This window comes from Hevea brasiliensis, unplaced genomic scaffold (assembly GCF_030052815.1).
Source record: "Hevea brasiliensis isolate MT/VB/25A 57/8 unplaced genomic scaffold, ASM3005281v1 Scaf181, whole genome shotgun sequence".
Lineage (NCBI taxonomy): Eukaryota > Viridiplantae > Streptophyta > Magnoliopsida > Malpighiales > Euphorbiaceae > Hevea > Hevea brasiliensis.
In genome coordinates, this window is record NW_026614675.1 from 1 (window position 1) to 140,350 (window position 140,350).

Below are 140,350 nucleotides of genomic sequence, written 5' to 3' on the forward strand. Positions count from 1 at the left end.
CCTGATATTATTCTGACTTGTTGTTAGGTACATTACTGTTGCCACAGGAGATGCATATGTGACCAGATGGTGTGGCGGCAGTACTAGGTACCGATGCGGTTACGTTATCGATCCGAGTCATCTAATGCAGATTACTTAGGGCAACAAATGAATAAAAGTGAACAGCGTTAATGAAACAATGAATATATCTATACCAACAAGAAAGCATACACATTACATGCATTCATTTTCTTGCTATTTTCTTCTATTATATTATTGCACCACTAAGCATTATTGCTTAGCGCGTTGCTTTGCCACGCATAGATCTTGGAGATCTCGATCGTGAGCCCGATGAGACCACATCTTTGGGTGAGTCCATCCAGCGATTACGCTCGATGTCCGTGTCACCTCAACCTGCTTTGTGCCTTGGTAGGACACTAGGTGTCATTTGTCATTTGTTACTTAATTTTGATTTTCTTCATATGTTATTAAACTTGTGTATTGTATATTGATGTTTATTTAAATTATGAAAATTGTATTAGTTAAAGGAAAAGTAAATGTTTAATTGTGATTTATATGTGATCATCACATGTGAATTATGAATGAGAGTTGAAATTGAAATGTTGAGATCTTGATATTGTAATTTAGAATGATTGAATTTGTTTATTGGAAGTGTTTTTAACGAGTTAGAAGAAGCTATTTTCTCCATTTTTAGCGGTACTCATGGATTTTCTTTAAAATTTTGAACCTCAAATAAATTATAATTTCAATAAAGGAACTATATTTCACAAACTATATTCAAAACTTTGACAAAAATTAATTAAGGTAAAATAGAGTGTCTAGGTACACGTGTGGCATAGCTTGCTCGCCTACGTAGGCGGGTAAGGGTGTCACATTTAGTGGTATCGAGCCGAGTTTAGGCGTTTACGGTCCTAGATCAGTCCATACCATGCATTGCATTTGTAAGAGTCGAGTGACACTAATGCAAATCTGTTTGTTTTCTTATTTTGAATAGGATATGGACCCTTCATCTCGGAGCGGTTGAGGAGGAAGTGGAGAGTCATGCTCCACGTGCAGTGAGGCGGGGTGAGGAGAACCTACTCACTTGACTCGAGCGAGCACACTCGGCCTCCACGAGCCATGTTCCAACAAATAGCCTACTTCTTGAACAAATGGTGGGGTAATGCAGTACCACCACCACCACCACGGCTCCACGGAAATCACACTGGAAAGGCTAAGGAAGTTTGGGTGTGGACTTCTATGGCAAGAGAGAAGATGACTGCATTGCGGTAGAATTGGTTGAGCAGGCAGGCGATACTAAAACAACTCCACTTTGCACTCGAGCAAAACACAGGAAAATTGCCATCTCTTTCTTTGCAAGATGATGCATATGAGTGGTGGGACCGTGTCGATGAAGTGCACGGAAGCGTAACTTGCAGGACTTCTTTCTTTGAGAATTTAAGAAGAAATATGTAGATCTTGTATATACGAAAGAGAGAAGAAGAGAGTTTATTAATCGAGGCGAGCGGTATCGGTGGCGAATATGAGAAGGAGTTTGTTCGATTAAGCCGTTATGGAAGGAGATAGTCCCTAATGAAGTGAAAGGTGCAAGAGATTTGAAGAGGACTAAATGACAACATCAAGATCCAGCTCACTGCCTTAGGAATCACAAAATTTACCAAGTTAGTGGAAGAGCTGCAATAAAGTGGAAAAAGTGAGAATCGGTGAAGCGGACGGAAGGATAGGCAGAGAAGAGGCCGGTCGATCTAGTTCGGCTGCATTTGGGAAGAAGTTCAAGGGTCCTCACACGAGTTCGGCTCAGCCACGAGTCGTGAGTCGATCTCGAGGCCCGAGCCACGATTCACCCCTAGGAGAGTCGGTCCACACCATCGGTGGCGGCTCTCGAGGATGGAGTTCGAGGACCAGCCCCAACATCTTCTGCATGTCCACACTGCCTTAAATGGCACAAGAAGTGTTGGAGAATGGCGGTGCTGCTTGAGATGTGGGTCATGAGCATCGATTGAAGAAGCATCCACGAGAACTACTACATTGCTCCAACACAAGCGACAGACTGCTCTGCACCACTAAGGGGTAGAAGGTGCGATAAATCCAGCGTGGGACCATCTCGAGGCCGCATCGAGCAGCGAGAGGCGGATAACGGACCACTGCCGAGAAATTATGCCTTGAGAGCTCGGGAGGAGCAAGATGCCGGGCGTCATCGAGTGCGTTCTCCCTCTACAATACTCTGTGCATGCATTGGTGGATCCGAGATCCACTCATTCCTACATTTGCATCAACCTACCCGTAGAAAGGGGATACTAGTAGGGAAGTGACCAAGACATTACGGTCACTAATCCATTGAGCCACGATGTGGTAGTGAACAAAGTATACAAGGGTTGCGTTAAGGATTGAGGTATGAATTCTTGGCGACCTAATTGAGTTGCCCTTCCATGAGTTTGGCGTGATATTGGGAATGGGTGGTTGTCACGTCATCGGGCAATAGTTGATTGCAAATTGAAGAGAATTTCTCTAAAAACTTGAGGGTAATGAGATCACGATTGTGGGAAAGGGCAGATTTCTTGTCAATGTCATCTCACCACGATTGCAAGAAGAATGATGAGAAAAGTGTGAAGCCTACCTAGCACATGTGGTGGATACTAGGCGAGCTAAGCCAAACTTGAGTGACATACCCACGATGAGACTTCCCAGGTATTTCTGAAGAGTTGCACAGTTTGCCACGAGAAAAGGAAGTTGAATTTGCTATTGAGACAACTGCAAGCAGTGACACCCATTTCCATTGCTCCTTATAGGATTGCACCCACTTAATTGAGAGAGTTGAAAACTTCGGTTGCAGAGTTGTTAGATAAGGGTTCATACGCGATGTGTCACCATGGGGAGCTCGGTCTTTGTTTGTGAAAAAGAAGGATGGGACTTTGAGGTTATGCATCGATTGGCGGTTGAATAAAGTAGTATGAAGAATAAATATCCGTTGCCTAGAATTGATGATCTGTTTGATCGATTGAAGGAAGCGAGTGTTTTCCAAGATTGATCTCGGTCGAGGTATCATCGATTGAGGTGAAGGATGTAGATGTGCCCAAGACTGCATTCAGGACCCGGTATGGGCATTATGAGTTCCTAGTGATGCCCTTTGGCCTAACAAATGCACCAGCATTTATGGACCTTATGAACCGTATCTTCCATCCACACTTAGATCGGTTCGTAGTGGTCTTTATTGATGATATTTTGGTGTATTCCAAGACCGATGAAGAACATGATGAGCATTTGAGGATTGTTACGCAAACCACGAGAGAAAAGAAGCTGTATGCTAAGTTGTCCAAGTGTGACTTTTGGCTGAATGAGATTGCATTCCTTGGACACAGTGTCAGCTGATGGGATTAGGGTAGATCCCAAGAAGATAGAAGCAGTGATGGAATGGAAGCCTCCCAGAAACACAACTGAGGTCAGAAGCTTCTTGGGGCTAGCTGGGTATTCTGAGAAGATTTGTGAAGGATTTTCCCTAATACATTGCTCCAATGACCAAGTTGTTGCACAAGAATGTCGATTTGTTGGAATGACAAGTGTCGGACCAGTTTTGAGAAGTTGAAGGCTATGTTGTGAGGCACCGGTGTTAACACGATGTCGAGAAAGGACTTTGTGGTCTCTGATGATGCCTCTCATAATGGGTTAGGGTGTGTATTGATGCAAGAGGGAAAGTGATCGCCTATGCTTCCGGGCACTAAGGCCACATGAGCAGAACTACCCTACCCATGATCTAGAGCTTGCGGCAATTATCTTACGCCTTGAAGATATGGAGGCATTACTTGTATGGTGAAAAGTGCTACATTTACAGACCACAAGAGTCTAAAATATTTGCCAACTCGGAAGGAGCTCAACCTTAGGCAGGCGATGGATTGAGTTCTGAAGGATTATGATTGTGTAATTGACTACCACCACAGGAAGGCAAATGTAGTTCTTGATGCCTTGGCGAGAAAATCCATGATAGCCTTGAGATCATTGAATGCCGTCTATCTTTGATTCGAGATGGAGCTATTTTGGTGAGTTGCAAGTGAGGCCAAACTGCTCTGACAGATTTTAGATGGGCAAAAGCGGATGAAAAGTTAATGGCCATTATGAGCAAAATTCGGAAGGAAAAGCAAGCGACTTTGAGGTGAAAGCAAATGGGTATACGTATTACAAAGGAAGACTATGTGTACGGATGATGGGGAATTAAAGGCTAGCATTCTAAAAGAGGCACACACGGTGTATATGCTATGCACCGGGAAGTACAAAGATGTATCATGATCTGAAGCTTGATATTGGTGGCACAGTATGAAGAGGACATAGTGACTATGTGACTAAATGCTTGACATGTCGGCAAGTCAAGGCGAACATCAAGTTCCATCGGGTTTGCTCTGACCTATCGCATACAGAATGGAAATGGGATCGGGTCACCATGGATTTTGTAAGTGGCCTACCTCTCACCGGAAGAAGCATGATGCGGCATGGGTGATAGTTGATAGATTGACAAAGTCGGCACACTTCTGCCCGATTAGGGTGACTACTCACTAGAGAGGTTAGCAGAATTGTATATCAGTGAGATAGTTAGACTGCATGGAATTCCACTTTCCATCATATCTGATCGAGACCCAAGATTTACATCGAGATTTTGGAAGAAGTTGCATGAATCCTTGGGTACACAACTCCATTTCAGCACAGCTTTCCATCCTCAGACGGATGGGCAATCCGAAAGAGTAATCCAGGTAAACAATTGAAACCAATGAAATTGATACAAATATTGAATTGAAATGATAACAATAACGTGAAATACTTGTCAGGTCCTTGAGGATATGCTGAGGAGTTGTGTCATTGAGTTTGAGGGAAGTTGGGATAGATACCTCCCACTGGCAGAATTTGCATACAACAATAGCTACCAAGCTAGTATCCAAATGGCCCCGTATGAAGCTTTGTATGGGAGAAAATGTAGAACTCGGTGTCTTTGGTGAATTGGCGAACAAGCGGTAGGGCGGACACAGTGAAACAGGTTGAGGAAAAGGTGAAATCAATCAAAGCCAACTTAAAGGTTGCCTCAGACAGACAGAAATCTTATGCCGACTTGAAGAGAAAAGAAATGGAATATGTGGTTGGCGACAAAGTGTTCCTCAAGGTGTCACCATGGAGGAAAGTATTGAGGTTTGGAAGGAAAGGTAAGTTAAGCCCTAGGTTCATTGGCCCATATGAAGTCATTGAGCGTGTGGGTCGATGGCCTATAGGCTAGCTTTACCACGGAGCTGCACAAGATCCACAATGTGTTCCACGTGTCTATGCTCAGAAGATACCGCTCAGATCCTTCACATGTCATCTCCAGAGAAGAAATTGAAATACAACCGGATTTGACATACGAAGAAGAACCTCTACGGATCTTGGCTCGGGAAGTGAAAGAGTTGAGAAACAAGCAAATTCCATTGGTGAAAGTGCTATGGAGGTACCATGACACCGAGGAGGCAACTTGGGAAAGTGAAGAGACGATGAGGCAACGATTCCCTCAGCTGTTTGCATCGAGTAAATTCGAGGACGAAATTTAAATTAAAGGGGAAGAGTTGTAACACCCTCCCGATAACCACTCCGTACATCCTACTATTCCGGTGACCGGTGTCGGCTCGGACAGCTAGAATATCCGGAAAAATATTTAAACTAAAGTCAGGACCCATAATTAACTCAAATATTTATAAGAAAAATTTAGTAAAAATTTTAGGAATAAAATACAACCGAGTTAAGCAGCGGTGCCCAAGCGATGGGTAACGAGGAGGAAGTTGCGGTTCTATAGCGAGGAGCCCTAGACAGGAGAAAAATTATAAAATAATTTTTGGGACTCCAGAGACGGGTTATGGAGGTTCCCATGGCATTAGAATGCCAAGAAAATATTTAAAAAAAATTTTCAATCGGTACAGACAATTTTGACCTGTTAAGCCAAACGGAGGGCATTTTGGTCATTTCGCCTTCAGAGGTGATTTTTGGCCGACTTGTCCAGTTGAGTAAATAATTAATATGACATAAAATATGAATAAACATTACTAGAAATTAAATTGAAATTGAGTAGTGGAGGAAAGAAAAGAAATTGAGGAAAAAGGGCTATTTATGACATCATGGTGATGTCATTTATAATTACCAACCAATCACAATTAAGCCCTTTTTTGACTAACTAATAAAGAGACAAATTGAAGACTAAATTCATCAATGATCGAGCATCCATCTCCTTCCCCAAAACCAGCCAAAAACGTAGAGAGAGAAAAGAGAGGGTTTCCACCATAGTTCAAGCTTCAAGCTTTGAAATCTTGCTTATCTTGCACCAAAACCCTAGATCCCTTCAATAAAAATTACCCCACACCTTGTTGGAGTGTTTGGCAGCCAAGAAAAGCCAAGAAAGTGAAGGAATTGCTTGGGAAAAATCTGCCTAATCAAGGTTAGTTCTTTAGATACTTATAACTCCTTTTTTCATGATTTTCAACTTGAATTGAGTATGAATTGTAACTAAAATGAACAAGAATTTTGTGTACACATACTATGAATTTTTGGCAGCCCTTGTGAAGGAATTATTTTGATTGTTTTGATGTACTTAAAGTGGGCTATAGATCAAGTTTAAACCATGTGTGTATGTGATTATTGAAGGAGCTAATAATTAAGGTGTTGTGAAAACCTATAATGGAACTAGGGTTTTGAAGAGTGAAAAATTGGCTTGGCAGGAAATTGTTAGAGCACATTTTAATGGTCAATTAGTAACCATTTTAGGTAAGTTGACCATAATTAGAACTGAAAAATAGTATGGTAAAGTGAAGGTGAAATTTGCCCTAGGACAGCAGCAATGGACTGAGATTTCAGTCCAATTACACAGCCATAACTTTGGCTGTGTTGGTCCAGTGGTGTTTGGCCAATTGGACTTGAATCTAGGCTTATAATGACACATTTTTGCTGAAGAAACCATGCCCAAAAGACCAAAGCAAGAGGACCAAAACTTGGCCCCAATCTGGACACCCTGCAACTGATTCTGCAGAATTGACCAAATGAACAGTAACTGTTCATTTGGCCATAACTCACTGTAGATATGGTCAATTGACCTGAAATTTTTACAGCAACAAGTTAAGACATAGACAAACAACTTTCATGAAGAAACCTACCCCAAATTATGGCCAGAATCTAACCCAAATGGCAGTGGAAGTCACTATTCATGTTACTGTAGATATGGTAATTTCTGCAGATTGGCAATCCGGCCAGCTTGGGTTTTTGAGCCATATCTGGAGCTACAAAACTCCAAATGGAGTGATTCAAAAAAGGAAATTCAACTAGACAAAATAAGGAACAACTTTCATGTTTTACATTTCTTCAAATTCCCACAGTAACAGTGTCCAATGGAACAGTGAATTTGACTCACCAAAACTGAAAATTCTGCTTGTGTGGGTTTACACTTTGAAATGGTATTAACACTTAATGCCAACAAGTTTTAAACACCAAATGTGGTATGTTGGGAGTGCCAAAGTCAATGTACATATTTTCTATCCAAAAGTTAACATTTTTATTGACCAATGAGATGAATAGTAACACCAAAACATGAAATTCACAAATTGAAGAATTTAAAAGTTTCAAATGCCCTAGTATACCTAACAAGATTGGTTTGGATAGTTTGGCATGCCAATAGGGTTCAGTTAGCAGTACTGCATATGGCAATATGCCATTCCGTGATTTCATGGCTTTTAGCCATTCTGACTTTATATTGAGACTTGGCCTTGTGCCTGATATTATTCTGACATTGTTACATTACTGCCGGGAGATGCATATGTGACCGATGGTATGGCGGCGAGTACTAGGTACCCGATGCGGTTACGTTATCGATCCAGTAATCTAGTGTAGGTTACTTGGGGCAACCAAATGAATAAAAGTGAACAACGTTAATGAAACAATGAATATATCTATACCAATAAAGAAAGCATACACATTCTATACACATTCATTTTCTTGCTATTTTCTTCTATTATATTATTGCACCACTAAGCATTATTGCTTAGCGCGTTGCTTGCCAGCGTAGATGCTGGAGATCGATCGTGAGCCAGTAGACCACGGTAGGTGAGTCCATCCGCGATTCTGCTCGATGTCAGTGTCACCTCAACCTGCTGTGCCTTGGTAGGACACTAGGTGTCATTTGACATTTTGTAACTTAATTTTGATTTTTCTTCATATGTAATTAAACTTGTGTAATGTATATTGATGTTTATGTAAATTATGAAAATTGTATTTGTTAATGGAAAAGTAAATGTTTACTTGTGATTTATATGTGATCGTGATTTATATGTGATCATCACATGTGAATGATGAATGAGAGTTGAAATTGAAATGTTGAGATCTTGATATTAGAATTGAGAATGATTGAATTTGTTTATTGGAAGTGTTTTTAACAGGTTCCGAAGAACTGTTTTCTTCATTTTTAGCCGGTACTCCGCCGGATTTTCTTTAAAATTTTCGGAACCTCAAATAAATTATAATTTCAATAAAGGAACTATATTTCACAAACTATATTCAAAACTTTGACAAAAATTAATTAAGGTAAGATAGAGTGTGCCGGTACACTGTGTGGCATAGCTTGCTCGCCTACAACGTAGGCGGGTAAGGGGTGTCACACAATTAATTACATTTTATTACAAATAAAATTATTTTAAAATTATTTCAATAAAAATAATAATTAAATAGTTTTAAAAAAATGCAGTTTATCAATGGAATTTTCCATCAATAATCAGCAAAAAATCTGTAAGTAATCCGCAGCATCGACGGACTATCTAGGGCGTTTTAATACAATGATAATTTGCACGTCGGTAAATTTTATTGGCTACTTATTCGCTCCATAGGTACATTAGCAACGATAATGATAATGCAATGTAATGTTACCAAGTAAAATTTATTTTGTTATAAAATAAACTCATCTTGATATTAGTTTAATGAAGATAATAAGTGTTAATGCAGATTTTAATAATTAAATAGTTAAATTATTTAAAAACAATTAAAATAATAATAATAAATTAAAATAATAATAATAAGTAAAAATAAAAAAATAATTTAATTTTATGTATAAATACTTAAATAATTTAAGCGTTAAAGCAAATAAATAAATAAATCAAAATTTAAAAATTCAATAAATATAATAAAACTCCTAAATAAAAATTTTAATGTGACTGAAACATTCCTTCACATTCAAAAGATTTAACTAATGGAAAAGAGAGAATAGTCAATTACATTTTATTACAAATAAAATTATTTTAAAATTATTGTAATAAAAATAATAATAGAATAATTTAAAAATAATTATATATATAGTGCTTTTTTACAATAATAATAATAATAATAATAATAATAATAATAATAATAATAATAATAATAATAATAATAATAATTGGTAAAGGTGAATGTATAAGTTAAAAAAATTAAAAATCACATGATGTTCCCAAAGACCCACACACGTGAGACCAACCTGATTTTGGTTCCAAAGATTCTTTTGGAGGTTCGGATGGTGAAGGTAGGAACAAAAAAGGTAGCCAATAATTTTTCAGCAATGGGGTGGGTATGAGATGGAGGAGAAGCAGAGGCACTTTGTGTTAGTCCATGGATCCTGCCATGGAGCATGGTGTTGGTATAAGGTGGTCACTCTTCTAAAATCGTGAGTCACAAAGATTCTGACTCTGGACCTTCTTTATACAGTGTTCATCAGCGGTGCAGGAACTCCAATCAATATCAGACTACTTTGAGTCGTTGATGAAATTTATGATGTCTCTGCCAGCAGAAGAAAGAGTGATTCTAGTAGACCACGGTTTTGGTGGCCTCAGCGTATCTATTGCTATGGGAAGGTTCCCTGAAAAAATTTCTGCTGGAGTCTTTGTTGCTGCTATCATGCCAGGTCCTGATTTCACTTACACAACTGCAAGAGAAGAGGTTGTTAAGTTATTAAACGCAATGGAGTTTAAGACTGTTTCCGTGATGAATCAAGAGTTTATGAAACTTGATTGTTTTAAGGAACAAATTATGTTCACTAAGAAGGTGAAAGCAGATTCAAAAAAAGAAGATGAATTGCCATGCAGAGGTCATATTCTCAACAACTCATCAGATAGGCTATAAGATTTGTTTACCTCTGTCAAGTCTCCAAAGGAAATCTGAAATTCGTTACATTCGAATACAATAAAAACAAAAGGTATGGATAAATTTCTCATTATGAAATATTTTGAATTCTAAATACTTGATAATATGCCTGTCATGGATAAGTCCATGAGTTTCATATCTTTGTTTCAAAGTCTAAGGATTTGAAAGTGGTAGTTCGTAAATCACTACAATTAGGGTGAATAATAGCACATCATGTTTCTAGTTTGAATGATTATAGGAAGAAATTACTGTATGCCACATACGACTTTTCTCTTAAACAAATTCAGAAACACTTAACATTAAAAGTTTTTTTATGTGATAGTTTGTCTTTATGTTGATGACATGCTTATAATTAGAAGAAACATAAGGTTATATTATGATGCTAAAGCTCATGGTGAATGTGTTAAAGAAGATAATAAGATTTATGTGCATAAGTTGAAAAACACTTTTTATATGCATAAATCCTAATTCATATTGATTGTGTCTATCACTAACTAGGTGGGGACATTGTTAAAAATATTAGTGATAAGAAAATTTATCTCATTTTGAAAGAGTTATGTCTATTCATTAAAAGGAATCAAAATAAACTATTTATTATCGATAGTTATATATTTTCTAAGAGGTATAAGTGAACATATGTAATTGTTCTAATAGATACAAAGTGAGCAGTTGTATCTGTGTATGAGTATTTTGCGATCGCTTGACGAAGCTCTTCACGAAGTGGGAAAAGTGAGAGTCGCCACTCTAATTTTGAGGAAATTAAAGAAAACCATTTTGTGAAAATAAATTAAAGGAAACCACTTAAAAAAAAAAAAGAGATTCTAGGTTGAGTCAGGTATCTGGCGGGGAGGTGTTAGGCATCCCGCCTCGTCCCTCAACGAGGTTAAATAGATTTAATATTATGCTCTTCATAAATTAAAAAGATAATTAGAGGGTTGGGATAGTGATGATGTTAATCCTTTGTGCGTAATAAAGAAGTATTTGATATTTCACTTATTTTGGGTTGCCCAAGAACACGAGTTCGCGAGATGGCCCTTCAATAAATAGGTGTTAAATAAAGTTATCTTGTATATTGAAATTGTGTTATTTTAATTTTGATTTCGTTAAGAGAGCTCGGATAAGAAGTTTCTACCGATCTCTAGATATGTTTTATTAAGAGTTTAAGGCGGGAGATTTTGGATAAGAACTCTCCTCCGATCTCCACATATTTTATAGAGGTTTTGGTTGAGAAACGGGTAAGAAGACTCCCCCGATCTCTTAGAGTGTTCGATTTAAAAATTTAAATGAAGGATCTCGGATAAGAACTCTCATTCGATCTCCGTGTTTTATTTAAATGAGAATCGGGTAAGAACTCTCTCCTGATCTCTTAGAGTGTTCGGTTTAAAATTTAAATGAAGGATCTCGGATAAGAACTCTCCTCCGATCTCCATGTTTTATTTAAATGAGAATCAGGTAAGAACTCTCCCCCGATCTCTTAGAGTGTTCGATTTAAAAATTTAAATGAAGGATCTCGGATAAGAACTCTCCTCCGATCTCCGTGTTTTAATTAAGTGAGAATCGGGTAAGAACTCTCCCCCGATCTCTTACAGTGTTCGGTTCAAAATTTAGATGAAAGATCTCAGATAAGAACTCTCCTTCGATCTCAGTATTTTAATTAAATGAGAATCGGATAAGAACTCTCCCGATCTCTTAGAGTGTTAAGTGATATAAGATCGAACTTTTCACCTATCTCCTAGGTGATTACTTTGTCAGAACTCTTTGGCCAGCTATATCCGATCTCTTTCGCTTACTAGTCTGGGATCCAATCTTTTCTCGATTCCCGCTCTATTATGCTATCTCCTGGACTTGTTTAGTAGCCCGACCTCATAACTTTTTCCTCTGATCTACTATTCAACCTTTGGTTATTTTTATTTGTTCGAAAAAAACTTTCACGTTTACATACTTCTGCAAATATTTTATTAAGTTACCTACAAGTTGCCCACAACTAGAACACCTATTTTCGAAGGAAATGAAAACTAAGGAGAAATAAATAAAGTTTACGGACGAATAGAAGAAGTAAACATCGAGAAATAACTATCGGCCTGAATAATCTACATTGGGATTTTAGTTCAACTGAACTTAATGGAAATTTGAAAAATAAAAACAGATAAACTGAAACACGAGCATCCAGCGAAACAATAGTCTAGACACTTACCTGTGGGAGGTTGAGGCTCTTGAGCTAACTCTAGTGTCCACAAATCTTGTAGAGGTGGAAACTGATGGCCAAAAGACTAAAACTTACTCAAAATAACAGAACCAAGTCGAATGCGGTTGAGCCTAGTGGCGATAGCAGGGTCGGAATGAGATCAAGCTTGGAGAATAATATCTTTGGTATTAGGGTGATGAAGATGGCCAACAAAAAATAGTATCGCAGAGTAATGAATAGACTAAAAATGAAGAATTTCAGGGTCTAAGACTCTTTCAATGGAGATACTTAAAGAAAACTAGTTTCTAAAGTTTCCTGAAAGCTCAGAATGGCAAAGTAGCAAGACTGAATTAGATTTCAGAGCCTTTCCACTATAATCACCACCACCTTTTTTTGCCTGCCCCTTCTACAGTATTGCATGCAGGTATTTATAGGGAACGGGTGCTTCTAATGAAGGGTCAGGATCTCTCCTGTGGAGACGGAAGGTCTGGATTTCAAAGGACATGATCCGATGTCTGAGAATTAAAAAGAATCAAAATGGACAGTTGGAATCCTATCCAGAATATCTGTCCTTTCTCTTCCTAATCCAACGGCTCAGGATCTTGCCTTACAAGATGGATCCGAGGGCTGGGAATGAAAAGCGCCGAACCTGCCGTCTGCTTTTGATCCAAGGGCTCCAGGTTCGTCCTTACAAGTATGATCAACGGTGGAGATTGTGATGTACAGAATTGCCATAACTGTTTTTGGCGTCTGTCAGCAATGTGGGCGATTCTGCAAATGAGGCATGCGGTGAAGATTTGATCACGCCTGCAACGCTTTAACTACCTCGGCTCTGATTATGTAGAGAGTTATTGGAAGTCATCTCATCCTCTCCGTGCTTTCCGATCTCTATTCCTTCCGATCTCTCTATTATGACCCTCTTCTTTTCCGATCTTTCTCATATCGGGTCCCTCATCGCTTCCCGATCTTTCTCATTCTAGAACTTTCCTCTTTATCCGATTTGCCTAAGTCAAAGCAATTAATTCTTCGATTACCAATGCATCCGCTTTGGTTTTTGTATGCAATAAATGCTCAGGCCCCATATATATGCACCAGTGAAAAAAACTCCTCCACACTTCACTTCTCCTCCTTCCATTTCTCCATTTCTCCTGTTCTAGCTTCTCTGGTGACAATTCCGATCATGGTGACTGCTTTTGATCTTTTTTTGACTGTTTTCTTTGCTCCTCGATTGAAAATTTACGATCCCGGCGATCGGAGAAACATGAGAACAATATCTGATGACAGTGAAGGAACCGGACTAATTTACCGATCAAGATCGAAAGCGATGATCGTGCCGATCTCGAATCAGTCCACCAGTATAATTGGTGGGCCGATCTCGGGTGAGAGTACTGCTAATTTCAATCTTAATGTCGGTGACCGTCTCTTGAAGTTCATTTGGCTCCTCACCACATCGAGCGTCCCGACTGCAGCTCGGTTCTGGTCGATGACATCGACGATGACTCCACTCACCATCATGAGAGTCATAGTCACCCCATCTGAGCTGCACATCTATCCGATGCCTATGGCTGGCTTTCTGATCAAACACATCTTTTGATTCAGCCACAAGACTAGGCTTTGATATAGGTCCTTACTAAGTAGGATGTAGTGCCAATCTTTAGAGATCGCCCAAATGATATAATCTGATCTTTAAAGGTTCTCTTAATGATGTAATCCAATCTCTTGAGATCGCCCAAATGATATGATATGACCTTTTGGAAATGAAATAAAATTTTATTTGAAGGTTATTATTTAATTATTGCATCAGTTATTTTTTAGATCTTTGATGTGCATATTCGATCTGATCTCTAACAAAATCGTCATTAGCCGATCTGTGGCTCTGAAAATTCGCACAATCCGATAACCCTAGCTAGCCGATCTCATTTTATTCGATTTTATTATTGTGTTTCTGGAACCTTCCCGCAACGTGTCAAGAAAGCGGGTCGATTTCGCTAACCGATTCACTGTTTGGGATTTCGTGAGCTTTAAATGCTCAAACGGGTATAAATAGGGGGAGGGTCAATCAGTTCCTCCCTTATGTAACTTTCAGCACTTTGCTAGTAATTTCAAAATTCTCTCATTTCTTCAAGTATTTCCGGCACCTATCACATTCCAGTAAGGGTTTTGATCCTTTTCTTAGTTAAACTTCTTTGGTTTCTTTGAAAATGAGCGGCGCTGAGGGTCAGAGAGCCGCGAGTCCATCTTCTGTCCATGTTTCGTGGACCTCAAAACAGGGCGATGTAATTAGATCAGGTGGTCAAACCAGCACGGCCCTCGTTCCGGTAACTGGCCCGGCTGCCAGACTGAGGCGAAGGGCATCTTTGAGGAGAGACAACTTGCCAATTGATGAGTTGCCTTCAGTCTTGAGAGAAACCGATCTCCAATTTATAAGCCAGGAGTATAATCTGCGGATTGACTCCTTTGAACTGATCAAATGCCATGGCGATCATCGGGCAGACCACTTCTTTGATGAGAGCGATCTCATCATGGTGTATGAAGAGCAACTGAAGGCCGAGCTCCATTTTCCCTTGGACGAATTTTACAAGGCCGTCCTAAAATTCCACCACGAACTCTTAGCGGACTCTGATAGCTTTGGGGCCTCTGCCGAGCTAAGGGACTGGAACCCACAGCCAAAGTTTTTGCCAAGCTACATAGGCTCTCCCAAAGGAAGGATGATGAGTTCTGGTTCTTCCAAGCTAAGCCTAACTGTTCTCTCTTCACCGATCTTCCTTCTTCATTGAAGAATTGAAAGAACCGGTTCTTCATTTTGAGGAGCAAAATTCAGAATGGCTTTGAGGGTATCCCACGGAGTTGGCAAGCTCCGATCTCAAAAAAGATCACCTTAAACAAGGATGAAGATGCTGTGGTGAAAGAGTTAAAGTCTCAGGCGTCCACTCAGAAATTCTCTTGCTTAGACGCGGTAATGGTCGAACTGAAGTATTGGATGATGTGGCTGATCACTGACGAAGAATACGAGCTTCAGCTCCCTGACCTCGACCCTGGTACTACCCATATCTCTGGTCTCTGAATCTTAGCGAACTCACTGACTTCTTCTTTGTGCAGGTATGGCGAGCAGCGATGCTTCAAGGAGAGCGCAAGCAAAGAGGAGGTCTCGAGAAAGTGAGGGCGATGAAGGGGGCCACCATTGCGATGCTTAGACCCTCGTCATGAATCGGTAGAGGTCTTGAGCTCTCCTCCCGATCTCGGGAACCGATCCACGAGGTAGAGGTCATCGCCTCGGCTCCTCAACAAATCGAGCTTCCACCTCCCCTCCTCCTCGATCTCTTCCAATGTAGAAGGGAGTCTTGACTCTGGTCGAGGACACTTTCTGAGGCGCTCAACTTCTGATCCAATCATTGGAAAGGAATCGCTCTACAAGGGGGCATCCCAACTTGGCCAAAGTCATGGGAGCTTTTATCTGCTTCTAAGAAGATCAAAACCGATTGGCAGAGGAGAGCATGGATGACATCTTAGCTCAGACAATGAGCTTGGGCTTAGAGGCCATTGCTAATCAGCACGTACTCAGAGAGAAAGCCCACGCCTTAAAGAAGGAGATCCTTAAGGTGGTCCAAGATGCCTCAGCTACACAAGCTCAGCTCTCCTCTACTAACGACTACATTGCCAGAATGGAAGAGTGGATGAGGCATTATGAAGAGAGGATAGTGGAGGTGGAACGAGAACTTAAAGACTCCCGAGCTGGTCGGTCTGCCAATCTCGCTCATTATGCTGAAGACTTTCGAGTGAAGGAGGAAGAGCTCCGAGCCAAGGATGAGGAACTTCAAGCTAAGGAAGAGGAGAGCACTACAAAGGAGGCCGGGGCTTATTTGAACGCCCATAATGACCTTATGGCTAAGCTGAAGAAGTGGTATCCTGAAGAGGACTTCTTAGATGAACAAGCTTGCCCCAGAGGCCGAAGATGAGAGCGATGAGGATCCATAGAGAGAGAGAGAGAATGAGAGAAATTATGATGTACTTGGCGAACAGGCTGGGGGAGACCCACCAGCCGAATGACTTATAAATTTTCATCTTGAAATGAAGTAAAGTCCTCTATTTTGTTCAATTTCTTGATGAGATCAGAAAGCGACCCAATTGTATAAGTTCTTGATTTTTTGAACGTATTAGAACATCAAACTTAAAAGCAACTATTAATCTAAGTATAAAAGGTTGGAAAAACATTGTAAACATGAGATCGGACTAAGCCATGACCAAACACCGGGTAGAACTTTAGAACATTAGAATTGGAAAGACTTGACTCGAATTCTTAAGATCGAAATCATCATTAAATCGGACAGAAACCTTAACTTTATTTTAAGAAATAATTGGGACATACAAGTGAGGAACCTGATTCTAGCATTAGCTAAACGACTTTCCATAATATTTATAAAGAGAGATCGGAAGGCAAGACTGGAGGGTATGGAGACCTGAAATTGGTTCGAACCCCTCTGATAAGAGATCAAAAAACAATTAACTAAGTGTGGGATCAGTTTATTTCATGATCGAGCAATCGATGTGTTTGGAAAAGTCATTTGTGATCGAAGGACGTCGGCTGGGAGTCAATTTAAAGTCCCTTGACCTCGGTGATCGGCCAAAATATGGTGTCGACAGCTGCCCCTCTTTACATAATTTCTATTGAAGGGAATAAAATTTTCCCGTATAGGAATTATGTAAAGATTTAGACCCATATTTTGGGCACTTGGGGTATGAAAAATTAAAACACTGAGAATCAGAATTTGACTTGGAAGTTAAAAGCTGGAAGCTAAAATCAACTTAGATCAAGGAACCAGAGGTTGATGACAGGAATTTAGATGCAAGAATTTAAAATCAACTTGGATCAAGGAACCAGAGGTTGATGATAGGAATTTAGATGCAAGAATTTAAAATCAACTTGGATCAAGGAACCAGAGGTTGATGGCAGGAATTTAAATTAAAATCAACTTGGATCAAGGAACCAAAGGTTGATGACAGAAATTTAAAATCAACTTGGATCAAGGAACCAGAGGTTGATAACAGGAATTTAAAATGCTGAAAATTAAAATCAACTTGGATTAAGGAACCAGAGATTGATGACAGGAATTTAAAATGCTAGAAATTAAAATCAACTTGGATCAAGGAACCAGAGGTTGATGACAGGAATTTAGATGCAAGAATTTAAAATCAACTTGGATCAAGGAACCAGAGGTTGATGACAGGAAATTAAAAATGCTGAAAATTAAAATCAACTTGGATCAAGGAACCAGAGGTTGATGACAAGAATTTAAAATGCTGAAAATTAAAATCAACTTGGATCAAGGAACCAGAGGTTGATGACAGGAATTTAAAATGCTGAAAATTAAAATCAACTTGGATCAAGGAACCAGAGGTTGATGACATGAATTTAAAAATGCGAGAAATTAAAATCAACTTAGATCAAGGAACCAGAGGTTGATAACAGGAATTTAAAATGCTGAAAATTAAAATCAACTTGGATCAAGGAACCAGAGGTTGATGACAGGAATTTAAATGCGAGAAATTAAAATCAACTTGGATCAAGGAACCAGAGGTTGATGACATGAATTTAAAAATGAGAGAAATTAAAATCAACTTGGATCAAGGAACCAGAGGTTGATAACAGGAATTTAAAATGCTGAAAATTAAAATCAACTTGGATCAAGGAACCAGAGGTTGATGACAAGAAATTTAAATTTTGAAAATTAAAAATGCTGACAAAGCAAGCCTAACCTGACACGAGAAGTTCTTCCGCGTTGAAGTGTACTTAACAAGATCCTGAAGATAAACGATTAATGGAGGACGAGTCTCAAGACTTAACCTATAACTTCCCATTTCTTACTCACTTCCCAGGATGCCCATTCGGTTCTCGACTTTCTTCTTATTTTGTGAAAAGTGCCCTTGCAGGTTTTCACTTTCCCTTCTGCATATTTGACTAGAAGCGCCCTTCCGGGTTTTCACCCCTAATTTTTAATTTTATTTTATTATTATTTTTTTTTTGGCTATCGATCATTTCCTGCAAATCTCATAGCAATGTACATGAGGTTATCAATATCCAAATCTTAATCTTATGATAAAATTTTATCAGATTAATAGCGCGTAAAATAAAAATGTAGAAGAGGGATAACATTAAAGTGTGGGTATACAAGAAAGATAAATCTGAGGATAAGTATAAATTAGAGCGTAAATATATAAAGAAGATAAATTAAAATGAAAGAATGATTTTATTATGGCTTGAGAGAAAAAGGTACAGTCTCAAAGAAAAAGGGTACAAGAATGGATCTCACAGATTCCTTATAGTTAACTTTGAAGTCCCTTAACTGCCATTATTTCAAGTATTCTGTTGACGAACATTCGTGCCGTGGTGACTTATTTCCTTTCCTAGTCCCGTATTCCCATCCTTATTTCTCTATTTTTTGGTTCTAAGGGCGCCCTTTCGGGTTTTCACCCCTAGAATTTTTTTTTTTTTTTTCAGGGTGCCTTTTGGGTTTTCACCCTTTACTCATTTTACAGAAAGCGCCCTTGCGGGTTTTCGCCCTCTTTCGCACATTTTGCTAGGAGCGCCCTTTCGGGTTTTCACCCCTACCCTTTTTTTTTTTTTTTAGGCATAATACCTTTTGACAGCATCTGCATTCACGGGTCTTGGGAATTCTTCGCCGTCCATGTGGGTCAAGATCAGGGCACCACCAGAAAATGCCTTTTTAACTACATAGGGTCCCTCATAAGTTGGCGACCATTTGCCCCGGGCATCATTTTGATTTGGAAGAATCTTTTTCAGGACCAGATCTCCTGGTTGAAATTCGCGCGGGCGAACGCCTTTGTTAAATGCCCTAGCCATTCTTCTTTGGTATAATTGCCCATGACACGCTGCTGCTAGCCTTTTCTCATCCAGCAAATTCAATTGGTCTAACCTCGATTGGATCCATTCTGACTCATCAATTCCTGATTCTTTCAGAATTCTCAGGGAAGGAATTTCTACTTCAATAGGCAAAACAGCTTCCATTCCGTAAACCAGTGAGTATGGAGTTGCCCCAGTTGATGTTCTTACGGAGGTCCGGTATGCATGAAGAGCGTAGGGAAGCATATCATGCCAATCTCTATAGGTGACGGTCATTTTCCGGATTATTCTCTTAAGATTTTTGTTAGCGGCTTCTACCGCTCCATTCATCTGGGGACGATATGGTGAAGAATTGAGATGTCGGATTTTGTATTGGTCACATAAACTTCGGACCTTCGGACCATTCAAATTCTTGGCATTGTCAGTGACGATTTCGCTGGGGAGGCCGTGTCGGCAAATGACATTATTTCGGAGGAATTTGAGGAATGTGTTTTGCGTGATGTGGGCATATGACGTTGCTTCGACCCATTTAGAAAAGTAGTCAATAGCTACCAAGATGAACCTATGCCCATTGGATGCCTTGGGATTAATGGGACCAATTACGTCGATGCCCCACATTGCGAAAGGCCAAGGTGAAATGAGATTGAACAATTGATGAGGCGGAACGTTTATCGGATCCGCATAGATTTGACATTTATGACATTTCCGAAAGTACTCGATGCAGTCTTTCTCCATAGTAGTCCAGAAGTATCCCCGTCTCATGATTTGCTTGGCCATCATATGTCCATTAGCGTGGGTTGCACAATTCCCCTCATGAGTCTCGAAAAGGATCCTCCTTGCTTCTTTTGCATCTACGCATCTCAACAATTCGCCATTGGAGCTCCTTTTGTACAGAATTTCACCACTGGAGAAGTATCCCAAAGCTAATCTCCTGATCATTCTCCTTTCGTTTCTGCTTGCCCCCGAAGGTAATTCCTTGGTTTTGATGTAGACCTGGATATCATGGTACCAGGGCTTACCATCGATTTCTTCCTCGACCATGAAACAGTAAGCTGGCTCACCCCTTGCTTTGATCTGCAATACCTGAGTCGTCTGCCCCTCTTCCATTTGAGCCATGACAGCCAGAGTGGCTAAGGCATCCGCGAATTGATTCTTGTCCCGACTGAGGTGAGTGAAAGAAATTTCTTCAAATTTCTTGATCAATTCCAGTAGGTACTTTTGATATGGGATCAGCTTCGGGTCCTTGGTTTGCCATTCTCCCTTGACTTGATAAATGATCAAGGCCGAATCTCCATACACCTCTAACTTTCTGACTTTCATTTCGATGGCAGCCTGTAAACCCATCACACAGGCTTCGTATTCTGTGATGTTGTTGGTGCAGTCAAATCTTAACTTGATAGCTATCGGGAAGTGTTTTCCGTCGGGGGATACCAACACAGCTCCTCTCCCATTCCCAGACAAATTGACAGCTCCGTCAAAATACCTTTCCCACATGTCAATTGGTTCCTTTTCCTCGCCGTCGACCTCATTAACATGCTCATCAGGGAATTCGAAATCCAAGGCTTCATAATCTTGGATAGGGTTTTCTGCTAGGAGATCAGCAATTACGCTCCCTTTTACCGCCTTTCTGGTCATATAGACAATATCATATTGAGAGAGTATGACCTGCCATTTTGCTATCCTCCCTGGCACGAATGGGCTTTCAAATACATACTTGATGGGATCCATCCGGGAGATGAGCCATGTCTTATGATTCAACATGTAGTGTTTAAGCCGATTCGCCGTCCAGGCCAACACGCAACAAGTTTTCTCTAGGAATGAGTACCTTGACTCGCAATCATTGAATTTCTTGCTCAGGTAATAAATGGCCCTCTCCTTTTGACCCGTGTCATCATGCTGCCCCAAAACACACCCCATTGAACTCTGTTGGACTGCCATGTACAGAATCAATGGCCTTCCTGCCACTGGAGGGACCAATATCGGCGGGTTTGACAAGTACTGTTTAATTTTCTCGAAAGCCTCTTGACAAACTGAATCCCATTGAGTGGTGTTGTTCTTTCTGAGTAGTCTAAAGATGGGTTCAGCTTTAGCAGTGAGGTTGGAAATGAATCTCGAGATGTAGTTTAGTTTTCCCAGGAAACTGCGCACCTCCCTTTCTACCTTTGGGGATGGCATTTCTTGAATGGCTCGAACCTTGTCTGCGTCTACTTCTATTCCTTTCTCACTTACTATGAACCCCAATAGCTTTCCAGATCTAGCCCCAAACACACACTTGGCTGGGTTCAATTTCAACTGATACTTCCTGAGTCTTTCGAATACTTTCCTTAGCACTTGTACATGACTTTCTCCCTCTCTGGATTTGATGATCATATCATCCACATACACCTCTACTTCTTTGTGCATCATGTCATGGAATAATGTGACCATAGCACGTTGGTAGGTAGCTCCAGCATTCTTTAACCCAAATGGCATGACCCGATAACAGAACACCCCCCACTGAGTGATAAAAGCAGTCTTATCCTTGTCTTCTTCATCCATGGGGATTTGGTTGTACCCGGATGCCCCGTCAATGCACGAACATCTACCCAATCCTGCAGCGTTATCGACCAGCACGTCTATATGTGGGAGAGGGAAATCATCCTTCAAGCTCGCTTTATTGAGATCCCTGTAGTCAACACATACCCTGACTCTCCCGTCCTTCTTCATTACCGGGACAACATTAGCTATCCACTGAGGGTACTTGACTACTTCCAAAAATCCAGCATCGTATTGCTTCTTGACTTCATCCCTAACTTTAAGCAGAGTATCGGGATTCATTCTTCTTAACTTCTGTTTTATTGGAATTGTCCCGAGAATTAGGGGAATCTTGTGTGTCACTATCTGAGGGTCTAATCCGGTCATATCATTGTAGCTCCATGAAAATACATCCAAGAATTATTTGAGCAATCTAACCATATCTTCTAATTCTCCACTCCCCACAATCTTAAGTTCCCTCTTTATTTCTTCAGTCCCTAGGTTTATGGTGTGAGTTTCGTCCCCGTAAGGCACCAGGGAAGGTTCGTCTCTTTCACCCCGTTCTTCTATAGGTTCTTCTTCAGAATCACTTGAAGTAATGGCAGTTATGGGAGTTTCAAAATTAACATGAGGAATTTCTGAGTCTATTGAATTATTGGGCATTAATTGATGAATGGTCCTGAAGAAACGAAAGTGGAGTATATTATAAGAATGGATTTTAAGAAAAAGAGAATTGGATGCAAAATGCGCTATTAATTCATTAACACTTAAATCATAAGAAGAGGGTCCATTTACAGCATTACACTTGTCACCATGGACAGAATGATCAAGTGTAGATAACAAAAGTACTTTACTCGAGATTGAGCACAGGAAGGTCTTCTGCTTCCCAATTATCCAGCTCTTGCCCCTTAGCAATTGGCGAGATCAGGGCTTCATATAGGGAGTCTAGTTGTATGACATCAACAGATGGTTCTTCGTGAAATTCTTCACCTTTGTCCCGATTCTCAATGGTTGATTTGGTGAAGACATCTGTGATTTTCGGGACAACCTTCATTTTCCCGACTCTCTGGTCAAATCTCTGATCCCGAAGCATGTTCCTCCTCCAAAATCGCCCATCCATAAGAGCATCTTCTTCATATCCCAGGCCGAAACGGCCGATCTTCTGAATAGCTGGTATGGGTTCAACAATTCCTTGCAATGCGGCACCCAATCCCTTGCCTACCTCGTATCCGCTCTTAAGCATTACCTTTGCAACCATAGCTGTAGCCCCTTCATCCCTCAGGGTAGTTTCTTGCAACTCTAGAGCCTGGAAAGAACTTTCCAAGGACTTTTCAGTTGTTTCCACATAAGGAAGTGATTGCGGCTTGGTGACCAGCATGGCTTCTTCCCCCCTTATAGTGATGATCCTGCCGCCCATGATGTATTTAATTCTCTGGTGCAGGGTCGAAGGTACGGCATTTGCTGAATGGATCCAAGGTCTCCCTAGCAGCATGGTGTATGCAGGTTCAATGTCCATCACTTGGAATGTGACGTCAAAAGTGCATGCCCCGATTTGGAGTGGCAAATCGATGTCTCCTAGTACCTCCCTCCTTGTACCGTCAAAGGCTCTTACCACCATGGCACTTTGGCGTATGTTTGATCGGTCGACAGGTAGCCTTGCCAAGGTGGCATTAGGCAAGACGTTAAGGGCAGATTCGTTATCGATTAGAACCTTGGCAACTATGCACCCTTTACATTTGGCTGTCACATGCAAAGCTTTGGTGTGCTTCAAGCCAGCCGGGTCTATCTCCTCTTCTGAGAAAGTGACGAAACTGGATGCCTGTATTTGCCCAACTATTTTCTCGAATTACCCCGGTGTGATATCGGGATTTACAAAGGCCTGATCCAGGATCTTTTGTAGGGCTTGGCGATGCACTTCTGAGCTCAAAATCAGTGACAGCAATGAAATCCGGGCAGGCGTCTTCCTCAGTTGTTCAACAACATCATATTCACTCTGCTTCATTATTTGAAGTAACCGCTCCTCTTCTCCCCTTGGTTCAGTAGGTTCTCCTTTCTCGACTTTCTCAACCCCCTCTTCTGTGTTCTCTTGTGGCTCTTCCATTTTTACTTTCCCCTTTTTCTTTTCCCTTTCATCATTCCCATAACATCTCCCACTTCGGGTTATAAATTTTACCTCTTGCTCTGGTGGGGAGGAGTTGCTGGTTGTGACAGGTTTTGGGTTTGATTGGGGAGTAGCATCGTCGGAGGGTCCGGCATAAGTAATTTTAAAGTGCTCGTGGAGAGCGAAGCATGGTTTAAGAGGGGTCATGGGTGGAGTATGTGTATAGGCAAGGTTAGGAGCTGAGGTGCTACTGGATGCCTCTTGAGTGAAGACTTGGAGATTGTAGTTCCATGGCACTGCATGAGTGTTTGTGACTGGGAGTTGAGGCGGGGTTTGGATGACTGTTATTGGTGGTAGTGGTGTTGATGTGTTAGGAGCAGAAAAGGTTAATCTGGGGTTGGGGGTGGAGGCATTCTGGCCAAATCTGGCTGCGTTCACTTCGCCCTCTACCTTTGACCTCTTTTGATATCTCAAAATTTTGAGGGACAGCATCCTCTGGACCTCTTACCGGAATCCCTCACAGTTGCGCAGCTCATGATTAGCTGCTCCTCCATGGTAGGGGCATCCCGTATCACTTTCTGACCCTGATGCCTGAGGGAAAAGGTAGCCTTCCCTTACTGTTATTGCAAAAATTTCCTCGAAATGAGGAATCAGTTGATCTACCTCTGCAGTTGACTTTTCATCCTCAGGTTCTACCATGTTTACATCACTGCCCGTACCATGATTGGGCAGGGGGTTTGAAGTGACATTGGGGAGAGAACTGTTTCCTTCAATCTTCAACCACCCATTTCTGATCAGGGCCTGTACTCTTCCCCTAAGAGCTCCGCAGTTATCAGTCGAGTGCCCGAGTGCCCCTCCATGATATTCACATCGGGCACTGGCATCATACCACCTGGGGTATGGTGGCTGAATTGGATCAAGGGGGATTGGCACTATCTGATTTATACCGAGGAGGTATCGGTATATTTCACTGAGTGGGAGGGGGAGAGGTGGATCAGGATTTCTCTGTGGTCTAGGATTATTTTGGGGAGGAGGTGGTCTTGATTGAACAGGTTGAAGAGGCGGTCTAGGTTGGTAAGCTGCTTGCGGTAGATACTGTGGGCGTGGGTGAGGATAATTTGGAATGTTTGCTATTGTCGAGCCATGAGCAGGAGGATATGGCCGAAAATTATTCTGAGAGAATGGAGGTTGGGCTTGTCGGGTGATGGAGTGCACATCACCTTCCTTCTTCTTACCAAAGCTGGCAGTCTTCTTTGCAGGATTCTCAATCAACTCCTGCAATCGTCCTAACTTTAGATTAGCTTCGATTCTTTCACCAGCTTGGATAATATCTGAAAAGCTGTTGGAGGTATTTCCAATCATCAAATTGAAATACGGAGCTTTTAACGTTTCAATGAACAGGGAGCAGAGTTCATTGTCAGTCACTGGGGGATACACTTCCACTGCTTTCTCTCCCTATCTCTGGCCATACTCCTTAAAGCTTTCCCTTTCTCTCTGCACCAAATTTTGGAGGTCTCTCCTTGTGGGGGCGATGTCATAGTTGAATTTGAACTATTTTAGGAAAGCGTCGGCCAGATATTTCCAGGAGCGCAGTTTGCTCCTATCTAGTTGAATGCACCATCTAACAGCTGCCCCAGAGAGACTCTCGTGGAAGGAGTGGACCAGAAGTCTATCATCTTCCATAAGGGCGAACATCTTAGCGATGTAAGTAGCCAGGTGAATGCGAGGGTCTAAATTCCCGATGTATTTGTCGAAGTCCGAGACTTTGAATTTGGGTGGCACCACCACATCCGGCACCAATCTTAGTGAAAACACATCAACCGAACCATACATATTCAGGCCCTCTATTGCCCTTAATCTTTCTTCAAGAGTAGAAAGCTTCTTGTTCTCTCCTACTCTGCTTTCTCCTACTGCATGAGCTATTCCCCCTCTTGGGAGATAAGGGGCAGGATGAACTGGAGGGATCGGGATAGAATGGTGTAGCTCGGCATTAGAGACAGTCGAGTAGTAGGGGAAAGGTAAGTCATTATTTAGGAGGGTCGGATTGACAGTGATTGTCGGATCCGGAATAGGTGGCTGAAAAGTAAAAGAGGTTGAAGCTTGGTGAGAATCAACCGTTGTAGGAAGTGGGGGAGGTAATGGCAAATTTGGTTCTGAGGGAGGCTTGTTCTGGGATATCTCCTTCATTAATTTCATGAGCTCCGAGACTTGATCTCTCAATTCGGAAACTTGTCCCTGTAGGTTCTGGACTTGTTCCTGATCTTCCATTATCTTCTTCGTTCGTGATCTTGTTAAGTACACTCGTCTCGGTCGAACTGCTTGTTTGGTCAGGCTTGCTTTGCTTGAAGCAATGTTGATTTCCTGTGGGAAAAATCATTAAATGAATTTCAAATTTTGTTAAAAATTAAAGGTCCTAATTTGGACAAAGGATACGGTGGCATCTGAAAGCCAGGAATGGGATCTGTAGAAGGATAATTGCATCAATTTTATCATGGCATCGCTCGATAGTCTAACGGTGAATGACTGGATCGAATGCGTGTCTATGATACTTGTCCATATGGCACATTCGTCTTTTCGCATAACCCTAGCGAGGATAGTTCCTACGGGAGTCATACTATTCATTCACAATTTTGCTAAACAATGGTCCAAAGTGATTTTATTAATCGAATAGTTCATACATAGCATTTTACAATTGCCTAGGCTCAGGGAGACTTTTTAGAATGCAATGGCATCTTTTGAGATACTCGTAGAGCCTTTCCTCTTGTCGGGCGGGGTTGAATGTTCTTAAGGCATATTCGGATTCTGGCAAGAGCTCTTGTTTCCCTCGTGCTATCATTCTCTCCAGCTGGTCAACATTTTCTCTCAGCTCTTGATGGAGAGTAGCTTGTCTTTCTTTTTCCTTTCTTTCCTTAGCACACTCCTTCAAAATATCATTGATAAGCTGTGCTTGCTCTTTTAGTTCAAGCTTCTTCTTTTTGCCCTCTTGTTTATACTCTTCCATGAGTATCTCTTGGTATTTCATTTTCTCTTGCAATTCGTCATTCCGAACTCCTGCCTCCCTTACTGCGCCTTGGAGGGAGATCTTTTCCCTTTCCCACCGCGTTTCTTGTTTCTCAAATTCTGCCTTTTCTGTCATTGCTTCTTCCCTGAGCCTTTTTACCTCCCTTTTGAGGATTTGCTGTCGGTCCTCCAACTGCCTTATCTATTCTAGCAATTGCTGGTTCTCGGCATCCGATCTTTGTAGAGAGCTGACCAACTGGACATTAGCTTCTTTTGAAAGAACATTCTGATGGGGGATGCTACTTTCAGGTTCTGTTGGCTCGGCAGTTGGGTATCCTTGATCCCTGCTGGCCCTCCATCTAAGGTAATCTTCCATGGCACCCGGCCCTTTAGGCGATCTTTCCATCATAGTGATGCTCTCCCAGGATTTGCGGAATACTTTCAATTCTTCCTCGCTACCGAGTTCATGATAAAAATGACCTTGATGGTATTCTTCAACACTGAGTGCGGACTGGGTTGAACCGAACTGCCTCATTACCAATGCCGGGATGTAACTCGTGTATCCGATCACTCCAATCAAAGATACCAAATAATTACTCCCTGTGTTGAACAAAATAGGTTGACCCGACGTCCACAATTTCCTCCAGCAGTAGTTGTGACTGTTGAAGCTTAGAATCTGCTCTTGCCACTACAGCTCGTTCTTTAGGCTGATTACTAATCTAGCCATTTTCTCAATAAGTGGCTGGTCAGGGTACCAAGTTAACCCCTTTGTCTCTAGAGGACACATGTGACTGAGGATCCAGAGGTGTAACAATTGAGAACAGCACTTAATAGATCCCTTGCCTTGTTGTCGATAATAAGTAAGAGTCAATAGAGTCTCTGCAAGGATCGCCGGTATTGGGTTGACCTTCTGCTTTTCTACTGCCTAGAACATCTCCGTGACACTGCAGGTTATAATTCCCAAAGGCCCAGGGAATAAGATTAGGCCATAGATCCCCAAAGCTAGTGCTAATGAAGCTTGCTCCCATTATTCATCTTGGATGCACAAGTCCAACTGCTTCTTGAGGTGTTCCCTTTGATAGTTTCTCTTGCCTTTGCTTCCTCTGGGGGGATCCCCAACATATGCGCGAATTGTTTCCAAGTCTGCCTATGCTCGAGGTGTAGGTAGATCTGATTCTGTGCCACATAAGGAATCTCTAGCAGCGCTTGATATTCTTCCATAGTGGGGGTCGTATCAATGTCGTTGAAGGAGAACACCCCATACTTGGGATTCCAAATTGACAGCATGGCCTTTAGCGCCGAAATTTGGACTTTGATCCATATCAAGGTTGCAATCCTCCCATTTTTTTCCTCGAACTTTGCCTTGACGTGATCGGGAAGCAATTTCCAACTACTGGATAGACCCTTGAGACTGGTCATTCTAACTTCGACCTTACTTGGGTCTAATGGAGGTAACAGGCCAGTATCTGCCCCGGTGACATCACATTATGGGGACACTGAACTATAAGGCAGTCTGGACCACGATCTAGCGTTCTGTTCTTGTCTAAGAACTTCTTCCGTCGACTGACTCGAGGATGCCATGTTAAAATTGACGTTTATTCTTTTACAGACCCTAATTCTGTGATGCCTATGGAGAAAACTCGTTAGCAGGACAAATTCAGGTAATTTTGAATTATACCGTTAGCGAGGCGATACCTACACATCTATCAAAGTAGGAAGATGTGTAGATCGTTCTAACAGTATGATTCAAAATTACCCCCAAAATTAAAAACCACAAGAAAATACAAACAGAGTAGGGTGAAAGCAAGTATGTCCCTTTTGTCCTGAAATAGGGAGAATCCTAGTACCGGGTAAGTGCTATCTAATTGAATAGTTCTATCTTATGAGGTAGTTTGCTACGGCTTCCAGCTACTGTGATAGCTTAGCTCAAGGTCAAATTTTCTAAAAGCCACAAGTTCCCAAATTGCCCCTACTGTAAATAGTAGAGCCCCATTCCATCACCATGATACTAACGAGAGAATTCCACTGGTATCGTAGTAGATGGAACAAGTTTCAATCTGAACAGAAGCCTTCACGGATACTAACATGGTAAAACCCACGAGTACCGCTACATGACTCCCTCCTACTTCCCTAGAGGGTAAGAAAGCCCGAGTATAGGGCTGAAGTGTGTGAGGATATTGTGTAAGTACTCAGTGTGTGAAGGGACACATTTACCTTTTCCCTTCATGAGAATTTTTTTTTTACATTTTTTGATGAAAGTTGCTGTGGGAAATAAGACAAGCAAAAATGGTTAGAACAATAACAAATCAATATATCAAGATTTTCGAATTTTGCAAATTAAACCCCCCCTAATTACAAATTCAATTTATATGAGCATAAAACTAAATCTATTCTTGGACCTCTAAACTAGGGTAAAAAAAAGTCCCCAACGGAGTCGCCGAGTTGTCACAAGGTATTTTGCGGTCGCTCGGATGAAGCTCTTCACCGAAGTGGAAAAAGTGAGGAGTCACCACTCTAATTTTGAGGGAAATTAAAGAAAACCATTTTGTGAAAATAAATTAAAAGGAAACCACTTCAAAAGAGAAAAAGAGATTCTAGGTTCAGGGTCCGTATACGGGTGGGGAAGGTGTTAGGCACCCCGCCTCGTCCCTCAACGAGAGTAAATAGATTTAATGTTATGCTCTTTATAAATTAAAAATATAATTAGAGGGTTGGGATAGGGATGATGTTAATCCTTTGTGCGTAATAAAGAAGTGTTCGATATTTCACTTATTTTGGGTTGTCCAAGAACACGAGTTCATGAGATGGCCCTTTAGTGAATAGGTGTCAAATAAAGTTATCTTGTATATTGGAGTTGTGTTATTTTAATTTTCATTTTGTTAAAAGAGCTCGGATAAGAAGTTTCTACCGATCTCTAGATATGTTTTATTAAGAGTTTTAGGTGGGAGATTTTGGATAAGAACTCTCCTCCGATCTCCACATATTTTATTGAGGTTTTGGTTGAGAAACGGGTAAGAACTCTCCCCCGATCTCTTAGAGTGTTCGGTTTAAAAATTTAAATGAAGGATCTCGGATAAGAACTCTCCTCTGATCTCCGTGTTTTATTTAAATGAGAATCGGGTAAGAACTCTCCCCCGATCTCTTAGAGTGTTCGGTTCAAAATTTAAATGAAGGATCTCGGATAAGAACTCTCATCTGATCTCTGTATTTTAATTAAACGAGAATCAGGTAAGAACTCTCCCCCGATCTCTTAGAGTGTTCGGTTCAAAATTTAAATGAAGGATCTCGAATAAGAACTCTCCTCCGATCTCCGTATTTTAATTAAATGAGAATCAGGTAAGAACTCTCCCCCGATCTCTTAGAGTGTTCGGTTCAAAATTTAGATGAAGGATCTCGGATAAGAACTCTCCTTCGATCTCCGTATTTTAATTAAATGAGAATCAGGTAAGAACTCTCCCCCGATCTCTTAGAGTGTTCGTGATATAAGATCAAACTTTTCAACGATTTCCTAGGTGATTACCTTGTCAGAACTCTTTGGCCAGCTATATCCTATCTCTTTTGGTTACTAATCTGGGATCTGATCTTATCTCGATTCCCACTCTATTATGCTATCTCCTGGACTCGTTTAGTAACCTGACCTCATAACTTTTTCTCTGAGCTACTATTCAACCTTTGGTTATTTTTATTTGTTCGAAAAAAAAAACTTTCACGTTAAGATACTTCTACCAATATTTTATTAAGTTACCTACATGTTGCCCACAACTAGAACACCTATTTTCGAAGGAAATGAAAACTAAGGAGAAATAAATAAGGTTCACGGACGAATAGAAGAAGTAAACATCGGGAAATAACTATCAGCCTGAATAATCTACATTGGGATTTTAGTGCTACTGAACTTAATGGAAATTTGAAAAATAAAAACAGATAAACTGAAACACAAGCATCTAGCGAAACAATAGTCTAGACACTTACCTGTGGGAGGTTGAGACTCTTGAGCTAACTCTAGTGTCCATGAATCTTGTAGAGGTGGAAGCCGATGGCCAAAAGACTAAAACTTACTCGAAATAACAAGAACTAGGTCGAATGCGGTTGAGCCAGTGATGGTAACTGGTCGGAATGAGATTAAGCTTGGAGAATAATATCTTTGGTATTAGGGTGATGAAGACGAAACCAAGACAAAAAATGGTATCGCAGAGTAATGAACAGACTGAAAATGAAGATTTTCAGGGTCCAAGACTCCTTCAATGGAGATACTTAAAAAAACTAGTTTCTAAAGTTTCCCGAAAGCTCAGAATGGCAAAGTAGGAAGACTGAATTAGATTTCAGAGCCTTTTCACTATAATCACCACCACCCTTTTTTGCCCGTCCCTTCTACAGTATTGCATGTAGGTATTTATAGGAGCAGGTGCTTCTAATGAAGGGTCGGGATCTCTCTGTGGAGCGGAAGGTGCAGATTTCAAAGGACATGATCCGATGTCTGAGAATTAGAGAGAATCAAAATGGACGGCTGGGATCCTATCCAGAATATCCGTCCTTTCTTTTCCTAATCCAACGGCTCAGGATCTTGCCTTACAAGATGGATCCGAGGGCTGGGAATGAAAAGCGTCAAACCTGTCGTCTGCTTTTGATCCAAGGGCTCCGAGTTCGTCCTTGCAAGTATGATCAACAGTGAAGATTGTGATGTACAGAATTGCCATAACTGTTTTTGACGTCTGTCAGCAATGTGGGTGATTCTACAAATAAGGCGTGCGGTGAAGATTTGCTCACACCTACAACGCTTTAACTACCTCGGCTCTGATTATGTAGAGAGTTATTGGAAGTCATCTCATCCTCTTCGTGCTTTCCGATCTCTATTCCTTCCAATCTTTCTATTATGACCCTCTTCTTTACCGATCTTTCTCATATCGGGTCCCTCATCGCTTCTCGATCTCTCTCATTCTAGAACTTTCCTCTTTATCCGATCTGCCTAAGTCAAAGCAATTAATTTTTTGATTACCGATGCATCCGCTTCGGTTCCTGTATGCAATAAATGCTCAGGTCCTATATATATGCACCAGCGAAAAAAACTCCTCCACACTTCACTTCTCCTCCTTCCATTTCTCCATTTCTCTTGTTCTAGCTTCTCCGGTGACAATTCCGATCATGGTGACTACTTTTGATCTTTTTCCGACTGTTTTCTTTGCTCCTCGACTGAAAATTTACGATCCTGGTGATCGGAGAAACATGGGAACAATATCTGATGACAGTGAAGGAACCGAACTAATTTATCGATCAGGATAAAAAATGACGATCGTGCCATTCTTGAATCGGTCCACGGTATAATTGGTGGGCGATCTCGCAAGAAATCTTGCTAATTTCAATCTTAATGTCAGTGACCGCCTCTTGAAGTTCATTTGGCTCCTCACCACATCGGGCGTCCCGACTGCAGCTTGATTCAGGTCGATGACATCGACGATGACTCCACTCACCATCATGAGATTCATAGTCACCCCATCTGAGCTGCACATCTATTCGATGCCTATGGCTGGCTTTCTGATCAAACACATCTTTTGATTCAACCATAAGACCAGGCTTTGACATAGGTCCTTACTAGGTAGGATGTAGTGCCGATCTTTAGAGATCGCCCAAATGATGTAATCTGACCTTTAAAGGTTCTCTTAATGATGTAATCCGATCTCTTGAGATCGCCCAAATGATGTAATCTGACCTTTTGGAAATGAAATGAAATTTTATTTGAAGGTTATTATTTAATTATTGCATTGGTTACTTTTCCGATCTCTGATGTGCATATCCGATCTGATCTCTAACTAAATCGTCATTAGCCGATCTGCGGCTTTGAAAATTCGCACAATCCGATAACCCTAGCTAGCTGATCTCATTTTATTCGATTTTATTATTGTGTTTCTGGAACCTTCCCGTGATGTGTCAGGAAAGCGGGTCGATTCCGCTAACCGATGCGCCGCTTGGGACTTTGTGAGCATTAAATGCTCAGACGGGTATAAATAGGGGGAGGATCAATCAGTTGATCCCTTATGTCACTTTCAGCACTTTGCTAGCAATTTCAAAATTCTCTCATTTCTTCAAGTATTTCCAGCACCGATCACATTCTGCTAAGGGTTTTGATCCTTTTCTTAATTAAACTTCTTTGGTTTCTTTAAGAATGAGTGGCGCCGAGGGTCAGAGAGCTGCGAGCCTGTCTTCTATCCATGTTTCGTGGACCTCGAAAGAGGGAGACATAATTAGATCGAGTGGTCAAACCAGCATGACCCTTGTTCCAGTAAATGGTCCGGCTGCCAGACCGAGGCGAGGGGCATCTTTGAGGAGAGACAACTTGCCAATTGATGAGTTGCCTTCAGTCTTGAGAGAAGCGATCTCAATCTATAAGCTAGGAGTACAATCTGCTGATCGACTCTTTTGAACTGATCAAATGCCATGGCGATCATTGGGCCGACCACTTCTTTGATGAAGGCGATCTCATCATGGTGTATGAAGAGCAACTGAAGGCCGGGCTCCATTTTCCCTTGGATGAATTTTACAAGGCTGTCCTAAAATTCCACCATGTCTCGGTAGCCCAAGTGCATCCGAACTCCTGGCGGACTCTAATAGCCTTTCGGAGCCTCTACCAAGCTATGGGACTAGAACCCACAGCCAAAGTTTTTATCGAGCTACATAGGCTCGCCCGAAGGAAGGATGATGAGTTCTAGTTCTTCCAAGCTAAGCCCAATTGTTGTCTCTTTACCGATCTCCCTTCTTCATTGAAGAATTGGAAGAACCGGTTCTTTATTTTGAGGAGCAAGATTCGGAACGGCTTTGAGGGCATCCCACAGAGTTGGCAACACCTGGTCGCTCCGATCCCAAAAAAGATCACCTTGAATAAGGACAAAGACGCCATAGTGAAAGAGTTAAAGTCTCAGGCGTCAACTCAGAAATTCTCTTGCTTAGACGCGTTGATAGCCGAACTAAAGTATTGGATGATGCGGCTGATCACTGACGAAGAATACGAGCTTTAGCTCTCTGACCTTGGCCCTGGTACTACCCATATCTCTAGTCTCTGAATCTTAGTGAACTCACTCAGTTCTTTATACAGGTATGGCGGGCGGCGATGCTTCCAAGGAGAGCCGCAAATGAAAGAGGGAGGTCTCCAGGGAAGTGAGGGCAATGAAGGGGGTCACCATTGTTGATGCTCAGACCCCTCATCATGAATCAGTAGAGGTGCCGAGCTCTCCTCCACGATCTCAGGAGCAACCGATCTCTGAGGTAGAGGTCATCACCTCGGCTCCTCAACAAATCGAGCTTCCACCTCCCCCCTCCTCCTCTGATCTCTTCCAATGTAGAAGGGGAGTCTTCCGGTCCTATGGTCAGGAAGCTTTCCCGGGGTGCTCAACTTCTGATCCTATCATTGGAAAGGAATCGCTCTATAAGGGGGAATCCCAACCTGGCCAAAGTCATGGGAGCTTCTATCTGCTTCCAAGAAAATCGAAACCGATTGGCAGAGGAGAGCATGGATGACATCTTAGCTTAGACAATGAGCTTGTGCTTAGAAGCCATTGCTAATCAGCACGTACTCAGAGAGAAAGCCCATGCCTTAAAGAAGGAGATCCTTAAGGCGGTCCAAGATGCCTCAGCTGCACAAGCTCAGCTCTCCTCTGCTAAAGACTACATCACCAGAATGGAAGAGCGAATGAGGCATTATGAAGAGAGGATAACGGAGGTGGAACGAGAACTTAAAGACTCCCAGCTGGTCGATCTGTCGATCTCGCTCATTATGCTGAAGACCTTCGAGCGAAGGAGGAAGAGCTCCGAGGATGAGGAACTTCAAGCTAAGGAAGAGGAGAGCACTACAAAGGAGGCCGGGGCTTATGTGAATGCCCATAATGACCTTATGGCTGAGCTGAAGAAGCGGTACTCTGAAGAGGACTTCTCCTGGATGAACGAGCTCGCCCCAGAGGACGAAGATGAGAGCGATGAAGATCCAGAGAGAGTGAGAGAGAATGAGAGAAATGATGATGTACTTAGAGAACAGGCTGGGGGAGACCCTCCAGCCGAATGACTTGTAAATTTTTATTTTGAAATGAAGTAAAGTCCTCTATTTTATTCAATTTCTTAATGAGATCGGAAAGTGCCCCAATTGTATGATTACTTAATTTTTTGAACGTATTAGAACATCAAACTTAAAAGCAACTATTAATCAAAGTATAAGAGATCAGAAAAACATTGTAAGCGTGAGATTAGACTAAGCCATGACCAAACACCGGGTATAACTTTAGAACATTAGAATTGGAAAGACTTGATTCGAATTCTTAAGATCAGAATCATCATTAAATCGGACAGAACCTTAACTTTATTTTAAGGAATATCTGGGATATACAAGTGAGGAACCCGATTCTAGCATTAGCTAAACAACTTTCCATAATATTTATAAAGAGAGATCGGGAGGCAAGACTGGAGGGTATGGAGACCTGAAATTTGTTCGAACCCCTCTGATAAGAGATCTGAAAACAATTAACTGTGGGATCGATTTATTTCATGATCGAGCAATCGATGTGTTTAGAAAAGTCATTTGTGATCGAAGGACGTCGGCTGGGAGTCAATTTAAAGTCCCTTGACCTCGGTGATCGGCCAAAATATAGTGTCGACATCTGTTGTAAAAGGTATAAGTGAACAAATATAATTGTTCTAAGAGATACAAAGTGAATGGTTATATCTATTCTAAGAGGTATAAGTGAATGGTTATATCTATTCCAAAGAGGCATAAGTAAATGGTTGTATATGTTCTGAGAGGCATAAGTGAACATATGTAATTGTTCTAAAAGATACAAAGTAAACGGTTGTATCTGTTGTAAAAGGTATAAGTGAACAAATATAATTGTTCTAAGAGATACAAAGTGAATGGTTGTATCTGTTCTAAGAGGTATAAATGAATGGTTGTATCTGTTCTAAGAGGCATAAGTGAACGGTTGTGTATGTTCTGAGAGGCATAAGTGAGCAGATGTAATTGTTCTAAGAGATACAAAGTGAGCGGTTGTATACATTGTAAAAGGTGTAAGTGAGCAGATGTAATTGTTCTAAAAGATACAAAGCAAACGATTGTATTTATTCTAAAAGGTGTAAGTGAACAGATGTAATTATTCTAATAGATACAAAATGAACTATTGTATATGTTCGAAGAGATGCAAATACTTTATAAATAGCAGTTTGGAAACAAAATCTATTAACTTTTCTTTTTTGTCTCTTCTCTTTATTTTTACCTACAATCAACATTATTATTCTTTAATTTATTATTGGAAGAATTTTAAAATTATTGTCTAGATTTATATTTTGATTATTATCCTTGAGGGATCTGCCTAAAACTACCTATAACATAGTGGGGGTTTTACTCTTTGTCAATTTCATTATATTGAAGGAAGCAAATACTCCATATGATATTTATTGCAAATTGACTGAAAATTTTTGTAGAATAATTGCTCAAATTGAGTGTGCTAGTGCTATTGGTAGCTTAATGTATGTTATACATTGCACTACTCCTAATATTGCTTTTGCAATGTGTAAATTGTCAAGATATACTAATAATCCTAGTGTAGAATATTGAAAAGAAATTTGAAGGGTTTTTGGATATTTAAAAAAGGAATTATAAACTATAGATTATTCTGCGATAAATTTCCAATTGTGCTAAAACCATATAAAGAGTTGTATCCATGCAAAGAGTTGTGTCCCTTGGCTAAAAGATGTAACTAAATGAAAAGATGCAATTCTTCTAAATAGTTACATGCATGAAGAGATGAACTTATTGGCCAAAAGGTTGGTATATTCTAAGTAGTAAATATAAGAGCCTTACAAGTCATTTGTAAGAAGTGACAAAAAGACAAATGAGTATGCATTTGTGTGTGTGTGCAAGTTTAGCTTCATTCTTTATTGTTAGATACTCTCATTTTAAACAAGTTGTGGAGCAATTTATTTCTGCAAATAAGGTACATATCTAGACTGTGAATTATTTATGTAGTTCATGTTATAAACATGTGATTATATGGTTGACTAGTGAAACAAATATGGTGGAGATCCTAGGGTTATACAAATGCCAATTGGATAAGTAGTACTAAGGATAATAAGTCAACCTTTGGTTGGGTGTCCACTTTAGGTGGAGGTTCTATTTCTTGGGCATCAAAGAAACAAACTTGTATAACTCATTCTACGGTAGAATCTGAATTTATAACTTTGGCAAATGTTGGTAAAGAAGCAGAATGGCTGAGAAACTTGTTATCGGATATTAAGTTGTGGCCACAACCTGTGCCATCTATTTCTTTATATTGTGATAGTCAAATCATAATGGCTAAAGCTTATAGTAAAATATACAATTGAAAGTATATACATATAAGCTTAAGACATGAAAATGTAAGACAATTAGTCTCTAATGGTGTTATTACCATGTTTATATTAAATCCTATAATAATCTAGTAAATCCTTTGATAAAAGGGCTCTCGAGAGTTATGATCATAAGAACATTTGCTGATTAGGTTTTAGAATATTCCATTAAATTTACTAATGATAGGAACTCTACTTTATAGTATTATTACTAAATAAAATTTAAAGGGTAACAACAAGTCATTAGTAAATGTTGTAATTAAGTACTTAGTGTACTAAGTTAATGGAATGAGGATGTGTATTTATACTCTTAATGAAGTTTAATATTAATATAAAAGAAACTTCACCTATATAAACATAGGAAGTGGTGTCGCTTCAACAAAAGTGAGAATAACTTTTGTAAATATTCACGAAAACAGGAGGTAGCACAAGGCCATATTCGTGCTAAAATTTTGGTGAACTTTTTAAGTCGAACTAAATGATTCGTGTGTGTTGTATTTCCGGTTCTATTTAATAGGAATCTAGGTTTAAGCTAAAGCCACCATGATTTCTTTAGAACTTTTAAATACTTACACTAAAGAAAGGTTTAAATTGAAAGATACTTTTCATTATGCATGAAACAATGAGATCTAACAATATAAGCTAAGTGGGGAATTGTTATAAATAGCTTGTATGTTAGATAGTATAGAGAGAAATAATTATTATATTGTTAAAATATAAAAAAGTGAAGAAATGGCAAGAGTGAAATATGTATAGAATTATATATATATATATATATATATATATATATATATATATATAAATAAATATATATTATTCTATTATGGTACTTGACACATATATGTGTGAAATAAAATAATTATCTTATTGTAATTTCTGTAAATAAATTACGAACAGATGTGTTTATTAACAAGTAGATATGTCTATTAATAAACAGATATGTCAATTCTATACAAATAGTCACAACTATTTGTATAAGTGTCTGTTAATAAATAGTTATGTCTATTTTATACAAACAGTCACAACTATTTGTATAGGTATCTGTTAATAAATAAATATGTCTTTTACACAAACAGTTGTATCTATTGGAGATAGATAAATGTGTCTATCTAGAAAATGTGCCATAACTTTTCATTATTTATAAATATTGATGAGTTTTTCAATCCAGTGATATACTACTACTTTTTCTTCTTTTCTTCTAGTCTCTCTAAATTCGGTTCGTATAAAAAGTTCTTAAGGAAAATTTTTAGGAGTTGCTGTCTGCAGATTTCAGGCTTTGTTGTATCATGGAGGTATATTGTCATAACCTTGCAGTAATCTAGTGTGGGCAATTAATACCTTAAAGATAGTGATTCATCACACCTAAAAGCCTATTCTACACCCACTACCTCAACAGAGGTCAGTTCAATCTATCTATATCCAGGTCCTCTTTTATATAATTTATTAGTTATCTGTATTGGAAATATATGCCGTATGCTAGAAGGATTGATACCTATATGGACACTCAATATACATATGATGATGGCCCCAACAATCCTCCAACTTCATTACCGTTTGGACCCAACTGTATTACAGTCAGCCAAGCTGTACCAACTCTCACCACCTGAAGTAACAATATTCCCTTTGTCCATTTTCTCATCATCATACTTTAGAATGAAAAAACTCTCAAAATTTAATTTTTTTTTAATATTATAATTATAAGATAAACACTTGTTTTATTTTTCATGTCTTATCCCAGGATTTAATACTTGGAATGATGTTAATAAGACCTAATCGTCTCTATAGCAATGCTGCAATACAAATTGAAGCAGAGCTTACCAAGGAAAGGCATGGATCAGTTCCAAGAATTTACGTAGTGTGTGGCCAAGATAACATTGTAAAGGAAGATCTGCAGAGGTGGATGATCCAAGAAAATCCACCTGATGAAGTAAAGCTTATCTCTGATTCTGATCACATGGTCATGTTTTCAAAACCACAAGAACTCTGTTCTTACCTCAAGGAGATTGCCAACAAATATTTTTGAATATATTCCCTGAATCTGTGGTAGAATAAATTTATGTGTTTGCTGAATCTTTTTAGGTTTGAGAAGAACCATACTTCTATTGTTTCAGTGAATTGCTTTCAAATGCGAGTCACAATATAAGAAATGTTCCATAGAAATAGAGTGCTTATAGAAGTTTTTAAACAAAAACTATAAATAAAAATTACTAGGGCATTTTAATGGCCACATAAAATTCTATTTACACTTTAATTATCCAATAATAAACATAATTATTATATTTTGATATTTATTAAAGCAATAAAATTATTATTATTTTTTAAAAAGCACGTATTGTTATTATTATTATTATTTAATTATTATTAAATTTTAATAAAAAATTATTTTATAAATAAAAATACACTTCAAAATTAAGTTATTTCTCATAAAAAATCTCATTATAATATACTAAATTTTTTAAAAAGAAATATGCTGATGCCCAAGTCTGGTTCGACACAAGAAACAGTGTTTGACTCGGGTAGTAGTTTAATTGGTTTGCAGTTTGCACATCTGTCATCATTTACCTTTGAAGCTTCCCATGCGTGGAAAAGAGGATAAGGATACCATCTGTGGTCCAAATCACATTCTATCATCAAATATTTGTTCAGTACTGAACACAAAAGGAAGGAAGGATGCCATAAAAATTCTCTTTTAGAAATGGAAATGCTTTTCAATTCTCTATTTTTCTCTCTGAAATCCATCGCTTTTTCCCTGAAAACAAACAGCCACAGCCAAGAGAAAGTTGCCTTTTTCAACAAGCCTGATGCATCCCAAAGCTATTTTATCTTCCACAAAACAATTGCAGAATGATGCAGGACACAGGCATTTTGTGTTAGTCCATGGAGCCTGGTGCTGGTACAAAGTTTCCGCTCTGGTTATAGTGTTACTGCTCTGGATCATGGCTGCTTCTGGGGTGCACTCAAAGCAGGTTCATGAGCTCCGCTCGTTCTTAGACTACTTTGAGCACTTGATGGAATTCATGGCGTCCCTACCACCAGAAGAGGGGGTGGTACTAGTTGGCCACAGCATGGGTGGCATTGGCATATCTGTCGCCACGGAAAAGTTCCCTGAGATAATTTCTGCTGGAGTCTTGCTACCGCAACTATGCCTGGTCCTGATTTTGATTACAAAACTATATCACGAAAGGTACTATTCGCATCTCCATGTCGTGATAATACATCATCAATACGTGTGCTACTCAAAATTAGGAAATAATCCTTGATTGGTTCTTGGGAATTTTGAGTGATTAAGCTATATACGTTTGGTTAAAATGAAATTCAACAAAATTATGTGGAATTCAATTCAATTCATATCATATTTTATATGTTTAATTTCTTTGATTCGAAAACATTTAGATTTTAATTATATGAAATTGGTATTACTAAATTTTCCTTTTATTTGTGAAAAAGTAGTGATATTATTATCTACTTCTGAAAAATTTACAGTTTGCTAGACAACTCGGTTCATTCATGGACACAAAATATATTTTTGCTGATGGACCAAACAGCCCTCCAACCTCCATGTTGTATGGACCAGACATCTTGTCAACCAACTTCTACCAGCTCTCCCCATCTGAGGTAATAATGTGGCTCAACCGCAAGTGCACGGGTCGTTCAAGTAATATAGAAAAGATATCGTTCCCACAAGAAGTTGTGTTTATGATTGAATTTTTGATATAAAAAGTTGACTAAATTAAACTAATTTTGAAATTAAAGCAATAAATTGATGGATATTGAAGTATGAATTCTATATGTGTAAAATTAATGATTTATTCAACAATGTAATGATTTAACTAAATTTGCATCAAATTAAAATAAGCAAATTGAAATATGGCAAGATTTAAAATGGCAAGTAATTAAATTCAATTAGAAATTAACAATGATAAAAAAAGACGATTCCAGAGTTCGGGAATTCATATTCAAGCTATTTTGAGATTTTTAAATTGGTTATCCAATCTTGTGGAATTTATGGGTTTTAAGGAGATTAATTCTTAAATCCTTTGAATACCCTTTCGAGTGAGACAAAGAGTGCATTAATCAATCTAATCCTACTTTCGTGGAGTTAAAGTTAATCAAGACCCATTAAGTTCCTTAATTAATCGGTAAATCCTCTTAATCCTTAGTCTATTTCTAGATCTAAGTTAATTAAGTCCAATTTCTTGATTATCTATCATAAGGTTTTCTCCTTTCGGTGCCTCAACCATGGATTAAGAACAACACTTAATGGGATCCTACATTAAGCATGTCATTGAGCACACAAGAAATGAATAAAACTCATTAAGACCATAAAATATGAATTACCCAATCAAAATCCACAAAATATCTCAAATATTACATCCCTTACTCCAGAATCAAATGAAACTACTCACTATCCATAATATTTACAAGATGTTCTGATTTAATATGGAAATAAAGCTTTAATCTAAGATAAGAAACAAGAAACCCAACACTAGAAAGGTAGGAAATATGCAAGAAGAGAAAGAAATCTCCAAATCTGGTTGGAAATGGTGTGGGAGATGATTTTGACTCTTCAGCTGCTGCCCTCTCCTTTTTCTTTTTCTTCCTCTCTTTTTTTTTTTTTTTTTTCTAAAATGGGATAAGGGTCTATTTATAACTTTTTTTTCTAATAAGGAGCCCTAAAATGGTGTGCTTGAGGTGTGATTTTCTGAGGGAATCTTCTGCCAACTCATTATGAAGTCTTTATGGATCGATAAGTGGATCGCATAAATTATGCGCCTTATGCGCATTCGGCTTCGCTCTCTTATGCGAAACTGCATGAGCAAGGTGCAAGACTGCATAAGTTATGCACAATTCTGTGAGGTTGCATAAGGGAGGCACGAATCTGCATAAGTTATGCGGCAACTTATGCAGCAGATTCCGGCAGGAAGTGGGGACAGTTTCTTCTCCTTATGCAGAACTGCATAACTTATGCGGCAAGTTATGCACAATTTGGCCAATGCATACTTCAACTTTGAAACTTGTTTTTGACATCTTTGGCTGCAGAAATCATTCCTCAAAAGTAAAATTTCTTTTTAGTCCTTCAAAAACACCATTTTTCCTACAAAACAAAGTAAAAATTACAAATTAATCCAAAATTGGCAATTATGAAAAACTAACTAAATAACTAATGAAATTAGCTTAAAGTGACTAATAATCAAGTAAAATGGCTATGAAATTAAACCTGAATGACTATGCAAAATGTATGCATCAAATACCCCCAAACTCAAGCTTTTGCTTGTCCTCAAGCAAACTTTAAAATGTAATGCAATTTTTAGGGGTGCCTTATCCAAAGAGCTATGAAAATCACCTATTAAAGTAACTTAACACACCTTTAGCCATACCAACAATCCATATACCCATCCTTCAAAATGCAAAGAATTTAATGATTATCCAAGCTTTCACCGCTTAGCCATCAAGTCAATTATCATTCAAAATTCCCAAACCAACCAATCAAAAGAGAGTCATGCTCAAAAGGAATTCTAGGACAATTAATAGTCAAAGTGCCTCTTATATAAAATGATGGAATTAAATGAATGAATGGATAATTTTCCAATCCCATAGGCAAATTCCCTACTCCTATCTCCACTAATGTAGCAAGTACTATCAAGAGATCAAAGGTCTTTTTAGGGATGTAATGGGGCCATGGGGTTCAAAATGAGGCTAAGAAGAAAAAGGGATAAAAAGGATTCAAAGCATGAGAATATTTTCAATCTTGAAAACATAAGGTACACTTCTTATTTTATTATTTTTTTCTCTCTTTTTTTTATATATATATATGGATGAGAGAAATACACAATGAGAATTGTCAAGTGCTAGCATATTTTATAAAACACATAAAAATGGAGGGACACTTTGATACTTTAAACTTGTATCTTGCATTTTCTTTTAATGATTGTCCCTAAAAATGCCACCCCCAAACTCATTTCTTTTAATTACTTTGGGTGGATTTCTTTTAATATGAATGACAATAATGAAAAGCACATATACTAGCACTTTTACAAGATGACAAGCATTTCTTCTCCCTTTTATTGTATTTTTTTCTTCTCTTTTTTTTTTTTTAATATCAAAGTATAAAGTGTACCTAATATTCAATTATCCTCATGAAAAGGGTTGGAGTGTTTGGTTCATTGGCTAGGTAGCAATAAGGGATTTAAGAAAAATTAGGAATAAAAAGGTTCAAAGGGGTTTGCAAGGGTCAATTTTAATTAGGAAAAGGGCCAAAGGTTTAAAATGAGAAGGTTTAAATCAAAGAATGCCTAATCATCTCTCTTTTCAAGTACAAGCTGGTATTTCACCTTGAAAGGTTTAGAAAATTTGTTATAGGATTGGTGAGACATCATTTGACTACCTTATATCCAATAACTCCCTCTAAACACTCCAATCTCTAAAGGACTAGTTGGGTGGCTTTTTGGCTAAGAAGATATAGGCAAGGGATAGACACTTCAAAACTTTGCACCTCTTAGGAAACTTTCAATCCACAAACCCAACTAAAGGTAAGTCAAATCACTCTCATAGGCAAATTTTCAATACTCAAGGGATTTGGCAAAAGATTTTAATGCATGATGCATGATTCCTAAAAATGAGCAATGAATTAACTAAATGGAGGAAATCTATTTGTGTGCAATGTGTACAATTTCTAAGTGATGTATAATGTGTGTGTAAATGTGTTATGTATATGTATGTATGGATGTATATGTAAAATATTTACAATATATGTAAATGGAATGGGATGAGATGTTCCTATACTCAATATGTGCAAAATGTAGCAAAAATCAAAATGCACACCCCCAAACTCAAAATTGGACATTGTCCTCAATGTCTCAAGCAGTGCAGCATTAAAACTTAAAGTAAAGAAGAATAACCAGGAATTGTTAAATTTAAGAGCAAAAAGAAAGAGTTACCTGGTATAGAGCATATGAGAATTCAAGAGATCAAGGTGATGCATAAGAAGTCGCATGTGTTATGCGTAATAAAATGTCGCATGCAATGTGTGCATAAGGGGGTGCATAAGCTGTGCAATTCTGCATGAGTTGCATAAAGGACTGCACAGGCTATGCAGAGCATTTGCATAAGGGGTTTCACAGCCTGTGCAGTATATTCAAAAGCTGCTGCATGATGATATAGCAAGGAAAAATGAGCAAACACTAGTAGAAGCATGCAAATATGTACAGTGTATGGACAAGTATGCACAAAAGGGCAGTAAAGGCAATGAAAGTCAATGAAAAACTAATGGAATAGCCATTCAATAGAACTTCAAGAAAAATAGACTTCAAAGCAAACTAAAATTGTTTTAACATATCCACAAAGAAAAACTCCTAGAAGTTTGAACAAAAGCAAAATAAAAACTAATCTAATTCTATTGTCTTGCCCTTGTCCAAAGATGCTGCTAAAGGACTGGATGGAGCTGGCTGCGGTCGAAGGGGTGGTTCTGGAGGAGGTGATGGAGGTGGAGGTGGCATTCCCAGAAAAGCCATGAGCTGCTTCATCATCTCTTTTAATTCTTTCTGCTTATCTCTGGTTTCCATGACAAAATCAAAGAGTTGATCATAACGATCCTTGAGGGTGTCAAGACTAGATTCAAGCTTTCTATCCACAAAATATATATCATCACTAAGCCTTTCAAGATAGGTGAATAAGGCTTTAGTGTTGAAGGGAGGAGGTGCTGTGGATGAAGAGGGTCCAGCTGCAGAAGGTGTAGGCTGTGCAGAATCTGCTGGGATGTCCTGTGCAGACTGAGTGGGTGGTGTAGGTTCAGTAGAATGTTGTTGGACCGTGGGACATTGTGCCTCCGTTGTGCAAAGGTCCCGTGGTCTTCTGCTGGTTGTGCAGTGTCAGAAGGTGGCAAACTGAATCCAGTTTTGGATAGGTGTGTAGCATCAAAATATAGAGTGTCTAAAAGTGCTGGTAGAGGATGCTCTTCTGGATTAAAACCAAAATCCTTGGCTATAACAGTTATGAGCCCACCCATGACCATGTCACCTATGGATTTGGTGGCAATATGTAACACATGCTCACACATGCTCACCAGAACTAGTCCCTCTACCCAAGATAGTGCTAGCAATAAGCCTATGGATAAATCTAAGTGCAGGGTCTAGTATTTGAGAGGTCTTGGATCTGCCAGCAGAAAAACTCTGAGGTTGGTTTGTGATAATCCTCCAAAACTGAGCAGTATTCCAAACACCTTTGTTTGCTACCTCTACCCCTATATATGGTACCCTAAATAGTCCATCAATTGCAAACCCAAAAATGCTATGAAATTGGTCTAATGATAGCTCTCTATTTTGCCCCAAACACCTAAACTTCATAGTTGGTTTGTAATCTATCTCATGCAATTTCAGAGTAGCAGAAAATGAGGAAATAAATTCCAAAACTAGAGCTGGATAAACTAGTTCTTGCTTATGCACAAATTCCATCCAACCCAAACCATCAAGGTAGGCAACAACATTATCAAATAAACCAACTAATTGGAGGGCCTCTGCAGAAATGTACCTTGTGGGTTGCACCTTCTTGTCCTTAAGTCTCTTAAAGGTTGCCTTGTGAGCTGCATCAGGAAGGGGCCAAGGTAGTTTTGATACCTGTGTTGCTACTGAAGTTTGCTTTTTGCTAGAAGAGGGTGATTTGGCTTGTGGGGTAGAGGTAGAAACGCCAACCCCATGTCGTGTGGAGGCTGAAGTTTTGGGGTTTTTGGGTGGAGGCTCTGAAAGTGGAGTGGTGGGTGGGTCTTTGCGTTTTGTGAGAGGAGGTGCGTAAGCCATGGGTCGTGGATTTCACCGGATTTTCCTCTTATAGGTGGTGTGGGAGGTGTGGAGGGGTTTGTTATGGAGGAGAATCGGGGTTGGGGCCGACACAAGGGCGAGACTTGGATAGGGGAGGTTTGAGGGGAATGAGGTGGCGATTCCAGGGTGTTGTCGTTGGTGAGAATGGAGAAGGAAAGAAGAAAGTAAAAGAGGCAGGGGGAAGTTAGGGCAAAGGGCGGTGAAAAGAGGAGTGGGGAGGAAGGATGATGCCGAGAAAAATGGACGTGGGGGAAGTGAACAGGAACGACGGGAAGAGGGAAAGTGGGTGCCGAAAGGTTTTTTATTTGCACAGGACTTGTGTAAAACTGCACAAGGGGAGAATGGGTGTGCATAAGTTATGCACCCTCTTATGTGTTTCGGATGAAGAAAAAAAGAGTGTGAGAAATTGGTTATACAAAATTGCATAACTTATGCACTGACTTATGCAGGATTCGGCTGATAATGGAAGTGTGAAAAGTCAGTTATGTAAAAGTGTATAACTTATGCACTCCCTTATGCAGTTTTCGGCAGAAAGAGAAGTGCAGTGAATGTGGTCATGCAAATGTCTGTGCACTCCCTTATGCAAGTCTCAGCAAATTTTGGAATTTCAGAAGATGTGGTTATGCGGAAGTGTATAACTTATGCACTCCCTTATGCAAGTCTCGGCAAATTTTGGAATTCCAGAAAAGTTGGTCATGCAGAAGTGCATAACTTATGCGCTCCCTTATGCAAGTTTCTGCAGATTTTTGATTTCCAGAATTTGTGGTTATGCGGAAGTGCATAACTTATGCACTCCCTTATGCAGATTTCGGCAGAAAGTGGAAAGCAGAAAAGTTGGTCATGCGGAAGTGCATAACTTATGCACTCCCTTATGCAAGTTTCGGCAGATTTTGGAAATACAGAATTTGAAGTCATGCAAGAGTGCATAAGTTATGCACACACTTATGTAGATTGCAGCAGAGATGAAAGATGGCAAAAATTGTGGTTATGCAGGATTGCATTAGTTATGCAGTTACTTATGCACAATTCAACAAGATTGAGATTACAATTGAAAATGATTTGCAAGTGTGAAAAATACCCTAGAATGAAGAAATATAATTCTATGAAGCACAAATCATGAGAAATTATCACCAAAAACACATCAATGTATACAAAATCTATCGAAATTGCATCATACAAGCTTGTAGAAGTGAGTTCTGCATAAGAGGCATTTGTGAATTATGCCATTTCAACTCAAATTCTGCAAATCAACATTTAGCATATTAAAACTCAATAAAATCTGCATAAAGTTGCATTTATCCACAAATGAGAATGGACTCTCCAAGTTATGCCAAGAAAATGCAGTATGTCCACCTCGAATCTCATAACCCAAATAAGCTCAAAACTACAAAAATGACCCACTTACCATCATATTAACATGATAAGCACAAATACTTAAAAGTTACACAGCCACCCTCACACAGACTTATTCGCCATGTGCTGCAGTCCCGGCCTTGCTGAAAATTACATTTCTCTTCATAAACCACGAAGCAAATCACATGTGTTATGCAATAAGAATAAATCAATCTTGAGAGAGTTGAAGGACAAAATATCGATTAAGAGTCTCTCCCCAACTGTTCACCAAGCTTGCTTTATTGAAATATATCTACAAGGGACAAGATTTAACAATGTCAAAAGTTGAATTTGGGGAGATTTAGGATGAAAACAAAAGCAATGTAAATAAAAGTAAATCAACAAAAGGAAAATAAAAGAACTTGGGATGCCTCCCAAGAGGGCTAATTTATAGTCCTTAGCTGGACTCTTCATGCATTTCACTAAAAAGAGGTGAGGGATTGGAGAGCTTGTAATAGCTTGCTCCCTTTATTGGGTCTCTAGTTATGTAATGTTTCAATCTATGCCCATTGACCTTAAAATTCCCAGATTTTTCACTCTAAATTTCAATTGCTCCATAAGGGAAAACCTTAGAAACTCTATATGGACCAGTCCACCTTGATTTAAGTTTTCCAGGGAACAATTTCAATTTTGAGTTGAACAACAAAACTGAATCACCTTCTTTAAATTCCTTTTTCCTAAGATGCTTATCATGCCAAACTTTAGTTCTTTCTTTATAAATACGGGCACTTTCATAGGCATCCATCCTCAATTCTTCAAGCTCATTAAGTTGCAATAGCCTTTTCTCACCAGCTTGCTTAAGATCAAAATTCAAGGTTTGAATGGCCCAATATGCTCTATGTTCTAGCTCCACTGGCAAATGACAAGACTTACCATACACCAACCTAAAGGGAGTAGTTCCTATAGGGGTTTTGTAAGCAGTCCTATATGCCCATAAAGCATCATCTAGTTTGACAGACAAATCTTTCCGAGAATTACTCACTGTTTTCTCCAAGATATGGGTGAGTTCTCTGTTAGAAATTTCAACTTGTCCTGAAGTTTGAGGGTGGTATGGGGTAGCTATCTTGTGCACTACATCATACTTCCTCATTAAGCTCTCAAATTGCTTATTACAAAAATCTGAACCCCCATCACTAATTACAGCCCTTGGAGCTCCAAATCTACTCAAAACAAATTTCTTCAAGAATTTCACTACCACTTTAGCATCATTAGTTGGAGTTGCAATAGCTTCCACCCACTTTGACACATAGTCAACTCCAACTAGAATGTATTTATTACCATATGAAGGAGGGAATGGGCCCATAAAATCTATTCCCCAGACATCAAATAATTCTACTTCAATAATATCATTTAGGGGCATTTGATCTCTTTTTGACAAATTTCCACTCCTTTGACATTTACCACATTCTAACACAAATTTCCTCACATCCTTAAAAAGATTTGGACAAAAGAAACCAGCTTGCAAAATTTTACTAGCTGTTTTAGAGGTTCCAAAATGTCCTCCATAATCAGAAGCATGGCAATGATGCATAACACTCTGTGTCTCCTCATCAGGAATACATCTTCTTATTAAACCATCACAACATCTCCTAAAGAGTAAAGGATCATCCCATCTATAGAATTTTGCCTCATGTAAAAACTTTTTCTTTTGTTGCCATGTCATTCCTAGAGGTAAAACTCCACAAGATAGATAATTCACCAAGTCTGCATACCAAGGTAGTTTAGCAACAAGAGAGAAAAGTTGTTCATCCAAGAAAAACTCATCAATAGGGACTTCATCCATTTCTTCATCATCCAATTTCAACCTACTAAGATTATCCGCAACTACATTTTCAGCTCCCTTCTTATCTCTAATCTCCAAATCAAACTCTTGTAGCATCAGAATCCACCTAATGAGCCTAGGTTTAGCCTCCTTTTTACGGAGTAAATACCTGATGGTTGCATGATCTGAAAATATAACCACCTTTGAGTTAATAATGTAAGGTCTGAACTTTTCCAATGCAAAAATAATTGCTAAGAATTCCTTTTCAGTTGTTGCATAATTTGTTTGAGCCTCATCCAATGTTCTACTAGCATAATAAATAGCATAAGCCTTTTTGTCCTTTCTTTGACCAAGAACAGCTCCAATTGCATAGTTGCTAGCATCACACATAATTTCAAAAGGTAGGCTCCAATCGAGAGGTTGCATGATTGGTGCAGTGATAAGAGCTTGCTTCAACCTGCAAAAGGCATCCAAACACTCTTGGTCAAATACAAATGGTATGTCATGACTTAACAAATTAGACAAAGGTTTGGCTATTTTAGAAAAATCCTTGATAAAGCGCTCAGAGAACCCTAGCATGTCCTAGAAAACTTCAATTCCTTTGACATTGGTAGGAGGAGCCATCTTCTCTATCACTTCAACCTTGGCTTTATCAACCTCTATTCCTCTCATAGACACCAAATGTCCAAGCACTATCCCTTCCGAACCATGAAATGACACTTTTCCCGCTTTAACACAAGGTCAAGATTCGCACATCGCTGCAAAACTTTAGAAAGGTTAGCCAAGCATATGTCAAATGAAGATCCATAAACAGAAAAGTCATCCATAAAAACCTCCATTATATCTTCAATGAAATCTGAGAAGATTGCCATCATGCACCTTTGAAAAGTGGCTGGTGCATTACACAACCCAAATGGCATCCTCCTATAAGCAAAGGTTCCATATGGACAAGTAAAAGTGGTTTTCTCTTGATCAATTGGATGGATAGGATTTGAAAAATCTCAATACCCATCTAAATAGCAAAATAAGAATGCCTAGCTAATCTTTCTAACATTTGATCAATGAAGGGAAGTGGAAAATGATCTTTTCTAGTGGCAATATTTAATTTTCTGTAATCTATGCACATTCGTCAACTAGTCACTGTTCTGGTGGGAATTAATTCATTATTTTCATTTTTTACCATTGTGATTCCACTCTTTTTTGGGACAACATGTACTGGACTCACCCAAGTACTGTCTGAGATAGGATATATGATCCCTGCATCAAGCAACTTCAAAATTTCTTTTTTAACAACTTCTTTCATATTTGGGTTCAACCTCCTCTGATGTTCAATAGATGGCTTACAATTTTCTTCCAAAATAATTCTGTGCATGCAAAAGTGTGGGCTTATTCCCTTAATGTCATCTATGGTATATCCTAAAACTTTCCTAAATTGCCTCAACACTTTTAACAACTTATCAGCCTCTAAGGTACTCAAGTTTGCATTTACAATTACTGGATAAGTGTTATTAGTGCCAAGAAATTCATACCTGAGCTGGGAAGGAAGTTGCTTAAGTTCTACCTTTGGTGCATCTTCTTCCTTGAATGATGGTTGCTTAGATTCGACTATTTCCTTTTGTGTGAGTTGAAAAACTGGAGCAGAAATGAATGGTGGACTTCCCTCTAAATGTTAAGCATATGTAGCCACATGAGGGTTGTCATAGTCTATGCCTCCTCCATGAACCAAGCAATTTTCAAGTGGATCTTCCGGATATCTCTTTCTGAAGTGTTCTTCAACCAACTCATCAATGATATCAATTCTCAAACAAGTATCAGCTTCAGAATGATGCTTCTTCATAGTGTTATTAATATTGAAAACCAATTGATCTTCACCAACTCTAAGAGTCAATTTTTCTCCCTTAACATCAATCAATGCTCCTGCTGTAGCTAGAAAGGGTCTTTCCAAGGTAATTGGGATATTAGAATCCTCTTCCATGTCCAAGATGACAAAGTCAACAGGTATATAGGACTTCCCAACCTTCAGAGGCATATTCTCCAAAATCCCTTCAGGATACTTAATTGATCTGTCAGCTAACTGAAGAGAAATGTAGGTTGGCTTAAGATCTCCCATATTGAGCTTCTCATAAATGGAGAGGGGCATGAGGCTAACACTAGCCCCTAAATCACATAAAGCTTTTGTAGAACACGATTCCCCAATGTGGCATGGAATTGAAAAACTCCTCGATCCTTGAGCTTTGGAGGAAGTTTCTTGGAGGATAGCACCGCATTCTTCCTCACAAAGCTACAGCTTCATGGTCTTCAAGTTTCCTCTTGTTTGAGAGAATTTCTTTTAAGAATTTTGCAAAAGAGGGCATTTGTGAAAGAGCATCAATAAAAGGCACATTTATGTATAGCTTCTTCAAAACCTCTAAGAACTTTCCAAATTGCTCATCAAGCTTGGCTTTTTGAAATCTTTGTGGAAAGGGAGGTTGTGATTTGTAAGGCTCTGGAGGTATATACTTCTCTTCCTTCTCTTCAATTTTCTCTTTACATTTTTCTGCACTTTCTTTCTCACTTTCTTGTTTTTCACTCTCATCAATTTCTTTCTCATTTTCTCTCTTCTCATTATTTTCACTTTTCTTATTTTTTTCACTCTTCTCATTATTTACAACTTTCCCACTTCTTAAAGTAATAGCTTGACATCGCTTCTCTTGGGTTTTCTCGTTGACTTGGAAGTTTTCCAAAAGACTTGGTACCGAGGAAGATGCTTGTTGTGCAATCTGATTTTCCAACATTCTGTTATGTGTTTGCATCCGTCTAGCCTTGCTTTCATCTCTCTCATCTCCTCATCATGCTTAGTTTGGTTAGCAAGAATCTGTTGTAATAAAGCTTCTATGGTGGAACTTTGTTCTTGCTGTTTTGGTGGAGGATTCATATTTCTCTGTTGAAAATTAGGCAATGGTTGCCTATTTTGCTGATATGGAATTCCTTGTTGCTTTTGTGGTTGAAAATTCTGATTTGGAACTTGACTTTACTAATTTCCCCATGAAAAGTTGGGATGATTCCTCCAAGTTGGATTATAAGTTTGAGAGTACGGATTCCCCATTTGTTTGTTTCCATAATTACCAACATATGCAGCTTGCTCTCCATAGTCTACTCCATACCGTAGTTCCTCTCGCATAAGCAACTTGTTGTGAACTTCCAGATGATGATGATGAACTAACCAACATACTTAAATCTTCCATCTTCTTAGCCAAAACATTTGTAAGTGCATCAAACTTTGCATTAATCATGTTGAATGGATCAAGGTCATACATTCCAACAGCTTGCCTCTTTTGAGTTGGAGCTGGTCCTCTTGGACTACTCCAAAGATGAGTATTCTTTGCAATTTTCTCCAATAACTCATAAGCTTCATCTTCATGCTTCATAATAAATTCTCCTCCTGTTTGAGCATCAATAATCCCTCTAATTGCAGGAGTAACATTGGTGTAAAAATTCTGGTTTATCATCCATTTTGGAATGGCATGATGTGGGCATTGTCTCTCTAATTCCTTCCATCTCATCCATGACTCATAGAGAGTTTCATCTTCTCTTGGTCTAAAAGCTGTCATTTGATTCCTCAATTCTTGAGTTTTTCCAGGTGGAAAATATTGTGCAAGAAATGCATCAGTGAGTTGCTCCCAATTTGTAATGGAGTTGTGAGGTAAAGAATCAAGCCAATCCAATGCTCTATCTTTCAAAGAGAATGGGAATAGCTTCAATCTTGCTGCATCATCAGATACTCCAGGTTGTTTTTGCATATCACAAATCATAGCAAACTTCTTTAGATGTGTGTGTGGATTTTCAGAAGGATGTCCCCCAAATTGGGAATTTTGAATCATTTGAAGAACTCCAAAATCCATCTTGTAACTATTTGCATCAATTCTTGGTCTTGCTATGCTTTCTCTCAAGTCATCAAAACGAGGAAAAGCATGATCCATCATACTTCCCCTAGACACATTAGCATTAACAACTTCTTCACCTTGGGCTACATTTTCATTGTTTCGACCATTTCCAGCATTACCGCCACCAATTCTAATTCTTTCATCAGCCATGTCTGCTTCAATTTCAGTTTCTCTCAAGGCTTCTTTTCTTTTTCTAGTTTCTTTCTTGTTGGCTTTACAAAATTTCTCAATTTCAGGATTAAACAATAAGGATGTGTCACTTGTGCTTCTAGCTCTTCTCATAAAAGATTAAAAGTACCTGAAAAGGAACAAACAAACACAAAATAAAAAGATAACAAAGATAAAACTATAAACAACTAAAATAATCAAGAATTCAATCTTAAACAAACAACTCCCCGGTAACGGCGCCAAAAACTTGATGTGGCCCAACCGCAAGTGCACGGGTCGTTCAAGTAATATAGAAAAGATATCGTTCCCACGAGGAGTTGTGTTATGATTGAATTTTTTATATAAAAAGTTGACTAAATTAAACTATTTTTGAAATTAAAGCAATAAATTGATGGATATTGAAGTATGAATTCTATATGTGTAAAATTAATGATTTATTCAACAATGTAATGATTTAACTAAATTTGCATCAAATTAAAATAAGCAAATTGAAATATGGCAAGATTTAAAATGGCAAGTAATTAAATTCAATTAGAAATTAACAATGATAAAAAAGGCGATTCCGGAGTTCGAGAATTCATATTCAAGCTATTTTGAGATTTTTAAATTGGTTATCCAATCTTGTGGAATTTATGGGTTTTAAGGAGATTAATTCTTAAATCCTTTGAATACCCTTTCGAGTGGGACAAAGAGTGCCTTAATCAATCTAATCCTACTTTCGTGGAGTTAAAGTTAATCAAGACCCATTAAGTTCTTTAATTAATCTGTAAATCCTCTTAATCCTTAGTCTATTTCTAGATCTAAGTTAATTAAGTCTAATTTCTTGATTATCTATCACAAGGTTTTCTCCTTTCGGTGCCTCAACCATGGATTAAGAACAACACTTAATGGGATCCTACATTAAGCATGTCATTGAGCACACAAGAAATGAATAAAACTCATTAAGACCACAAAATATGGATTACCCAATCAAAATCCACAAAATATCTCAAATATTACATCCCTTACTCCAGAATCAAATGAAACTACTCACTATCCATAATATTTACAAGATATTCTGAGTTAATATGGAAATAAAGCTTTAATCTAAGATAAGAAATAAGAAACCCAACACTAGAAAGGTAGCAAATATGCAAGAAGAGAAAGAAATCTCCAAATCTGGTTGGAAATGGTGTAGGAGATGATTTTGACTCTTCAGCTGCTGCCCTCTCCTTTTTCTTTTTCTTCCTCTTTTTTTTTTTTCTAAAATGGGATAAGGGTCTATTTATAACTTTTTTTCTGACAAGGAGCCCTAAAATGGTGTGTTTGAGGTGTGATTTTCTGAGGGAATCTTCTGCCAGCTCATTATGAAGTCTTTGTGGATCAGATAAGTGGATCGCATAAGTTATGCACCCTTATGCGCTGGCCGCTTTTGGCTCTCTTATGCAAAACTGCATGAGCAAGGTGCAAGACTGCATAAGTTATGCACAATTCTGTGAGGTTGCATAAGGGAGGCACGAATCTGCATAAGTTATACGGCAACTTATGCAGATTTCGGTAGGAAGTGGGGACAGTTTCTTCTCCTTATGCAGAACTGCATAACTTATGCGGCAAGTTATGCACAATTTGGCCAATGCATACTTCAACTTTGAAACTTGTTTTTGACATCTTTGGCTGCAGAAATCATTCCTCAAAAGTAAAATTTCTTTTTAGTCCTTCAAAAACACCATTTTTCCTACAAAACAAAGTAAAAATTACAAATTAATCCAAAATTGACAATTATGAAAAACTAACTAACTAATGAAATTAGCTTAAAGTGACTAATAATCAAGTAAAATGGTTATGAAATTAAACCTAAATGACTATGCAAAATGTATGCATCAGGTAATAGCATTCATAACTTATTTTTCTGCTGCAATTGGATAGCTTATCTGTTTTCTTGAATCAAGCAAGATCTAATTCCAGCTACACTGGCAAGGAGACCTTTCCCTCTCCGGATCCTTGATGATGGAGGTACACAAAATGTAGTGGTCACCAAAGAGAAATATGGATCTGTTCCTCGAATTTACATTGTGTGTGGCTAAGATAAGATGGTAAAGGAAGATCTTCAGAGGTGGATGATCGAAAACAATCCACCTGATGAAGTAAAGTTTATCTCTGATTCTGATCACATGGTCATGTTTTCAAAACCATAGGAACTCTCTTCTTGCCTCAAGGAGATTGCCAACAAATACTTTTGAATATATTCCATGCATTTATGGGAGACTTAATTGATTCCTTCTTTGCAATTGACAGGGGAATTTTATAGGTGCGGCCATGTTAGAATAAATTACGCAGTTGTTAATTTTTTTTTTCTCCCTTTAAAATAAATTATTTATAAAAAAAAATAATTAAATTTTTATATAATCATAATGATTTTTTTTAAATTAACAAAATTAAATTATTTTATTTCATAATTCACTAAAAAGAAATAAATTATGATTTTTTGTAAAATTCTAATTTCTAAATAGGGTTTATTATTTCTGTGGCTTTCTTTTAAATGCAATTCACAATGTAAAAATTATTTAGCATAGTTTAATTTGTCCAAAGACTTTAATCTTTAATCTTATATAATCTTCCATAGAAATAGAGTGATTATACTTTTTTTTTTTATGAAAATTTAAATTTTATTAATAACCATGAAAAATTTAACAAAGAAAGTTTAAACTATATGCATACTAATAGGTCTCTCAAATATACTCAACTTAAAATTCAAAATATTAAGTGAAAGAACCTAGTGCAACATCAAAAACAAGAATATTACATAACAAAGAAGGTCCAAACTAAACTCATGTTAACAGGCCTCCTAAATACACTCAACTTAGAATCTAAAATGTTAAGTGGAAAAAGCAAGAATATTACATAAAGAGTTTGCAGACTAAGTGAGCTTGTCTCTGAATCAAGTTAAAGTTCAATTAGATTCTTGTAAGAGAAAGTTTGTGAACAATCCGCCCAAATTTCATATAAATCTTCTTCAGATTAATGAAGCACACTAATTCAAATAAATAGAGTGATTATATTTTTATTTCATATCTTTCAATCCAATAATATTTGAATATATTCTCTTAAACATAAGAATCCATATCATGAGGTGTGGCAAAATTTTTACGCTAGTTGTCACCTACCGTAACCCTCCTCCTTTATCAGGCCTTGAGACCGGCTAAACACAAACCACTTAGGCGGATGGTTGAAGTGGAGACATTCTATGGAAGTTTTATGTGATTGCAAGATTCCCAATAAGTTGAAAGGAAAATTTTACCATACAGCCATACGACCTGACATGTTATACGATAGTGAGTGCTGGGTAATGAAGAAGTCGTATGTGTTTAAGATAAGAGTTATAAAATGAGAATATTAAGGTAGATGAGTGGTCATACTAGACTAGATAAAATGTAATAAGAGTATTAGAGAAAATATAGGAGTGATGGCAATTGATGATAAGTTGAGAGAAGAGAGATTGAGGTAGTTTGTTATGTAAAGCATAGACATACGGAGGCTCCAGTTAGACAAGTAGAGTATATTAGGTTAGAGAATAAAAAGAAAAGAAGGGGTAGACCTAAACTGACTTGGAGGAGAATAGTACAACATGACCTATAAGCATTACACATTTTCGAGAATTTAACCCAAAATCGTTTAGAGTGGAGAAAGAGAATCCATATAACCGACCCCAATAAATTTTTGAGATAAAGGCTTAGCTGAGTTTCGTTTATATTCTCTTAAACATAAAATATAAATAAAAATTATAGTAGCATTTCAATGACCACATAAAATTCTGTTGCCTTATGTCTCAAAATGCAAAAAGAATCTAAATTTGGTCCAATCATGGTCATATTACCCACTTCTAAGTTGAGGTTACATAATAGTAAAGCACAAAAATAAGATAAATAATATAATATATGTCAAATGATGTACCAATTAACACACTTAAATTTTTAATGTATTTTATTTTTATTTTAAATTATATTGTTAACAATGATAATAATACTAGCTAATAGGTAAATGAAATTTATTATTTAAATTATTGACTTTTTAGTTAACCACTGCTTAACATAACATATTAACAATGGTAACATAAAAAATTCTAATGCATTTTATTTCTACTTTTAAATATAATATGTTAATAATAATGAAAAAAAAATCTCAGTGTTTTTATGTGCATAGCTATTTATTTTCTTTATGCATCTTTCAGACAATAAAAAAAATTTCAAAATATATATATTAATTTTAGAAATACTTGCAACACACGTCTATCAAAAATTTTATAATGCATTTTATTATATATTTATTATTACTAGTTTTTTAAGTGAGTGTTACATGTTGCTCTACTTGTAATTTGTAATATGTGCCTGTGACTTATTTTTTTATATGTAATTTTCTATTAATTTTGGCCTATAATATAATATTATCATAATATATCGATTTTTAACAATCGATTAAATTTAAGTTATTTCTATTATATTAAATTACTATGACACTAAATTAAAATTGATTTATATTTTTTTAATTTTATATGTTTAATTTATTAGTCCTTAATAAATAATTAAATTACTTTTAAAATGACATATAACAATAATGATTTTCTCACTATTAACAATAATATTGGTGTTTTTATATTAATAATAACTTTAATATAGTCATTCATCATAAAAAGATCAATAAAATAAAACAAATAAATAAATGATTTTATTCGAGAATTAATTATATAAAAAGAAATAGATTTATAATGCAAGCATCACTTAAATCTCTGGGAGTTCAATCATTATCCTTTCAAGGGTAACATGGAAATAGAAATGTTTGTCGCTTTACAAATTCTGTTGTACAAGATACTCTATCCGTCATTTTTGCATTGGGCTCATCTTATGATATATTATGAATCATGGTAGTGCGCTATCACCGAAATGGAATCAATATAAGAACTCACCAATGTATGCAAATAACTTTGTCGCTCAAGGCTCTGCTCCAAGAAGGCTCCATTTGCATATTGAATTTTTTGCTATTTCTCCTGGATATAAACTGGAGAGTGATATAAATCACAAAGAAGAAGAAGATGAAGTGTAGTAAGCTAGCTGTAATAGAGATAAGAGTCGTAAAGTGATGGCATGTCAAAAGTCATTTGAGATTTTAACATGCACACATATTGATCCAATCCAATCATTAGCATTTAACTTTAAAAAGGTGATCAAAAGGAACCTAATAACATCTATAACAACTTTTAAAGGATCTTAACAAGGAACAACAAGAGAGAGAGAGAACAAAAGAAGTTATTCAATGGTGTCAATACACATACAAACACGCTTACACATAGCTAACAACTGCGTAAACATGCAACAAGCATTCATTTATGTGTAAGGTCTGTGCAAGGAATTTATTATTTATAAAGTAGGAGCTCACGAAAAAAAAAACCAAAATTAAAGGTTTGCATATATAATACCTCATCCCATATTTTGCAACCTTATAAGAAAATGTCACTATTTATGTGTATCAAGATAAACTATGTTTTGGCAATTGGCAAGCATGCCATCATGTGGCTGCAAATTCTAATGGTGAAATTGATCTAGTTTCCTTCAAAAAAAAAAACCATCACACCTCAATTTAGTTGGTGTATTAACACATACTGATTTACTTCATAATCAATAAAATATAAATAAAATTAAACAAGAATTTGCAATATATAGCATATCTCTTACCTCTTAATTCACCCCGGGATTTTCATGTAACACTTATTGTCTCCTCCTCTAGTAGCTGAACATATAGATTTTAAGCTATTTAGGTATATCACAGATATCAGATTTCAATTTAAAATTGTTTCAAAGTCTATAAATCCTTGCTTGAAAATTTGCACACCAAGCCATTGCTATAGTGTGCTCCCCTGCAAATTATACACTATGCAAATATCTGTTGTAATTATTCGATGATTCATTTAATTTATGAATAAAGAAACTATATAATGATCTTCAATTTTAGAATAGGAGGGATCATTATCCCAATAAGAGATTATTACATTGCAGACAATTCACAAAGTTCCCAAATTAATGGTATGCCAACCATGGAATTATCTTTTGTTTATACATAGAAGAAACCCAAAAAATAATCACCTCAATTTCAATATACATTACTAATAGCTCCAAAATGAGCTTGTAACACTCTTTTACTTCGTTCTATTAAAATATCTCAAAACAAAATTTAACATATAGGCTATAAATTCATATAAAGGAGACCTAAGATCGAATTGAAACAAATGAAGTCAGTTAATAAGATAGAAACCTCACTTATTTTGATCTCAAATATAAGGTGATGCTGGTGTTCTACTTGATTACACAACTTAACCTCCTTAATAATATGACACATGCTATAGTAGCTAATGTAAAAGGAAGATAATTCACGAACCTCGAATCTAAAATCATTAATATATAATATTAAATTCTAAACTTTTAAAAATTTAGAATTATAATTATGGAATTACACTAAATATATTGATTAATTTATTTTTTATTAGTCAATTAAAATAAAATAAAATTATTTTTTTTTATTGTTGATTGGTATGTTTGACTATGCCATTATTTCTCAATAAAAAGAATTTTTCTCTACTCTCCTCTTTTAGTTTTTCTCCACCCACAATTTCTCTGTTTCTTCCTTACTCTATTCTCCTTCAAATTCATATGTTTATCTCAAATACCCATTTCCGCTCCTCACAAATCCATTAGTTTTCCATCACTTTCCTAACAAAATATATTAAAAAAACGAACAAAATAAAAAAAATGTTGCACAATGGCACAATTCCTCTCCACACATCCTTCCTTCACTGCCACAATGGATTGTAAACCAAAACCCATTTATTCTTGTCTCTTCCTCTCCATTATTTCAATCGAATCTCTCTATTGCCACTGACTAAACTAAAATCGATGTTTTCCTTCTGTCTCTATGACTCTGCCTCATCGTGGATCAGTATCAATGCACCTGGATTTGGGTCACTTGATCCGAATATGTTGATGGCCCTTGTTTGGGATAGGATGAAGAGAGATCTTCCCATGGATTAATCTTTCACCTAGAAATGGCATGTGAGTTTCCATTAGCAATGTGAAATGACACGGATGTTGAGAATGGGTGACTCATGCAACCATGGGCAGAACTAGAAACCCGTTCTTGGGAGGGCAAAAAATAAATATTAAAGCAAAGTTAAATGAAATCTTGATAAAACTATAGAGACTAAAATAAAAAAAAATAAAATATTAAGAGAAATTTAAATAATATCAAAAATATAAATGAAATTTATATATGCAAAGGTTAAAACAAAAATAAAAATATTGGAGGGACAAATAATAATTTAAAAAAAAACCAAAATTTATAGGTGAAAATTTAATTTAAAAAATTTTAGGAGGATAAACAATAATTTTTCTAAAAAATATATTATAAATTATGGGTAATATTTTAATTTTTTTTTTTGGTGCATTCCAAGGAGGTATCCTGTGCCTTTGCACATTTTGCTCAAATTTAGACTAATCCCCTCAGCCACTTGTGGGTGCCTCAAGGGCAGGATAAACCTCAAAGACAACGTAGTTCCTCCCTTGCATGCAATGACCCATTTGAATGTACAATGACTTCTCAAATGACCCACCACCATTCATGGAGAATCAGTCCGTTTTAGGCTTAGAGAGGTAAAGGTGTTGAGATGAATTTGCTTATAACCCATTAATTCAAGGCAAATTGGGAGCTGGGTTTGCTACCAGAAAGAGTTTGTGTAGCTTGTAATGCTGCTGTGCTAGGTTTTGCAACAGGCAGATCAGGATACCCATGGGACTGAGTTGCTGTATTGCAATCGATTAAGCCAAGTCCATCAGTGGAGAATCGGTGCTCGAATTTTATTTGTACTTGAATTTGGTTGTGAATTCTAAGATTATGTAAATTGATGCAATTCTTTTTATTTACTTTAGTTTGTACTTGAATTTGATTGTGGAATGGAATTATGTGAATTTTATTTTCATAGATTGTTTGTTGTTTGTTAATTGATTTGGATTTCCTCTTTGATATTTTCTTGTCAATCTTGTTGGTTAACTAGAGTGAGAAACAAGAGGGAAGAGTAGAAATTTTAAGAGGTAGAGAGTGATTAAGAAAGAGATCAAGAGAGACAGAGTAACAATTTTAGGGAGAGAGATAGAGATTGAGAATATATGAGTGTTAGGGTCTGTTTGGATGGGGTGAGGGAATGATAATTAATGGGAGGGTAAAAGAGAATAAGGAGGGGGGAGGGTAAGGAGGGTTACAATAAAAAAAATCTTATGTTTGGAAAGGAGTGAATTAATGGAAAAGTAAGAAGATGTAATGTATATTTTTTATGTTTAGAAAGAGGTGAAAGAAGGGTAAATAATTATTAGAATTATAAAAATACCCTTTCCTATTAGATATATTTTATTTTTTATTTTTTTTAATATGCAAATTAAAACCTTTTAGCTTGGGGACTAATAATTTGCATTTTCGATTGTCTCTTTATGTTAAAGCCTTTTGTTTGTATTGGCAAATTAGGTTTATTTTTAATGGATATAATTGGATTTTTAATAAAAAAATTAATGATACAATAGAAAAATCAAAAATAAAGTAATTTTCAATTCTCACCTCCTCCTACTTACACTCCAATTTGAGATGTAAGAAAAATTGAGATTTGAGGGGTAAGAAAAATTGAGATTTGAGAGGTAAGAGAGGGTAAAGCGTAACCTTACTTACCCTTACCTTTCATTAACTCACATCTTCCCAAACAAGGGTAAAATAATTACTTACTATTCTTTATCTTTATTTATCCCTCATTCACCTTTATTCACCCTCATCCAAACAGACCCGGGGAGAGAGAGAGGGAGGGGAGGATATAGAGAGAGACTCGGGGAAAGAGTGTGTAGAGAGAGAAAGACAGATGCGTTGAGAAAAATAAATTTTTTAAAAGATATTTAAGTTTTTTTTTATAATGTTATAATATGGAAACTGATTATAGAAAGTCAAAAGATATTTTATGTTATTTACAAGATTTGAGGAGTTTTATATTATAAATTAAAATTTAGGTATAATACTGTTATAATTAAGGGCAATTTTACGTTGGGAACAATGTGGGGCACTTGCCCCCACTACCATTTAATATTGTTTCACTAAATTTAACAATTTTGTCCTCACAAAATTTATTGATTTTTTCTCATTTAATTTTGTCCCCACTAAATTTATTAATTTTGATATACTTAATTTTGTCCGGATAAATTTATTAATTTTGCCCCTATAATTCACTTAATTTTTTAAGTTTTTATTTATTTATTTAATTGTACTTGTACTAAATGCAAGCCATTTTTTTTAATTTTAATAAGAATGTTGCTAAAAACTAAAAAAAAAAATAAATAAAATTACCACTAAATTAGATTAATTTATTCATTGTAACATATATTTTTGCTAAGTTCAATCTCCATCCTTAAACTAAAAAAAAAACACATTTTTTTTATGTATATTATATAATATTAGTTTTTCCTCAACTACCTTTCTAATGAAAATACTTCCTCTAAAGATAATTGTATTATAGTTAAATTTATCACTCTTACGTGAAAATTCAAATAGTTAATTATAAAATTAATGAATTGACTTATTAAGTAACATATATACGCATTATGGAATCAAAAATCAAAACGAAAAATTCATAAAATACATAAAAAATTCTAATAAGCTTTATTACTTTCATTCTTAATATTTTTCATGCTAAATTTTATTTGAATGCATGTGTATAGTGTCTCTATGCTTATGTATACTTAACGTATATTGCCCCATTGACTAAATTTTTTAGATCGTCCCTGATTATAACACCTTATGTTAAGGACAATGAGTAAAATTTATCCTGCCAAATTACTTATATCATTTTCTGTATTTCATATATTTTGCGCCTCATTAAGTTTCTATCATATTTTTAATTATTAGATTTTATAATAAGTGATAAATAAATAAAAAATATTTAAAATTTAATATAAATATAGCGTGTGAGAAATAAATTAAATAAAAAATATATAAAAATATATTATAAATTAATTTATTATTATGAAATTATTTGTCTTAATAAATTTAATTTATCCGTTAAATTTATCAAGCATGTTTATATATATATATATATATATATATATATATATATATGTCTTGACAAAATTTTTATATTTATGTTTTATGTAATTTTAGTGTGTGTGGAATATAAACTTAGTATGTTTTGATAAAATTATTATAGTTTTATTAATGTGTACGTTTCTTGTCTCGTGGGTGCATGTCTTTTTAATCAATTAAAAAAAAGGAATTTGATTTTGTTCGATGGGAGTCTATCAACCTTTGGGTGGCTAGGCTAATCTTTTGTGATTCCATATTAATTATAGACAGCGTATGCCTAAAAGATAAATCTACATATTTTACTGAAATTGTCATAAAATGCGTGTACCTTCCTATTTGTGCGTGCTCGTGTTGCAATGGAAATTTCTTACCTTACTCTTGTTACAATATTTAATTTACTTTAGCCTCAAATTTTAGAAGAAATCATTTGTGACAAATTAATGTGACCAAATTTTTTATCATTATATGTTACATTCATATGTGTTATATGTTTATTTTGTCAGAATATATATTGACAAAATGACACCTCATCTATAATAAATTTCTTGTAGTGATTCGGCCAATGTTCCTACTTGTCTTATTAAAGATAACTTGAAAAAATGCCGTGTGGATGGAAATTATCGATTGTAGGTCCAGTACAAGGGGGCCCTTGAATTGTGTAATGTGACAGTTTTTGGACATTTATTAGTAAAATCATCTCACAACAAGTGGATATAGCCGAAATCGAGTGGTTTAAAGGATTTCATTCAGAGTAGGACTCAATCAAACATAAGAGATAGCAAAGGTGAGGTGATAGAACATGGAGGAGAGGCAGAGGCATTTTGTGTTAGTCCATGGAGCCTGTCATGGAGCATGGTGTTGGTATAAGGTGGTAACTCTGCTAAAATCAGCAGGTCACAAAGTTACAGCTCTGACCTTGCTGCTTCTGGTGTTCATCCAAAGCAGGTGCAGGAACTCTGATCAATATCGGACTACTTTGAGCCGTTGATGAAATTTATGATGTCTCTGCCAGCAGAAGAAAGAGTGATTCTAGTGGGCCACAGTTTTGGTGGCCTCACTGTATCTATTGCTATGGAAAGGTTCCTGAAAAATTTATGCTGGAGTCTTTACTGCTGCTATCATGCCAGGTCCTGATTTCACTTACACAACTGCAAGAGAAGAGGTCAGTTCAATCTATCTATATCCAGGGTCCTCTTTTATATAATTTATTGGTGATATCTGTATTGGAAAAATATGCAGTATGCTAGAAGGATTGATACCTACATGGACACACAATATACATATGATGATGGCCCCAACAATCCTCCAGCTTCATTACTGTATGGACCCAATTTTATGTCAGCCAAGTTGTACCAACTCTCACCACCTGAGGTAACATTATTCCTTTGTCCATTTTCTCATCATCATACTTTAGAATGAAAAACTCTCAAATTTTAATTTTTTTTAATATTATAATTATAAGATAAACACTTGTTTTATTTTTCATGCCTTATCCCAGGATTTAATACTTGGAATGATGTTAATAAGACCTAATCGTCTCTATAGCAATGCTGCAATACAAATTGAAGCAGAGCTTACCAAGGAAAGGCATGGATCAGTTCCAAGAATTTACGTAGTGTGTGGCCAAGATAACATTGTGAAGGAAGATCTGCAGAGGTGGATGATCCAAGAAAATCCACCTGATGAAGTAAAGCTTATCTCTGATTCTGATCACATGGTCATGTTTTCAAAACCACAAGAACTCTGTTCTTACCTCAAGGAGATTGCCAACAAATATTTTTGAATATATTCCCTGAATCTGTGGTAGAATAAATTTATGTGTTTGCTGAATCTTTTTAGGTTTGAGAAGAACCATACTTCTATTGTTTCAGTGAATTGCTTTCAAATGCGAGTCACAATATAAGAAATGTTCCATAGAAATAGAGTGCTTATAGAAGTTTTTAAACAAAAACTATAAATAAAAATTACTAGGGCATTTTAATGGCCACATAAAATTCTATTTATACTTTAATTATCCAATAATAAACGTAATTATTATATTTTGATATTTATTAAAGCAATAAAATTATTATTATTTTTTAAAAAGCACGTATTGTTATTATTATTATTTAATTATTATTAAATTTTAATAAAAAATTATTTTATAAATAAAAATACACTTAAAAATTAAGTTATTTCTCATAAAAAATCTCATTATAATATACTAAATTTTTTAAAAAGAAATATGCAGATGCCCAAGTCTTTTTAGACACAAGAAACAGTGTTTCACTCGTAGTAGTTTAATTGGTTTGCAGTTTGTACATCTGTCATCATTTACCTTGAAGTTTCATGCGTGGAAAAGAGGATAATGATACCATCTGTGGTCCAAATTGATGCTACCTAACCGCAAGTGCACGGGTTGTTCAAGTAGTATAGAAAAAGATATCGTTCCCACGAGGAGTTGTGTTAATGATTGAATTTTTGATGTAAAATAAAATATGTTAAAATTGTATTTTAATCAAATTAATAAAAGAAATTTAGGAATTTGAAGCATAAGGTATGAAAATGCAAAACTAAATTCAAACAATGACTAATTTAATAATTCACAAAATAAAGAAATTGATAATAATGAAAATTAATAAAGTGAGATTAAACTAAACACTCAAAAGTAAAATTCCAAGCAATAATTGATGAAAGACGATTCTGAAGTTAAGGGTTCATATTTAAGTCATTTTGGGATTTTCCCTAGCTAGCCCAATCCATGAAATTTATGGGTTTAAAGGAGATTAATTATAAAATCCTTTGAAAACTCTTTCGAGTGAGACAAAGAGTGCCTTAATTAACTTAATCTTACTTTCGTGAAGTTAAAATTAACCAAGACCCATTAGGTTATTTAATCAATCTATTAAAACCCTCTTAACCCTTAATCTATTTCTAGATCTAAGTTAATTAAGTCCAATTTCTTGATTAACTATCACATAGTTTTCTCCTTTCGGTGCTTCAACCAAGGATTAAGAACATAACTTAATGGGGCCCTTCATTAAGCATGTGAATAAGCACACAAGAAATAGATTAAACCTCATAAATTCATTAAATTGGGACTAACCCAGTTTAAATCCACAAAAATAACTAAAATATTACATCCCTTACTCCAGAATCAAAGAAAAATACTCACTATCCATAATATTTACAAGATATTCTGAGTTTATATGGAAATAAAGCTTTAATCTAAGCTAAGAAACAAGAAACCCAATACTAGAAAGGTAGGAAATATGCAAGAAAAGAAGGAAAATTCCAAATCTGGCTGGGAATGGTGGGAGTGACATTTTTTACTCTTCAGTTGCTGCCCTCTTTCTTTCCCTTTTCCTCTGTTTTTCTTCTCCCTTTCTAAAATGGGATAAGGGTCTATTTATAACTTTTTTTGACAAGGAGCCCAAAAATGGTGTGTTTGAGGTGTGATTTTCTGAGGGAATCTTCTGCCAGCTCATTATGAAGTCTTTGTGGGACTGCATAAGTGGACTGCATAAGTTATGCAGTCCCTTATGCGCTTCACTTTCTCGCTCTCAGGCGAAATCGCATGAGCAAGGTGCAAGACTGCATAAGTTATGCACAATTCTGTGAGGTTGCATAAGGGAGGCGCGAATCTGCATAAGTTATGCGGCAACTTATGCAGATTTCGACAGGTGCTTGGGACATTGTTTCTTCTCCTTATACAGAACTGCACAACTTATGCGGCAAGTTATGAGCAATTTGGCCAATGCATACTTCAACTTTGGAACTTGTTTTTGACATTTTTGGCTGTAGAAATCACTCCTCAATGGCAAAATTTCTTTTTAGTCCCTCAAAAACACCATTTTACCTACAAAACAAAGTAAAATTACAAATTAATCCAAAAATTGGCAGTAATGAAAAACTATATAAATAACTAATGAAATTAGCTAAAAGTGATTAATAATCAAGTAAAATGGCTATGAAATTAAACATAAGTGACTATGCAAAATGTATGCATCAAATACCCCCAAACTCAAGCTTTTGCTTGTCCTCAAGCAAACTTTAAAATGTAATGCAATTTTTAGGGGTGCCTTATCCAAAGAGCTATGAAAATCACCCATTAAAGTAACTTAACACACCTTTAGCCATACCAACTATCCATATATCCATCCTTCAAAATGCAAAGAATCTAATGCTTATCCAAGCTTTCACCGCTTAGCCATCAAATCAATTATCATTCAAAATTCCCAAACCAACCAATCAAAAGAGAGAGTCATGCTCAAAAGGAATACTAGGACAATCAATAGTCAAAGTGTCTTTATATAGAATGATGGAATTAAATGAATGAATGGATAATTTTCCAATCCCATAGGCAAATTCCCTACTCCTATCTCCACTAATGTAGCAAGTACTATCAAGAGATCAAAGGTCTTTTTAGGGATGTAATGGGGCCATGGGGTTCAAAATGAGGCTAAGAAGAAAAAGGGGTAAAAAGGATTCAAAGTATGAGAATATTTACATTCTTAAAAACATAAGGTACACTTCTTATTTTATTATTTTTTTTTCTTTTTTTTTTATATATGGAGGAGAGAAATACACAATGAGAATTGTCAAGTGCTAGCATATTTTATAAAACACATAAAAATGGAGGGACACTTTGATACTTTAAACTTGTATCTTGCATTTTCTCTTGATGATTGTCCCTAAAAATGCCACCCCCAAACTCATTTCCTTTAATTACTTTGGGTGGATTTCTTTCAATTTGAATGACAATAATGAAAAGCACATATACTAGCACTTTTACAAGATGAGAAGCATTTAATCTCCCTTTTATTGTATTTTTTTTTCTTTTTTTTTCTCTTTTTTTATTTATTTTTTATTTTTTTTATTTTTTTTATGTACCTAATATTATAATTAATTATTCTCATGAAAAGGGTTGGAGTGTTTGGTTCATTGGCTAGGTAGCAATAAGGGTTTCAAGAAAAGTTAGGAATAAAAAGGCTCAAAGGGGTTTGCAAGGGTCAATTTTAATTAGGAAAAGGGCCAAAGGTTTAAAATGAGAAGGTTTAAATCAAAGAATGCCTAATCATCTCTCTTTTCAAGTACAAGCTGGTATTTCGCCTTAAAAGGTTTAAAAAATTTGTTCTAGGATTGGTGAGACATCATTTGACTACCTTATACCCAATAACTCCCTCTAAACACTCCAATCTCTAAAGAACTAGTTGGGTGGCTTTTTGGCTAAGAAGATATGGGCAAGGGATAAACACTTCAAAACCTTGCACCTCTTAGGAAACTTTCAATCCACAAACCCAACTAAAGGTAAGTCAAATCACTCTCATAGGAAACTTTTCAATACTCAAGGGATTTAGCAAAAGATTTTAATGCATGATTCCTAAAAATGAGCAATGCATCAACTAAATGGAGGAAGTCTATTTGTATGCAATGTGTACAATTTCTAAGTGATGTATAATGTGTGTGTAAATGTATTATGTACATGTATGTATGGATGTATATGTAAAATATTTACAATATATGTAAATGGAATGGAATGAGATGTTCCTATACTCAAAATGTGAAAAATGTAGCAAAAATCAAAATGCACACCCCCAAACTCAAAATTAGACATTATCCTCAATGTCTCAAGCAGTGCATTATCAAAACTCAAAGCAAAGAGGAATAACTAGGAATAGTTAAATTTAAGAGCAAAAGAAAAGAGTTACCTGTTATAGAGCAGATGAGAATTCTAGAGATGATGGTGATGCATAAGAAGCTGCACAGGTTATGCAGAATAAAATGTCTGATGCAATGTGCATAAGGAGGGTGCATAAGGTCATGCGATCGCATGAGTTGCATAAGGGACTGCACAGGCTATGCAGAACATTTGCATAAGGAGTTTCACAGCCTGTGCAGTATATTCAAAAGCTGCTGCATAATGATATAGCAAGGAAAAATATGCAAACACTAGCAAAGGCATGGAAATATATACAGTGTATGGACAAGTATGCATAAAAGGGCAGTAAAGGCAATGAGAATCAATGAAAAACTAATGGAATAGCCATCCAATAGAACTTTAAGAAAACAGAATTCAAGGCAAACTAAAATTGTTTCAGCACATCCAAAAAGAAAAAAAAAACTCCTAGAAGTTTGAACAAAAGCAAAATAAAGACTAATCTAATTCTATGGTTTTGCCCTTGTCCAAAGATGCTGCTAAAGGACTTGAAGGAGTTGGTTGCTGCCGAAGGGGTGGTTCTGGAGGAGGTGATGGAGGTGGAGGTGGCATTCCTAGAAAAGCCATGAGTTGTTTCATCATCTCTTTTAACTCGTTCTGTTTGTCTCTGGTTTCCATAACAAAATCAAAGAGTTGATCATGAAGATCCTTGAGGGTATCAAGACCAGTTTCAAGCTTCCTATCCACAAAGTATACATCATCACTAAGCCTCTCAAGATAGGTGAATAAGGCTTTAGTGTTGAAGGGAGGAGGTGTTGTGGATGAAGAGGGTCCAGCTACAGAAGGTGTAGGCTGTGCAGAATCTGCTGGGGTATCCTGTGCAGGCTGAGTGGGTGGTGCAGGTTCAGTAGAATGCTGTTGGACTGGTGGTACAGATTGTGCCTCTGGTTGTGCAGTGGGTCCTGTATCTGCTGCTGGTTATGCAGTGTCAGAAGGTGGCAAACTGAATCCAGTTTTGTATAGGTGAGTAGCATCAAAATATAGAGTGTCTGAAAGTGCTAGTAGAGGATGCTCTTCCGGATTAAAATCAAAATGCTTAGCTATAACAGTTATGAGCTCGCCCATTACTATATCACCTATAGATTTGGTAGCAATATGTAACACATGCTCACCAAAGAAATAACCAGGAGATACTTTGACTTTGTGAAAAGCACACCATAGCATGAACAATTCAGATTTTCCCACAGCACCAGAACTAGTCCCTCTGCCCAAGATAGTGCTAGCAATAAGCCTATGGATAAATCTAAGTGCAGGGTCTAGTATTTGAGAGGTCTTGGATCTGCCAGCAGAAAAACTCTGAGGTTGGTTTGTGATACTCCTCCAAAACTGAGCAGCATTCCAAACACCTTTATTTGCTACCTCTATGCCTGTATATGGCACCCTAAATAGTCCATCAATTGCAAACCCAAAAATACTATGAAATTGGTCTAATGATAGCTCTCTATTTTTCCCCAAACACCTAAATTTCATAGTTGGCTTGTAATCTATCTCATGCAATTTCAGAGTAGCAGAAAATGAGGAACTAAATTCCAAAACTAGAGCTGGATAAACTAGTTCTTGTTTATGCACAAATTCCATCCAACCTAAACCATCAAGGTAGGCAACAACATTATCAAATAAACCAACTGATTGGAGGGCATCCGCAAAAATGTACCTTGTGGGTTGCACCTTCCTGTCCTTAAGTCTCTTAAAGGTTGCTTTGTGAGCTGCATCAGGAAGGGGCCAAGGTAGTTTTGATACCTGTGTTGTTGTTGATGTTTGCTTTTTGCTAGAAGAGGGTGATTTGGCTTGTGGGGTAGAGGTAGAAATGCCAATCTCTTGTCGTGTGGAAGCTGAAGTTTTGGGGTTTTTGGGTAAAGGCTCTGAAAGTGGAGTGGTAGGTGGATCTTTGCGTTTTGTGAGAGGAGGTGCAGAAGCCATGGGTCGGGTGGATTTTGACCGGATTTTCCTCTTATAGGTGGTTGTGGGAGTTGGTGGAGGGGGTTGTTGTGGAGGCGAATCGGGGTTGGGGGTCGCATTGCTAAGGGCGAGACTTGGAGAGGGGAGGTTTGAGGGGAATGAGGAGGCGATTCCATGGTGTTGTCGATGATGAGAATGGAGGAGGTGATGGAGAAAGTAAAAGAGGCAGAGGGAAGTTAGGGCAAAGGGCGGCGAAAAGAGGAGTGGGAAGGAAGGATGATGCCGAGAAAAATGGACGTGGGGGAAGTGAACAGGAACGACGGGAAGAGGGAAAGTGGATGCCGAAAGGTTTTTGATTTACACAGGACCTGTGTAAAACTGTATAAGGGGAGAATGGGTGTGCATAAGTTATGCACACTCTTATGCAGGTTTTGGTGGAAGAAAAAGAGTGTGAGAAATTAGTTATGCAAAAGTGTATAACTTATGCGCTAACTTATGCAGGATTCGGCTGATAATGAAAGTGTGAAAATGTGGTCATGTAAAAGTGCATAACTTATGCACTCCCTTATGCAGATTTTGGCAGAAAGGGAAAATGCAAGATTTGTGGTCATGCAAAAGTGCATAAGTCATGCACACACTTATGCAGATTTCGGCAAAAAGAGAAAATGCAGGATTTGAAGTAATGCAAAAGTGTATAAGTTATGCACACGCTTATGCAAGTTTCGGCAGAAATGAAATTTGACAAAAATGTGGTTATGCAGAATTGCATAAGCTATGCACATCCTTATGCAGATTGCAGCAGGGATGAAAATGGCAAAAATTGTGGTTATACAGAACTACATAAGTTATGCAATGGCTTATGCAGGTTTTAGCAAAGATGAGAAATGGCAAAATTTGTGGTCTAAAAGCTGCATAAGCTATGCAGTTACCTATGCACAATTCAACAAGATTGAGATTACAATTGAAAATGATTTGCAAGTTTGAAAAATACACTAGAATGAAGAAATATAATTCTATGAAGCATAAATCATGAGAATTTATTACCAAAAACACATCAATATATACAAAATCCATTACAATTGCATCATATAAGCTTGTAGAAGTGAGTTCTGCATAAGAGGCATTTATGAATTATGCCATTTCAACTCAAATTCTGCAAATTAGCATTTAGCACATTAAAGACTCAATAAAATCTGTATAAAGTTGCATTTATCCACAAATGAGAATGGACTTCCCAAGTTATGCCAAGAAAATGTAGTATGTCCACATTGAATCACACAACCCAAATAAGCTCAAAACTACAAAAATGACCCACTTACCATTATATTAACATGACAAGCACACATACTTAAAAGTTACACACCCAACCTCAACAAAGAAACAAATGTCATGTGCTGCAGACCCTTCTTTGCTGAAAATTTCATTTTTTTCTGCATAAACTAAGAAGCAGACCTGCACAGGTTATGCAGTGAAAATAAATCAATCTTGGAAGAATTGAAGGACAAAATTTCAGATTAAGAGTCACTCCCCAGCAGTTCACCAACCTTCCTCCATTGAAATGCATCTACAAGGGATAAGAGTCAACAATGTCAAAAGTTTAATTTGGGGAGATTTAAGATAAAAACAAAAGCGATGTAAATAAAAGTAAATCAACAAAAGTAAAATAAAAGAACTTGGGATGCCTCCCAAGAGGGCTAATTTATAGTCCTTAGCTGGACTTTTCATGCATTTCATTAAAAAGAGGTGAGGGATCAGAGAGCTTGTAATAGCTTGCTCCCTTTATTGGGTCTCCAGTTATGTAATGTTTCAATCTATGCCCATTGACCTTAAAATTCATAGATTTTTCACTCCAAATTTCAATTGCTCCATAAGGGAAAACCTTTGAAACTCTATATGGACTAGTCCACCTCGATTTAAGTTTTCCAGGGAACAATTTCAATCTTGAGTTGAACAACAAAACTAAATCACCCTCTTTAAATTCCTTTTTCCTAAGATGCCTATCATGCCAAACCTTATTTCTTTCTTTATAAATACGGGCACTTTCATAGGCATCCATCCTCAATTCTTCAAGCTCATTAAGTTGCAATAGCCTCTTCTCACCAGCTTGCTTGAGATTAAAGTTCAAGGACTGAATGGCCCAATATGCTTTATGTTCTAACTCCACAGGTAAATGATAAGACTTACCATACACCAACCTAAAGGGAGTAGTTCCTATAGGGGTTTTGTAAGCAGTCCTATATGCCCATAAAGCATCATCTAGTTTGACAGACTAATCTTTCCAAGAATTGCTCACTGTTTTCTCCAAGATATGTTTGAGTTCTCTGTTAGAAATTTCAACTTGTCCTGAAGTTTGAGAATGGTATGGTGTAGCTATCTTATGCACTACACCATATTTCCTCATTAAGCTCTCAAATTGCTTATTACAAAAATGTGAACCCCCATCACTAATTACAGCCCTTGGAGCTCCAAATCTACTCAAGACAAATTTCTTTAAGAATTTCACTGCTACCTTAGCATCATTAGTTGGAGTTGCAATAGCTTCCACCCACTTTGACACATAGTCAACTCCAACTAGAATGTATTTATTACCATATGAAGGAGGAAATGGGCCGATAAAATCTATTCCCCAGACATCGAATAATTCCACTTCAAGAATATCATTTAGGGGTATTTGATCTCTTCTTGACAAATTTCCACTCCTTTGACATTTATCACATTCTAACACAAATTTCCTCACATCCTTAAAAAGATTTGGCCAAAAGAAACCAGCTTGCAGAATTTTACTAGCTGTTTTAGAGATTCCAAAATGTCCTCCATAATCAGAAGCATGGCAATGATGCATAACACTCTGTGTCTCCTCATCAGGAATACATCTTCTCATTAAACCATCACAGCATCTCCTAAAAAGTAAAGGATCATCCCATCTATAAAATTTTGCCTCATGCAAAAACTTTTTCTTTTGTTGCCATGTCATTCCTAGAAGTAAAACTCCACAAGATAGATAATTCACTAAGTCTGCGTACCAAGGTAGTTTAGCAACAAGAGAGAAAAGTTGTTCATCCAAGAAAAACTCATCAATAGGGACTTCATCCATTTCTTCATCATCCAATTTCAACCTACTAAGATTATCTACAACTACATTTTCAGCCCCCTTCTTATCTCTAATCTCCAAATCAAACTCTTGTAGCATCAGAATCCACCTAATGAGCCTAGGTTTAGCCTCCTTTTTACGGAGTAAATACCTGATGGCAGCGTGATCTGAAAATATAACCACCTTTGAGTCAATAATGTAAGGTCTGAACTTTTCCAATGCAAAGACAATTGCTAAGAATTCCTTTTCAGTTGTTGCATAATTTGGTTGAGCCTCATCCAGTGTTCTACTAGCATAATAAATAGCATAAGCCCTTTTGTCTTTTCTTTGACCAAGAACAGCTCCAATTGCATAGTTGCTAGCATCACACATAATTTCAAAAGGTAGGCTCTAATCGGGCGGTTGCATGATTGGTGTAGTGATAAGAGCTTGCTTCAACCTACAAAAGGCTTCCAAACACTCTTGGTCAAATACAAATGGTATGTCATGACTTAACAAATTAGATAAAGGTTTGGCGATTTTAGAAAAATCCTTGATAAAGCGTCTGTAGAACCCGGCATGTCCTAGAAAACTTCGAATTTCTTTGACATTGGTAGGAGGAGCCATCTTCTCTATCACCTCAACCTTGGCTTTATCAACCTCTATTCCTCTGTTAGACACCAAATGTCCAAGCACTATCCCTTCCTGAACCATGAAATGACACTTTTCCCAGTTTAACACAAAGTCAGTATCTGCACATCGCTGCAAAACTTTAGAAAGGTTAGCCAAGCATATGTCAAATGAAAATCCATAAACAGAAAATTCATCCATAAAAACCTCCATTATATCTTCAATGAAATCTGAGGAGATTGCCATCATGCACCTTTGAAAAGTGGCTGGTGCATTACACAACCCAAATGGCATCCTCCTATAAGCAAAGGTTCCATATGGACAAGTAAAAGTGGTTTTCTCTTGATCATTTGGATGGATAGGGATTTGAAAAAAACCTGAGTATCCATCTAAATAGCAAAAATAAAAATGCCTAGCCAGTCCTTCTAACATTTGATCAATGAAGGGAAGTGGAAAATGATCTTTTCTAGTGGCAATATTTAATTTTCTGTAATCTATGCACATTCGCCAACTAGTCACTGTTCTGGTGGGGATTAATTCATTATTTTCATTTTTGACCACTGTCATTCCACCCTTTTTTGGGACAACATCTACTGGGCTTACCCAAGCACTGTCTGAGATAGGATATATGATCCCTGCATCAAGCAACTTCAAAATTTCCTTTTTAACAACTTCTTTCATATTTGGGTTCAACCTCCTCTGATGTTCAATAGATGGCTTACAATTTTCTTCTAAAATGATTCTGTGCATGCAGAAGTGTGGACTTATTCCCTTAATGTCATCTATGGTATATCCTAAAACTTTCCTAAATTGCCTAAACACTCTTAGCAACTTATCAACCTCTAAAATACTCAAGTTTGCATTTACAATTACTGGATAAGTGTTATTGGTGCCAAGAAATTCATACCTGAGCTGAGAAGGAAGTTGCTTAAGTTCTACCTTAGGTGCATCTTCTTCCTTGAATGATGGTTGCTTAGATTCGACTATTTCCTTTTGTATGAGTTGAAAAACTGGAGAAGAAATGAATGGTGGATTACCCTCTAAATGTTGAGCATATGCAGCCATATGAGGGTTGTCATAGTCTATGCCTCCTCCATGAACCAAACAATTTTCAAGTGGATCTTCCGGATATCTCTTTCTGAAGTGTTTTTCAACCAGCTCATCAATGATATCAATTCTCAAGCAAGTATCAGCTTCAGAATGATGCTTCTTCATAGTGTTATTAATATTGAAAACCAATTGATCTTCACCAACTATAAAAGTCAATTTTTCTCCTTTAACATCAATCAATGCTCCTGCTGTAGCTAGAAAGGGTCTTCCCAAGATAATTGGAATATTAGAATCCTCTTCCATGTCCAAGATGACAAAATTAACAGGTATATAAAACTTCCCAACCTTCAAAGGCACATTCTCCAAAATCCCTTCAGGATACTTAATTGATCTGTCAGCTAACTGAAGAGAAATGTGGGTTGGCTTAAGATCTCCCATATTGAGCTTCTCATAAATGGAGAGGGGCATAAGGCTAACACTAGCCCCTAAATCACATAAAGCTTTTGTAGAATATGATTCCCCAATGTGGCATGGAATTGAAAAACTCCCTGGATCCTTGAGCTTTGGAGGAAGTTTCCTTTGGAAGATAGCACTGCATTCTTCTGTCAAAGCTACAGTTTCATGGTCTTCAAGTTTCCTCTTGTTTGAGAGAATTTCTTTTAAGAATTTTGCATAAGAGGGTATTTGTGAAAGAGCATCAATAAAAGGCACATTTATGTATAGCTTCTTCAAAACCTCTAAGAACTTTCCAAATTGCTTATCAAGCTTGGCTTTTGAAATCTTTGTGGAAAGGGAAGTTGTGGCTTGTAAGGCTCTGGAGGTATATACTTCTCTTCCTTCTCTTCAATTTCCTCTTTACATTTTTCTGCACTTTCTTTCTCACTTTCTTGTTTTTCACCCTCATAAGTTTCTTTCTCATTTTCTCTCTTCTCACTATTTTCACTTTTCTCATTTTTTTCACTCTTCTCATTATTTACAACTTTCCCACTTCTTAAAGTAATAGCTTGACACTGCTCTCTTGGGTTCTCTGGTTGACTTGGAAGTTTTCCAAAAGACTTGGTACTTGAGGAAGATGCTTGTTGTGCAATCTGATTTTCCAACATTCTGTTATGTGTTTGCATCTGTTCTAGCCTTGCTTTCATCTCTCTCATCTCCTTATCATGCTTAGTTTGGTTAGTAAGAATCTGTTGTAATAAAGCTTCTGTGGTGGAACTTTGTTCTTGCTATTTTGGTGGAGGTGCAGGATTCATGTTTCTCTGCTGAAAATTAGGCAATGGTTGCCTATTTTGCTGATATGGAATTCCTTATTGCTGTTGTGATTGAAGATTCTGATTTGGAACTTGATTTTGCTGATTTCCCCATGAAAAGTTGGGATGATTTCTCCAAGTTGGATTATAAGTTTGAGAGTAAGGATTCCCCATTTGTTTGTTTCCATAATTACCAACATATGCAGCTTGCTCTCCATAGTCTACTCCACAGCTGGTAGTTCCTTCTGCATATGCAACTTATTGTGAACTTCCAGATGATGATGATGAACTAACCAACATACTTAAATCTTCCATCTTCTTAGCCAAAACATTTGTAAGTGCATCAAACTTTGCATTAATCATGTTGAATGGATCAAGGTCGTACATTCCAGCAGCTTGCCTCTTTTGAGTTGGAGCCGGTCCTCTTGGACTACTCCAAAGATGAGTATTCTTTGCAATTTTCTCTAATAGCTCATAAGCTTCATCTTCATGCTTCATAATAAATTCTCCTCCTGTTTGAGTATCAATAACCCCTCTAATTGCAGGAGTAACATTGGTATAAAAATTCTGGTTTATCATCCATTTTGGAATGGCATGATGTGGGCATTGTCTCTCTAATTCCTTCCATCTCATCCATGATTCATAGAGTTTCATCTTCTCTTGGTCTAAAAGCTGTCATTTGATTCCTCAATTCTTGAGTTTTTCCAGGTGGAAAATATTGTGCAAGAATGCATCAGTGAGTTGCTCCCAATTTGTAATGGAGTTGTGAGGTAAAGAATCAAGCCAATCCAATGCTCTATCTTTCAAAGAGAATGGGAATAGCTTCAATCTTGCTGCATCATCAGATACTCCAGGTTGTTTTTGCATATCACAAATCATAGCAAACTTCTTTAAATGTGTGTGTGGATTTTCAGAAGCATTTGAAGAACCCCAAAATCCATCTTGTAACTATTTGCATCAATTCTTGGTCTTGTAATGCTCTCTCTCAAGTCATCAAAACGAGGAAAAGCATGATCCATCATACTTCCCCTAGGCACATTAGCATTTACAACCTCTTCACCTTGGGCTGCATTTTCATTGTTTCAATCATTTTCAGCATTACCGCCACCAATTCTAATTCTTTCATCAGTCATGTCTGCTTCAATTTCAGTTTCTCTCAAGGCTTCTTTCCTTTTTCTGGTTTCTTTCTTGTTGGCTTTACAAAATTTCTCAATTTCAGGATCAAAAAATAAGGATGTGTCACTTGTGCTTCTAGCTCTTCTCATAAAAGATTAAAAGTACCTAAAAAGAACAAACAAACACAAAATGAAAAGATAACAAAGATAAAACTATAAACAACTAAAATAATCAAGAATTCAATATTAAACAAACAACTCTCCGGCAACGGCGCCAAAAACTTGATGTGTCCCACCCGCAAGTGCACGGGTCGTTCAAGTAGTATAGAAAAAGATATCGTTCCCACGAGGAGTTGTGTTAATGATTGAGTTTTTGATATAAAATAAAATATGTTAAAATTGTATTTTAATCAAATTAATAAAAGAAATTTAGGAATTTGAAGCATAAGGTATGAAAATGCAAAACTAAATTCAAACAATGACTAATTTAATAGTTCACAAAATAAAGAAATTGATAATAATGAAAATTAATAAAGTGAGATTAAACTAAACACTCAAAAGTAAAATTCCAAGCAATAATTGATGAAAGACGATTCTGGAGTTAAGGGTTCATATTTAAGTTATTTTGGGATTTTCCCTAGCTAGCCCAATCCATGAAATTTATGGGTTTAAAGGAGATTAATTCTAAAATCCTTTGAAAACTCTTTCGAGTGAGACAAAGAGTGCCTTAATTAACTTAATCCTACTTTTGTGGAGTTAAAATTAACCAAGACCTATTAGGTTCTTTAATCAATCTATTAAAACCCTCTTAACCCTTAGTCTATTTCTAGATCTAAGTTAATTAAGTCCAATTTCTTGATTAACTATCACTTGGTTTTCTCCTTTCGGTGCTTCAACCAAGGATTAAGAACATAACTTAATGGGGCCCTTCATTAAGCATGTGAATAAGCACACAAGAAATGGATTAAACCTCATAAATTCATTAAATTGGGACTAACCCAGTTCAAATCCACAAAAATAACTAAAATATTACATCCCTTACTCCATAATCAAAGAAAACTACTCACTATCCATAATATTTACAAGATATTCTGAGTTTATATGGAAATAAAGCTTTAATCTAAGCTAAGAAACAAGAAACCCAATACTAGAAAGGTAGGAAATATGCAAGAAAAGAAGGAAAATTCCAAATCTGAATGGGAATGGTGGGAGTGACGTTTTTTACTCTTTAGCTGCTGCCCTCTTTCTTTCCCTTTTCCTCTCTTTTTCTTCTCCCTTTCTAAAATGGGATAAGGGTCTACTTATAACTTTTTTTGACAAAGAGCACAAAAATGGTGTGTTTGAGGTGTGATTTTCTGAGGGAATCTTCCGCCAGCTCATTATGAAGTCTTTGTGGGCCTGCATAAGTGGACTGCATAACCTTATGTAGTTTTCGGCTGGTTTCTGGCTCTTTGTGCGAAACTGCATGAGCAAGGTGCAAGACTGCATAAGTTATGCACAATTCTGTGAGGTTGCATAAGGGAGGCATGAATCTGCATAAGTTATGAGGCAACTTATGCAGATTTCGGCAGGTGCTTGGGACATTGTTTCTTCTCCTTATGCAGAACTGCACAACTTATGCGGCAAGTTATGCGCAATTTGGCCAATGCATACTTCAACTTTGGAACTTGTTTTTGACATCTTTGACTGTAGAAATCACTTTTCAATAGCAAAATTTTTTTTTTAGTCCCTCAAAAACATCATTTTACCTACAAAACAAAGTAAAATTACAAATTAATTCAAAAATTGACAATAATGAAAAACTATATAAATAACTAATGAAATTAGCTAAAAGTGATTAATAATCAAGTAAAATAGCTATGAAATAAAACCTAAATGACTATGAAAAATGTATGCATCAGATAACTTACACTTTATAGCACTATAAAGTATATTAATATTGGGAAGTTAAATAAATGATTCAATGATTTTTATTATATATAAATATTTATGTCATTGTCGTACTAAGTTGGATTTTCAATTTGGTTAAAGCACCGTACATATTCTTTTCCTTTTACATAGGCAAGCCGGTTATAAAATTACAAAATTAACCTCCACTTGTGATTGAAACTCTAAAACTTAAAAATAATACACATAGGAAGCACACCCTCTTAATAAAATCATAATAATTTATTAAAAAATATTATTTTAAATAATATTAATAAATATAGTCAAAATTTAAAATATATCAATAATAAGTATAAAAAATTTATTAGTTTAAAATTTTTAATGAAAATTTAATTTTTAAATTGTTTGTTAATATTTTTAAATTAATATATTTAAAAGTTATTTTTTAAACAATAAATCCAATAATATGGACATCATGCGTCGTCATTGATGTGGGAATACTTCCCATCATGAAGGAGATGAGAGGCATAGGAAAGACGAGGCTATAATTTGCAGATGAAATGGCAAGGGTATCTTGTTTCACTTTTCAACAAGCCAGCAAGATATTTTTTACAAAAAAGCAAAAATATGAATGACTAATTATCTCCTTATGTTCTTATTAAAAAAATCTAAATAATTGTTTTTTTTTTTTTTTTGAATTTCACAACAATTTAATTATTGAATTAAAATATCACATTTTAACTCTTAAGATTTTAATTAAATAAAGCTAAAAAATCATAAAGAATATAAAAATATAGACGGGCTTGTGACCAGTTAGTATATGTTAAAATTATGATTCAAAATCGTAGTGAAATTTAGAGAGAGACCTTTTCCTATATAGAGTAAAACTTTTATTTTAGTGTTATTCCTAAATTGAGTAAAACTCTTAATCAGATTAGGATTAAGGGAATTAACACTATAAATAGGAAAATGGCGAAAAATATTGTTTAGTTTTCAGCTTATAAAGTGAGGTTGTCACCCATTATAAAGAGGGATTTTATCAATTACTGAAGATTTGGTTTTACCCATTGATGAGGGGCTTCTGCCCATTGTAGTCTCATGGAAGGAAAGATGTTTCGGCCTAAGGTAAAAAAATGACATAGAATTCAAGAGTAAAGAATTCTTATCCTTTGATTAGAAGGCTATTGCCCTTGTAGTTTAAGACATCATTTGTGGTGTAGCAATCAAAATAATAAATATATTAGTTTATATCTAGAGAAAAATGAGAGTAATAATCAATTTGAGTCTGGATGGAATTAAAAACACATATATTTTTGCAAAAATAAATAAAATAAAATTTAACTTTTCACTGTTTAAAATAAATAGTCTAATCTCTGAACTTTTTAAAAAGAAAACTTAGATAATGTAGGGGCATCTATTGAGATATATACGTTAAAGTCTAATATATTTATATTATTTTTTTAAGCTTGTGTTTATGTGCTTATATCATAACATTTTTATGTTAAAAAAAAGTCAAATTTTAAAATTAATAAGTTTTTTAAATTGTGAGATTTTAAATTTTAATTTTAATTAAAATTAAATAAATAAATAGAATTTCAAATTTAAACCCTTGACTTCAGAAAAAAAAAAAACACAGGCTAATAATCCTAATTTATATACCTAAACACAATATAAAAAATTTCCTAATAATAATAATAATAATAATTTGGAAAGCATGTATATGTTTCAACCGTACGTATATGGTCTGGTTGCATACAGGCTTTCTTTCCCGTCAGGAAATTAAGATCTCCAGAAATTGTTTAATGGCAAAAAAAGAGAAAGCGAAAGATTTTCTTTAACAAGATTCAGTCAAACAAAGGCAGAGTATAACAGAAAGAAAGAAAGAAAGGTACCTTCTGATAATCTACAGCACAAGAAATGATGGGTTGTGCATAACTGCAGCTCCAATCTTTAATTTCTTGGTATTTATCAGCAAAAATAGCAATATTGAGTCCTCCATGGCGTCACTGCACCTCTCTCCAACCAGCATCTTATTTTCTCCTTGAGGGATTGATTCTATGAACGTCAAAAATTGTTCAGAGCAGTGATCAAAAGAGCCAATCTGCTCAATTTGCCTTGAGTCAATACCACAGTACTGGTTTCAAGGTCCAGTCCAGTGAGGGCTTGACTTGAGGCTTGGTGGTATGTATGAGAACAAAATGCGTGCATACCATTTTCCCAGTTAACTCTTCAATCTTTACGATTGTGTTCTCTATTTATACTAATAGATTCACCATTCTTCACTTAATATCTCCAGTAATAAAATATTGTATCAATAAGTCTTTAAATTTAACATTAGCTTATTGACTTCGAGCAATTAATTTTTAAAGTAGATAGAACATGTTGTTGCCATCATTAATATTAAGTATTATTATTATTATAGAAATTTCCTGCAAAATTTTGAATCTTGATTGTTTGCTGAGACTTTCTTTTTTCTTATATTTTTCTTAAGCTTCTTTGTTGGGTGCCTCATGCATCTTTTTTTTTAATCCTATCAATTACAATTAACATTTTTTTTTTATATTTGCCCTCATCCCGGGAGAGATTGATGGCAGTATCGTTTGAACTCAGGAAATTTAAATTTTATTAAATTTAATAAAATAAATAAAATTTAAAACTAGGGAATTTAATTCCCTTAATTTTTATATAATTTTTTATCGTAAGCAATTAAATTCATAGATTTTTCAATAAATTTTTACGTATAAAAAAATCCATAGATTTTATGAGTACTTTCATAATAAAATAATTGTCTAAAAAATTCTTCAATAATTAAATAACGAATTTTACAAAGTGTTTCATTGGGATAAATAATTTATAAGAAAAAAATTTAATTGAATTTTATAAAATTATGTTTGATTTTTATTTCTTTTAAATTGAAAAATTTTTTAAGTTAAAAAAAGAAATCGAATTCTTTCCTTCTAAATATGAGAATTAACAAAAAAAAATCAATTAAATTGAAATCTTATAAAATTCTACCATCAACAATCCAAATAAAGAGGAGATTTCAAAATAAGGAATTTAAGAAATTGTGATAGATAAGATATTTTTAATAATTCATAGATTTTGTGGTTTTTTTATTCACAAAACAGTAACTTTCAAATGAAATTTATGATGAATATTTGAAGTATGACTATGCCAGCATATAAGTTTTTCCTTTTTTGATTTCTGATACATGCACAGATATAAGTTAGGGAAAATTGTTATTTAATCTATGTATCTTAATAAACTAATTATTTAGTCTCCTTATTTTTAAAAATTTACTATTTAGTTCTTTTGTTTTTAGTCTTTTAGACTATTTAGTCCCTCTTTGTCAATTTTTTTATCAGTCAATGCATTTTAATGTCAATTAAATTACTATTTAGTCCTTTAATTTTAGTAAAACTAATTAATTGGTCTATTTTATTTTGAAAAATACTGCTATTCAATTCATGTAATTTGGTTCTGTTAACTCATTAGTCTTTCTGGTTATTTTTTTATTTTTAAACTGCCCTGATCCTGTCTTCCTTATTTTTCTCTTTCCATGTTTCTCCTCATCTGCACCTGCACTCTTCTTTCTCTCATTCTCTCTCTATTTTTCATCTTTTGAGAGAAAATGGTAAGTAATCAAGGCGATAATCCAAACAAATTGTTTGCCAACAAAGAAAAAAAAATGATATCCAGGGAATTGAATGAAAATACTTAAACACTTGAAAAATATGTAAATTCAGATTTAGTCTCCACATAATAAAATTTTCATTTTTATCCAGAAGTATACTTTTCAAAATATTTTGTTAATATAATGACAAGCTAATTAGTTTAACTTAAATAGATGAACTAAATAGTAATATTTTTCAAAATATACGGACAAACTAATTAGTTTTACAAAAATAAAGGAATTAATAATACTTTGACTAGTATTAAAATCTATTAACTAACAGCAAATTTGATGCCAGGATTAAAGAGTTTAATGAAAATAAAATACATAGACTAATTAGTGTATATTTTAAAATAAAATACATAGACTAATTAGTGTATATTAACTAATTAACTTTATTAAACTAAAGGAACTAAGTGGTAATTTTTCCTATAAGTTACATCTTTTGTAGGCAAAAGAAGGGATAAAGAGAATGATTGTTGTAGCATTAATTTATAAATATTTCATGGGTCAGTTTGAATACTATTTGAATTTAAGTTTTTTTTTCTCAATCCCTATAACTAATTTCTTATAGGGAGAAGTACAAAAAAATTACCATGTGATTTCATGCTTTGACATATAAAAGGCGTTGGTCTAATTTTTGTAAATTTAATACCCTGTGTTTTCATCCATTAATCAATGTGATCTACCCATTAGTCATCATTAAATGATGCTAACGCCGCAAACACATAGCGTTGACATGGCGATATATGGATGACACATCAACGCCACATGTTCACCACATAAGCGACATGCAGGCGCCCTGTAAGTGCATGTCAAAGTTTAAAATAATATAAATTAAATAAATTAAAAAGAAAAAAATAATAAATTATCCATAATTTAAAACAATTAAAATTTAAAGGCATAATTTAAAAAAAGCCAAATTTTTCCTCGCTTTGGTAATCTAAATGTTGGCAAAAATAGCCAAATCTCTAAAAGTTGTTAAAATTTTATCCTATTTTTGTCAATCAAATTTTGAATTTTATTACTAAGAATTTTGATACATCATGGATGTCAAATGAAGTTTGAAAATAGTTGATGATATTAGTAAGATTGAATTAGTCAGAAAATTAAGTGAAAGAATATGAAAAAAATAATAATAATAAATTACAAGAAGTTTTCAAAATCTGAAAAAATTAGATAAAATTTTTATGCATTTTAAAATTTTGACCAATTCTGTCAAAATTTAAATAAATGCATAAAATTAACAAAATGCAACTAGATTTTACATTTTTTTTCTTTTCTTTTGGTAATAGGCCAAATTTAAATGATCTAATTCTATGCTTAAGTAAACTTATTAATAAAGTGAATTAATCACAATAAATTTTAGTTCAGTAATATTAAAATGTTATTTAAAATTGTAGACTTTCAAATTTAAATCTCATTTGAAATCAATTTAAAAAACAATGAATTAAACACCTTGATATCAAAATTTTTATTTGCGGGCTCAAACAATCCAATATTTTTCTTATTTAAAACTCTATTTATTTTGTAGAAAATAATTTATATAAAAAATATTTTTCATAAAATTTTTATTTTAAAAAATATATTTTTTTTCTATTATTTGATTGCAATGTTAAACTAATTTTAATAAGATTATTAAATTTAAAAAATAAAAAATGACTTTGGAAATGAAAAGTTATTTTCATTAAAAATGACCTAATTTTTTCTTTGATTAAGAAAATATTTTTCGTTGATCCATTTTCTTGATTTCCTAAAATCTAAAACATACAAAAAAAAAATTTTTTTTAAATATTTTTCGTAAAACAAATAGAAGACTTAGAATATTTTTAATTTAAGCAGTTTATAAACTATATAAATTTGAATAGTTATTTCACATGTCAATAATAATGTTTGACCTTAAAATTTATAAACTATATAAACTTGAATTTTCTTTTTTCCATAATTATCGGCAATGAAGTCAACCGTAGATGAGAATTCACCGACGGAATTCATGACATTATTATTATTATTATTATTATTATTATTATTATTATTATTATTATTATTATTATTATTATTTAAGTGATAGCAAATTTAAGTTTGAAAATCCGTCCGGCCATTGAATTAAGATAGAAGATTAAGAATTTAATATTTAATTGAAATTAATCAAAATTTAATTAATATTCTATTAAATATATATAAATAATTATATATTATAAAATTAATAATCTCTTTTTTTAAATTAATTAATAATCTGTTAAAAGTAGTAATAATGTATTATAATTAATAATTTAAAAACATATAGTGTTTTTAAAAAAATATTTTAATGTATATTAATATAATGCAATTTAAAATAATAAAATAAATAATTTTGATATATATATATACACACACATAAAGATAGTGTAGTTTAAATGGTAACAGTATTAATTATGCATTAGAAGGTTTAAGGCGCAAGCCCTCTCTTCAAATATATATAATTTTTTTTTTAATAAAGATCTTTCATCGGCTACTTTCAAGTTTAAAAAATTCGGGTTTACGTCCGAACTGAATCGACTGTTGATTTTTTTTTTTTAATTAAAATCCGATTATGAATTAACAAGTACAAATAATTATCAGTCAAATGCGTTTAAAAAACATCTATCAATTACGCAAAAAATTATTTGATTTTAAGGATACATTAGTGATATAGTATGGATAGGAATCCGATTCAAATAGAAAGGGATTCAAATTTTCAAATCTGGAACAAATAAAAATATAAGGTGTTCAATCAAGACATGATATATTTGGATAGAACTTAAGATGTTCGATCGGGATGTAATATGTTTAGAATATAAAGTGCTCAGTCAAGACGTAATATGTTCGGATAAACCATGAGGTGTTTGAACAAGAAATTAGGAGTTTGTATGAAATGCAGGATGCTTGGACAAAGTAGAGTATTCGGTTAGAAGTTGGAAGTATGCTAATAGGATGTGCTAGGTTCTCACCAGGAATTCCGCTACACCGTTAGTAACGTTTTTGCAATATGTGAAAGAAAATAATTGGATGTGAGTTGACAAATCTTGAGTAGGGTGGAAAAAATTTTAGGGACTAAATAATGATTGATATTTGATAGTTTATTTTTTTTTTTTTAGATCAAAGAATTAATAAGTTCTTGAAAAAGACAGTATTACAGAAAATTTATTTGATCATTTACAATAAAAATTATCAAATCATTTATGAATAGAAGATTTTAATTATTTATGTTTTTTTTTTTTTTTTCTTATTAGAAGGTTATGTTGTATGTGAAAGCTCACTTTATTTTATACTAAAATATTTAATTAATAAATAGGAATGATTAGGATTCAAACTCTAATACTATATCAAGGAGCTAGCCGACCTAAAAATTTAAGTTTCTATTTCTATTATTACTTAAATACGTTAATGGACCGAAGGACCACTTATACTATCGGATTAATTTATTAATTTAATTTTAATTAAGATTTAAAATTAAAAATATATATTCTTAAAATTAATTGTAGTAGTGCTGACTTAAAGTTATCAATAATTTTTGAAGGATTCTTGCTTGATAGTTATCACACTGTAAGATGAATTTGTTTTGTCATCTTTTCGATTTTTTTTATGTAATTGTTATTTTCTAATCAGTCGTTTCTGCATGATTAGAACAATCAATTGGCTGTATACTTATGATTTGCGGTACTTATAACTTTATAATTTGATTGACCATTATTAAAAATATTTATTACAGTTACACAATTACTATCAATAACAATTAACAAGTACGACCACTTTCTTTTGACAATTCTTTTCATTTGAAAAATTCTTAAAGAAACGAAAATTAACATGTTTTAATAATCTCATACATAATAAAATATAGACAATTGATCCAGCGGCAGAGTTAAAAAATTATTTTTAAAAGAGTCAACATTATTAATTTAATATATTATTTAATTACACTTATTTTTTTTACATATTTTTTATTCATTATATATTTTGAAGGGTCAATATTGTATATTCAAAAATAGCTTAATAGAGTGTAATTAAGTTATAATTTTTTTAAGGGTACTAATGTTTTAGAAAAATTTTAAATATATAATAAAAAATAAATAATTGCAATATTTTACATTATTTATATCTTAATAAAATAATATTTTTTAGAGGCCAATTTTTAAAATAAAATAATTTTATCTAAAATAAATTAATTTTTTTTAATAAATATATATATGTACACAGAGAAAATTTAAAAGAAGTGGAAGGGCAAAGCTACCCGTAGTCCCATAATATGAGAGATATATCAATCGAAAAGCCACTTTGATTTACTTCATGTCATCAAGGACAAATTTGCTGAAATAAGGGAGAGTGAAAAACTTATATAGATTTGATTTATTATATATTTAATATAAAAATATTAAATCTCATTTATTTTATTAGGCAAGAATTTCTCTTAATATGTACTTTTTTTTTATAAGTAAATCTCAGTTAGTTTATATTTTAACTTAATATGGACCCAATAAGACAGACTTATAGGCAGCTGAAAACTATAACCCAAACCCAGCTCTTATACAATGTTAAATTCGGAAAGAGTGTTGGTCAAACTATAATTTAATTCATTTTAATTCGGACTTATATAAATAATTAAATTACTTATTACATCAAAATGGCTAGTCAAATCAATATTATAATATAACTACTTATATTTACCCTTTTATTTTTATATTTTCCCGATGTGAAATTTATAATCTTCTCAACAGTTATGAGCCCAAGCCGCTGCTAACTTTGAATCTTGATTGTTTGGTAAGACTTTCTTTTTTCTTATATTTTTCTTAAGCTTCTTTGCTGGGTTCCTATGCATCTTTTTTTAATCCTATCAATTACAACTTTCTTTTTTCTTTTCATATTTACCCTCATCCCCGGAGAGATTGATGGCAATATCGTTTGAATTGAAGAAATTTAAATTTTATAAAATTTAATAAAATCAATAAAGTTAAAATATGGGGAACTAAATTCCCTTAATTTGTATAATTTTTTATGGTAGGCAATTAAATTCATAGATTTTCAATAAATTTTTCTTTATAACAAAATTCATAGATATTATGAGTAGTTTATTATAAAATAATTATTTAAAAAATTCCTCATTAACTAAATGAGGAATTTCACAAAGTCTTTTTTTTTTTGGAATAAATCATTTACAAGAAAATAATTTAATTGAATTCTTACCAAATTTTGCTTGAAGTTTATTTCTTTTAAAATAAAAATTTTTTAAGTTAAAAAAATTGAATTCTTTTATTCCAAATATGAGAATTAACTAAAAAAAATCAATTAAATTGAATTCTTATAAAATTTTACAATCCAAATAAAGAGAAAATAACATTTATGAGGTGAGATTTCAAAATAAGAAATTTAAGAAATTATGATAGATGAGAGATTTTTAATAATTCATAGATTTTGTGGTCTTTTTTATTAGCAAAACAGTAAATTTCAAATGAAATTTATGGCTTTTTTTTTTTAAATGCCTCATCTAATATCCTTCATTCCAAATTAACATTGCTTACGTTTTTTGTCCTGAATTTTGCTATGCTAGTATGATACACTTTCGATGTTATATGTCATATGCAATCGTTCATGAAATTTAAGCTAAAAATGATGAATATTTGAAGTATGGCTATGCCAACATATAAGTTTTTCCTTTTTTATATACATGCGTGGATATAAGTTAGGAAAGATTATTACTTAATCCCTGCATTTTAATAAATTAACTACTTAGTTCATTTATTTTAAAAATTCACTATTTAGTTTCCTTATTTTTAATCCGTTAAAATATTTAGTTCCTTCATCAATTTTTTTGGTTAATCAATAGATTTTAATGTTAATTAAACTACTATTTAGTCCCTTAATTTTAGTAAAATTAATTAATTAGTCAATATATTTTGAAAAGTACTACTATTTAATCTCTGTAATTTGGTTCTATTGACTCTTTAGTCCCTCTCATTATTTTTTATGCTTAAATTGTCCTGACCCTCTCCTCCTTATTTCTCTCTTTGCTATTATAAGCAAAATTTTTTATTGAATTAAAATTCAAGAAAAACTTAGTATTGACACGCCCAGCTGGTCAATAAAGTTCCCCAGTACACCTATCTAAGGACATGACATGCTAAGTAAAAAAACCAAGAGACAAACAAATCAAGACCAAATTGAAAGAAAAGCTGCATAATACATTCAAAAAACCAACAACAATCTGAACCAAACAACTAAGAAAAATAAAAATCGAGCACAAAACAAGTTCCAGACTAACCCTACCTTATTTATCTCTCCCCTTATTTCTCCCCCCCTGCACCTGCACCCCTCTTTCTCTCATTCTCTCTCTATTTTTCATCTTTTGATAGAAAATGGTGCAAGCAGTCTATGCAAAATGGTTAATTAATTCCCATAAATCTCCAAGTAATCAAGGTAATAATCTAGAAAAATTGTTTACAAATAAAGAAAACACAAAATGATACATATGGAATTGAATAAAAATACTTAAACAATTTAAGAAATTGTAAATTTAAATTTAGTCTCCACACAACAAAATTTTCATTTTTATTCAGGAATATAATTTTCAAAATATTGTGTCTTTTAAAATATAAAGACAAACTAATTAGTTTTTACTAAAATAGAGAAACTAAAAAGTAGTTTGATTGGCATTAAAATCGATTAACTAATAACAAATTTGATGTAGGGACTAAAGAGTTTAATAGAAGCAAAATACATTAATTAAATAGTGCATCTTTAAAAAATATAAGGACCAAATAATTAATTTAATCAAAATAGAGAGACTAAATAATAATTTTTCCTATGAGTTACATCTTTTGTCAGCAAAAGAAGGGATAAAGAAAATGATTGTTGTACCGTGACTGCCATGTTTTTGTACTTAGCTTGTTCTATCTTAGGTTGAGTGTATTGGGGAGTCTGATGATTAGGTTAATTAGTTGAATACTACAAGCTAAGTTTTCCCTAAATTTTGATTAATAAAATTTATTATTACTTATAAAAAAAGAAAGAAAATGATTGTTGTAGTATTAATTTATAAATATTTCATGGGTCCATTTGAATATTGTTTGAATTTGAGTTTTTTTTTAACAACTAATAACTAATTTCTTTTTAGGGAGAAGTACAAAAAATTATTATGTGGTTTTATGCTTTGATATATAAAGGACTGTAGTTTAATTTTTATCAAATTGATACCCTGTATTTTCCTTCGCTAATAAAAGTGGTCTAAACTATTAATTATTATTAAATGATGCTAACGCGGCAAACACATGGTGCTGACATAGTGACACATGGGTGCCCCACCAGCGCCATGTCAAACTTTAAAATAATTTAAAATAAATATATTAAAAAAGAAAATAATAAATTATCCATTATATAAAACAATTAAAATTTAAAGGCTTAATTTAAAAAAATAATTTTTTTCATGCTTTGGCAATCTAATTCAAGCATTTAAATATTGGCAAAAATAGCCAAAGTAGTTAAAATTTTATCTAATTTTCATTAATTGAATTTTTGAACTTCATTTTTTTACTTGTTCATGGCAACTATTGAAAATCCAACATTATAACATTCATCAATATTTCCATAATTTCATTTTAATAATCATTGAGCATCAAATAATAATGAGATTTGGTGGTAGTGAAAAAAGACAGTTCATGATTAAAACCTTCCAATTTGATCAAATGACTAAAAATTTTGATGCATTATGGATGTCAAATGAAATTTGAAAGTAATTGATATGTAAGGTTTGATCAATCAGAAAATGAAGTAAAAGAATAAGTATTTTAAAATTTTTGCTGATTATGCTAAAATTGAAATAATTAATTGAATAAAATTGATAAAAACACAATAAGATTTGACGTTTTTTTAGATAGGCCAAATTTAAGTGATCCAATTCCTTTACTACCTCTACTTATAAGCGTTATAAATATTAACTATGCTTAACTAAAGCTCTTACTTTGAAAAAAAAAATGTTAATAAAGTGTTTTCTCTCGCTTTCAGTGGCGAGTTTCATTTCATCATGGAGTCTTTTTTTGATAATCTGACTGTTGTTGACAATGCAGAAGATGTGTTGATTTTGGATTTGCTTGAAATTGGGGAAAAAGTGGACGAGAATCAATTTATGCTGGTGGGTCACTTGTTAACGGATCGACCGATTAAATTTGGAGCTTTGCAAAACACTTTGTCTAACATCTGGAGGCCGAGTCGAGGGGTTTTCATGCTAGAGTTGAGACCAAATCTTTATCTAATTCACTTTTTCCACCCGATTGATTTGAAGCACGCGATTGATGGGGGGCCATAGTCGTTCAACAACCAACTCTTAGTTACCCATCACTTGCAATCAGGTGAGAATGCTCTTTAGGTTTCTCCCAATTTTGCTATATTCTGGGTTTAGATTCACGATGTTCCTCTTGGGTATGTATTTGAGCCTGTTGCTAGGCAATTGGGTAATTATACTGGCACTTTTATTTCCTATGATTCTGCTGTGACTAATGGAGGCTGGAAAAGTTATATGCGGATTCGGGTTGCCTTAGATGTTCGTAAGCCCTTGAAATGTTCGAAAAAAGTCATGACTAAGGGTGATCATGAATTTATTATTAATTTTGAGTGGCTTCCTATTTTTTGCTTCATTTGCAGTTATTTAGGACATAATGAAAGTTTCTGTGATACTTTATTTGAAACAATGGATAGTACAGTGGTGAGGGGATGGGGTTCTTGGCTTAGACCATTAGTTAGACAATCCTCCATGGTAGGGAACTAGTGGTTGCATGATAGGGGAGGAGCTTGAATTCCTAAAATTTCGCCAGGATCACAGGGGTTCAAAAAAGATTATCCAACTCCGTTTACATCACAAACTATGCATGTTAATCCCAAAAATCATGCGAAGTCAAATTATGTACATTTGAATTCTTCTTTAGTTATGGATTTCCAAATGGGTTAAGGAGTTAGGCCTTCTTTAGGAAATAATGACCCAGTAGTTGATGAAGGTGGGTTGTCCAATTCAACTGATGAGGATGTTACTATTCAGCTTGCTGAAAATAATATGAGGCAGAGGCTTGCTGCTCAACAACTGAACTGGGAGGTGAATGTCAATTCAAATGCGCCACCCATTCCTGTTGCCTGTTCTTCACCTGATAATTTTCCAACGGTGGGACTTGGTCACTAGGCTTGCTGAGAGCCATGATTTATTTAAGTTGAAACTGCAGAGGGCTTAGCAACCCTCGGGCAGTTCGTGCTCTTAAGGGGCTTATTAAAAATAAAAAGCCAGACATTATTTTTCTTTATGAGACTTTAGTTCATGCTAATAAAATTGAAGAAATAAAAATATGTGTTGGTTACACTGATTATTTTCGTGTTGACCAAAAGGGTCGTAATGGTGGTCTTGCTGTCATATGGAAATTTGACTCTCTTGTTACCATTAGTGGGTATTCTTAGAATTTTATTGATATGATAATTGCTGGTCATAACAATGTTAATTGGAGGCTTAAAGGTTTTTATGGTTTTCCAGAGCATAGTAAACGCCAGGATTCTTGGAATCTTTTAACTAATTTGGTAAGGGCATCTTCTATTTCGTGGGCTTGTATCGAGGATTTTAATGATTTGCTTTCTATGGAAGATAAAATTGGTGGTAATCCCCATCCTGAAAGCCTCTTTTGTGGTTTTCATGATACAGTTGATAGTTGTTAGTTACATGATCTACCTCTTTTAAGCTACCCTTTTATGTGGAATGGGGTAGAGGGTTAGCTAATTGGATCCGTGAAAGACTTGATAGAGCTTTGGTTTCTCAAAGTTGGATGGATCTGTTTTTGAATTGTAAGCTCTCAAATTTGCACTCTTCTATCTTAGATCACTCTCCAATTTTATTGGAAACTGATTGTAGTAGCTAGATGGGTTATATGAAGCATTTTCGGTTTGAAAATTTTTTCCTCTCTTATCCTGACATTTTTGATATCGTTAAGAATTCTTGGGAGGCTTCGGTGGCTAAATTTATTTTGCACAAAATTGCTTTACGCGGTCAATAGCTGCAAGATTGGGGTAAGTCTCTGAGAGGTAATTTTAGGAAAGAAGCTGCAAGAATTCATAGAGAGCTTGATGCCATTCGTGGGAGTGATGACGAGACTTCTGTAGTTCTTAAGGACAGTCTTAAGGAAGATCTTAATAGGATTCTGGTGGATGAGGAAATTTTTTGGAAGCAGAGAACAAAGAATTTTTGGCTTAAGGAGGGGGACAGTAATACCCATTTTTTCCATGCTCATGCTTTGTAACATCCCGAATTTTTAAATAATTATTATATATGTAAATTATAATATTTTTATTTTATTAAATATTATGGGAATTAAATTAGAATTTTCAGGATTTTTAGAATCGGATTTGATTTTCTTGAGACAATAAATTCTATCGATTTTTAAAAATTTATTTAAAGACCACGAGACAAATCTAAATATATATTTGGACTCCATAAATTTTTTTGAGTTTTCTGTATTTTCTTTAGAATTTTCGGGCCTCGTTTTGAGTCCGGAGACAGAGTAAAAATTGAATTTTGAGTACTTTGAATCGAACCGGTCGAATCAAATTGAACTGAATTGAACCGATCAAATCGAAACGATCCATTTCTTTTTTTCTTCCTCTTCCCCTTCACATTCGACACCCTTCCATCCCCTCTCATTTTCTCTCTCCTCTCCCCTCCCTACTGTCGGCCAGCCACTCTCTCCTCTGATGCATGCATTTTAGATCATCATTTAGGAGTAATTTTTGCACATAATTTACCCTTATTCATAGCTATTATTATAGATATTAGTATATATTTAGTCAATTTTACAATTTTCACGTTTCTTAGTTTAATTTTTGGAATTTATTTGTTTTGTAGGTTAAATCTGGAGAAATTTGATGTATTTTGATCAGAGTAGCCATTTGGAGGAGATTAAAATCGAATTGCAAAAATTTTGAAGTTGAGAAAAAAATGGCCGAGAGCGACACAACCTGCAGCACAACCGAATTAGCTCATGTCGCAGGTTGTGTCGATCGTCAGATATTCACGCCAAGAGCGACACAACCCGCGACACAACCGACTCGGCTTATGTCGTTTTTACTGGAAAATTGTTGACGTGGCATTTCCGTTACTCGACTTTTACCTCACCTTTTGGATCCTTCCCCCTTTTACCCATTCTAGAACAGTCCCTTAGCCTATATAAAGACCCATTTTATCACTTTCTTTCCATATAGAGAGCAAGGGAGTCATTTTCGGTAAAAGTGAGAAAGAGAGAAAGAGGAGCATTTTCTGCATTTTCTGCATCTTCTTCCAGCAGCAGCAAGGATCACGTTTCTGCACTTTTCTGCAGAGATCCTGCTGCAAATCTGCTGGGTTTTTCTACCCCTTTTAGCTTACATTTCCATTATTTCTTCATTTCTTCATTTGGGTTTATGTTTAAACAATGATTTGTGAGTAGTTTATTGAGATTCTAGAGATGGGTTTGTAAATATTGATTTGTTTTGTGGTTTTGAACTGATTTAGCCATTTAAATGAATATTGTTATATTTTGATTTATTGCTTGTGTGCTTATTTCCTTGCTTGATGAATGGGCCCTCATTAAGTTAAGTTTTAATCCTTAATAGATGGACTGAAAAGTGAATATTGGGGATGGATAATCTTGCAATAAACTTTATTTTCTTGGTGTTAGAAATAAGCTAAGAAGATTAAGGGAACTTTCCAAAATCAATGAGAGCATTAATTGGGTTTTTGTTAGATTTGAAATACCGTGAAAACAGGGTTTGATTTAATGAAAACCAATTTTGAGATGCTTGAAAAAGGTTTCAAAAATTTAAGAATTGATTTCCCTCAAAATTGCAATTCTCATGTGTTTGGCTAAATTAGGGAAAAATCACATGCAAACAATATTGAAAATCCAATCTCTAGAATCAATTTATTTTTCATTGAAATTAGATATAAATCCTCCAAACCTCATAAATAGCAATTTAAATTTAAATCCAATTTAAATCCAATTTCTATAATCACTTTATTTTTATTTTTATTGAATTTAGATTTAATTCCTCTCAATTTCATAAATAGATATTTCAAATTAATTTTTGGGTAATCTAGTTTAATTAATTTTAGTTAATTGATTGATCTAGTTTTAATTCCTCAAATACCAATTTTAATTCCAAATTTCATTTTACATCTTTAATTTTTGTCTTAATTTTAATTTTTAGATTTTATTTTTAATATCTTTTAATTTTTGTCATTCTAATTTGCTTATACTTTTATTTCCAATTTATGCACAATTCCTGTGGATCGATATCAATTTTAAAACTATACTCGTGACCCGTGCACTTGCGGATATACACAGATCAAGTTTTTGGCGCCCGTTCTTGGAATTGTTTGTTTTTAAGTTGGATTTTAATTGTTTTAAGCTAATTAGAATTTTTATTTTCTTTTATTTTTACTATTGTTCCTTGTGTTTTTCAGGTACTTTTCTTGTTTATGAGACGATCGAAAAGCACAAGTGACACCGAATTGTTGTTCAATCCTGAAATTGAAAAATTCTGTCGAGCCAACAAAAAGGAATACAAAAGAAGAAAAGAAGCAGAAAAAGAAGAACAACAAATATTTGAGCAAGAGGAGACAATAGAAAATATGGAGAATCAAAATAGAGCTATTGGAGGAGATAATGGAGGAAACGAGCAAAACGGGCAAAATGCTGTTGTTAATCAAAATGATCCTCAAAGAAGATCCATGTTAGACTATGCTTTTCCTAGATGTACTGATGTGAGAGATAACAGACCTATTATTGGAGCTAATCAATTTGAATTAAAAACTGGTCTTATTCAAATGGTTCAGAATTCACAATTTGGAGGTAGCCCACTTGAAAATCCTCATTCTCATTTGAAGAAATTTTTGATGATATGTGGTACACAAAGACAACCTGGAGTTTCTGATGAAGTTATTCGGCTCACCTTATTTCCATTCTCTCTTCGGGATTCAGCATTGGAGTGGTATGACTCACTTCCACAAGCTATTATAGCTACTTGGGAGCAGCTATCTCAAGCTTTTCTATCTCAATTTTTCCCACCTGGGAAAACTACTCATTTGAGGAATTTGATGGTAGCTTTTAAACCAAGAGATGATGAAACTTTGTATGAATCTTGGATGAGATTTAAGGAGCTTGAAAGGCAATGTCCTCATCATGAAATACCCAAATGGATGATTGTTCAAAATTTCTACACCAGAGTTACTCCAGCCATAAGAAACACAATTGATTCACAAGCAGGAGGAGATTTCATGAGAATGACAAGTGAAGAATGCTATGATCTATTAGAGAAGATTGCTCATAATACCCATTTATGGGGAAATCCTAGAGCACTTGAGCCAAAGAAAGCTGGGATCTATGAACTTGACTCAGTTAGCTACATGAATGCAAGATTTGACCAGTTAACTCAGCTTCTTAGTGATTTTTGCACAAAGGCAACAACCTCAACTCCTACAACTATGCAACAAGTTGCCTTCACAAATGGAACTCAAAGTTGTGGAGTTGATTATTCTTCTTATGGTGATGATTATTTGCAAGAGCAAGCTGCTTATGCAGGAGGTTATCAACAAAAACCTATGGGAAATTCTTATTCTAATGTGAACAACTCAACATGGAGACCACAAGCAACTTTTGCTCAACAAGGCCAAAGCTCAAATTATGCTCATAACCAGCAGTTTATGCAGCAAAATAGGCCTCAATTTCAGCCTCAATTTCAGCCCACAAGGCAGCCACCACCTGGATATCAAGCAAGAGCACAACAATCCCTTCCATCCCATGAACCGAAGCCATCCTTGGAGAGCATGATGGAGAAATTTTTTGCTGAACAAAGCAAGATGAATAACAAATTGGAGGAAGAAATGCAACACATGAGACAAACCATGGATCAATTACAAGTCCACAACCGCATGTTGGAGACTCAATTGGCGCAACAAGCAAGCTCATCAGGAAGCAATTCCTATGGGAAACTACCTAGCCAACCACAAAACCCTCATGAACAATGTAAGGCTGTAACCTTGAGAAGTGGTAAAAAAGTTGGTCAAGAGAGTGAAAACAAGAGAGAAGAAAAAGAGAGCACAAAAGAAGAAAATTCAGTTGAGAGCAAGAAAAATGAAAAAGAAGAAGAAAGCAAAAGTGAGCAAGATGAAGGAGAGAAACCATACATCCCACCTGAACCTTACAAACCCACCCTTCCCTACCCTCAAAGATTCATCAAGCATAAACTAGACAAACAATTTGGCAAATTCCTTGAAGTGCTAAAGAAGTTGTATATCAATGTGCCATTCACTGAGGCACTATCCCAAATGCCAAGTTATGCCAAGTTTTTGAAGGAGATTCTTTCCAACAAGAGAAGGCTAGAAGATTATGACACCATCAACTTGGGAGAGCAATGCAGTGCTATAATTCAGAAAAAGTTACCTCCCAAACTCAAAGATCCGGGTGTGTTTTCCATTCCTTGTCATATTGGTAATAATTGTGTGGCAAATGCCTTATGTGACCTTGGAGCTAGCGTCAGCCTAATGCCTCTTTCAATATATGAGAAGTTGAATATGGGAGAATTGAAGCCCACAAACATGTATCTTTCATTAGTGACTGCTCAATTAAGTATCCGTAAGGCATTCTTGAAAATGTGCCTATCAAGGTGGGAAATTCTACATTCCGTGGACTTTGTCATTTTGGATATGGAAGAAGACACAAAAGTTCCTATCTTATTGGGAAGACCCTTTTTGGCAACAGCTGGTGCATTAATTGATGTAAAGGGTGAGCAATTGACACTTAGAGTGGGAGATGATCAAATGATATTCAACATCAATCCAGCCATGAAAAGGAAACATGAAGAAGTTGAGTCTTGTTTGCGGGTAGACATTATTGATGAGATTGTTCAAGAGCATTTCAGACAAAGCTATCCACAAGACCCACTTGAAAATTGCTTAGTCCATGGTGGGAGCATTGATGATGATAATCACAACATAGCCGCTTTTGCACAACACTTGGAGAGTTCTCCACCACATCCCAAGCCACAATTTTTCAACTTGAAGGAGTGCAAAATTTGGATATAAAAACACCATCATTAAAGGTAGAGGATGAAAAAAAGGTAGATCTTAAACCTCTTCATTCCAACCTCATGTATTCTTTTCTTGGAACAAATTAAACATATCCTGTTATAATTAATGCATCATTTACTAATATTGAGATTGACCAATTGTTGAGAGTTTTGAGAGAATATAGAAGAGTTTTGGGTTATGCAATTGATGATATAAAGGAATTAGTCCAACAGTTTGTATGCATAGGATTTTCCTTGAGCCAAATAGTAAACCTTCCATTGAACACCAAAGAAGATTGAATCCTACAATGAAGGATGTTGTGAAAAAGGAAATCCTAAAATTACTAGTCACTTTGGAATTATTTACCCTATTTTCGACAAAGGAGTGGGTTAGTCCTGTGCATGTTGTACCAAAGAAAGGTGGGGTGACAGTTGTTAAAAATGAAAATAATGAATTAATACCCACTAGAATCAAGTATGTTGGAGAATGTGCATAGACTATAGGAAGTTGAACAATGCTACAAGAAAAGGCCATTTTCCCCTTCCTTTTATGGATCAAATGTTAGAGAGATTAGCCAAGCATTCATTCTTTTATTACTTAGATGGATATTCTGGTTTCTTTCAAATTCCAATACATCGATGACCAAGAAAAACTACCTTTACCTGTCCCTATGGCACCTTTGCATATCGAAGGATGCCATTCGGATTGTGTAATGCGCCTGGCACATTTCAAAGGTGCATGATGGCCATTTTTTCTGATTTTATTGAAGAAATTATGGAGGTCTTCATGGATGACTTTTCAGTATATGGTACTAATTTTGATTCATGCTTGACTAATTTGTCTAAAATCTTGCAGAGATGTGCTGATAATGATCTAGTGTTGAATTGGGAGAAATGCCACTTTATGGTCCAAGAGGGGATCGTTTTAGGGCATTTGATCTCAAATAGGGGAATTGAAGTGGATAGAGCCAAAATAGAAATTATTGAAAAAATGCCCCCTCCAACCACTGTCAAAGGAGTGCGGAGTTTTCTTGGACATGCCGGGTTTTACCGGCGATTTATTCAGGATTTTTCTAAACTTGCTAAACCCTTAACAAATCTTTTGAATCATGATGTTAAATTTGATTTTAATCAAGATTGTATGGTTGCTTTTTGCAGGTTAAAGACGGCATTAACAACAGCTCCTATCATGCAACCCCCGGATTGGACTTTGCCATTCGAAATCATGTGTGATGCAAGTGAGTTTGCTGTTGGAGCTGTCCTTGGCCAGCGGAAAGATAGGAAACCTTATGCCATTTACTATGCAAGCCGAACCCTTGATGAAGCTCAAGTTAATTATGCCACAACTGAAAAGGAGTTCCTTGCGGTAGTATTTGCACTCAATAAATTTCGTTCTTATTTGGTCAACTCAAAGGTAATTGTTTTCACTGATCATGCAGCAATAAAGTATTTAATGAGCAAGAAAGAAGCTAAATCTAGGTTGATTAGATGGATTTTATTACTTCAAGAATTTGATTTGGAAATAAGAGATAAAAAGGGTGTTGAGAATGTGGTGGCTGATCACCTTTCTAGGATAAAAACTGAAAATAAAGATGATGAAATTGTGCCAATTGATGAGTTTTTCATGAATGAGCAGTTGTATGTGTTGAATTCTGCACTTCCATGGTTTGCTGATATTGTGAATTTTTTGTCTTGTGGTGTCTTGCCACCTGATTTGTCTTGGCAGCAAAAGAAAAGATTCTTGCATGATGTTAAATTTTATTCTTGGGAAGAACCTCTTTTGTTTAGGAGATGCAATGATGGAATAATTAGAAGATGTATACCAGAGGAAGAAATAAATGATGTTATTTACCATTGTCATTCCTCTGAATATAGTGGTCATTTTAGTGTCTCAAAAACTGTTGAAAAAGTCTTGACATCAGGTTTCTATTGGCCTAATATGTTTAAACATGTGAGAGACTTTGTAAGCAAATGTGATAGGTGCCAAAGAGTAGGCAACATTTCCAAGAGAGATGAGATGCCCCAACAGTCCATATTAGAAGTTGAATTATTTGATGTGTGGGGAATTGATTTCATGGGGCCATTTCCATCTTCTTATGGGAATAAATATATCTTGGTAGGGGTGGACTATGTATCTAAATGGGTAGAAGCTATTGCTACACCTACCAATGATGCAAAAGTTGTGGTGAAATTTCTGAAAAAATTTGTTTTGACCAGGTTTGGTGCCCCACGTGCCATAATCAGTGATGGTGGTAGCCATTTTTGCAACCACCAATTTGAAAAATTGATGAGAAAATATGGGGTAAAGCATAGGATTGCCACACCATATCACCCTCAAACAAATGGCCAAGTAGAAATCACAAATAGAGAAATCAAGCAAATCTTGGAGAAAATCACAATAAATCCGTAAAAGATTGGTCCCTTAAGTTAGATGACACTCTTTGGGCATATAGAACAGCATTTAAAACCCCCATAGGAACTACACCTTATAGGTTAGTTTTTGGGAAATCATGCCATTTGCCCGTAGAGTTAGAACATAAAGCTTATTGGGCCATAAGAGCAATCAATTTTGATTTACAAGCTGCTGGACACAGAAGACTTTTGCAACTTAATGAATTAGAAGAATTGAGACTTGATGCTTATGAAAATGCTAGGATCTACAAAGAAAGAACTAAAAAATGGCATGATAAGCATATCAAGAAAAAGGACTTTAAAGAAGGAGATTTGGTTCTCTTATTCAATTCAAGGTTGAAATTTTTTCCAGGAAAATTAAAATCAAGGTGGTCCGGTCCATTTAAAATTATGAAAGTTTTACCTCATGGTGCTGTGGAAATTTTTGGTGAAAAATCTGGTAATTTCAAGGTAAATGGACAAAGATTGAGGCACTATTCAGTTGGTGAGCCAATTGAGAAAATAGCAACTTGCTATCTTTCTCATTCTCCATAACATCTTGAGTGAGTATGGTCAAGCTAAAGACCTAAACTTAGCATTTTTGGGCATAACTCATAATTTTTCATTGATTCTTTATTTCTTTCATATATATATTTGTTTTAAGTTTTTCTATACTCCTTATTCAGAGTTTAACATTGTTCTAATTTCCTTGTGTAGATGGGATGCAATGCATTGCAAGCAAATGAGCATAAAAAAAAAAAAAAAAAAAAAAAAAAAAATTTAGTTGCTTAATTCATTAGTGTTTTTAACTTGTTTAGTTAATATTTTGCTTGTGTTGTTTTTTTAGTTCCTCATAAAATACATTTTTCTTTTATATCTCTAGTACATTACTCACTTGCTTTTATGTGCTACTTCGGATTTACACTTGATGGTTACATTTTTGAGCTTAACTTCCTATTTCAACTTTTTGAGTTTAATTGATTTAATGGATTCCATTGCACTGTTTCTTTTGCAATGAGTGCAGCAGCTGTCCAAATTTTATCTAATTAAATTGGCTGCACTTCAATGAGGTAACACTTCTTATCTCAGCTTGTGTCACTTTCAACACAAGTTGTGCTATCGCTTATGCAACAGGGTAATAATTTCTCTATGCACATATAGCCAAATTATCCCATTCCTTGCACATTTTTAACATTGAGGACAATGTTCATTCTGAGTATGGGGGAGAGGGTAAATTTTTTGCAAAAATTATTTTTCCTTTTCATTTGCATATAGTGACATACTCATTCATCACTTCATACTTGTACATATTCACATACATACACTTGCATATAGCCTCATATACTTAGTTACGCATACTTAGTTGCATATAGATTGACTTGACATTTACACTCATGCATTTCATTCATTTCAAATTTTTGAATTTTTAAACCAGTCTTTGAATTCCATAAATTGCTTATTCAAGCAATCTAACTTGCCTTTAGATGGTTAGTGGAATGAAAGTTCCAGCTGGGTACAAAGTCTTAAGCATTATTCTTTCTCTTACTTAATAGCTGAAAATTAATATATCAATCTAGGTATGCAGATTCTGATTAGTTATTTTGAGTTTTGAGTGTCTGGATAAGCCTTTAAGGAAGAAAATGGTCATTGTCGTCTCACCATTCCTAGAACAAGCATTTTAGATATTTCAAAGCGAAATTTTTAACTTGCATTTGATAAGAATATGATTTAGGCATTCCTTCATATTTTAAACCTCACATTTAGCCTTAACCTACCTTAATTTCATTTCAACCCTTGCAAACCCCCTTGAACCTTAATTCCCTAATTTCTTTGGAACCCAAATCATTTACCGAGCCATTAAACCTAAACACTACCACCTATCTATGAGAATAGTATTTTAGCAATTAAGTGCATAAAAAAAATGATAATGATATATATAAAAAAAAAAAAAAAAAAGGCTCGGAGGATTGAAACATCTTGAAAAGTGCTAGAGTAATTGTGAAAAGTTGAAAAGGTCACCAAAATATCCCAAAGGTAATTTTGGGTGTGACATGAAATAGGGACCAATACAAAATCAAAATAAAATAAAATAAGCATAAAAAAATAGTCCCTTTGTATAATCATTGTGATAGCACTTGAGCTTCATTGTGAATTTCTTTCCTCTTGATAAAAAAAAAAAAAAAAAAAAAAAAAAAAAAAAAAAAAAATTGAATGCACTTTGAGTTTCATGATTAATATTATTCTCATATTTTGTTTACCTTATTCCCTTTCTTTGTTAACCACAATTTTACCCTATTAGACCCCATTACAACCCTTAAAAAAGACCTAATGATTCTTTGAAAAATGCTTGTTACATTAGTAGAGTTAGATCTTTTATGCTTGCATATGGGTTTGGCAAATATAATCTTCCATACATTACTCACCATCTATTTGAGACGCATTGGCTATCTATTTCATTTAGGTTTGTTTTGGCACAATTGACTCTTGTAGCTGGTTGGTATTTGTTGCTTGGGTTGATTGGTTAATTCTTAGCTATTCTGTAATAGTTAAGAGTGCTTGCTTCATTCTTTGTGCTTTCGCTGGTGGGAACTTGGAATGTTGGTGGCTAGAGGTAAGTTGGTGGTTTGGATTAGTGAATTTTGTGTTTTCAAAGAATGATTCTATTCCCTTCCAAATGAGTTTTAATGAAATTTTGCTTGAGGACAAGCAAGAGTTTGAGTATGGGGGAATTTGATGCATGCATTTTAGATCATCATTTAGGAGTAATTTTTGCACATAATTTACCCTTATTCATAGCTATTATTATAGATATTAGTATATATTTAGTCAATTTTACAATTTTCACGTTTCTTAGTTTAATTTTTGGAATTTATTTGTTTTGTAGGTTAAATCTGGAGAAATTTGATGTATTTTGATCAGAGTAGCCATTTGGAGGAGATTAAAATCGAATTGCAAAAATTTTGAAGTTGAGAAAAAAATGGCCGAGAGCGACACAACCTGCAGCACAACCGAATTAGCTCATGTCGCAGGTTGTGTCGATCGTCGATATTCACGAGAGCGACACAACCCGCGACACAACCGACTTACTTATGTCGTTTTCTTCGAAAATTGTTGACGTGGCATTTCCGTTACTCCAGCTTTTTACCTCACCTTTTCTGGATCCTTCCCCCTTTTACCCATTCTAGAACAGTCCCTTAGCCTATATAAAGACCCATTTTATCACTTTCTTTCCATATAGAGAGCAAGGGAGTCATTTTCGGTAAAAGTGAGAAAGAGAGAAAGAGGAGCATTTTCGCATTTTCGCATCTTCTTCCAAAGCAAAGAAGGATCACGTTTACGCACTTTTCTGCAGAGATCCTGCTGCAGATTTGCTGGGTTTTTATACCCCTTTTAGCTTACATTTCCATTATTTCTTCATTTCTTCATTTGGGTTTATGTTTAAACAATGATTTGTGAGTAGTTTATTGAGATTCTAGAGATGGGTTTGTAAATATTGATTTGTTTTGTGGTTTTGAACTGATTTAGCCATTTAAATGAAGATTGTTATATTTTGATTTATTGCTTGTGTGCTTATTTCCTTGCTTGATGAATGGGCCCTCATTAAGTTAAGTTTTAATCCTTAATAGATGGACTGAAAAGTGAATATTGGGGATGGATAATCTTGCAATAAACTTTATTTTCTTGGTGTTAGAAATAAGCTAAGAAGATTAAGGGGAACTTTCCAAAAATCAATTAGAGCATTAATTGGGTTTTTTTTAGATTTGAAATACCGTTAAAACAGGGTTTGATTTAATTAAAACCAATTTTGAGATGATTTAAAAATGTTTCAAAATTTAAGAATTGATTTCCCTCAAAATTGCAATTCTCATGTGTTTGGCTAAATTAGGGAAAAATCACATGCAAACAATATTGAAAATCCAATCTCTAGAATCAATTTATTTTTCATTGAAATTAGATATAAATCCTCCAAACCTCATAAATAGCAATTTAAATTTAAATCCAATTTAAATCCAATTTCTATAATCACTTTATTTTTATTTTTATTGAATTTAGATTTAATTCCTCTCAATTTCATAAATAGATATTTCAAATTAATTTTTGGGTAATCTAGTTTAATTAATTTTAGTTAATTGATTGATCTAGTTTTAATTCCTCAAATACCAATTTTAATTCCAAATTTCATTTTACATCTTTAATTTTTGTCTTAATTTTAATTTTTAGATTTTATTTTTAATATCTTTTAATTTTTGTCATTCTAATTTGCTTATACTTTTATTTCCAATTTAAGCACAATTCCCTGTGGGATCGATATCAATTTTTAAAACTATACTACTGTGACCCGTGCACTTGCGGATATACACACAGTATCATTCTCTCCCCCATTCGCTGGCACTCCACCAAGACGCCTCCTTGCTGTCGGCCGCAGCCCCTGTCATCGAAAAAATGAGCCCAAACTCCCTCCTATGCACAGCATGCCGTTTCGACTTCCAGGGCCGATTCTGACCGATTTGGCCACCAATTGGACTGGGTCCACTCCCAATTACATTCTACTCTCCGAGTGCTTTCCAAAGACACCAGGAACACAAATTTTTGTCTAGTGATTTGTCCTATTTAAGCCCATGAAGCTTTAGCCTATTTTAACTTTTGGGCTAAATTTCTCTCAAACTAGGAATCCCACGACAATTTCGAGACTGCCAGCACACTCTACTTGACGAGAGCTTCGCGATGAAATAAATTTCAGAATTTTTAACACTGAAAATTCAATAGGTCTCGCAAACTTCGCAGTGTTTTTCTGAGCCATTAATGAGCTTATTTAATTAAATAAAAATTATATTCTAACTCCTGATGTTGCTAGCAGATAGAGATCAGTTATACAGGTGATGAAAGTGGTAAGGCAAAGAAGAATAAAGCTGAAGGATCATTTGGTATGCCCTATATGAGTACCATGGGTGGTGGCAGCCAGAGTCATCATAGTGAAAGAACTAGGGGTAATAAGAAAGGTGGCTTCAAACACAGATCCAGAGGGTAATAAGAAACCTTTTGGACTCATTAATGCACCAGCAGCCTTTATGGATTTAATGAACAGGGTGTTTAGGCCGTTCCTAAACCGCTTTGTCATTATCTTCATAGATGACATTTTGGTGTATTCCCAAACTGAGGAAGAGCATGTTTGGCACCTGAAAATAGTGTTGCAGACACAGCATCAGTTGTATGCAAAATTTTTAAAATGTGAGTTCTGGCTGGAGAGCATCTTATTCTTGGGACATGTGGTTTCTAGTGAAGGTATTCAGGTGGATCCCAAGAAAATTGAAGCAGTAATTGATTGGCTAAGACCTACCACAATTACTAAGGTGCAGAGTTTTCTAAGCCTAGAAAGTTACTATAGGCGTTTTGTGCAGAATTTCTCTAAGGTAGTCGCTCCTTTGACTAGGTTAACTCGAAAGAATGTCCCATTCTTTTGGTCAAACAAGTGTGAGGAAAGCTGTCAGAAGCTCAAGGAATGTCTAAATACGGCCCCTGTGTTAACCCTACTAGTGAGTGGAGAAGGATATACAGTGTACTGTGATGCTTCCAGAGTTAGGTTGGGGTGTGTTTTAATGCAGCACAGTAAAGTAGTGGCTTATGCTTCAAGGCAGTTAAAGAGAAATGAGCAAAATTACCCCACTCATGACTTAGAAATAGCAATTGTAGTCTTTGCATTAAAAATTTGAAGGTACTATCTGTACAGTGAGGTGTGCATATATACCAACCATAAAAGTTTAAAGTACATCTTCCAACAGAGAGATTTAAATCTAAGGCAGAGGAGATGGATAAAACTTTTAAAGGATTATGACTGTATCATCCAATACCATGTAGGTAAGGCAAATGTGGTGGTAGATGCCTTAAGCAGGAAATCTTTTGGCAGCTTGGCACATATATCAGCGAAAAGTAGACTATTGATTCGAGAGATACATGAGTTGATGGATTAGGGTCTACTCTTGGATGTGATAGATGTGAGTGCACTTTTAGCGCACTTCAGAGTAAGGCCGAACCTAAGGGATAGGATTAGAGTTTCCCATCATCGAGACCCATAATTAATGAGGATTGTGGAAAGGGTACAATAGGGAGAACAATGTGAGTTTAGGTTTACTGCAGATAGTACCCTTATGCAAGGCTCTAGGATATGTGTGCCAGATGTGGATGATCTCAGAAATGAGATTATATAGGAGGCACACTATACGCCCTACAGTGTTCACCCAGGCTCAGCAAAGATGTACCATAATGTGAAAGATAGGTACTGGTGGAATGGCATGAAGAGAGACATAACAGATTTTGTGTCCAAGTGCTTAACTTGTCAAAAGGTGAAATTTGAACATTAGAGGCCATTAGGGAAGTTGCAGGAGATTTCCATCCTAGAGTGGAAGTGGAAAATGATCACCATAGACTTTGTGACTAGGTTGCCTCATACTACCAGTAATTATGATTATGATTCTATTTAGGTGATAGTGGATCATCTAACCAAGTTGGCTCACTTCTTGCTGGTGTAGACCACTTATTTAGTAGCTCAATATGCAAGGGTGTACATCTATGAGATAGTCAGATTATATGGAGTTCCTACTTCCATAATATCTGATAGAGGGCCTCAGTTTACTTCTCGATTTTGGAGGAAACTTCAAGAAGCACTCGGTACACAGTTGAACTTTGGCACTGCTTTCTACCCACAAACAGATGGGCAATCTGAGATGACAATTCAGACATTAGAGGATATGCTATGTATGTGTGTCCTGGACTTTTGAGGACAGTGAGATGATCAGCTGCCATTAATGGAGTTTGCTTACAATAACAGCTATCATTCCAACATTGGGATAGCACCCTATGAGGCATTGTATGGTAGGAAATATAGATCCCTTTTATGTTGGACAGAAGTGGAAGAGGCAAAGGTACATAATGTAGACCTGGTGTAGTACACTTCAGAGATGATCCTTTTAATTAGGGAGCATTTGAAGATAGCCTTTAGCAGATAGAAGAGTTATGCAGATCCTAGGAGGAAGGATGTAGAATTTGTAGCAGGTGACTATGTATTCGTAAAGGTCTCTCCTATAAAAGGGGTTATGAGATTTGAGAAGAAAGGTAAGTTGACGCCTCGTTACGTAGGACCTTTTGAGATCACTGACAGAGTGGGAGCAGTTGCTTATTGGTTGGAGTCACCACCGAGCCTTTCTCATATCCATTCAGTATTCCAGATCTCCATGCTTAGAAAGTACATTCCTGATCCTTTTCATGTGCTGTAACCAGATACAGTGGAGTTGAATGAGGACTTAACTTTTGAGGAGCAACCAGTAGCTATAGTGGACTATCAAATGAGACAGCTTTGGTCAAAGTAGGTCCCTGTGGTTAAGGTTCTGTGGAGGAGCCAATCAGTGGAGGAATGCACCTAGGAGTCAGAGCGAGATATGCGCAGCAAGTACCCGTATTTGTTTAATATGTAATCCTGCATTTTTATTCTGCCTTATGTAAAATTCAAGGACGAATTTTCTATAAGAGGGGGAGGGGGGGGGGGGGGGAGGGGGGAGAATGTAACACCCTGAATTTTTAAATAATTATTATATATGTAAATTATAATATTTTATTTTATTAAATATTATGGGAATTAAATTGAAATTAACTGGATTTTTAAAATCGGGTTTGATTTTCTTGAGACCATAAATTTTATCGATTTTTAAAAATTTATTTAAAGAACACATGGAAAATCTAAAATATATTTGGACTCCATAATTTTTTTTTGAGTTTTCTGTAATTTTTTCAAAATTTTTTAGCCTCATTTTGAGTCCCAATGCAAAGTAAAAATCGAATTTTGAGTACCTTGAATCGAATAGATCGAATTGAACTGAACTGAATCAGACTGGTCAAATTGAACCGGCCCATTTCTCTTTTTGTTCCCCTTTCCACACCCGTTGGACACCCTCCCTTCCGCTCTCATTTTTTCTCTCCTCTTCCCTCCCCACCACTGGCCAGCCACTGCCCTCCCTCCCTCACTCGCCGGCTCCTCATCAAGATGCCTCCCCACTGTCGGCCACTGCCCCAGTCACTGGAAAAATGAGCCTAAACAGCCTATTATTCGCAGCATGTTGTTTCAACTTCCAGGGTCAATTTCGGCCAATTTGGCCACCAATCATGCTGGGTCTAATCCTAATCACGTTCTATTCTCTGAGAGCTTTCCAAAGACACCAAGAACACTAGTTTTCATCAAGCAATTTGTTCGATTTAAGCCTGAAAGTTTTAACTCATTTCGACTTTTGGGCTAAATTTCTCCCAAATCGAGATTCCTACAGCAATTCTGAGACTACTAGCATGCTCTACTCGACAAGAGCTTTGCAATGATATAAATTTCAACATTTTTTGACATTAAAAATTTGGTGGGCCTCGTGAACTTTGCAGTATTTTTCTGAGCCTTTAATGAGCTTATTTAATTAAATAAAAATTATATTCTAACTCTTGATGTTGTGGGTTTCGTGTAGGTACCTTTGTTTAGCAGAAATTCCACCGACGTTCGGATCTGCATTTTAGGGCTGGACAGACGAGCTGTCAGAGCTGCCCTGAAAACTAGTTGAAATTACAGTCCTCACCACCATTTTAGACGCCCTAGACGCATTTCAAGAGTCAGAATTGGCGTAGATAAACCCAAACTTCGAGTTCTTTATTTTTGCCTAATACTGAGCTTAGAATAAAAATTCATAAAATATTCATAGCTGGTTAGAAAATTATATTTCCTTTTGTAATAATGTTATAGCATTGTGGTGGACCCCGGGGCACAATTTTAAAATTTTTAGAGCTAGTTTGGATGATTTTTATAGAATGTCAGGTTTAAGGACTATAAATGAATTGTCTGATTATGTGGATTTTGCCTAGTTTAGAGGGCCCAGGAGGAGCCACGTGATGTTGTTAAAATGTAGACTTGAGGCTTGTGACCTTAAAAGTGTTATTTAATCTATCTTGCAAGTTGAGTAGATCCTAGGTATAGAGAAAACTCTGTCAGATTTTTAGCATAAATTAGAGTATCTTTTGCCTCTTTAAAGTCTTATTTTGGTGTTGGTACTGATGAAAGTATAATATAATTGTTTAGGTGATCAGGGTTAGCCCTCTTTCTCCACTCAGTCGCTACAGTAGCTTCTGGTTAATCTGTCAGTAGATATTAATTTTATTTATAATTTTAATATTATTATATATATTCAAGGCATGCTTATGTATTCACTTATAAATATATGTATATAGTTAATTATTAGACACGCCTTGTATTGCATATATATATGAAGAATTTGTTATGGATGTTGCTTTATAGTAATTTAGAGTTGAGTGCGTGTGCGTGCGTCTTTGTGTGATTATGGATATGGGTAGGATAGGTAGACATGGTTGGAGCTTGACTCTCTGGGACCCGATCTTTTTTGTGAATAAGTCGAGGTAAGTATGGCTTTGAGTTGATCTCATTGATCCCTGTATTTGGATTATTAAGCAAAAGTCTGGCTTGAGTTGATCTCGCTGACAGAGGTTGAAAATAAGAGAGTTGTATAGGGGATCAGCTCCCATATATATATATATATATATATATATATATATATATATATATATATATATATATATATATATATATATATATATATAATGCCCTCAACGTAGGTAGTCCGTACATTTTACTCTTTCGACGACTAATGTCTGTTCGGAGAGTCAGAATGTCTGGAACTACATTTAAACTATAGTGAGTAGGCATAAATTAATGAAATAAATATTAAAAAAATATAGGAAAAATTTTGAGAAATAAAATAAAATTTAGAGAATTTATTAATTGGTATAAAATAATAAAAATAACCCAATGAGCACCATAAAGGGCATTTTGGTTATTTCACCCCTAGAGGTGAATTTTGATCTAAATGTCAAATTAAAATTAGGAAATAAAATAATTAACATAAATTAAATTTATGAATTTGAATTTGGAAAATGAGAAGAGAAAGAAGAAGAAAAGAAAAGAAAAGAAAAGAAAGGAAATAGACTTATGGCATTTTAAAAAAATTAAAGTTGTAACATCCTCCCGGTAGCAACTCCGTACATTCTACTGTTCCGGTGACCAGTGTCGGTCCGGACAGCTAGAACGTCCGGAAAAATATTTAAACTAAAGTGAGGAACCATAATTAACTCAAATATTAATAAAAAAAATTTAGTAAAAATTTTAGAAATAAAATACAATTAAGTCAAATGAGCCGGTGCCCAAGCGATGGGTAACTAGAGGGAAGTTGCGGTTCTCGCAACTAGGAGCCCTAGACCCGGGGAAAAATTCATAAAATAATTTTTGGGACTCCAGAGAAGGGTCATTGAGGGTCTTATGACATTAGGATGCCAAGAAAATACTTAGAAAATTTTTTCAATCAGTACAGACAATTTTGGCCCGTTAAGCCAAACGGAGGGCATTTTGGTCATTTTGCCTTCAGAGGCAATTTTTGGCCGACTTGTCCAGTTAAGTAAATAATTATTATGACTCAAAATATGAATAAATATTGCTAAAAATTAAATTTAAATGTAGTAGAAAAGAAAAGAAAAGAAAAATAGTGGAAATTAAGGATAATGACATCCCATGATGTCATTTACTTTCTCCCAACCAATCACCATTCAACAAGCTTTCTTAAATCACTTAAAAGAGTCAAAGAAGACCAAAAAAATTCTGCTCTTCTTCTTCTTCTTCCTCAAGACGTGAACCTCTCCTCCATAACCCTCCATGAATGTTTCCTTTAATTACTTCCATTTCCCATAAAATTCCACTACTAAACCCTAAGTCACCTTCACTAAAATTAATCCACACACTCTAAGGAAGCTTTTGGCAGCCAAGAAGAAGAAAGAAAGTGAAGTTAAGCTTGGGAAAATTCTGCCCTACAAGAGGTTAGTGCACCTATCTACTTAAAACCCTTATTTTCCATGTTAGAGACTTGAAATAGGTAAAAATTTGTGAATTAAATGAACCAAATATATGTGTATGTCCACCATGAATTTTGGCAGCCCTAAGGAAGGAACAATGATGGAGTGTTTTTGATGGTTTTAATGGACTTAGAATGAATTAGAGATTATGTTTAAGGTGTATATACACATATATAATGAATGAAAGTGTTTAACTAGGTGTATGGGTGAATTGAAATGGAAATTAGGGTTTTGGGAGTGAAGAATTGGACTTGGCTTATGAAGTGATTAATGGACATTCTAATGGTCAATTAGTGACCATTTGAGGCAAGTTAATCATAATTTGAAGTGAACTAAAGTGTCACAAACCAAGTTGGTAGGCTGCCTAGTGACAGCAGCAATGAGGCTGTGATTCCAGCCCACTTAGAGAGCCATAACTTTGGCTGTGTAGGTCCAATTGGTGTTTGGCCAATTGGACATGAAACTAGACTTATAATGGCACATTTTTTCTGAAGAAACCATGCCCAAAAAAGACCAAAGCAAGTGGACCAAAAGTTGGCCCCAATCCGGGTACCCTACAAGCCAATTCTGCAGAATGACCAAATGAACAGTAATTGTTCATTTGGCCATAACTCACTGTAGAAATGGTCAATTGACTTGAAATTTTACAGCAACAAGTTAAGACATAGAAAAACAACTTTCATGAAGAAAACTACCCCAAATTATGACCAGAACCTAACCAAAATGGCAGTCACAGTCACTGTTCATGGTACTGTAGATTTGGTAATTCTGCAGTTTTTCCAATCCGGCCAGCTGTGGTTTTCGGACCATATCTGGGACTACAAAACTACAAATGGAGTGATTCAAAAAAGGAAATTTAACTAGACAAAATAAGGAACAACTTTCATGTTTACCATTTCTTCAAATTCCCACTGCAACAGTGCTTAATGGAACAGTAAAATTAGGCTTCAAAAACTGAAAATTCTACCCTCTTGTTTTAAGCTTAGAAATGGTAATGGTAATCAATTCCAACAAGTTTTAAATGTAAAATGTGGTGCATTGGGAGTGTTAAAACCAATGTACCTATTTTCTATCCAAAAGTCAACATTTTTGTTGACCAATGAGGTGAATAGTGACACCAAAACTTGAAATTCAAAATTTGAAATTAGAAATGCATCTAGGGGACTTTAAATTGCAATTGGCAATTAATACTAGTAAATGTAAAACTCAAAATGTGGGATCTTGGTGTAATTAGAATTAATATATCCATTAAGTATAAAAAGGTCAACATTTTGGTTGACTAGTAAGGTGAATAGTAATCAAAATGATTAGTAAATTAAGATGAAGACCTAGAACCAATTCTAAGCTTAAATGCTTAGAATTGTATGACAAATGTGGACTATGCATCCTAGTCAAAATTGTTAAAAAGAAATTAAGGCCATAAATTGGAAATCCATGAAATATTTATGGATTACTTGAAACATGAAAAATAAGTCACCAAATTGATGTGAATAAATAGTTAGGGCCTATATGCCCATCACAAATGGAATTCATAAAATATTAGTAACTCAACTTGAAATATAAAATTTGTAATTACATAAGTACATTCTTGAATGTATAAATGAGAAAGGAAAAATGTTTTGAATACAATGGTACATGTGAACCATTGTTTAGAAGTGTGATCAATATGAATAACATAATGAATGAATAAATGAACTATATTAATGTATGAATGAGACATTAGTTCTCATTATTATAGAAAGGAGAAGTATTTTGAGTACAATGGTATAAAAGGATAATCGATGTGAATTGTGATCATATAAATGATCTAATGAATGTATGAATTATAATTGAAATTTATCATGAAATAATGAATTCATAAAACACAATGTATTAATATTTAATGATATTATGTGCCCTTGTATTGCCTAGACACGTTTGTCAGATTGGATAGATTGGCATGCCAATAGGGTATTGTTTTAGCAGTACTGCGAAAGGCTTTATGCCTGTATTCATGGCTTTGTGCCCGTATTCATGGCTATGCACCCGCATTCATGGCATTATGCCAACATTCATGGCTTTTATGCCCGACTATGTGTTATCATGGCTCTTTAGCCATACTGACTGCATACGTGGTTGACGTTCTGCGTCCCATGGTATGACGGCCCGAGGCACCGCGGTGTCCTGTGCCAACGACCTGTTATCCAGTTTAGTCAGCTTGTCATAGGTTACTTGGGCAGTGTAATTTATTGAAACAAATTAAGACTATTAGTAATTAAAAATATTAGAAATCAAATAAATGAGTTAATAAGACTTCAAAAGAATTAGTTACAATTATGAAATGATCCAAACCACATAAAAATTGTTAAGTAAAATGATAAAAGAGTTGCAAAAATAGGTATAACTTAACTAAATACTTTAAATGTACCTTCTATTGCTATATAAATATAAACTGAGTATTTTTATTAATTCTGTATGTTGTGCATTATCACTGTGAATTTCGGAATTAAACGCTTCCAAAGCGAAACAAATGAGAACAAAAGATAATTAATATTAGACACATTGTATTAAATTAAATTGATTTTCAAATATTCAAATTATGCTTCGTTCTTTCTTTATTTAGACATTTTATTTTCTCGTTCTATTATTGCACCACTAAGCAGCAATGCTTAGCGCGATGGATTTGTTTCCTCGCGCAGGTACTTTGACTAAGATTTTTGGAGTCAAGATCTGCAGAAGTGGCTGGAGTATTCAAGGTTGTCACTTCCTCAGCAATGCATGTAGATATGGCCCGTATAGATCATATTTTGTATTTAGTATAAAATGCTAGATATTGTATTATAATGTAGATTATGAGCAGGTAATTAATAGAAATGTAATGTAATTTAATAAATTAGCTTTTTCATATGTACTTAATTTATATATCATGTAAATTATGAAATTATGTAAATTAAAGAAATTTGAAAATTTTACTTATGTGATTTGAGCATGAATGAGATTGTATGGATTCGAAGACAGATTTGAAATATATAGATAATGAATGGAAATGAATATGAAATTGAGATATATGAATGAGATGTGAATTATGAGATGGTTATGAAAATAATTGATGAGATTTTATTTGTAAATATTATTGAAACTTTCAAACAGGTGAATAGTAAAATACGTCAACTGGTAATAAATTAGGGGAAACTCCGCTGGTTTCTCCGTCGAAAAATAATTAATATTAAAATATAACGAGATCAAAATATGAAAGGAATAAAGTAAGATAAGATAGGGTGCTCCGGCACCGAATGTAGCACACTTTGCTCGGCTACACTGTAGTCGGGCGAGGGGTGTTACATTTAGTGGTATCAGAGCGCGGTTTAGGAGTTTCTGGACCTAGATAGATTGCATATCATGCATTGCATTCATATGAGTTGAGGTGACACTAATGCAGATCTATTTTCTTGGTTATTTTAGGTTAAGGTATGGACTCGAGTGCAGAGGCGAGAAGAAGAAGTAGTAAGCCGTATCCCGACTGAGAGTGATATTAGAAATCGGGGAGATCCTACTCCACCAGTGCAAGAGGTGCCTGTACAACCCCAACAGGCCTTGTTTGAGCAGATGACTGGATTCTTTCGACAGATGACTGGGGTTGTTCCACCACTGTCTCAGCAGAAATCACCTCTAGGAAAAATTAGGAAGTATGGAGCTGTAGATTTCAATGGTAAAAAGGAAGACGATTCTTCAGCGGCTGAGTATTGGTTAGAAAGGACTGAAAGAGTCCTGCAGTAGCTCCATTGCACACCAGAACAGAGTTTGGAGTGTGCAGTTTCATTGTTACAAGAAGCTGCATATCGATGGTGGGATGTCGTAACCAAGGTAGTACCACCAGCTGACGTAACTTGGGAATTCTTTCTGATAGAGTTCAGAAAGAAATATATTAGCTGTGTTCATGAAGAGGAACAGAAGAGGAGTGGTGATCAGCAAAAGAGAAAATTTGGACAGTCTAGTAATAAGAGGCCAAGAGAACAATTAAGTCAGACATCTGATCAAAGTAGGAGATCTAGACCCAGGCCTATACCCAGAAGAGATCAACCAGAAACACTAGTAGTGAGTGCACCAGGATTAGCAAGAAAATGTGGCCATTGTAACAAGTGGCATAAAGGTGAATGTAGGGGATTGACTGGAGCCTGTTATAGATGTGGGGCCATAGACCATCGTCTGAAAAATTGTCCTAAGAGGAATTTACCACGGACCCAGACAGAGACCGTGGAAGGACCAAGTACAACAATAACACCACTTCCAAATGTCACCCAAGCCGGAGAGCAGCAAGAAGCCCCAGATGTGAATTTGAGGTGAAGTATTTCCTTTATGATATGCCTAAGTGTATAATGATATATTCGGAAAGACTAAATGGTACCATATATATAAAAGAAGTAGACAGAGGGAGCAATAGAAAGGTAAAAGAATTATCTTAGATACCTACACCCAGTAAATTTTGAGGACGAAATTTAAATAAGAGGGGAAGAGTTGTAACATCCTCCCGGTAGCAACTCCGTACATTCTCATTCGGTGACGATGTCCATCGGACGACTAGAACGTCGGAAAAATATTTAAACTAAAGTGAGGAACCATAATTAACTCAAAATTAATAAGAAAAATTTAGTAAAAATTTTAGAAATAAAATACAATTAAGTCAAATGAGTAGGTGCCCAAGCGATGGGTAACTGAGGGAAGTTGCGGTTCTCGCAACTAGAAGCCCTAGACCCGGGGAAAAATTCATAAAATAATTTTTGGGACTCCAGAGAAGGGTCATTGAGGCTCTTATGACATTAGGATGCCAAGAAAATACTTAGAAATTTTTTTCAATCGGTACAGACAATTTTGGCCCGTTAAGCCAAACGGAGGGCATTTTGGTCATTTTGCCTTCAGAGGCAATTTTTGGCCGACTTGTCCAGTTAAGTAAATAATTATTATGACTCAAAATATGAATAAATATTGCTAAAAATTAAATTGAAATGTGGTAGAAAAGAAAAGAAAAGAAAAATAGTGGAAATTAAGGATAATGACATCGCATGATGTCATTTACTTTCTCCCAACCAATCACCATTCAACAAGCTTTCTTAAATCACTTAAAAGAGTCAAAGAAGACCAAAAAAATTATGCTCTTCTTCTTCTTCTTCTTCCTCAAGACGTGAACCTCTCCTCCATAACCCTCCATGAATGTTTCCTTTAATTACTTCCATTTCCCATAAAATTCCACTACTAAACCCTAAGTCACCTTCACTAAAATTAATCCACACACTCTAAGGAAGCTTTTGGCAGCCAAGAAGAAGAAAGAAAGTGAAGTTAAGCTTGGGAAAATTCTGCCCTACAAGAGGTTAGTGCACCTATCTACTTAAAACCCTTATTTTCCATGTTAGAGACTTGAAATAGGTAAAAATTTGTGAATTAAATGAACCAAATATATGTGTATGTCCACCATGAATTTCGGCAGCCCTAAGGAAGGAACAATGATGGAGTGTTTTTGATGGTTTTAATGGACTTAGAATGAATTAGAGATTATGTTTAAGGTGTATATACACATATATAATGAATGAAAGTGTTTAACTAGGTGTATGGGTGAATTGAAATGGAAATTAGGGTTTTGGGAGTGAAGAATTGGACTTGGCTTATGAAGTGATTAATGGACATTCTAATGGTCAATTAGTGACCATTTGAGGCAAGTTAATCATAATTTGAAGTGAACTAAAGTGTCACAAACCAAGTTGGTAGGTCATTTAGTGACAAGAAAGAATGAGGCCGTGATTCCACCCACTTAGACAGCCATAACTTTGTGTGTAGGTCCAATTGGTGTTTGGCCAATTGGACATGAAACTAGACTTATAATGGCACATTTTGCTGAAGAAACCATGCCCAAAAAGACCAAAGCAAGTGGACCAAAAGTTGGCCCCAATCAATTACCCTACAAGCCAATTCTCAGAATGACCAAATGAACAGTAATTGTTCATTTGGCCATAACTCACTGTAGAAATGGTCAATTGACCTGAAATTTTTACAGCAACAAGTTAAGACATAGACAAACAACTTTCATGAAGAAAACTACCCCAAATTATGACCAGAACCTAACCAAAATGGCAGTCACGATCACTGCTCATGGTACTATAGATTTAGTAATCTGCAGCTTTTTCCAATCCGGCCAGCTGTGGTTTTCGGACCATATCTGGGACTACAAAACTACAAATGGAGTGATTCAAAAAAGGAAATTTAACTAGACAAAATAAGGAATAACTTTCATGTTTACCATTTCTTCAAATTCCCACTGCAATAGTGCTTAATGGAACAGTAAAGTTAGGCTTCAAAAACTGAAAATTCTACCCTCTTGTTTTAAGCTTAGAAATGGTAATGGTAATCAATTCCAACAAGTTTTAAATGTAAAATGTGGTGCATTGGGAGTGTTAAAACCAATGTACCTATTTTCTATCCAAAAGTCAACATTTTTGTTGACCAATGAGGTGAATAGTGACACCAAAACTTGAAATTCAAAATTTGAAATTAGAAATGCATCTAGGGGACTTTAAATTGCAATTGGCAATTAATACTAGTAAATGTAAAACTCAAAATGTGGGATCTTGGTGTAATTAGAATTAATACTAGTCTTCTTCATCTTCCTCTTCTCTCTCTCCTTGCCGTCTCCATTGTTCTCTCCCCTCCGCCATTTTTGCTCAAATTTTGAGCTTGAGTTTCTCTTCATTTATCCACCAATACCCCTAGTCCCCTTTATTAAAAATCCTCCCCACTCCATAAGGAAGCTTTAAATACCCATAAGAAGAAGAAAAGTTGAAGTTTGAAGTTGGGTCACAAGAGGTTAGTCCCTAATCTTCCTTTCTTCCTTTATTAATCCTTGAGTTAAGGTTAAAATGAAGTGAAATTTGTAAGAAACTAAAAGAAATTAGTGAGTTATGAGGGAAGTGAATTATTGTTACCCATGGTAAGTGATGGTCTTTGATGACTTTAGTGTATATAAAGTGATTTAGTGATGTTGATTGATGCATTTATAAGTATTAGAAGTTGATTTACATTGAAGTTTCATGAGGTTGAAATTGTGAGTTAGGGTTTAATCTAACTTGGGTACTTTTGTATTATATCTTGCAATTGGGATTGTTGAGATGTGTTGATGACATTTAGAAGTGGCTTGAATCTCAAATTGAAATAAGGAAGTTGGAGGAGATTGAATATTGGGACTGCCATTTTTTGCAGGTTTGGGACTCAATGAGTCCAGTGTGTTTAATGAACCATAATTGATTGTGTGTTGCTCCAATTGGTATGAGGCCAATTGGAGATGAAACTAGACCCAAAATAGCCCATTTTCCATGAAGAAACCATGCCTAAATTCTGTCCAAAACTTGACCTAAATACTGCCCAAATCCGAATTACCCTGCACCAAACCCAAAAAATGACCAAATGAACAGTGTTCATTTGGTCATAACTCCCTCTATATTGGTCCAAATGACCTGAATTTGATACCATTGGAAAGCTTAGATATAGGGCTATAATTTTTATGAAGACCACTGAACCCAGAAATGCCAAGAACCAAGCCAAATTGCTGGCCCAAGTTGGGTTACAAAACTGTCCAGACCTGTGTTGCCCAGAAATTTCTGGACATGAACTTACCCGATTAGTTTTGGCAAAATGGCCATAACTTGGTCTACAAGAACTCAAATGTAATGAAACTAGTGGCAAAATGTCCACAAGACACAGACCTACAAAATTAGTGTTTTGACCAAAACCCAGAAAATAAGAGAACTAGGTCAAACAGTTAGAAAAACTCACTGCATCAAAACCTGTAATCTGAGCAAACTTCACTTGACCCCAGAACAGTCTTTTTGTCATAACTCCCACTAGAAAAAATCCAATTGAGATGAGCCATACCTTTTCAGAAACCTAAGAAATAGGGCTACAACTTTGTTTTAGGAACCTTCCTCAAATTATGAATTTAAGAATCTCAAAAAGTGACCTACAGTCACTGTCCTGAACTGAGCCCCTGTTAGCACAGGGTACATGAACCCAGGTCAGTTAATTGGCCATAAATAATTTCACAAAACTTGAAAAATTGTGATACAAATTTCTCAATAATCATAAGACATAGGGCAACAATTTTTATGAAGATCACCATGCCTAAAAGTGACTGCAACCTGTTCCATTAATTAGGTAAAATTTAAGTCTAAAAGTTGCCTAGTTAAGGAACCAGAATCTGGGAATGAGTCAGTTATGGTTATCTGACCATAACTTGAGTTCTAAAAATCAAATTGACATGATTCAAAAGGGAAAATAAAGATAAGACATAGAGGAACAACTTTCATGAAGGAAGTGTGGCCAAACAGTGGCTACAAACTGATCATATGGATAGGTAAAAGTAAGACACAAAAACTGAAACTAAAGAAAGGTCAATGAGGTAAATTATCTTATGGTAGGAATTTAACCCTAACAAGCCATTAAACACTAAACTACATGAAATAGGTATGTGGGACCTACTTTGCCACTACAAAGTGATATGAAATTAGTTGATACATAAAATGTAAATTTACCTAAATGGTTTGCTGAACACATAAGTCATAGGAAAATACACTTGAAAACTATGTTTCCATCATATATGAAATAACAATACTATAAATATGTATAGTACATGACATAAAATAACGAGAGTGATAAATACATAAGTTATATGAATAAGTGCTTGGGACCTATGTTGCCATTATAATAACATAGAAATGGTATAAAGCATAGGTAATACATGAAGTGAAATAAAAATATGTTATAAACCCTTAATAGTACATAGCATGAAATAATAAAACTATAAGTGCTTAATAGTACTAATTTGCCCAAAGTATGCCTAGGCTTATATGTATATAGTTGGATCGATTGGTATACCAATTAGGGACTACAGATAGCAGTACTGCTTATAGAGCAAATCATGAATTGATAATCTATGTCTGATATGATTGTTCTACAGGCTATATGCCTACCCATTGGCCATTGTAACTAACTTTATTTCTGGCTTTACAAGCTGTGATAAGTCTCGTACGACTAGCCTCGTGCACGAAAGGCGTATCTTTGGGCGGACATATGGCTGTCTAACCAGTATACACCCGTGCATCCAACTTTTATAATTTGTTATAGGTTTCTTGGGCATTGATAAAAATTAATTAAGACTTAAAATATAATAACTAATCATAAAAGATCCCGATAATGTTAATTGTTTCTAAAGAGCAATAAAAATGTAAAAGACCCAGAAATTATGATTTGCATATATAAATTCAATTGTTTAATTATTGTTATTAACTCCACTTAAGTAGTTTGCGCTTAGCAGGTCCCAAGCCCGGATAAAGGAGGAGGGTTGCGGTAGGTGACAACCAGCGTAAAAATTTCGTCACACCCTATGATATGGATTCAAATGATATAAACGTTGGGGCATCCTCTACTAATAACGCGCCACATTGGAGCTCGGGTGTAGTGATAAATATGCAAGGGTGTAGGGCGTTCACCGAAAGCGACGCTCCATGCCGGCACCCTGGTGTGGTGTTAAGTGAGCAAGGGTACCCACATCATGGACAGGTGTGGGTAAAGAAGTTAGTCCATAGGACAGATAGTAGAACAAATAGTGGAACATAACACAAGATAGACATAGAAAACAATAGAAGATACCATAGAAGGAGACCAATTAGGAAGGAGCAGGATAAGAGGAGGAACAGGGTTGGTACTTGGAATGTTGGATCACTTACAGGAAAATTAATTGTGACACCCCTTACCCGTCTACAGTATATCCGAGTAAGATATGTCACACAGTGTACCGGAACACTCTATTTTATCTCAATCATTTTTATTCTTCTTTAATTTATTTTTATCATAGTTTTGAATAAAATTCGTGAAATATAATTTATTTAAGTCATTTATTAAAATTATACTTTATTTGAGGTTCCGAAAATTTTATAGAAAATCGTGATCTTGGCTAAAAATGGAGAAAGCAGTTCTTCGGAACCTGTGAAAAACACTTCCAATAATCATTTTCAATCAATCCCAACTCCATTATATCAACAAAATCTCAATATGTTTTTGAACAACATTTCCATTTCTCAATCATCCATCTCATATGATAATCATGTAAAAGTCGTAAATAAATATTCACTTTTTCATTCACAAACACAATTTCCACTATATACATTAACATCAAATTACATTATATAAGTCTCATTTACACAAGAGAAAATAAAAGATAGTTACAACATACCAAAATGAAACCTAGTGTCCTACCAATGCACTGAAGATGGTGAGGTGACACGAACACTATGCATAGCTGGGAGGTCTCACCCGATGCAGTGGTCTCGGGCTCTCGGTCGATTCTCCAGAACCTACGCGTGGCAAAAGCAACGCGCTAAGCAATAATGCTTAGTGGTGCCAATAATAAAATAAAAATAAATAACAGAAAATAAATATGCAGTGAATGTATCGATGTCTTATTGCAAATAAATTTTTGATGAGTATTTGTAGTCTTACTTATTTTGTACTTGTTATATTCATTATTTCATTAGATTTGTCCACTTTGATTTTTGGTTGCCCAAGTAACCTATACTAGACGACTGGACTGGATAAACGGGTAAACTGGCACTGGGTATCAAGTACCTCGGGCCGTCACACCATCGGTCACATATGTATCTCCCGGTGTGCAACAAAACAGCTAATAAGCTGTAAATAACATTAGGCACAAGGCCAAGTCTCAACACAATGTCAGAATGGCTAAAAGCCATGAAATCACCGAATGGCATAATGCCATGTGCAGTACTGCTAACTGAACCCTATTGGCATGCCAAACTATCCAAACCAATATTGTTAGGTATACTAGGGCATTTGATACTTTTGAATTTTTCAATTTTTGAATTTCAAGTTTTGGTGTTACTATTCCCTTCATTAGTCAACAAAAATGTTGACTTTTGCATAGAAAATAGGTACATTGATTTTAACACTCCCAACATACCACATTTTACATTCAAAATTTGTTGGTATTGTTTAACAATACCATTTCTAAGCTTAACATTAATAGAGCAGAATTTTCAGTTTTCATACCCTATCTTTACTATTCCATTAGTTGCTGTTGCAGTGGGAATTTGGGAAAATAGTCAACATGAAAGTTGTTCCTTATTTTGTCTAATTGAATTTCTTTTTTTGAATCACTCCATTTGGAGTTTTTTAGCTCAAGTTATGGTCCAAAAACCACAGCTGGCCGGATTGGGATTTTTCTGGACTGACCATATCTACAGTGCAGTGAACAGTGACTGCAACTCTCTTGTTGGATAAGTTCTGGTCATAATTTGAGGTAGGTTTCTTCATGAAAGTTGTTGGTCTATATCTTATCTTGTTGCTGTAAAAATTTCAGGTCAATTGGGCATTTCTACAATGCGTTATGGCCAAATGAACAATCACTGTTCATTTGGTCATTCTGCAGAAACTGGTTGCAGGACACCCGGATCGGGGTAAGTTTTTGGTCCACTTGGTTTGGTCTTATGGGCATGGTTTCTTCACCAAAGTTGTGCCATTATGTGTCTAGTTTCATGTCCAATTGGCCAAACACCAATTGAACTTACACAGCCCAAGTTATGGCTGTCCAAACAGGCTGGACTCACAACCACCTTGCAAGTCTCACTAGGCAGCATACCAAATCAGTTTTCTAATGCTATAATTCACTCCAAGTTATGGTCAAATTACCTCAAATGGTCACTAATTGACCATTAGAATGTTCATATACCATTTCATAAGCAAACCCTAATTTTGTTCAAGTCTCCAAGTTCTCAAAGTTCAATTTATACATTAAACTTGCAATTTCAACTTAAATCATGTCCTTAAACATGAATTGAGTGAGAGAGAGAATAAATTGGGCACTAACCTTAGGAGGGCAGAATTTTTCCTTAGCTAACTTCAATTTTTCCTTCACTTTCTTGGCTTTTCTTGGCAGCCAAACACTTGCTCAAGATGTAATATTAAATTTTTATGAAGGAAGGTAGGGATTTTATGGTGAAAAATTCAAAGTTAGCAAGGTGTAATGAAGGATAACAATGGTGGAAATGGGAGAGGTGGCTGCCGGCTGGTTTAGGAGAGGAAGATACAGATTTGTTTTCAATTTTTGTCTCAATTATCTCCTTTTAAAGTGCTTGTTGAAATTTGATTGGTGGAGGGCATTGCAGTGACATCATGTGATGTCATAATTCTCAATTTCTTTCACTTTTCTACTCATTTTCAATTCAATTTTTAACAATATTTATTCATATTTTAGATCATAATAATTATTTACTTAACTGGACAAGTCGGCCAAAAATCGTCTCTGAAGGCGAAATGACCAAAATGCCCTCCGTTTAGCTTAACGGGTCAAAATTATGCTGTCTGATTGAAAAATTTTTCTAAATATTTTCTTGGCATTCTAATGCCATAGGAACCTCAATGACCCTTCTCTGAGTCCCAAAAATTATTTTATGAATTTTTCCCAGTCTAGGGCTCTAGTTGCGAGAACGCAACTTCTCACTAGGTTACCCATCGCTAGGCACCACTCATTTAACTTGGTTGTATTTTATTTCTAAAATTTTTCCTAAATTTTTCTTATTAATATTTGAGTTAATTATGGTTCCTCACTTTAGTTTAAATATTTTTCCAGACGTTCTAGTGTCCAGACCTACACTAGTCACGGGATGAGAATGTCTGAGTTGCTACAGGGAAGGTGTTACAACTCTTCCCCTCTAATTTAAATTTCGTCCTCAAAATTTACCTGATGCAAACAGTTGAGGGAACTGTTGCCTCATCGTCTCTTCACTTTCCCAAGTTGCCTCTTCGGTGTTGTGGTGCCTCTAAAGCACTTTCACCAGTGGAATCTGCTTATTTCTCAACTCTTTCACTTCCCGAGCCAGGATCCGTATGGGTTCTTCTTCATATATCAAATCCGGTTGTACTTCAATTTCTTCCATGGAGATGACATGTGAAGGATCTGAGCGGTATCTTCTTAGCATAGACACGTGGAACACATTGTGGATCTTGTCTAGCTCTGGTGGTAAAGCTAGCCTATAGGCCATTGGACCCACACGTTCAATGACTTCATATGGGCTAATGAACCTAGGGCTTAACTTACCTTTTCTTCCAAACCTCAATACCTTCTTACACGGTGACACCTTGAGGAACACTTTGTCGCCAACCGCATATTCTATTTCTTTTCTCTTCAGGTCGGCATAAGATTTCTGTCTATCTGAGGCAACCTTCAGATTGGCTTTGATTAGTTTTACTTTCTCCTCAGTCTGTTTCACCAGGTCTGGCCCTACTAATTTGTCTTCGCCCAATTCACCGGCCTGCTGAGTTCTACATTTTCTCCCATACAGTGCTTCATACAGGGCCATTTGGATACTAGCTTGGTAGCTGTTGTTGTATGCAAATTCTGCTAGTGGGAGGTATCTATCCCAACTTCCCTCCAACTCAATGACACAACTCCTCAGCATATCCTCAAGGACCTGACATATATTTCATGTTATTATTATCATTTTAGTTCAATATTTGTATTAATTCAATTGGTTCAATTGTTTACCTGGATTACTCTTTCTGATTGCCCATCCGTCGAGGATGAAAAGGCATCTTTGAAGTGGAGTTGTGTACCCAAGGACTAATGCAACTTCTTCCAAAATCTCGATGTAAACCTTGGGTCTCGATCAGATATGATGGAAAGTGGAATTCCATGTAGTCTAACTATCTCACTGATATACAATTCTGCTAACTTCTCCGGAGTAGTCGTCTAAGCGGCGAAAGTGTCTTGACCGTCAATCTATCTACTATCACCCATACTGCATCATACTTCTTTTGGGTGAGAGGTAGACCACTTACAAAATCCATGGTGACCCGATCCCATTTCCATTCAGGTATGCGTATAGGCTGTAGCAAACCTGATGGAACTTGATGTTCTGCCTTAACTTGCTGACATGTCAAGCATTTAGTCACATAGTCAGCTATGTCCTTCTTCATACCAGGCCACCAATACTGAAGCTTCAGATCATGATACATTTTTGTACTTCCTGGGTGCATAGCATAAACACTCGTATGTGCCTCTTTCAGAATACTGGCCTTCAATTCCCCATCATCTGGTACACATACTCTTCCTTTGTAGTGCAGACACCCATCTGCTTTCACCTCATAGTCAGTTGCTTTTCCCTCTGAGATTTTGCTCATAATAGCCATTAACTTTTCATTTGCCTTTTGCCCATCTAAAATCTGCTGTAGCAGGTTTGGCCTCACTTGCAACTCAGCCAAAATAGCTCCATCTCGAACCAAAGATAGACGGGCATTCAATGATCTCAAAGCTGTGATGGATTTTCTGCTCAAAGCATCAGCAACTACATTTGCTTTCCCAGGATGGTAGTCAATTACACAATCATAGTCCTTCAGGAACTCAATCCATCGTCTCTGTCTAAGGTTGAGCTCATACAGGTTGGTAAGTATTTGAGCTTTTATGGTGCAGTGTAAATGTAGCACTTTTCACCATACAAGTAATGCCTCCATATCTTGATCTGAAGATAATTGCTGCAAGCTCTAGATCATGGGTAGGGTAATTTTGTTCATGTGGCCTTAGCTGCCTGGAAGCATAAGCGACCACCTTCCCCTCTTGCATCAATACACACCCTAACCCATTATGAGAGGCATCACTGCAGACCACAAAGTCCTTTCCTGACACTGGCTGTGTTAACACTGGTGCCTCTGTCAACATAGCCTTCAACTTCTCAAAACTGGTCTGACACTTATCATTCCAGTCAAATCTAACATTCTTGTGTAACAACTTGGTCATTGGAGCAGCTATTAAGGAAAATCCCTTCACAAATCTTCTGTAATACCCAGCTAGCCCCAAGAAAATTTTGACCTCAGTTGTATTCCTGGGAGGCTTCCATTCCATCACTGCTTCTATTTTCTTGGGATCCACCCTAATCCCATCAGCTGACACTATGTGTCCAAGGAATGCAATCTCATTCAACCAAAAGTCACACTTGGACAACTTAGCATACAGCTTCTTTTCTCTCAGGGTTTGCAGAACAATCCTCAAATGCTCATCATGTTCTTCCCTGGTCTTGGAATACACCAAAATATCATCAATAAAGACCACTACGAACCGATCTAGGTATGGATGGAAGATATGGTTCATAAGGTCTATGAATCTTTCTTTGGTGCATTTGTTAGGCTAAAGGGCATCACTAGGAACTCATAATGCCCATATCGGGTCTGAATGCGATCTTTGGCACATCTGCATCCTTCACCCTCAGCGATGATACCACGATCGAGATCAATTTTAGAAAATATTCTGCTCCCTTCAATTGATCAACCCGATCATCAATTCTAGGCAATGGATATTTGTTCTTCACAGTCACTTTATTCAATTGCCGATAATCAATGCATAACCTCAAAGTCCCATCCTTCTTTTTCACAAACAGCACTGGAGCTCCTCATGGTGACACACTGGGACGTATGAATCCCTTATCCAGTAACTCCTGCTTTGGATTTTCGATTCCTTCAATGCGTGGGTGCCATCCTATAAGGAGCAATAGAGATTGGTCTGTGCAGCGATATCTCAATAGCGAATTCAACTTCCCTTTCTTGTGGCAAACCAGGCAATTCTTCAGGGAACACATCTGAAAAGTTTTTTACTGTGGGTATGTCACACAGATCTGGCTTAGTCTGCCTAGTATCCACTACATGTGCTAGGTAGGCTTCACAGCCTTTTCTCATCAGTTTTCTTGCAACTGTGGCTGAGATGACATTGGACAAGAAATATGTCCTTTCCCCCATAACTGTAATCTCATTACCCTCAGGAGTTTTCAAAGAAATCCTCTTCAGTTTACAATCAACCATTGCTGATGGCGTGACAACGGTCCATTCCCAAAATCACGTCAAACTCATGGAAAGGCAACTCAATCAAGTCTACCAAAAATTCATACCCCTGAATCCTTAACAGGCAACCCTTGTACACTTTGTTCACAACTACACTGTGGCCCAATGGATTAGTGACAGAATGTCTTGGTCACTCTCCCCCACTAGTATCCCCCTTTCTACGGGTAGGTTGATGCAGATGTATGAATGAGTGGATCCTGGATCCACTAATGCATGCCTGAGATGTATTGTAGAGGAGAGCATTACCCACTGATGACGTCAGGGCATCTTGCTCCTCCTGGGCTCTCATGGCATAGGCTCTGGCAGGTGGTCTACTCTCAGGCCTCTCTGCTGGCTCAGATGCAGGCCTCTGTGATGGTCCCACTGCCTCAGATTTGCCAGATTTCCTACCCCTTTGTGGTGCGAGGCAGTCTGTCTACTTGTGTTGGAGCAATTGTAGCGATTCGCTGGGCAGTTCCTCAATTGATGCTTTGTTGACCCACACCTTAGCGAGCACAGTCACTCTCCAACACTCCCCTTATGCCATTTGGACAATGTGGACATGCGAGAAGATCTGGGCTGGTCCTGAACCCCATCCATGGAGAGCTGCCACTGATGGTGTGGACTAACCTCTCCTAGGGGTGAACTATGGCACAGGCCCTGAGGTGACCACGACCTTGTGGTTGACCTAAACTGCAATGCGGTGGACCTTTGAACTTCTTCCAGTGCAGGAGATGAACTAGGCGGCCGGGCCCCTCTTCTCTGTCTCTCTCTTACAGTGCGCTCACGTATTCTAGCCTTTACAACCTATATTGTATCTTCCACTAACTTGGTGAAGTCGGTGATTCCCAAGGCAGTGATCATGATCTTTATGTTGTCATTTAATCCCTCTTCAAATCTCTTACACCTTTCGGCCTCATTAGGGACTATCTCCCTTCCATAGCGGCTTAATCTGACAAATTCCTTTTCATACTCGGCCACTGTCAGCTGTCTCTGCCTCAGGTTAATGAACTCTCTTCTTCTCTCTTCCATGTATACACTACCCACATATTTCTTCTTGAATTCTGAGAGGAAGAAGTCCCAAGTTATTACTTATTGTACTTCACTTTGGACACGTATCCCACCATTCATATGCATCGTCTTGTATGAGATATATGGCGACTTCTAGGTTTTGCTGCAGAGTGCGGTGGAGTTGTTTTAAAACTCTGCACATTACATTCAACCAATTTTATTGCAATGAATCATCTTCTCTCTTTCCAAAGAAATCCACTGCTCCAAATTTTCTCAATTTTTCCAGGTGTGATTTCGGTTGTGGAGGTGGTGGTGGTGGTGGCATTACCCCAGCCATTTGTTTGAAAAATTCGGCCATTTGTTGGAACACGGCCTGTGGAGGCTGAGCAGGCTCTGCTTGAGCTGGCAGAGCAGGTTCTCCCCTACCCCCAGTCTCAGCTACTGCAGGTGGAGTATGACTCTCCACTTCCTCCTCAACTGCCCTCTGAGATGTAGGGTCCATATCCTATTCAAAATAACAAAGACAAACAGATCTGCATTAGTGTCACCTCGACTCTTACAAATGCAATGCATGGTATGGACTCAATCTAGGCCCAAAAACGCCTAAACCGTGCTCTGATACCACTAAATGTGACACCCCTTACCCGTCTACAGTATATCCGAGTAAGATATGTCACACAGTGTACCGGAACACTCTATTTTATTTCAATCATTTTTATTCTTCTTTAATTTATTTTTATCATAGTTTTGAATACAATTTGTGAAATATAATTCATTTAAGTCATTTATTAAAATTATACTTTATTTGAGGTTCCGAAAATTTTATAGAAAATCTGGCAGAGTACCGGCTAAAAATGGAGAAAGCAGTTCTTCGGAACCTGTGAAAAACACTTCCAATAATCATTTTCAATCAATCCCAACTCCATTTCATCAACAAAATCTCAATATGTTTTTGAACAACATTTCCATTTCTCAATCATCCATCTCATATGATAATCATGTAAAAGTCGTAAATAAATATTCACTTTTTCATTCACAAACACAATTTCCACTATATACATTAACATCAAATTACATTATATAAGTCTCATTTACACAAGAGAAAATAAAAGATAGTTACAAAATACCAAAATGAAACCTAGTGTCCTACCAATGCACTGAAGATGGTGAGGTGACACGGACACTATCTGAGTGCGGGAGGTCTCACCCACGTGGTCTCTTTGGGCTCTTGGTCGATATCTCGGAACCTACGCGTGGCAAAAGCAACGCGCTAAGCAATAATGCTTAGTGGTGCCAATAATAAAATAAAAATAAATAACAGAAAATAAATATGCAGTGAATGTATCGATGTCTTATTGCAAATAAATTTTTGATGAGTATTTGTAGTCTTACTTATTTTGTACTTATTATATTCATTATTTCATTAGATTTGTCCACTTTTATTTTTGGTTGCCCAAGTAACCTATACTATACGACTGGACTAGATAAACGGGTAAACTGGCACTGGGTATCAAGTACCTCGGGCCGTCACACCATCTGTCACATATGTATCTCCCGGTGTGCAACAAAACAGCTAATAAGCTGTAAATAACATTAGGCACAAGGCCAAGTCTCAACACAATGTCAGAATGGCTAAAAGCCATGAAATCACCGAATGGCATAATGCCATGTGCAGTACTGCTAACTGAACCCTATTGGCATGCCAAACTATCCAAACCAATATTGTTAGGTATACTAGGGCATTTGATACTTTTGAATTTTTCAATTTTTGAATTTCAAGTTTTGGTGTTACTATTCCCTTCATTAGTCAACAAAAATGTTGACTTTTGCATAGAAAATAGGTACATTGGTTTTAACACTCCCAACATACCACATTTTACATTCAAAATTTGTTGGTATTGTTTAACAATACCATTTCTAAGCTTAACATTAATAGAGCAGAATTTTCAGTTTTCATACCCTATCTTTACTATTCCATTAGTTGCTGTTGCAGTGGGAATTTGGGAAAATAGTCAACATGAAAGTTGTTCCTTATTTTGTCTAGTTGAATTTCTTTTTTTGAATCACTCCATTTGGAGTTTTTTAGCTCAAGTTATGGTCCAAAAACCACAGCTGGCCGGATTGGGATTTTTCTGGACTGACCATATCTCTGATCTGATGAGCAGTGACTGCAACTCTCTTGTTGGATAAGTTCTGGTCATAATTTGGGGTAGGTTTCTTCATGAAAGTTGTTGGTCTATATCTTATCTTGTTGCTGTAAAAATTTCAGGTCAATTGGGCATTTCTACAATGCGTTATGGCCAAATGAACAGCACTGTTCATTTGGTCATTCTGCAGAAACTGGTTGCAGGACACCTGGATCGGGGTAAGTTTTTGGTCCACTTGGTTTGGTCTTATGGGCATGGTTTCTTCACCAAAGTTGTGCCATTATGTGTCTAGTTTCATGTCCAATTGGCCAAACACCAATTGAACTTACACATCCCAAGTTATGGCTGTCCAAACAGGCTGGACTCACAACCACCCTGCAAGTCTCACTAGGCGACATACCAAATCGATTTTCTAATGCTATAATTCACTCCAAGTTATGGTCAAATTAACACAAATGGTCACTAATTGACCATTAGAATGTTCATATACCATTTCATAAGCAAACCCTAATTTTGTTCAAGTCTCCAAGTTCTCAAAGTTCAATTTATACATTAAACTTGCAATTTCAACTTAAATCATGTCCTTAAACATGAATTGAGTGAGAGAGAGAATAAATTGGGCACTAACCTTAGGAGGGCAGAATTTTTCCTTAGCTAACTTCAATTTTTCCTTCACTTTCTTGGCTTTTCTTGGCAGCCAAACACTTGCTCAAGATGTAATATTAAATTTTTATGAAGGAAGGTAGGGATTTTATGGTGAAAAATTCAAAGTTAGCAAGGTGTAATGAAGGATAACAATGGTGGAAATGGGAGAGGTGGCTGTATGCTGGTTTAGGAGAGGAAGATGCAGATTTGTTTTCAATTTTTGTCTCAATTATCTCCTTTTTAAGTGCTTGTTGAAATTTGATTGGTGGAGGGCATTGCAATGACATCATGTGATGTCATAATTCTCAATTTCTTTCATTTTTCTTTTCTTTTCTTTTCTACTCATTTTCAATTCAATTTTTAGCAATATTTATTCATATTTTAGATCATCATAATTATTTACTTAACTGGACAAGTCGGCCAAAAATCGTCTCTGAAGGCGAAATGACCAAAATGCCCTCCGTTTGGCTTAACGGGTCAAAATTGTCTGTACAGATTGAAAAATTTTTCTAAATATTTTCTTGGCATTCTAATGCCATAGGAACCTCAATGACCCTTCTCTGGAGTCTCAAAAATTATTTTATGAATTTTTCCCCGGGTCTAGGGCTCTTAGTTACGAGAACCGCAACTTCTCACTAGGTTACCCATCGCTAGGGCACCGGCTCATTTAACTTGGTTATTTTTTATTTCTAAAATTTTTCCTAAATTTTTCTTATTAATATTTGAGTTAATTATGGTTCCTCACTTTAGTTTAAATATTTTTTCAGACGTTCTAGCTGTCCGGACCTACACTGGTCACCGGGACAGTAGAGTGTACGGAGTTGCTACAGGGAGAGTGTTACATTAATGGAGCTTGTGGATACCTTGGAAAGGAGAAGGGTGAATATTGCTTGCATTCAGGAGACTAAATGGGTAGGAGAGAAAAGTAAGGAAGTGGGTAATTCAGGGTACAAACTGTGATTTACCGGAAAGGAGAGAAACAAGAACGGAGTGGGTATAATCATAGACAGGACATTGAAAGACGCAGTAATAGCTGTGAAAAGAGTAGGAGATAGAATTATACTAGTAAAGCTAGTACTAGAAGGGGAAATAATAAATATATTTAGTGCTTATGCCCCGCAAATAGGACTAGACAGTAAGAGTAAACAAAGGTTTTGGGAAGATATGGATGATTTAATGCAAAGCATACCGAATGAAGAGAATGTTTTCATTGGTGGAGATTTGAACGGACATGTAGGAAGTGATAGACAAGGTTATGAGAATGTTCATGGAGGTTTTGGTTTTGGAGTCGAAATGAGGAGAGAAAAAGCATCCTGGATTTTGCTATGGCATACGATCTAATACTAGCAAATACCTACTTTATAAAAAGAGAGTCACATTTAGTGACTTTCAAAAGTGGGCAACATAAAAGCCAAATCGACTTCCTCTTATCCAGGAAGACAAATAGAGCTCTATGCAAGGATTGCAAGGTCATTCCAGGAGAGGCTTTAACAAGTCAATATCGGTTGGTGGTCTTAGATGTCAAGTTTAGGAACAATTCAAGTAAGGTCAGAAGAAATAGTGTAGCTCAAACAAAGTGGTGGGAGCTCAAAGGAGTAAAGCAAGTGAAGTTCAAAAATGAGCTTCTCGAGTCCGAAGTATGGAAGCTGGATATGGAGGCCAATGATATGTGGATACAGATGGCATCAAAGATTAGAGAAGTAGCTAGAAAAGTACTTGGAGAGTCTAAAGGACATGGACCACCCTCAAAAGAGAGATGGTGGTGGAATGAGGAAGTACAAAAGGCAGTGAAGAGAAAAAGGAAATGGTATAAGAAATTACCTAAATGTGATAATAATGAGACATATGAACAGTACAAGATAGCAAAGAAAGAGGCAAAAAAGGCAGTTAGTCAAGAAAGAGCACAGGCCTTTGAAAAGTTATATGAGAAACTTGGAACTAAAGAAGGGGAGAAAGATATTTATAAATTAGCAAGAACGAGAGAAAGGAAATGTCAAGATCTCAATCAAGTTAGGTGCATTAAGAATAAAGAAGGAAAAGTGTTGGTGAAAGATGAGGACATTAAAGAAAGATGGAGAAATTATTTTAATGATTTCTTTAATAATAGTCAAAATGGTAATAGCGTGATATAGATAATAGAACAATAGAAAAGAATGTGAATTATACTAGAAGGATTCGATCTTTAGAAGTAAAGGAAGCACTTAAGAGAATGAAAGTGGGTAAAGCCTGTGGACCCGATGAAATACCAATTAAAGTGTGGAAGTATTTGGGAGATATGGGAGTGGCATGGTTAACTAAATTATTTAATAAGATTCTAAACTCAAAGAAAATGCCTGATGAATGGAGGAAGAGTATTTTAGTACCTATTTTTAAAAATAAGGGAGACATACAGAGTTGCTCAAATTATATGGGGATTTAAACTCATGAGCCATACTATGAAGTTATGGGAGAGCGTTGTGGAGCATCGACTACGTCATGATACTTCTATCTCTCTCAATCAATTTGGTTTCATGCCCGGTCGTTCAACTATGGAAGCGATCTTTCTCATTAGAAGCTTGATGGAGAAATATAGAGATGTGAAGAAAGATCTACACATGGTTTTTATTGATTTTGAGAAGGCTTATGATAGTGTTCAAGAGAGGTCTTATGGAATGTGTTAGAACAAAAGAGGGTATCTATTAGGTACTGGTGTGGCGAATCCGCAAGTATACGGGTCGTCTCAAGTAATAAATTGATGAATCAAGTATCGTTCCCACGAGGATTTGCTGTTTGATTACTAAACTATGAATGAAGCGATTATTTGGGTTAATGATTAATGAATAAATGGTAAATGTAAATGAGCAAGGTAAATTAATTAATCTAATTGAAATGGGTAAAGAGCAAACAAATAAATTCTAATTCTAGTTCGCAATTAAACTAAAATTAACAATGGGTAATTTAAACGAAAGTCTAATTATGGTAAAAGTGATTCCAGAATTGGGGGTTTATGCATAAATTAATTGGGATTTGTCTTGGGCATTCCAATTTTTTTTAGGAAAAATAGAGTTTGAAGGAAATTGATTCTAAATCCCTTTGATATCTTTTTCAAGCAAATCAAAGCGTATTCTAAAATAACCAAACCTACTTTCGTATGTATTTGATTATTTTAAAACCCATTAAGTTTTGTAACCAATAATTAATTCCTCTTAAAGTCCTAGTTTATTTCTAAATCTAGGTGATTTTAAGTTCCAAATCCATGATTACCCATCAATGACTTTCACCTTTCGGTCCTTCAATCAAAGATTAACACAATACCCAATGGGTACCAACATTAGGCAAGTAAATCAAGCACACAAGGAAGGAATCAAAACTCATATTCATATAAAATAAGGAAATACCCAGTCCAAATCCACAAATTAATCTAAAACATATTTCCCAACTCTGAAATCTAAAGAGTTTACTCACTCATGATGGTATTTACAAGAAATATTGATGGAAAAGTAAAGGTAAACATGATAAGAGGACTGAGATAGAAAAACCCAGGTGGAAGAACCAAAATCTCTGGTTTCTGGAGCTCAAAAACTGGTGCAGCAGCTCCTCCCCCAAGAGAAATGGCGTCTCCTCTCTCTCTCTCTATTAAATTCTCTTTTCTTTTTGTTTTTCTCCCTTTCCTCCTATCCTCCTCTAAGAGAAATAAGGAAATGATCCCTTTATATCGTCCCTAAAAGTTGCCCTAAAAGCAAATAAAAGGCAAGGAGTGGATAGGAAATGAGATGTAAAATTATCCAAGTCAGCAGCACTATTCACGTTCTGGGCAGTCTGCTTAGGGTTCGGCTTAACCCTAAGCAGCTTTTTAGCAAATTTCAGCTTATGTCGTGACTGCGTGAGTTAAGGTTGCGGACCTTCACAAATCTCGGACTTAGAGTAAAATGGACTTTTACTGCTCATGCTTGACTTGCCGCACCTTAAGCCGCTTTACCCTAAGCATGATCTTAAGCAAAGCCTCAAGCAAATTTAGGTTTGCTTTTTCAAGGTTTCATTTCTTTAACTTTCCTCCATGCTTAAAGAACTCCAAATTTCTTCAAATCACTTCCTATTGCACTCATTGATCTTCGATTTGCCACAAAATCCTATCAAAAACAACAAAATTACAAAAATCACATATAAAGTATTTAAATTTAACAAATAAGCTAAAATAAAGCTAAAAACATAAAATATACTAAAATATAAGGGCAAAATGGATGCAAAAATACAATAAAATGACTATAAGAAATGAGTTTAACAAATTCCCCCAAACTCAAACCTTTGCTTGTCCTCAAGCAAATTAAAACAATTAATGCAATTTGGGGTACCTTACCTTAAATTTATGAAAATTACTTATCCAAACTTTCAAGCTTACCTTTAGCCACCAACAAACCATATACCCACTTTCAAGATGCAAAGAATTCAATTCTTCCCAAAGTTATCACCGCTTAGCCTTGGGTCAATTATTCATATCATCAAGCCCAAACCAATCAATTACAAAGAATAATCATGCCTAAATAGACTATAGGGTAATCCACAAACTAAAGTGTCTCAAATAATGATGGAAGTAAATGAATGGATTAATGATATCACAATCCCATAGGCAATTCTCCTATTCCAATCTCCACTAATGTAGCAAATCACCATCAAAAGATCAAAAGGACTTTCAAGGGTTGTAGGGGCTAAGGGGGTGATAATGTGGCTAACAAGAAAGGGATAAGGGTAACAAAATATGAGAATAGTCAAATTATTAAGAAATCAAGAAACACAAATTCCTTTTTTTTTATATATTTTTTTATTTTTATTTTTATTTTATTTTATTATTTTTTTATTTATGAATCAATTGGGAGAAGGAATTTTATAACTATTCACCAATGCTAGCATATAATTTTGAAGCTTTTAGAGGGACTACATAAATAACATTGACTTTGAATTATAATTGTCCCTTTCAATTCACCCCCAAACTCATTTCTTTGTATACTTGAGTGGTGAATTACTTTACATACCATAATTGAATTTGCTAGCCTTTTTACTTTAGCCACTTCTCCCAACTAATTATTATTATTATTAAATTTTTTTTTTAAGTGTATCTATCACTCAAAGAATTATTCTCATGGAGGGTAGGTAAGTGTTTGGGTTTATGGCTAGGCATTAATGTGGGTTCCAAAGAAATAAGAGGGATAAATGTAGGCTCAAATTGGTTTCAAAGGAAATTTTGAAGTGAGGTTGGCTAAGGCTAAAATATGGGTTTAAAATTCAAAGAATGCCTAGATCATTTCTTTTTCAAGTGTATGCTATGATTTCGCCTTGAAAGGTTTAGGAAGATTGTTCTAGGATTGGTGAGACATCAATTAGCTACTTCTCACCCTAGAGTTTTCTCTAAGCACTCAAAGTCAATGCAATTGATTGGGTGGCCCTTGGCTAAGAAGATATAAACTAAAGCAAGAATCTAATAACTTTGCACCTATCCAGAACTTTCAATCCATCAAACCCTTCTAAAAGTAAGCTCAATTGCTCTTCAAAACAATTCTCAATCCTCTAAGGATAAGGTAAAAATTTATTTTTATGATATGCATGATCCTCAAATGAATGCATAAATCAAATTAAAACTAAGTGTAATCTATATGAAAACTATATGCAAATGTATGTATATGGGTATAGACATGTGTGTGGTATATGTAAAAGTGTATGGATTATCTATATATGGATGAATGAAATGCAATAAATGAATGAAAGAAAATTTTAAAAAATTTTGCAAAAATATTGCCCTCACCCCCAAACTCAAATGAAACATTGTCCTCAATGTTTAAAATGAATGCAAAGATGGGCAAAATTGTGTGAATTACTCAATTATTGAAATTTATACAATTGGGGATTAAATCAATGTAAGCTCAAGTATTTCAAAATTAGCTCAAAATGATATTAACAATGAAGCTTTAGAGAGAAAAATGTGAAAAAGTATCCCAAATGTATGAATTTACACTGCTTAAGATGTTGCTTAACCTGTTGCGTAGGGTAAAGCGAAAGCATAAGCATTGGCAACATACCATAGGCATAACTGGTGTAAGGGAAAGCTACCTTCAAGCGATGTGGAACAGCGATTCAAAGAAAATTTATGCAACTCATCAATGTCAACAAAATTAGGATTGAAGAAAAGATAAAGTGCAAAAATAATATGCAAGAATATGAAAAAGTGTAAAGAAATAAAATGTAACAGTTAAATAAAAAATTAAACCAAAAAGCATTCACAGAGTAACTATGTTCATAGCAGAAAATAAAATAGAGTAAACTAAAAGAAGGAAGTGCAGGTATAATCATAAAAACTAATTACCAAAGTATTACAACCATGACCAAAGTTTGAAAATTAGAATAAGCAGTTACAAAATAAACCTAAAATGAAATTAGAACTATTACTCTTGATCAAGCTTTGTCATCAAGGATTTCTTTCTTGAACGAGTGTGCTTCATGTTCTGCAGGGTTCATTGTGATCCAAGCTTGAGCGATTTCAAGTTTTCATTAAGTCTTTCATTTCTTGAAACATGGCTTGGCCCCACTGATATAAATTATTGTAGGATTGGGCCAGTTTGTTGTAAAGCTACAGCATTAGAAGTTGATTTTGCTTCTGTTTCTTTTTAAGAGATAAAAGTCTCTTTTTAAGTTTCTTTTCTAGCTTCTTCTTTTGGTTAACCTGCTCCTGACCCATGGTTTCAATTTTGATTTCTAAGCTCTTCAAGGTAGCAAGAATTTCTGTGGTGTCAGGTGAGGGAACAGATGGTTGGACAGTGAAGCTTGTTATTCTGGATTCCAAGGATTTTAAGAGGATAAAATGTCTGGCCAAACTGTGGGGTAGAGGTTGGTTGTGGTTCTGTGGTGCAAAGGTGGTGGGTCTGCAGATCAGTGGTATCGGATATTCTTTATGTGAGGGTATAGGTATGGCCCATTTTCTCACAAACATCCATATCAACAACATTGTCTTTGCTATATATGATTCCCAAGCAGCAATTTATATAGACTATGATAAAAGCTAATTGAGTTTGCTATATCATTGATATACCCCCATAAAACAATACTACCTTTAGTATGCTTTGTGACAGTTTGGTGCCAATGGTAAGCTATGAAATGGGCTGTGCTTACTGGTTTTCTCTCCTTCATGCACCACAGGAGAAACAAATCCCTAGCACCCACAATACTGTTACTGTGTCCCCTTCCTAAAACAGTGTAAGTAATGAACCTATGGAGGTATTTCAATACATGGTCAACTATCCTAGAGGCTTTTGCATCCTCTGTTTATAATAACCTCCAAAAGGTGCAATATCCTTCAATTTAACAGGTCATAAACAGTTTGTTGCCACTCAATGTTTTATATCTGAATCACGAAAACCAAAAATTGCATTCATAGCGACCATGTCTAATTCCCTATCAGTTCGACATGAAAATATATCATATCTCTATGTTAGAACCTTCTTGGTTTGAAACTCACCTTAGGGAACTCAAAAATTCGAGGTTAGATCTTTGTACTTTGGTTCCCTAATTTTAGAAAAGTCATCCATTAACTGACATTCAAATAGGCAAATCTGAGTCATAAATGCCTAATTCTTTCAAAATCTACTCATCCATATACTTGTTTGCCAAAATTGTTTTAGAAACTAATTTCTCATAGGCCTTTTCATACCCATATCCCTAAAGCCCAAGGTAATGGAGAAATTACCTCCTCGATATTATCTGCGGATGATGCAGTCTTTGGAGAGTGTAAGGGAGACCGAGGTCTGTGTTTGGACCATTGGTGTTGGGGTTTGCGAGGAAGACTGGTCAGTTTGCTAACTGGTTGAGGAAGGATTTGGGGTGGAGAGTTCAGTCGAAGGAGCAGAGGGTACTCGTTCGTTTCAGAGAGGGGTTTTCTTAGGTTTACTTGACCCTTTTTGTTTTGCCTTTTGTTTTGTTTGAGTAGACACGAGTTCGGTAGTTCTGGGGAATGGGTGTCGGGAATTGGTGTTTCATTTTGTGGCTCGGATTGCGGCGAGAGGGGAGTAGGCGGAATGAGAGGCGATATTTGGCTTGGGGGTGGTGGCGGTTGTGGTAGTGGCGATTGTGGTAGTGGGGGCGTTTGTGGTGGTGGGGACTGAGGTAATGGCGGACTGGGGCTGGGGTTAGGGTTTGTGGGTAATGAGGATGGAATACCCATTTTAGATTTGACAGAATGTCGAAGTCCACTGAGTTTGGGTTTGTGAGAGGACCACATTTTGGTTCTTACCATTTTAATGAAAAGGAGGAAACCTTTCGGCTTCCTGTAAAAATTGCCGGAAAAAATGGCGTGAGGAAGGAAGTCGACGAGGTTTATCGGGAGTGTTGGCGAGGTTTTTGGAAAATTGGCGGAAATGCTAGGCCTTTTAAAATGTGGGGTAGACATGTGGTATTTTGGGCCATGCTTAGGGTTAGGCATAAGGTTCAGCAGAATTTGCTTAAGACTTTGCTTGACAAGCAATGTCATCAGCAAGTTTCGGCAGGTTTTGGGCAAAATTGTGGTTTTGCTTACCAAAATCAGTCCAAAAGCTATGGAATGCTATTGTGACCCTCAGCAATTACCAAATACACACAAACACCATAAA

The 140,350-nt window shown here is 35.8% G+C and overlaps 3 non-coding genes and 3 pseudogenes across 3 annotated transcripts; 5 read left to right on the forward strand and 1 right to left on the reverse strand.

Moving 5' to 3' along the window:
• The first annotated feature begins 9,587 nt into the window (after positions 1-9,587).
• LOC131176604 (methyl jasmonate esterase 1-like) lies at positions 9,588-39,330 on the forward strand (annotated as a pseudogene).
• Positions 39,331-39,624: 294 nt separating this feature from the next.
• LOC131176603 (methyl jasmonate esterase 1-like) lies at positions 39,625-55,517 on the forward strand (annotated as a pseudogene).
• LOC131176605 (small nucleolar RNA R71) lies at positions 52,636-52,742 on the forward strand. Its single transcript, XR_009146603.1, has one exon. It is a non-coding gene; the product is annotated as a small nucleolar RNA R71 (small nucleolar RNA).
• Positions 55,518-64,122: 8,605 nt separating the features above from the next.
• On the forward strand, positions 64,123-65,279 carry LOC131176602 (methyl jasmonate esterase 1-like; annotated as a pseudogene).
• Positions 65,280-77,542: 12,263 nt separating this feature from the next.
• On the forward strand, positions 77,543-77,647 carry LOC131176606 (small nucleolar RNA R71). Its single transcript, XR_009146604.1, has one exon. It is a non-coding gene; the product is annotated as a small nucleolar RNA R71 (small nucleolar RNA).
• A 19,074-nt stretch (positions 77,648-96,721) lies between these two features.
• LOC131176607 (small nucleolar RNA R71) lies at positions 96,722-96,828 on the reverse strand. The gene has a single exon (XR_009146605.1). It is a non-coding gene; the product is annotated as a small nucleolar RNA R71 (small nucleolar RNA).
• Between the last annotated feature and the right edge of the window lie 43,522 nt (positions 96,829-140,350).